Source organism: Micromys minutus, assembly GCF_963924665.1.
Source record: "Micromys minutus genome assembly, chromosome: 21".
NCBI lineage: Eukaryota > Metazoa > Chordata > Mammalia > Rodentia > Muridae > Micromys > Micromys minutus.
In genome coordinates, this window is record NC_137956.1 from 20375667 (window position 1) to 20519845 (window position 144179).

Sequence of the window (144179 nt, forward strand, 5' to 3'; positions counted from 1 at the left end):
TGCTTATTGAGAAGAACATGGCCAATTTATCTTGTCTAATTTTATCTAAAAAAATATACATTTGCTCATCAGCTGGTGTGATGGTGCAGCTGCCATTAGGTGGGTCCCTCCAAGAGCTCTGGTTTCACCAGCCACGTCCTGGCCCTGTCACACTGGGTCCCCTTTGTGACTCAGGAGGGGTGTGTAAATAAGTTGGCTACCCACATAAGGCCGCATTTTTGGACTGTGGGTGTCTAGACCATTTCCTTCACAGTGAAGGCTCATGGGTCTTTTACAGAACAGTTACTGGAGCGTTAAATTGCGAACAGTGGCTTCTTCAGCAGATTCCTTCTCAGTTTCGAAAGAGTGTGGAAGTTGCCTTCCTCACAGACCAACCCCATGGCCCCATTAGCTTGAAACACATTCTCTGGCGAGGATACCCTTTGCCTCTCACCTGCTTTCCAGAGAGGAGCCAAGTAACTCCAACTCCAACCTTAAGTGCTTCAATTTCCCCACGCCAGAGGGAGGGAGGGAAGGAGAGGGAGGAGGGATAGAGAGAGGGGGGCATTATAAAATGGTAAGGGTGTCTAATGAGTCACAATGGCAAAGTATGTGTTAACAATAATTGAGAAATCAGAAATAAATGGGAGCAACACAAACATTTTAATTAAAATTGCAAGATAATGTGTTCCCTTTGCGGCCTGAAGCTGTGGCTCATCTTTTAAAAATTTAAAAATATTTTTTATTGGTATACATATTAATTATATGTAGTGGCGGGTTTAGTCATGGCATTTTTATACATGTACCTAACATATTTTGGCCGTGCAATCCCTCTTTACCCTCTTCTTCCCCCACCCCTCCCACCCCCCTTCATCCTCTCTACTCTGCAGCTCATTTTATGTCCTGTTTGGGGACGTTTACTTTCCTTAGAACGACCCAAATCCCATCCCACACTTTGCCCTGTTGCTTTTATGATTTCCTTTGCTTAGATCGTTCCCCCAGCCATAACTTTCTGTTGGATAGGTCTTAAGGGAAGGATTTCACTGATTTTTCTTAACATTTCTCGTTTAATTTTCTCTCCGTTTACTTATGAGATGCCTTTACCAATTTTGTCTCACTTGAAATACCAGGGTCTGTTTCTGGCAACGACACTTTGCTCCTGTTGTTGGTGTTTTAGTTACAGTAATTTAGCATCACGTTCAATGTCTGGTACATCAAACAAGACAACTCTTGCCTACTTCTTTAGATATAAGGTTAGCATCAACTTGATTAAGGAATCACACTTGTTTCTGATTATGCTGTATGTATATTTACGGGTGTATCTGGGACGATTGCCAATTTTGCACCTTGGAGTCCTTTCATATACAAACGGGCTCTGTTGGGATCTTTCTTCGCATCATTCATTCCATTTTGCTCAGTTGTTGCAAATCAGCTTTGCCTACGTTTCAAGAAGAATTGAAGCAAACGAAGAAAAAACATCAAAGGGAAACCCCTCCAAGACCGTAGAATTCAGTCAAACCTCAGATCCCGTGGCGATAACTGTTCTGGAATATGACACGTTATTAAGACGCTTAGTTTGAAAACTTGACAAATGAAGGTCCTCAGCTTGATCTTTCGAATACACAACCTCATTTTATCTCCGAACATCGGCCAGTAACTGCTTGTTCTTAAACAGGAAGTGTTGACTGGTATTTCCAAGCTCGTGGATGTTTGTCTCCAGTTATAGTACTTCTCCTTTTAGACAGTAGGGGGTGCTCCTGCAGCAACAGGCCCTCTTAGCAACACCAAATCCTAACAAAGTTTGAGCCCTATTGGTTTATAAATTATCAGCTACAGTTCTCACACACTCTAACAGTCTCACATCTGTGGGCATTTTATGTAGAAGACAAAGTAATGGGAGAAGGTGAGATCTTCAAAGCGTCTTGTAATGGAAGAAGGCCTGTATTACAAACACACAGAAGGCAGGGATTACAGCAAGTTGGACTTGGGCTAAGAGTAGAGCCTCTGCTCTTAGGGGCTGCTCCTTTGAGCCTGTGTGCCAGCAGGCTGTTTTGTGAGCTGTCAGCTTCCTGATCTCAGTTCTTTAGGGGCAACATTTTAAAAGAGGCGCTTTAAATAAGCAAGGCGAACTTGGGAGAACAGTAGGCTGGGGGCTGGGGAAGAGACTGGTCTGGTTGTAGACAATGCTATGGAAAATGTTTCATCCCATTTACTGGCCTTGCAGCAGTGTCTCCAGCTGCCAATGGTGCTGATGTTCAGCACAGTGTTCCTCTGATCTCCCCTTTCTTGGTTATGTTCCAGAGCCATCTGCATATGTGTCTCCTTAGCAAATATCCCACTGTGTGCCATTCACTGGGGGCTTTCTTATGACTCCTTCATGGTTCAGCATCATGAGGGAAGAGCTGCCTTTGTTACATTGCAACAAAATACTTATCAGTTTAATAGATGAAGGATGGAGAAGGAGGGAGGGAGGGAGAGAGGGAGATAGAGAGGGGAAAAAAGGAAGGAGAGAGATAGGGAGGGAGGAAGAACAAAGGAGAGAGGGAAGGAAGGAAGAAAGAGGAAGGAAGGAAGGAAGGAAGGGAGGAAGGAGGAAAGGAAGGGAGGAAGGAGGGAAGGAAGGGAGGAAGGAGGGAAGGAAGGGAGGAGGGAAAGAGTGAGGAAGGCAGAGGAGAAAAAAGTAAGAAAAGGTAATCATAGTGTTATACAGTGATGCTTTGAGTCAGGTTAATTTTTAAAGGGACCACAATAACCAAATCCACACAGAAATTTGCTGGACAGAATCCAGTGACGACAATTATAAGAAGAAGCAGTTGGTGTGACACAGTCACAAACTGTGCGTAGCAAATGTATGGTGCGGCCATTACTGCCTCTGCAGAGTCTGCTGCCAGATGTTTCTGTGTTTATATGGAAATGTGACAATGACACATCATTGTATAGCTACCATGTGATAATAGAAGTTCTGGATATAGTGTTTGTGTCTAATTTTACTTAAATTGTATGTTCTTCTGAAATCAAGATACAGCACTGGCTCAATAACTATCTCCTGGCTTCTACCAGAACAGAACTTTGCCTACTATGTCCCCTCCCCTGTGACTTACCAAGGGAAGTGTCAGCTATTGAATTGTGTTACCTACTGCTTGCTTTATCTCTAAGCAGCTACAAATCAAGTTACTTTGGGAGCCTTCATTCCGGTTGGGGGTTCATCATTCACAGATCTTACCTGTATGAATTGTTCTTGGAACATCTGTGGGTAAGTTGGGTAAGACAATGTTGCAATGAATGGAAAACATTTCCCCCCTTGAAATATTTCAGTTTTAAATTCAAATATAATTACGTCATTCCCCCTTCCCTCTCCTTCCAGTTCCTCCTGTGTCTTCGTCTCTTTCTCAAATTTATGACCTCGCTCACTGTAGTTGTAATTATTACATATACACAGATCCATATTACTGCTGACCACTTGGTATTGGATACCCAAATAAGGGGCTCGCCCTGAAGAAGACCAATACTCTCACTCTTAGCATTTCTTAATTGCCACTAATTCTTTGTTTAGGGATGAGACATAGACTGAGACATTTCCCTCTTCCATGTTCTCTTGTCATTGGTGTGGTGTCTTTGTTCGGGTTTTTCATAGGGAGCTATATTTTTGGGGTGCCATGGGTTAGCTTCCCCGTCATTTCCAAAAGACATAATATCACAACAGGTTTTCTGATTCTGTAGCTCTTAAAATACTTCCATGCCCTCTTTTGAGATACAGAACAACCTTTTAAGTTGTTCTGCTAACAATCTGGGGCATGGGGAGATGGCTCAGTGGGCATAGCGCTTGGTGTATGAATCCAGGTTTGATCCCCAGAACCCGTGTAAAAAGCCAGAGGTGGTATATTGCATCTGTAACCACAGCACTCCGAAGGGGAGAAGGAAACAGAGACAGGAGGATCTTTCGGAAGCTATCCTGGGGTAGGTAGTACAAAGAGACCCTACCTCAACAAGGAAGATGAGGACATGATTCCTGAAAGTAATTGTTCTCTCACTTTTACATGTGAGCCATGGAACACATGTGCACTCTTGTTTTCTCCAACACACACACACACACACACACACACACACACACACACACCACACACACACACACACACACACATACTTTAAGGTGTTATACTTATTAATTTAAACAACTAAAAACTAATCAACATGACCATGGATTCCTTTGAGCATCCTTGATTTGATATTGACTATTTAGTTTTAATATGAGAGTTTCCAGGCATCTGAAAGCATTCAAGAGGCAACAGAGACATTTAAAGACATCTCTGAGGATTAGAAGTTTAAGGATGGGCTTTCTTTTCTTTTACCTCTAAGTTCAAGTACTGTATACAAGACCACAATACTTAGATTTGATATTAATGCATTGTTTGGTAAAAGTGATACATAAAACACTGTTTTCACTAAGGTGGCAAAATGTATTTAAATTAAACACACATATAACTGTCTACTTTGTGTGTGTGTCTAGAAAAAGTATTTAATTAACAAAACAGTTCACATTTGTTGAAGATCAGCTTTAGGGGTTAAACTTGCTCCCAAACCACACTTTCAGAGTTGAAATTCCAACTATGTCATTTGGAGTTGGGGGACATTTAGATTGGCAAATTTTCAGTAAGTGACGTCCATTATAATCCCACTGTTATGCTAGCTAGGCCCATGTGACAACAACAACAATAACAAAAGGTTTAAGATGTTATTTTTTTTTACTTGTACAGTATTTTACCTATTATATTAAAAACCTGTACTGTATGCAACAGGTCAGAACACAATTCATTTAAAAATATTCCCACCCATAAAGTGTACCCATATATATTAATCTGAAATAGGATATTCTGATATCTTATCTTTCACCTTTTTATTGCAAAGTAAACAACCACTACAGAAAAGCACACCAAGCAAATGTAGAGTTTAGCAAATTCTCTCTGGAGGCAAAGAGCTTGACAGCCAGCAGTCATGTTAAACAAAGCAGCCAGAAGCCTCTCTGGGTGGGATTCACAGTGTGCTCCAATCTCAGGACCACCCTTCCCACCAGAGCTGGCAAGACCCAGAGATGAGTGAGAACTCGGTATTGTGTTACCACCAACTGAGTACCCCAGGTCCTTGTAAGTTCAGTGCTGCCTGTTGAATGCACTTGGTACAGCTTTTAATTAACACGTTCTTCAGACATTCTTTTGTTTGTTTTATGAGGTATCTGGGAAGACCCAAGATTGCATTATTAGCATAGAGTTTATGTAGTTCGTGAGGGCGAAGTGCCATAAGATGTTTGGTTCTTTTGTCAGCCTAATTTCCAAGGTTCTGAAGTAGTTCTCAGAATCTTGGCCGAACAATTAATTTTATCCTCCTCAACACTTGTGCTGCCGTGTCTTTGGCCAGTAGGACTGTCTTTCGGGCTGGCTGAATGATTTTACCCTTTTTACTCTGTGCCAAAATATTTCAAACTATCGTGAGCATTTTTTTTATGACAGGTCTGGGGTCAGCCGTTTCTCTGCAAAGCTCTGCTGTCTTCTTAATACCTGATGGAGACCACAGTTTGGGATCCAGGGCTTGTTAGTGGACCTGCCTTGCAAAGGGTCTATTAGTCTTTTTCAGCAAACTCCAGCATTTCTATGTCAAGTGTAGGGCTTTTACCCTCCTCTTTCAGAAGTTTATCTTCTCCCTTCTAGGCTGAAAAGCCTGGTTTTCCAGAATTTACGGGATGATTGGATGGAGTCTCTCGCCTTCCCAGGCTCAAATGAGACTACTACAGATGTTCGATTTGATTCCCTGTCTTTTCTACAGTCCCTTGCTCCCATTTTAAGGGGGGGGGGGTAAAGATGGCATTATGCTTACATTAACACATCACATTAGAAGTCATACAGCCTTTGATGCCTTTATATTCAACTTGCATCCCATGAGGACCAGCATACCAATGCTGACCCACAGCTGAATTTCAGTGTCCCCTTAGCCATCTCAGCTGTTGCAAACTAGTGACTTCCGCTAGAAGGACAACGAGAACAACATTGGTGAAGCTCTTCTATGCCGCTAACCGTCAGTCTGTGGTTGTGTATATATTCTGTCTCTCCTTATCTGGAGTGTCTTAAATTGTGTTAGCTCCATTTGGGGGCTTAGTGTGCTACACTCAGAGAAAGAGAAGTCCTGTTATCTGTGATAATTTGCACGAACTTGGGGGGACATTTATGCTAAATGAGAAAAAGAGAAGAGTGGGAGTTACCGAGGGGAGGCTGGTGTGTGAGTAGGGAGGGGACCAGGGGGTAGAAGCTCAGCTCTGCCTTGCAACACTGTGCCCAAGGCACTGTAACAGGACACCATGTCCTTATGCACTGCTAAGGGTAGACTTTAAACGTGCATACAGAGACAGTGACTAGTGGGTTTGGTGAGAGGTGAGCTAATGTTCTTGATTTGATCTCTCCACAGTTTTCACCTATTCCCCAGGGCATCTCTTCATGTTTGGTTAGTTTCTTTGCTGTATATATGTAATTAGTATACATATTTTAGTTCAGTGTGGCACAATTTACCTACTGTTGCTGTTATTACTGTGGTTTTGGTGTCTGACTTTTGAGAGCTTTTCTGTTGCTTGATTTACATGAGTTTAATTTCCAGTGACTTTAGAAGGCTTGGCTGAGAAGCATTTAATCATTTTACAGAGAAAGCTCTTCTATTGCTTTGCATAGTATTAAAACCGTGTTGGCTTGCGGTTTTGATCTCTTCTGTTCTTCTTCTCTCCGGTTTCTTCTCTTGAGCTGGCACTCCCTGGAGATACCTCATCCTTCTCTCATACTTGCTGGGTGTCTGGTTGCAGCCCTCAGACCCCAGCAAATGCCAACGTGCCTGCCATGCGCCCAGTGATGCACTCTCTATCTGTAATGCTGTGTGCTTTGGTTTCTGTGATGGTACCTTGCCTAATTTGTTGGTGGCTATTTTTCACGTGGTTTCTGGTTTTGCTGTCTAATCTCTCTCCTTTCCTTCTGTCTTCTGTTCTCCCACCATACTTTTCTGGGCACTTGGGAAGATCTAAAGCTATTGTGACACCGGTCTCACAGCGCCCTCATATATATCCATTTGACCTCATTTGGAAATTTAGCTTTACTAAAAATTAAACTGAAAATTCAAGAGACTTAAAATACATACAGCAGTCTGTCTTGTTTCTTTTTCTTTTTCCTTTTTGGTCCCTTTTGTAAATTTTTATTTTTTTCTCATGTTCACATCATGCATCCAATCCCACTCATCATCCTGTCCCTTGTCCCTTTGTGTATGCCCTCCACCCCTGCAACCTCTCTTTCCAAAGAAAACAAAAAATAAAAACAAAAAGGTGGGAACAAGAAAAGAAAGGAAAATCCTGCTGTGGAAGCCATGCTGGCTCAGGTGTGTTCCATGGTTCACCCTTTTGTCCACACACAATTACTTGCAAAGGATCATTGCAGTGAGTCATTGGTCTGGTTCAAGGGCTATGGCTTCTGCTACTTGATCAATACTGGATTAATACTGGATGCTCACCCAGACTCCTTTTGGATTTTCCATTGCTACCCTGTGTCATGGAGTAGATGTTGGGATGGATCAACGCAAAGCCCTGGATCTGGGCCTAGGTGGTAGCTGAATTAGTCAACCTGCCAGCTCTCCTGCTTTTCCCAGGCAAGAGGCAGGGTCAGCTCTCCTGCCTGTAACAACCAGCAAAGCGGCTCACTCCCTCCTGCTCTCCCGCATCACACCACCAAGACCAGCTCTCCAGCACTGCCTTGACCACCTCACTCTCAGGTCCTGTCCTCTGAGTGCCTCAGCCAATGAAAAGTGGGGCCAGCTCCGCAAAGGCCTTAGACATCAACATGGTTCCAGGTAGCATCTCAGACCAGAGATACCGGCATGGCCTTTGGTGGTTACATAGCTCCCGGACATCGACACAGTCCCCTGGTGCTGCAGAGTCATGGACCCAGACATGACCCTCAGCAGCACCAAGGGCTAGCACTTCGCCATGGCCTCAGGTGGTAGCACAGGCTATTCACAGGTTCCTCACCTTGCCTCTCCAGTTCCATCTCTCTACACAGTTCGAAAACTGTTCTGCCTCTCTTTCCAATCTGTCCTTCACATAGGTGCACATTGTAGTGGTGCCCATGGTGGGCGGAGCTCTGGGCATCTTCTGCTGTTTTAGTTCTTAAATGGGGGCTAGGATGACCAGTCAGACAAAGACTTGCCACGTAGGTGGGTTGATTTTAAAGCAAATCTGGAGGCAGGGCTGCAGGACAGCAAATAGAAAGGGAGAAAACAAAGGCAGGATGTTTCGGTGGTGGCTGCATCCTAGGCAGCAGATGGGGGGTGGGGAGGGGATTTACAGAGCTGGATGGAAAGCAGGATCTTAGCAGAATTACCTGCCTCAACCCTGATTAACTAGAGCAGCTCCACAGCAGAAGTCTCCAGAACTTGGGGCTGAGCCTGTGCAAACCCATTTTGGATTCCTTTGGAAATTACAACCAGAATGACCTTAAAAGGTGATAGTGCCTTGGGGCATGTTTGCAAGAGTCAGAGTAAAGTTTGGAGAAAACTTTAGGAAGGATATAAAGAGATTTCACAAGATTAGATTCCAAGCAAAGAGATTTTCAGGTGACCATAATGCAGTAAGTCCAACAAATCTAATATTTTGAAGTAACAATTGCAAATTATATTTGGGTTTTTATAAGCTTAAGTTCCAAGAGTCCATTCTAGAATACTCTCATGAAAGTTCAGTTCATCTTAACTGTCTTACATGATGAGCCATCCTAGAATAAGCAATTTTTTTTAACTAAAAGGTAAGAGACTTTCTTTTCTGGTTGAATGTCTTCTTACCTAATTTACCTTCAGCATATATATGAAATGTCCAGCCAGGTCAAGATCACATCTCATAACCGGATTAAATGATTCAACCAAGAAATATCTCAGGATATTGACTTAATTGATATTAGTTCAATCTGCATCTTCAGGGAGAGTTGCTCAAAGGAAACAACCAACCTCTTGAGGCAACGTTCTGCATAAACAGTTATGTAGCAATAAAAGTAGAAAAGATGGCAACACAAATTAATTATGGAGCTGTTTTTTGTTTGTTTTTACTTGTATGCCAAAAGCATGCTTTGGTTGTAAGCTAGGCTTACACTAAACAATCCAAAAAGTCTTTTGAGCACTATGGCATGTTGATTCTTCATTTATAGCATGTGTGCTGGGTTAGATGATCTCTATTTTGTGTGTGTGTGTGTGTGTGTGTGTGTGTGTGTGTGTGTGTGTGTGTGTGTGTATGCCAGAAGCCTATGGTTTTGAAGACAGAGACTCTCTTTAGTCTGATGCTAGCTAAACAGACCAGGCTGGCTGTCTAACCCCAGGGATACTCCTACCTCTGCCTCCCCAGTCTTGGAAGAGGAAGGATGCCCAAATTTTTATGTAGATTTTGACGATAGAATTTAGGTACTGAGTCTTGCACAGCGAGAACTTTACAGACTGAAATATCGCCCCAGCCCAGTTTTTCAGTTTTTTAAGGCATAGTCACACATTATGATCTCTTTCTGAGCTACAGTATCTCTTCTCTAATTCTTTGGTAGCTAACAAGTACTAGATGTACAGTATGTATTTAATGGATGAGTAACCAACCCTAAGCTTCTCATTACCGGGTTGCTCTAGAGAAATGAAGTGAATTTATTTTCTTCAGTCTATTAACTATCTGTGAGATTAAGTATTTGTGGTATTTGTATATTTAACTGAAAATAGACAGTCAGAGACTATAGATATTCTCAGGAACACTGATTCTGGGACTTAATTGGAGATCTCTGAAATAGGCTAAGCATTGGGTCTGTCAGCCATACCCTTTGTATAGTGTGTATTAACTATATTAATTTTTCATTTGTTTGATTTTTATTGATTTCATGCTTAGACAGTTGCTGGGCTGAATTAGTTCCTGGTTAAACAACTCTTTCTCAAGTGATTAATGTCATAAGCAGGATTTCTGTGAAGTGTTTATACTATTTAAATTGTTTTCAAATATTAAAATTATACCAGAAGTTCTCACTTATATGTGGGTAATAATAAACACACCAAGATAATATCATTGACATTATTTTCCCAAAATACATTTGCTGGTAATTTTATTAGATTAAAAATTGATTTCACTTCAAAAATTTAAATTAATTCAAATATATTTTCTTATAACTAATCTATTTTGCAGTCATTTTGTTAATTTAAATTTATCCTCCTGTCTGAAAATTTTGAAACATTTAGCCCATTTTCCCCGGAAAAAGATGGCAGACGTTATAGACAAAGTCCATTTGGTGTTCAGAATCAAAGTTTACATACAGTGAAATGGGTCATGAAGAATCTTTCATTTGAAGAGCAAAGTTTTATTTTATAACTGAAAAGGTATCAATGGCCATTTCACTTCTTCAAGAGCAGGAGCTGCAGATGTCTGGTCCCCAAGGCCTCTTCAGGAGGAGGAGTGTTGGGGAGAGCAGAGTGCAGACTGTGAGGCTCTTACAACCTTCCACGACCTTGTTCCTCCAGATCTTATCTACTCAACTAAGACAGGGAAGCCAGTGCCGGAGTCTGTCAACACTTTCAACTCAACAAAATAAAAAGGAGACAAGATATTTCAACACAAGATCTAAACTTTCTTAAGATAGCTCTTAGAACAAACTTCTGGCCGAAAAGCAAAGCTATTAAAGGTGAGGCCATCCACATGGTCTTGAGCTGCTCTTAGTCTGTAACGTCACACGTACACACACACACACACACACACACACACACACACACGCACGCACGCATGCACGCAGGCATGCATGTATGCACACACACATGCCATGTCAGTGTCTTGCTTAAGTCATTATGAGTTCTTACAAATGCTAATGTGTTTCAAAATAGGTAAATATGTCTTGGATTTGTTATGTTACTTTCTAATCTAAATTTAAGATACACTGAGACATTTAAGTTTATTTTATCCTCACATCTTATTTATAGAAGGAATAACTGATATGTGAAGTCTAATGATATTGGAGTATTTAGTGCAGAAAACACTAAAATGCAGGAGCACTGAGAAGAAATAAAAAGGTTATGCTGTCAGTGTCAGTGTTACTAAAAGACTGCATTTTTAGATGTGACCTTCTCCTTAATGTGAACATGGACTATTGATACTTTCTTTTGCTACAAAAGCCTATAAAGCAGTTCGATTTGAAACTATTTGTTTCAAAAGAAATTTAAAATGTAAAACTTTTTGTTTCCTTAAATTAGAGCTACAGAATATCTCATAGACATACTGAATGAGGAAACAGTGTCTGGGGTTAGCAATTACATGGCGTTCAATCTTCATATTGTATGCATGCAGAATGGTTTAGTAGCCTCAAAAAGAGAAATCATATTATAAAAATATTTAATACACAACATAATTTACTGTGTTATTCGATCCTAAATGATCTTCCCAAACAGATAAGTTGTCTCTGACTAAGGGCTATGCTGCAAACCGAAAAGTGTATCTGCTTATTACGAGACATTGTCTATAACTTTAAGCATATACAACATGTAACCATTGCATTGAGTTGCATGGTTACAGATCTCCAATAAAATATTACAATGGAAATTATATGCAGATGGTAATCTCTTCTTCTAAATTATAAGCTGTTTCTGTGTTACTTCTGAAGGGCAGCATGAACGCTCATAAATTGGAGGAATGCTATCCTTTGAGAAGATGGATCAAAAGATGACCAATTTTGGAACAGTTGGGGCTCCAAGGTCTGGGTGTGAGGAGGTTTAACTGTAGATGAGGGGACCTGGTTCTGTCCTGGGTCTGCAGAATGTCTTAAAACTGTTTTTCAGTGTTCTGGATTTGGCAAACCCAAAGTGTGTCTTGCTAAGCATTTTTTTTCATTCTAAGCCCATGTGTATTATAAAGGAAATTTAATCCGTATGTTTTTGATTCCTTTACACTTAACTCATCAAAATGTTGTTTTGTAAGAGCTATTTGATGTCCAAGAAGTCTTTGAGTCTTTTTATAACTTTTAAAAGCTTTTTACCCCCTTAGAAACAGGAAGTGGTGTTTTACTAAGAGCAAAGTAACTACAAAAATTAGAAGCTACAGTTTGTTAGAAGACTTCAGACCCAGGATAAATATTAAAATTAATAATGCTAGTAAAGCAAACACTATGTGCTTGGTTACAAGCCTTTCCCACAGTTTGCTTACTATTTCATTTATCGTTTTCAATAGGTCTGTTACAAAGACTACTAAAGAGAAACTGCTTGTGCACTGGCTACACACCTCATGAGGCAAAGCTGACCTTTAAAACAGTGTGCAAACTTCTAACTACTATACCATCCTGCCTGCAACTTGAGAACTTTAGATTTTGCTTAAAACAAGTTGTGTACCAATAACGGACTAGCTTCCAAGACCAATGCAAACAAAAGTTACTTTGTTATGGTTATAAATGACCCAAACAGACTGGGACTAAGAACATTGTATCAGCATCATTCACTTAAGACATTTTACCGAGAATCTAATAATGCTAGGGGTCTTGGAGCTTGTATCCTGAAGGATACTAAGGATGCAGCTGGGTGAGCCTTACCTGCTCTTGGAAGAATGGGTTTCCTCTTGAAGTCATGAACACTGGAGGTATCTAGTTTCCCATCTGGCAAGTCAGTCACTATTTTCCTCAGACACAGCTCTGCCTTTCATGACTGACTCAAGAAGGTGGAGTTCCTGTTTATGTAAAGTAAGGTTTTTGGTTTTTTTTTTTTGTTTTTTGTTTTTTTTTATCTTTGAAAGGCTTGGCTAGGTTGAAGAATAAAATACCTCCAAGTTCCTCCTTAGAGACAGCCACATTCACTAACAGAAACTCAACATTTTACTGTGTCTGAATTAAGAACAAGAAATTGTAGCAGAGGCCCAAAGCAGAGCAGGTCATCCAGCAGGTTAACATTGATTTGAAAATGCTCTGGGTGTTTTACATTATCAAAGTAGTTCAAAATGCTAAAGACAATTCAGAAGACAGAATATTGTGAAAGATGAAATTTTATCTCCAGCACAACTTTAGGTGATATTCTGTACTTGCTGGGTTTACATATTTTAAAAGGAAGGGATGGTTGTGCTGACTTTTCATTTACGGTTAACTTTAAAACTAACATTTTCTTTCATCCAGAGAAGCAAATACCATGTTCATCTTTTTAAAAGTGGAAAAAATGCAATAGAATTTTGAATCAAATTTGACTTTGCTGTAGATTTGAAGATGTTTGTCTTGTCTTTAAGAGGAGGGTATTTATAAGCCAAGATACTGTGGCTTTCAACCGTGAGGAGGGCGGGAGAGATTGGTGGGAAAGTTCGGAGAGGTCATCAGAATCATATGTTTCATTGGGAAGTAAGTCTTGGATTACAAATCACCATTTCTTTAACATGGGCTGGAATAATTTAGAAAACATGGACTCTCTTAGTCTTCTCAGCTAGATAGAACCTCAAATGTAGCTGGAACTAATTAAAATTTGTCAGGCCTTTTCCAAATATAAGCTTTTCTTCCAAGCCTTCAAAACAAGCACAGGACTAATTATATTTTGTGAAAATTAATTTTTCTTCAACATTGTAATAACACCCAATAAACATGAAAAAGCCAACAGAGAAATACAAATCAAGACTACACTGAGATCCCATCTCACCCCAGTCAGGGTGGCAATCATTAAGAAAACAAATCATAAGGAATACTGGCGAGGATACAGATGAAGAAGAACCTTTATGAGGATGGATAATGTAAGCTAGCCTACCCCACTGTAGAAGTCAATGTGAAGATTTCTCAAAACCCAACAGTAACTCTACTATATGCCTCAGCTATAGCTCTGGTGAACACTCACCCAGAGGGCTCCAGGGTGGCACATGCTTGTTGTAACGTTGCTTATATCAGACAGTTTATGGGGCTACCTTGTAAGTCCAACAACATAGGAGTGGGCAAGGGAAATGTTCTAATTGTGTGTGTGTGTGTGTGTGTGTGTGTGTGTGTGTGTGTGTGTGTGTATCCATTTTTTCAGCCACAAAAAAGAACAAAGTTATGTTGCTTTGCTTTAGGAGACTTGATACAATTGGAGATGATTACATTCAATAAATTAAGCAGGTCAGAGAAAAGCAAGTGGCATGCATTTCTCTTGTTTTTAGTTCCTGGATTTTACTGATACATGAAGTCATGTGTGTGTATGTTATCTGAAAGTAAAAGTGAAACTGTCTAGGGGAACAGAATGGGAAAGGGGGAAGAAAGAGAGGGTAAGAACATGCTCAATTTATTATATATGCTTGCATGACAAATGTAATATATTTATTACAGAAATGATGTGTCCTATGGGAAAACAGTTAAAATGCCCAGTCTTTAAAACTCTTCAAAGTTCTTATATAAATTACGTTTTAAAAATGCAAATGTTTAAATCCAAACCTAAAATTTTAAACACTGCAAATTACCCCTCCCAAATAAAGCATAAGGCTACTTTTCTTTGTGTTCAAAATATAGGCATACTACAATATATGTATTTTTTTTAAATCAATACGTTGAACAAAGACATACGTTCCTAATCATTTCATTAAATACTTCTGACTATCCAGAATGTTCTCATTTCACATGATTTTTCTGGTCTTGCCAGTAAGCCCTTCTATTAAGGAATTAAGAAAAATAAATTTTCTTTGAAGAAATAAAAGGGTATGCCTGAGCTCCGTATATTCCAACCTTTGAATGCTCTTATTTAAAGAATTTCTCAAAATTTCATTTGGCTCTATTTTTTAAATTGTTTCTGTTGTGGTGGTTCTGGGGCTTGAACTTGGGGCCTCAAGCAAGCTAGGTGAGGACTCATGCTGAGTGGTACCCATATGCCTTCATTTGTTTTATTGAACTGCTCCCTTGAGTGATTTCTTGGTTCCCTTCTCATCCCTACTAGAGACCTCCTCATTTCTATCAACTTCTCAGCCATCTTAGGGCACAGACAGCTACTATGACTACAAAAATTGGAAGTCAAGTCTCTATAGAGACAAACAAAGGAGTTGTCTTATTTTGGCTTAATAATTGTGAGCTGTCATCTCATTCTTGGTCATAGTTTCTTGTTGAAGGGTGAAGTGATGATGGACTCTTATAATTTTCAGACAGATCTCACAAGAACACACCATACCCTGTGCTGTCTATGTTCATAAGAAACAAAATTTAACTACAAATAGATAGCTCCTAACTAACTAACTAACTAACTAACTAACTAACTAACTAACTAACCAACCAACCAACCAACCAACCAACCAACACATTTTGTTTCTTCTTGTATCCTTTCCTTAAAAAAAAAAAAAAAAAAAAAAAAAAAAAAAAAACACCAAATGTGGTTTTATTTATGATGTGTGTGTGTGTGTGTGTGTGTGTGTGTGTGGTGTATGGTGGGAAGCAGGGCAGTGAAGTGGATATTGAAACTGCTGAAGATGTAGTTCTATGTAATTCTGAGTCAATGTGGATGTTGATCTTCTGTAAGAGCAAGAAGTTCTTAACTGTTGAGCCCTGTCTCTAAACCACTGAGTTACTAATTTAAAAAAATATTAATAATGACAAATTATTTAAAAGAAATTTTATTTATATAATTTTAAGATTTATTTTTATTACTTTAAACTATGACTATGTGTGTATATTTGTATGGTATCATGTCCATGTGGGTTCAGGAACCTAGATTCTAGAAGTGTTGAATTCACCTGTGCTAGAGTAACAGATGGTTGTGAACTGCCTGAGAGACCAGATCTTTTGGGTTCAGACTACATCTTAGAGACCCTGACCTAAGGTTGAACTCAAGTTAATCAACAGGCTAACCCCCAACAAGACCTGTGTGCCAGTTTTCAGGTTATTTTCCAACAAATCTGCACCTCTAGGTGACAAGCCTGCCCCTGACACTTCACTTCCTAACAATCACCAATCAGGAGGAAAACAAAAGTTAAGTTTATGGTTAGGCTCCTAGTACCAGCCAATTATGTGTAAGGTCATAATGACCCCCCAATCAGATGTATACTAGCCTAGATACCCGCTTCTTGTCCCTACAAATGCTTGCCTTAAACTGGGCTCAGCCCACCACCCCAGTTCTCTTGTTTCAAAGATGGTGGTGTGGCCCAAGCTCAGTCTTGAATAAAGAGGCTCTAGAGTTATAACATTGGATTTGGATCCTTGTTGGTCTTTTTAGGGTTTACAAATGCTTCCTGGCACAACATTGCCGAGGTGGGAGCTCCAGAAGGACATTATACAACCCTAAATGCTGAACCATCTTCCCACCCCCCTCATAATAGCTTTTGAATAGCTTACAGTATTTTAGTTTGTACTACTAAAATGAAGATACGTTTTCATAGGTTGAAATCAACACTGATGTCACTATTAACATCGTGGCCTGATGCACTTGGAAATTTGTGGTGAGGATTCAAGCAATTTGGTTTACCAAAACAGTTCAACTCTATTGTGAATACCTGTTTGATGTTGAACTCTTGGGTCCCAGGTCTTCTTGGAAGTGTGTGAAGTCTGGCATGTGAGGTGCCTCACTCTGTTTCACCTTTGAGGCTGTTTTCTGTCTTGAATCCTGACCTCTAAGGGTAAGGAAGAGCTTGGCAGATGTGGAGGTGTTGGAGGAATGGTGTCTTTCTTTCTAATTAGATCTAAGAGTTTGTTTGTCAAGGCATGTCAGCATTACCAGAGCTGAAGAGCTACTACAGATCTCCTAAGAGATTCTCAGTCCCTCTCACTCCCACCCAAAGGCAGTGTTGCCTATTTCTGTGGCTCAGAGATGTTGCTATATTTGAAGAAGAAGAGAAGGAAACAGCACAGATGAATCTGGTAGGTAACAGGTCTAGCATAAGAACTGTGATTTTTGCACAGTATCTTAGTTTTGAATATGTGATAAAATACCATGAGGTTTTACATCAACTTGAGGAGAAAAGGGTTTTTCTCGTCTTCTATGTCCCAATCGCAGTCCACCACTTGGAAAGTCAAGGCAGGTGCTGAAACAAGAGCCATGGAGGAATGTTGCTTACTTGCCTTGTGCCTCATGGCTTGCTCAGCTTTTTTTTTTTTTTTTAATAGAATCCAGAACTGTCTGCTCAGGGTGGCAACCCATCCCCTACCCAAACACAGTGACCTGGACACTCCTGCATCAATCATTAATCAAGAAAATGCCTCCAGAAATGCCTGTAGGCAAATGTTATGGCAGCAGCTTCGTAATTCAGAGTCCTTCTTCCCAAGTGAAGCCAGTTGTACCAAGTTGACAAGAAATGAACAGGACACTCAGCTAATCCTCTGTCATATTAGCTGAGATGATAGATTGAACTGAGAGGCACACGCCACCATGCCTAGCTTCTGCTTAATACTAATTTAAATCCAAGTCAGAAATAATAAAATTGAAGTTTTTTTCCCTTAGTAGTTTAAGTCCAACCTCCTAGGGTTACAAACAGAGGCAAGTTTGTGGATAACAAGAACGAGACTAGGAAGTAGTAACTGGAAGTAGGACTGGTAACTAGGAAAGGAAACAGAGACCCTAGAAGTGGCAGACCAGTTAGGGAGCTAGGAAAACCTTCCTGATTGCAGTTTGGGGTCACCAGTAACACTCTGACTATCATATCTTCCAACCCTTTGCTCTATGGGCAAGGTTTTAGCATTTTCCATTTGTTGCTTCAGTTCATTAAGGTTAGGAAAGTTTTTCTCCCCCTGGGTGTGAGGGGGCCAAGGCAGTGGCACCTCACACAGGTTCTGAGAAAAATCGCTTCACAATTATGCAGAAGCCAAACACAGGGTCCTCAAACATGGCTTCCTTTTCCAAGTTCTTCTATTGGTCTGTGCCTTGCATAGACCTTTAATCCACTGTACAAAGCATACCCAGATCAGTAGTAGAAGGTAACATAGGGTAAGAAAAACTTAAAAAAAATCTTTTATTTGGATAGTTTCTATATTTCTCCTGTTCTACTAGCTTTCTCTTCTACTGTGGCTAATTTTGATCTTTTCTTATCTTTGTTACCAACATTAGAAGTCCAGTTTTGGTTTCTAAATTCCAAAGTTTGCTTTCTTGTCTTTCCTAATTGTATTTATGTTTCTGTGACATATAGGATATGTTTACATTTTTTAGCAATTTTGCCTACTAATTCTTCTATTTATGTAACTTATGAGCTTATCCCTTTTTTGAAGTTTATACATGTATGTGTATGCATGCATGTGTGTGTGTGTGTGTGTGTGTGTGTGCGCGCACGCATGTGTGCCATCTTCAGGCATGCTGTCTTCCTCCTTTAAAGACGGGTTCTCTCCTTAGACTACCATCCATAAAATTAGGCTAGACTGGCAAGCCAATTAGCCACAGAAATCCTCTTGTCTCTGCATCCCAGCATCAAGATTATAAATGGGCAGCACTGCACCCAACTGTTTATGTGAGATGGGGATCAGGTCTTTGTGCTCAAGAGGCAAGAACTCCCCCAAAGTAAGCCACCTTTCTACCTTCTAAAGTTTGAGTGTATTTTTACTTACTGATTTCTTTCTTTGTGCTTAGATTCAAGTTGTTTTGCTTCTTTGTATTTCTCATAATCTTTTATGGCATGCTGGAAAGTATAAATATTATCTTTTGGACACTAGATATTTCTTTATTTAAAAATGTATTTTTGCTGTTGTTGGGTATGTTAAGTTGCTTGGAAGTAGGTTGATGCTTTCAAGTTTGTTTTAGGGTTAATTTTATTCATTACCAAGCCCATGCCTTTTTGAGTACTCTGCCTGATTCCTTTTAGAGAATGAAGATTCTGTTCATGGCTAATGAACACAAGCTCCTCCCAGAGCTGTGTGAACTCTGAGTTATTGCTTCTCTCGTTCCTGTGCTGTGTCCCTCAGCATCTGGCAGTCTCTTCGCATGTGGTGATGAGCATAGACTGCTCTTCTGTAGGCACTGTGCAAACATGGCTGCTTTTCTGTAGGCACTGTGCAAGCCTGGCTCCCTCTCTGCAGCAGCATCTTTACAACATGCAAGGAATCAGAACCAGACTCTTACTGATGAACTCTGAGCATCCCAGTTGTGCACTGTTGCTTGGGGTCTGTAAACATCAATTCCAATCTCTGTCCAGTTTCCTGCTTAGCCAGGGCGATCTCTGTTGCTTGCTTTTCATCAGAGTTGAAGCTTATTTATAGTTGTGCTGAGTCGCTTCTCTGCCCCTTCCCATCTGTTTCTAGCACACATTGATTCCACTTCATTGGTACATGTACATCTATCTCAAGCTATTGCTCCTTTCCTAGAAGTAGGTACTTGTAAAGCAGAAAAATTAAAGTGTTCCCTTATCACATATGTACTATATGATTATTTAGAAAATAGAAAGTGAGAAAAAAGAATTAGGCTGATGGCAAATGCCTATAGGACCAACAGGATTCAGGATTGTGATTTTAAGGTGATCCCAAGGTATACAATGAGACTCTGAAGAAAAAAAAAAAAACAAAGCAGAATAATCATTAAAGTATTTTATCCTGAGGCTGTTATTTCAGTGTTAAAAATTTTAGCTGTACAGAGATAAATAGCAAGAGAAAGTTATTCACAGGAAAGCGGGAAAGTCCTTACATCTGGGGCCAGAAAAATGACTCAGCCAGTGCAGGGTTTGCTGTGTAAACATGAAGATCCTTAGAATCCACATAGAATAGCTGGGCACAGTGCTGCAGGCTTAGAATCTCAGTGCTGGGGAGGTGTAGACAGAGAGACTCCCAGGGCTCTAACAAGCCTAACATACTTGGCAAAAATTCAGGCTGAATGACAGACGCTGTATCAAAAACAAGGTGGACAGCCCCTGAGTCATGTCACTTGAGGTTGATCTCTAGCCTCTGTATACACAAAACACACATGTGCTATGTACATATATCCAAACACACAGGCACATCCACATGTATACGTATTCACACACACACACACACACACACACACACACACACACACTTCAGCCTTTACATCTCATTTTGAGAAAGGTGGCAGTGTCATCTCAAAGTTAGGGGATTTTTGTTTCTTGCTGGGCTTCTCTGCTATCTTCAAGACATGCCACAGTTAAGTAGGCAACAGAAGACCAAGTTGTTCCTTAGAAAAGCCATAAATCTTGAGAGCTTCCCAACGGTTTTCCTAAAGCAATGATGAGAAAGAAAAGAGAGGAGAACTACAGGAAAGAAGACTGAGAGGGTCTATGGAGGACCACGGAAAGAAGTTCCCTGTACCTAGGAATCCTTAATGCTTTCCTTAATACGTTCCTAGACTCAATATCAGACGTCAAATCATAAACTTACTTCTAATGTGATCAGGTATATGAAACCTAACTGTTTTTTGAAGTTTGTGGTCTGTGCAAACATGTCTGTCAGTAATTGACAGGTTATCTACACACGAGCCACTGTTCTGCGTGCTTGTGACAGCTCCAGGCTGTCCCTCCTTTACAGCATGCATTTGAATGAACACCAAAAAAATGTATAAAGAAAGTAATAAATGAGTACATTTATTATGTTTTCAAAAGCAACAAAGGTCACAGAGACAACTGGGAGTGGAGCAGAAGTACCGTGGGTGAGCATAGTAGCTCAGACCAAGTGGGAAGCTTATAATTTTATGGTTGATGCACAGACTTGGCAGTGAGGGTTTTGGGGGATATCTCTGTGTAGGCTCCTAGTCAGAGGATGCCTTTAATGTTAAGAACAAGCAAGGAGACCAGATTAATGTTTCATTGTGCATAACAAGGAGCAGAAATCAGACGTGTATAGTCAATCTAGGGGTACTTTGATAAATTTATAAATTTTAATGGGAAAAAGTATTTGGACTTTGGGATGGCATCAAACAATCCAAGCTGATGCTGTTTGTAAGACTGAAATAGGGTGGCCATTGCAAACGTGCAGATGAAAATAGGAATATGTCATAAGTGTATTTATGTGCGGTTAACAAGTGGTTAACCTTGGAATTGTTCATGTCCAACCCATAGTCTGTTTACACAACTTCCACTAACATTTTTGTCTTCCTTTTTAGCTCATTGCTTTTGCTTCCTTTCTGGAAGTGAGTAGTGATCTCCATCCCAAGATTGTCAACCAACAGACATTGAACATACCTCACCCTGAAGCATGTCTCATTAATGAAGCTAGGAAACCAGAGTTCTTCAAGTCCCTGGCCATAACAACTGGGATGTGCAAAATGCCTGGTTCAGGTGTGTGATGCCTGAGTGTCAAGAGCTTGCATTCTTGTCCCTAGGAACACCAGTGAAGAATGACATGAGCCATGAACCCACAGGATGTTTTACTTACATGAACTTCTTATTCTTGATCAGGAGAGAGAGAGAGAGAGAGAGAGAGAGAGAGAGAGAGAGAGAGAGAGAGAGAGAGAAGGAGAGGAAGAGGGAGAGGAAGAGAGAGAGGGAGAGAGGAAGAGGGAGAGGAAGAGAGAGAGGGAGAGGGAAAGAAACAGAGAGAAAGAGAGGTAGGGAAGGAGAGGAGAGGAGAGAGAGGGAGAGGGATAGAGAGAAAGAGGGACGGAAGAGAGAGGAAGAGAGAAAGAGGGAGAGAGAGGGAGAGAGAAAGAAAGAGGGAGAGAGAAGGAGAGAGAGAGGGAGAGAGAGAAAGAGGGAGAGAGAGGAAGAGAGAGGGGAGAGAGAGGAAGAAAGAGAGGGAGGAGAGTAAGAGGGAGGGAGGGAAAGAAAGAGGGAGAGGGAGGGGGAGATGGGGAGGGGAGGGAGAGAGAGGATGACATGACTGAAGCCCCATATTCATCCACACATGAAGTTAGCACCACCTAGTTTGGTTTCTCATAAACTCATTAACTTCTTTTACTATACCAATCTTAGTTAAGTTCCCATTGCCTGCAACCCTAAAAGATCATATTACATAAGAACTTTAGTTTATCCAGGACATTTCTGTGTCCTAAGAGTTGTTCTAAGATCATCCAGAATTGGTTTGTGTACTGGCTGGTTATGTGTCAACTTGACACAAGCTGGAGTTATCACAGAGAAAGGAGCCTCAATTGAGAAAATGCCCCCCATGAAATCCAGCTGTAAGACATTTTCTCAACTAGTGATCGAGGGGGGAGGGCCTAGCCATTGTGGGTGCCATCTCTGGGCTGGTAGACCTGGGTTCTATAAGAAAGCAAACTGAGCAAGCCAGGGGAAGCAAGCCAGTGAGTGACATCCCTCCATGGCCTCTGCATCAGCTCCTGCTTCCTGACCTGCTTGAGTTCCAGTCCTGACTTCCTTTGGTGATGAACAGCAGTGTGGAAGTCTAAGCTGAATAAACCCTTTTCTTCCCAACTTGCTTCTTGGTCATGATGTTTGTGCAGGAATAGAAACCCTGACTAAGACAGTCTGTTCCTTTCCCCCAGGCTGACACTTTTTTTTTGTCCAGGGCCCAGAGGAGCTTTTGCTGCTGCCAGTGTGAGCTGGAAGGGGTGCCTTGTGTCAGAGGAGTGGAGTCCTTACCACTGCATGAACGCCACTGCTTGCTGCTGTGGGAGGTTGCTATGTATGGAGAGGAAATCCCTGTGTCTTTATCCAGACACCCCTAAGCAAGTCTTGAACCACAAAACCTTACTAAGTACACATGAGAGACCACCCCAGTTGCAGATGTATTTGCCCATCTTTAGGGAGTCTAAGCCAGTCTTTTAAAGTGAGGACTCATTGGTCCTTTTTTTCTTCAGGCTCCAGAAGAGAAATTTCTTACCGTTATGTGAGGAATCACCACCTGTTCTCAGAGACTCAGCCACTTGTCCCTGCCTTTGGTTCTCATGTGGTCTTTCCCAGTACCCTAGACACATCTGCCTATGTATGCTACTACACCCTGGCTCTAACTCTGTCTTAGCCCAAGTACTGTCCCACTTCTGCTGCAATCCTGATGTGTATGCTTAGAGAAGAAACAGTGGGTAGGGCTGGAGTAGTCACTGGCTTTTCAGGCACATTCAAACCTGGACTCTGGTTCAATGATGTTAATCTGCTAAACATGCACATTATGTGGTGTGAAATTTACAGGGCTGAGCTTGAGTAGCCTTGGATGGATCCCCCTCTGTGGGCTTTGTCATTGTTTCCAGCCAGTTCTACAAAGTAGATCCCTAAGGAAACAGTTCAATACACGGGTGACTTTCCAATCTGCTCGGTTAACCTCCTAAAATGAATGTAATAGTTAGCTAGTGCTGTGACAAGCATTCCCTATATGCTGTTATAGGAGCTTGTTCCTGAGACAAGACCTGATGAGGGATGGAAATATGTACTCGTCTTCAAGTGAAATATAAAACTAAAGACCAAACTCAATTCTCAGCAAGGCTTTGGGGCTGCCACACGTCTTACAGTCTATGAGGTTAGGTTGGGGTTGTGCACCACTTGTGGGCCAGCAAAGCTGAGCTCTGGAGAGTGGCTGGTAAATCAGACATGCTCAGCGGAAGGAGCAGCTTGCCTGTGGAAAGCATGATGGGTATCAGGAGGGTTCCCCCATCTCTTGATTTAAAGCAGCAGTTAGCATGATTAGACGCTAGGGCACATGTCTAAGAAGCCTAGGGATCAACAGATATTCTCATTATACTTTTTATGCCCACAAATTTGGAGGATTGTGTTTGAGTCTCCAGAGAAAGGCAACACCCATAAGCAATTCATAAATCCAGACACCTGAATGTCTTCATACTCATGGATCACCCCTAGAATGCAACTGCTATCCAGGATTTCTTTTAATATGCCCTTCGATCTCCTGATGATTCCTATCCCTTCTTTTTGGAGCCATCTTAAGAAGACTTCTGCCACAACTTGCCAAGGTCTTCATTCTCAGTGCTGGCTCTGCCACACCCTAATGAGACATGTCCCACATGTGCCCTCCCGCATTCTGTAGCTGACTCAGCAATAATGCATTCCAGCATCTACAGGAGGTCTCTGCCTCTTCCTCCTAATTCTGTCTCCCGCTGATATCCCAAAACATATTGAAATTCTTAAAGAATGTGAACCAGCAAAGGAAAACTGCACATGAAAAAGAGACGTGTTTTTTTTTTTTTTCAACACTGTTGAAGTGGACATGATTCCCAAGTCGCTGTGTACACTGGCACATGAGTGGGAAAACATGCCAGTGTTTTGCCAGCCATCTCACTGGCCAAGGAGCTGCCTCTTGTCTCTATTGCCCCAGAGTCTGGAACACTGGTGTGACTGTTGGAATTTAATCCACACTAGTTGGATGCTTGGGGTCACTTTATATTGAAGTAATGATGTAGAACTTTAATAGTCCATTCCTCAGTGTAGATTCAACTCCTAACGTGAAAATGTATCTCAGAGATAGTATGGCTGCTTTGATAAAAACTGACAATTTACAAAACTTCCAATATTGTAATTATTTAATTAAAAGAAACTTTTAAATTAAGGGTTCAAGTAGCCCAAGTTGTTCTGAACTTAGTGCGTAGCTGAGGCTGTCCTTGAACTTGTGATCTGTCAGTCTCCACCTCCTTAGGGCAGAAATTACACATGTACACCACCACTCCAGGTTTATATGGTTCTGAGGAGCAAACACAGGCCTTTGTGAATGCCAAACAGACATTCTGCCAATTGAGCTACGTCTAGTCATGTTCTGTTGTTTTTAATTTTTGAGATGGGGATCTCACTATGATACCCAGGCTGGCCTCAAACTCTAGGACTTAGGATATCCTCATGGCTAATCTCTAATACCTGAGATGGTAGTCTTATACTGTCACTACTGGCTAGCCTTATTATTATTATTATTATTATTATTATTATTATTATTATTATTAAGTAACAGGTGTTCTATTGTAAAAGCACAGCACCCACAGGAAACGGAAACACTGCCAGACATGAGAAGCCAGGGAGGAAACATTACAGTTCTTTAAGTGGTGGTATGGGAAAGAGAGAAGCACCTTGTGACACCAGAGAATTCCTTGCTTTCTTCTTCGTAGAATTTCCACATGATATCATCAGCTGCTGCAGGTTTCTTTAGTTTTCACAACTAGAGCATTACTCCTTTCTTTGATTCCTTCCCCTTCCCACTAGTATCTAGGAGTAAGGATTTCAGTTTTCCTTTTGAATCAAACATTTCTCTCCAGATTTGCACCAAGTCTAAAGGTTTCTACCCTCATCGCCACCGAGCTCTTTTCAGCATTGAATATAGAATGTAGGGATTTAGTATTTTTAAAATGTAGTGTAAATATTAAGACCCCATTTCCCCCTAACTAGTAGAGTATAGGGCATTTCAGAAAGGAAACCTGCTGTGCATGAGTCCCATCTGCTTGATGATGTGGCAGATATTCCACATCCCTGAACGTGCAACTGCTCCTGCAGTTTCGGTGCTTAGATGCTTGCTGAGTGGTGTGCTGCATGGAACGCTATGCATTGCACAGAAAAGCTTCTCTGGCGAACACCGAGAGCAACACAAATATAAATGAGTGTAAGCCCAGACACTTAGAAGGGGTGGGCAGTTTACACTATGATCCCCCACCTAATGTCGGCCCTGATCTTCATTTTTTTTTCTGTTCTGATTTGTGATTTGTCTTATTCTTGTTCTTCTAAGGCTTTGAGACCTTACCATTATATATCTATCTGTCTTGGGATTTCTCTGGCTTTTAATGTGGGCATCTGTAGCTATGAAATTCTCTGTTATGATAAATATATTCTGGCATATTGCACTCTTGACTTCACGTTCCTTTCCTTTGGCTGTAGTCTTTTACATGTTGTCCTCCATCTTACACAATTTCAAAACGTTTTACATTTTCCTCCTTATTTCCCTATTGACCCATTCATTATTCAATAGCCTATTACTCCATCTCCAAGAGTTTGCGTATGTTCTACGGTGCCTCTTGCTGTTGGTTTCCAGTTTAATTCCAGGTAGAATACAGGAAACTATTTCAATGTTCATTCAGCCATTAAGACTGGTCTTCTACGACAGGATGCATTTTTAGAGAAAGCTCCGTGGGCTGCTGAGAACAACGAATACCCTGTGACGTTCAGATGGGTGTTCCATAGATACATTCGGTCCATTTGATCTGCGATATGATTTGACTCAGTTGTTTCTCTGTTTATTTTTGGTTGGGGTGATCTTTGTATTGCTGAGAGTAGTGTGTGAAAGTTACCTAGTAGTCTCATCTTGGAGTTAATTTGTGTCTTTCTACTTACTAGTGTGTATACAATTAGGTGTGTTGTGTTCTCTTGGTATATAGTTAAAAACTGTAATATCTTCTTGATGGATTGTTCCCCACCACGTTTTAAAAATATGTATGAGTACACTGTCACTGCCTTCACACCAGAAGGTGGCGTTGGATCCCGTTACAGATGGTTGTGAGCCACCATGCGGTTGCTGGGGATTGAACTCAGGCCCTCTGGAAGAGCAGTCAGTGCTCTTAACCACTGAGCCATCCCTCTAGTCTGGATTGTTCCCTTAGTGAGCATGATCTGACCTACATCTCTTCTAACTTTTTTCTGAAGACTTTTGTCAGATATTAAAACAGTGAGACATGCCTCCTAGTTCGGTTTTCTTGGAACAACTTTTTCTCTGCTTTGATACTGAGAGTGTCTTTCTTTGACTGTAGGGTGTGCTTCTGGCGTCTGCAAATAGATGGATCCCGATTTTAAATCCGTTGTTAGTCCGTGTCTTTTGATTGGGGAGACTCAAGATAAAACGAGGCTTGCGATTGGATGAGAAGGAAGGATAGGCGGGGATAAAGTTTTAGAAAGAAGAGAGGGAGAAGCAGGGAAGGGAGTCGCTAGAAGCAACACGGAGGCAGATGTAGACGTTCCTCTCTGCGCGTCTCTGCATACAGGTTGTTAAGAATATTTTATAAGGGACGGGTGTGTACAGAATGATTTATGCTGTCAAGATGGAGAAATTATATTAATCATATCAATTGGATCAGAGTCTATTGTGTGCTGTTTTCCTTCATGTGGTGACTTAATTGAGTTCAAGAGAAGGTGCAGTGGCGGGATGCATCAAGCCCGCCATGGAATTATGATGCGTAGGCCTGGTGTGGTAACAACCCGCTAAGGTAATTGCGAGAGGGCGGCCAGCAGTGAGATAAATTAATGTTAGTTCTATATGACACTCCAGTGCTAGAAGTAGTGTCGGGGAGGGGCAGCCTGGAGAGATACTAATCAGACAGAAATTAATGTTAGTTCCATATGGCCTGATTGTGCTGGAACTAACGTCAGGGAACAGCGTGGCGAGGAGCCACACTGGAATGGTTCGTGGACCGTCAGAGAGAGTCAGGGGCAGCGTGGAGCCGCTGAGATAAATTAATGTTAGTTCCATATGGCCCGTTGGAGCTGGAACTAGCTTGAGAGTGACCACCGGGGCCAGAGAGAGCCAGGAAGCAGCGCTGAGAGGCGATGCGCTGGAACTTGTCGCACCATTTATTAATATTTGCCACAACATTAGTTTTCCTTATTTGTTTAACTCCTGTCCTGATATGGCTTATTTCCTGTTACCCCAAATGGATCTTTCTCTTTAGCTTACAGCACTCTTTCTATAGTGGCCATGACTTCCTTTAGTTTACAGTTATTATGGAAAGTTTTCCTTTCTCAGGTTATATAGCAGCTGTTCTGGATATGGTAATCCAGATTGACAATTGTTTTTTCCCAGGGCTTGGAATCCATAGTTCAATGCCCTTTTGGGTTTTAGGGTTTCCAGTGAGAAACGTTACTCCAATCAATTCACTTGTATATTAAAGGAATGCTTCTGTCTCATGGCCATCAATATACTTTATCTGCTTTGTATGTTTTATGTTCACTATGACATGGTATAGGGACGGGTTCTTTTATGGCTTGTTTGGCATTCCACATGCTTCAACCCAGGTGGTGTGAATTTGCCTCTTCTGGCCAACGAGACAACACTATGGGCTTGCAGTAGGTAGCCCCAGCTCGGATGCTCATGTTGACTATCCTATTCTTAGCCTGTTTCTAAATGGTCATCTGGTTCTAGTTCCCTGACTTTGTCGTTCTCTGCCTGTGGGCTTCTTCACAGATACAGCATTGTTGTTCTTTAAGCATCTCAGCTCTTGTTTTCATATCCCTACATCATAACACCCACTTAACAAGTACCACCAGGTTCTGCACACACATCCCACCAGGTCCTGCACACACATCCCACCAGGTCCTGCACACACATCCCACCAGGTCCTGCACCCACATCCCAAAGGCATCTTGTCTTTTCTTGAATATTGGTCAGAACACTTGTGGTCAGTTTGTCACTTTTTTGTTTATTATTCTTACAGAAGGACTTTGCTTTAAGCAAAGTTATGAATCTGGTATTTTTTTCTTCTTCATTTTAAAATTTCATTTTACTTTTCTTGTGTCATATTCCCAGTCTTGGTGTTCTCATTCCCATTCTCTCTCTCTCTCTCTCTCTCTCTCTCTCTCTCTCACACACACACACACACACAGAGAGAGAGAGAGAGAGAGAGAGGGAGAGAGAGAGAGAGAGAGAGAGAGAGAGGTTGTCTTATATTGCCAGCTCTTATTGAGATACAGGGCAGTGATTGACAGGTCAATGATTGACAGGGCAATGACTGACAGGTACTACACAGGACTTGGAATGTTTCCAGAGTCTTTTACTATAGTTAAGTTTTTATAAAGTTTATTCCTTCTCACTGTTTTCTATAATATATCTTTGCTTTCTGTTCTGCAAAAATTATTCTTATTTTTCTTTACATAAAGATACAGAATTGCAAGCCACAGTATATAAATAAAAGAATTTTTTCCTTTTTTAAAAAAATCAATCATTCCATTTGTTTACATCTCAAATGATATTCCACTTCCTGGTTACCCTTCCCCCATCCCCCCAGTCCCCCATCCCCCATTCACCCTTTCTTTCTATCCTTTGCCTGTATGAGAGTGCTCCCCCACCCAAATAAAACATTTCTAATGTAAGTAGGGACTCTTTCTGGCATCACTGGGAGAGTTGAGGCCCTTTGCTTGGAGACAAATATATCTCAGTCCTGGTGTGGTGAGGAGTACTAACAATGCAACAATGAATTTTCTTCTTTGACTATCTTGGTGTTTCAAGGATTTGGCTCAATGTATAAAGGGACGCAGTAAATTATGCCCATGCTGAGTGCAAGTGTATTCCAAAAAGTTTCCAAACTTTGCTAATTATACTAAGTGCTCCATGACTTCTGTCTTAGTTTGAGTTTCATTGCTGTGGACAGACACAATGCCAAGGTAAGTCTTATAAAGGACAGATTTAAATGGGGCTGACTTACAGGTTCAGAGGTTCAGTCTGTTATCATCAAGGCAGGAAGCATGGCTGCATTGAGGCAGGCATGTTGCAGGAGCAGCTGTTGAGTTCTACATCTTCATCTGAAGGCAACCAGAAGACTCTCTTCCACAGTGGGTAGAGCTTGAGTACCAGGAACCTGCCAAGCCTGCCTACACAGAGACACACTCCTCCAACAAAACCACACCTATTCCAACAAAGCTGCAGCTCCTAAAAGTGCTGCCTCCCATGGGCAGAGCATATTCAAACCGCCAAAACCTCTATTCCAGGAGCTCACATCTGACTGACCAGCCCAGTGTGTTTCTGACATACTCAGTACTTTGTATCATGGTCTCGTTGTTATGGCAACTATACGGCCAGTGTATTGGTTGTTTATTTAATTGATTACTTTAATCTTCTGCCACCACATGCTTTACAAAGGAAGGGGATCTTAAACATTCTGCTTTTTTTTTTGCTTATCACTGTATCTAACAAATAGTCAATGAACAGTATGTTTGCTTTGACACAACATGGTTGTATTCTCAAAGGTGTGTACACTCATGGACAGTCTTTAAAGCACTGCTTATGGGAGACTTACTGTTGTGTGTGTGTGTATGTGTGTGTGTGTGTGTGTGTGTTGTAGAAATAGTGATTGAAAGCATTCCAGTTTTTAATCCAGAACAGGTCTTAAATTTAGATACGATGAAATGGAGTTCTCATCAGAGACCAAGCTGCCCGAGGGAGCACCAACCATGCTCCTCCTGCTGGGCGGAGGAAGTGGTGGCCTCTAGTCTGGCACTACCATAGCCAGAAATTATGCTCATATTCACGGCAAAGTTTATCTCCGAAGTTGTAAAAGGTCACTTAAAAACCTTATTTAGCATGTATGTGTATGTGAGTATGCACATGCTGCAGGGAGACCAGAAGAGGGCGTCAGATCGCCTGAAGCTAGATTTACAAGCAATTGTGACCCACCCGTACTGGGTGCTGGGAACTAAACACCGGGACTTCTATAGAGCAGCACGTGCTCATAGCCACAGCATCTCTCCAGCCCTCATGATGTCACTCCGAACCATGGAAGCCCTGCAGAGCATGGCCCAGGTCTCCCTTACACCCCATGATAGGGTCACACTCTACAAGAGCATCTCTTGTATTTCTTTCAAACCCAAACAGTTATTTCTTTGATAGTCTGTGCATAATCGAAGGCCTGATGAAATCCACATGGCTCACAGTCAACTGAAGTGATGTTGATTGACAGGGTAAAGACTCTGTAACTGGCAAGAAATAAGAGTTCATTGTGCAGTGTGGAGCTTTCCCCAAATGAGGGGGGCTAAGGGAAATGTTAAGCTCCTCACTTCCTCACTTGAGTCCTTCCCATTGCCTTCCTTCCTTTGACATCAGTGGCTGAATGGTTTTCCACTCTCACAAGCCAGGAAAGTATGCCAGAATCCTCTGGGTCCTCCCCATCTCTTGGATAGACGTCAGATTAGGGGTGTCATGGTGGGGGGTGGGCACAAACTAAGATAGCAGGCTGATGTGGTTTCACTGTGCCACTTTGGGGACCAGAGTCCCTTAAGATGCCATCCTGCCTCTTTTTCTTTTTACCTTTAATATAGCTGCTAACAATTTCCAGGGGATGATTGAAAGGAATCTTGTTATTTTCAGCTATGTCAATTGTTTGATACAATAAAGCCCCTGTTCTCAGTAGCTTGGTTCCTTTAAATGTCTCAGTAGTACTTGCTGTGAGCAAGGCTGTGTCTCTCTTTGCTCTCTGCATTCAGATGCCTATGCCTGGCTCTGCCTCAGAACTGATGCACATAGATTTTATGTATGTCCTGAGATAATTATGTATGTGTGTATATATTTATGTTTCCACACACACACACACACACACACACACACACACACACACACACACACACACACATCTCCCTTATCAGAATAAAAATCACACAAAAACAGGAGAATTGTCTTCCTCACCTCTAGACACTCCCATTCCTGGTAATGCCTTGGTGCATAGTAGGTTTTCGGTAAATACTGTCAAAAGAAAACTGTGCTCACACCTCAGTTCTTTCAGTCAGGACATTCTGATCTCATTGGAGTTATTTAGCCCAGGTTCCAAAATCTTCCCATGGAGAGGCGGCTGCGCCTGCACAGAACTGAACAAGGGGCATGGCACAGAGGGAGCACATAGTTCAGGCGTTAGCTGCTGGAGGCTGTTAGCGCTGTGCCACGTGAATTCTCCTAGAAATCTGTGACAGGAGAGTCTTTTTCAAACCTGACATGTTGCATGTCTAGTTTAGCTGGGGAAATGGTTTGATCTTTCGCTCTCGAATGGTGCCTAATCTTTGATGCACGGTGGTTCAGTTTATAGTTCTTTCCTAGGCTGCTGCTAAGCAATATGATCCTCTTGATTCTGAGCTATGGGTGAGCTGGAACAATGGTTCTAGTCTGCCGTGTGATCAGAGGGGAAACAGTGCACACGCCACAGTGCAAGTTCTTGCTAAGCCAAGATGGTCAGGAGAGAAGCTGGATTTAATATAGTTAACTTAAGATATTTTCCAACCTAAGCATAGCCCCAATACTAGTAATAGTGTTTATACATTTATACATCCACGGGACTGTGTCAACACCCTTGTCTCCAGCTTAAATTGTATTTCTCTTCATCATTCTAAAGTACTGTCCTGTATATAAGATCTAGTGACTTTCTTGGTTCTTGAGTTACACACCAATCATCCACAGTGGTGAACCATTGATATAGTTGTAGAGAGCAGAGTCAGTCACAGTCTAATTTGTTAATACCCTTTTGTAACTTCTCTTAAGTTGCTTCCCTTGGAGCTGGAGAGATGACACAGTGATTAGGAAAATTTGCTGCCACTGAAGAGGACACAAGTTCAGTCCCCTGCCCCCATGTACCAGCTCCAAACTCTCTATTTCTAGGGGATCCAATCCCCCCTTTGACTTCTACAGGCTTCTGTATAAACATGATATACACACATACACTCAGATACACACATATAAAGTAAAATCAAATAAACTTAAGCTTAGCACTCTAAGCTGATAAGTATGTGAACACCTATAAGTGTTACATGGTAGGAGAGAGACCACTTTACCACATTGGTTAATGACTGGAAAGCCCAGGAACTGATTTCTGAAAATAAAGGTAAATAGACCAGAAACAAAAGAAAATACATGGGAAATATAAACAAGGGGCGAAAGTGTATGTCACCCACTTCTTGCTGTAGTTCAAAACCTTTGACTCTTAGATGGTTCTGTGAATACTGAGAGATGACAGTGGGTCTGATAAATGGATAGGTACAGAAGATGTGGTAGGCATATGCAGTGCAATACGATCTAGAAATGTACAAGAAAGAAATGTTGCCATTTTCCCAAAAGTGTGGGTGAACCTGGATCATGTTAGACCAAATGAAACCAGCCAGCAGCAGAAGGGCAAACAGAGCTGGTTCTCATTTACATGTGGAATGTGAATTAAAAACAAACAAACAAAAAGGGTAGTGCAGTGTGGTTACCAGGGCGGGAGCTATGAAGGCAAGGGGAACATGGCCAAGGAGAGAGTTTTTACAGCGGAAAAGAGCATTAGGAAGCTCTCAGCGTGATGAAAGACTTAATAAACGAGGTAGTAAACAAGATCTGATTCTGAAAAAACTTACTAAACAAATAAAAAAAAAGACTCAAGAGGGTAAATATAGGACTGGAGAGGTAGCCCAGTGGTTAAGAACTCTGGCTGCTGCTCTTCTAGAGGACATGAGTATGATTCCCAGCACCCACATGGTAGCTCATGACCACCTGTAACTCCAGTTCTGAGGATCCCATGCCCTCTTTTGGTTGCTATGGTTACTAGGCATTTGCAGGGCACACAGGTATACATGCAGGCAAAATACCCATATACATAATAATGGATAATTAACAAAACTAAAAGAGGTTATATGCAGTGACTACTGGAATAGCCCAAAGATGAAGGAAGGTGGGAAAGAGTTTTAGAAGAGGAAAAGCTGACAAAGGTCACAACATTTCAAGAAATAATGATAGACGGGACTTAATGATACCAGGTGAAATGTGGGAGGTGTCCAAGATGACTCCCTGCTTCTGAGTTAAGTAATTGAATGGGTGGGCACTCATGTAATTCACTGGGAAAGGGAATAATATGAGAAGGAGGAAGCTTGGGGCTTTCAGGTAATAAATTCTGTTTGGCTTTCCCACTGTTTGAGAAGACAAGCCAAGCACTCTAATATAGGAGACAGGAGCTCTGATCAGATGCACCCATTTGAGAAATAAATTTGCAGCTTACATCTGTATTCCTAAGTCAGAAATTAAGCCACAGCATGGGCAACTTTACTTAAGGAGAAATCATATACTGGGCGGAAAAGGCACGAAACCGAGGTTCAAGAAGAGAGAAACCTTCCTTGGAAGTGATGGAGACAAAATGACCCAGAGGGAAGAAGAAAATACAATCTTCTTAAAGATTGGTTCTGTGGTGTGTGGGTGCTGAATGTAGAAAGCAGACTCTAGTCTCACATGTTCCTGTTACACTGTGTGTGACAAGAATGGAAAGGTGCCCTTTCAGCTTAGTGATGAAGAGGCCAATGGGGCCAGATGGGAGGTTCTGATGTAAGAAATCAGCTAGAGTGGCTGAAAGAGACAGTGGAGTAGCACCACATTATAGCTTTCTTTCTTGTGATTTTTAGTATACTTTTTCTTAGTAGCTCACAGTAGCCTCAAACTCATGATCCCCCGGTCCTTGCCTTTCAAGTATAGCATCATTGTGTGCAGCGCCTACACCACCATTTCAAGAAATTTTACTACAAAGAAAGAGTTAGAAAAAAATTGGGGATTGGAGGGGAGAGAAGGGAGGGAGGGAGGGATGGAGGGAGAGAAGAAGGAGAAAAGAAGAAGAAGGAGGAGGAGGAGGAGGAGGAGGAGGAGGAGGAGGAGGAGGAGGAGGAGAAGGAGAAGGAGAAGGAGAAGGAGAAGGAGAGAAAATCAGCGGGAGGATTTACCACCACCCACATCTATTTTCCACCATGTCGCCTATCTAAAGTTCTTGATATATAGGAAGGGTGGTAGTTTATGGAATGTGATTGACTCAAGCCTACCCGCCAGAATCACGAATAGATAGATACGCAATTCAAGTTGTAAGAGACAGTAGGGCAGGTGTTGCTAGAGGCATGGTGTATGAGGTTAAGAAAATCTCTTCACTTTCTTGCAGGCAAAAGAGACACAATGGTGTACTGAGTGGGCACACACTTAAAAACCTGAAAATCTTAACACAAGGTGGTTTCATTTCAGTGGGTTCATACAGTGGAATCCTACAAGGCTTATTTCATTATTTAGCATCTCAATACCTAGCAAAACACCAAACCTCAATACCTCACCAGGCACCAACTCTCAAGGTTCTGTGATCCTGGGCTTCTCGACCCTCAGAGCAGTAATCAGCAAATTCACACTGTTAATATGTTACCCATTTTATTGAACTTCTGTTATAGATCCTATATCATTGGATCGTTGTGAAGAATTAAATACACCGACATTTAAAATGATAGACAATGCATAGTTTGTAATCAGCTGCTATTGTATCCAGTTCCATTGAATATTAATGTCCAAAATGTCATCAGCATCCTCACCCCTTCTCCCAACAACTCAAAACTCTTTCTGCTACACCATTCTGATTAACAGGAGATTCACATTGCTGCCCTGGTTCATGGAAGGAGAGGTCAGGGAAGGACATTGAGGTATGTAGAAGAAAACAAATCAAATTCTTTTTAAATTAATTCCTTTTAATTTTAACTTTTTCTGCTTTTACATGTATAAAATTAAACTAGGATATAATATTGCATGTATATCTCCATTGATGATATAAAGAATATTAACTTGAATAACTAGCTCAAATCCATTAAGCTGGATTAAATTCAAGTCTAAATTCTACAACTACAAATCTATGACCAAGTTGGCAAATGATTTTCTCTTTTTTATCATTAATATTGTATTTCAGAACAGTTGTAGATTCACAGGAGTCTCACAGGTTTAGTTAATCCATGTGACACACCCAGTTCCAGAGCAGTAACAGCTCTTATAAGTATAGTGTGTTTCTATAATTAGTGAGTCAATGTTAATATATTATTAGTTATTATTAATTAAAGTCAATGCTGTATCCAAAGTCTCTGATCTTTACCCCAAATTCTCTTCTTGTTCCAAGGTTCTGTCTGGACACCATGTTACATTAGTCAACACATTCTGTTAGCACTTCTTGTTTGTGAGTTCCTCAGAGTTTCCTTGTTTCTGATGACCTTGACATTTCTGATTCAGGGGAGCCCTTGTCTGACATCAATCATATTTTACTTGCAAGGTTATTAGGATTATGGGTCTAAGGGTGAAAGGACACTGAATTAAAGTCCTTACGTCATTGTATCCAGGGTTTACACACAGTCAACCTGGGTTTTGATCTCCTGTGCTGTAGTGGTTGTCAGGTATCTCCACTGTAAAGTAAACCCTGCCCAGCCTTTGACATTTTACTATTCAGAAAAAAGACAGAATGTGTAGGTCACACTAGGGAGTGGACTTTTGCTCCATGTCCTTGAAGGAGAAGAATCTAGGTAAATTACTTATAATAATCTGGAATTATTTTGCTTCATTAATTTACTCAAGCATCTCTTTATGACACATTGAATGCATAGATGTTTATTGTACACATTGGTTATAATCCAATGCTACCTTTTAACTTTCCTGCCTCTGTCATTTCAGATTGGGCTGTGAGGATGGTTTGACACCTTCCCATCATGGCTCATTTTTCTTCTCTGAGCAGTTTCTTTCTTTTGGTACTAAATGATATTCTGGAGTCATCTTGGGTACTTCTAAGATTTATGGTCCTTGAACATTCCTCCAGTTCTAACACTTCATTTTAAAATAATAGTCTATCCCGCAAGCATTGAACTATTTATCAACATACCTTTATTCATATTCTTAATAAATTCACATTTGATAACTAATAGAATATATCAACACAATAAAACAATGGTGATAACATGTTCATGAACTCATCTGAAGATTTGCCAAGAAATGCCCAAGATGATAGACAGTGCAGGCTTCCAGGGGATTCGACAACGTAGGGTACAAGAGACATTTGACAATGTGGGGTACTGGGGACAATGCAGGAAACCACAGGTAACTGACAATGCAGAGTACCAAGAGCATCTGTTCTCAGAAAGATCTCAAAAAGATTTTTGTGCTTCTTTTGGCAACAAGGAGACATCTTGACTGACCCTATGCTAGCAATTTAAAATGCAGGCTAAGTATTAAAACTCATTGTATCATGTAAATATCCCCTGAAAAGGAGGCAAAAGGGGAAGGAAGGAGCCCAGTGTGATTTAGCCAAGAGCCCAGAATAGTTTGTATTTGAAGACTGGTCCAAAGTTAACTGGCACTTCAGTTTTAAGGTGGGTTAGTTGGTTAGTTTTTGTCAACTTGACACCAACTAAAGTCACATAGGAAGAGGGACACTCAGTGAGGAGTTGCCTCTGTTAGATCAGCCTGTGGGCATGTATATGAAACATTTTCCTGCTGCTTAATGGTCAATGTGAGAAGACCCAGACCACTGTGAGTGATGTCACCTCAGCAGGTCGAACTGTGTTTTATAAAAAAGTCAAGTTGAGAAAGCTATGGGAGAACAAGTCAGTAAGCAACATTCTTCCACACTCTCTGCTTCAGATCCTGCCTCCGGGATCCTGCCCGGAGTTCCTGCCCTGACTTCTCTTAGTGTATTGCTTTTGATCAGTGTTTTATTATAATACCAGAGAAGCAAACTAGGGCTGTGACAAATCCTATCACTTACAAAGTGCGAGGAGCTATACAGTTCATGCCATGGTTGTCCGGAAATGAACACACGAGTGTTCTGTTTTTCAAGAAGCTACATGGGAAATTGGTTCCATGCTTGGTGCTGGGAGCAGGAAGAAATCTGTCTGTTTATAACAAGTTTGTTATAAGGAAGGAATACCAAGAGTTTAATGTGAAGTGACTCCAAATGTATGCATTTGACGAAGAGAACACATGCAGTTTTCCTTAGTGAGAAATCTACTCTCAAACAATTCCAAGAAAAACAAAACAAACAAACAAAGAAGAAAACAACTTGACATAATGATCCAAGAAACTGGAAACCATAACTTAATAATATTTCTAAAATACACAAGAGACTAAGCTGGCATGCATATTCCTACAAAGTATCATCAGGGAAATTGGCTTGTGAGGACACCAGACACATATGTGGTGCACATACATAGATTCAGGCTGAGACTCACACACACAAAAATAAGAAATCATTCAATGTTAAAAATCTGTATCATGCAACAGAAAGGCAGGTGTGGTGGCATGTTCTGGGAGAGAGAGCAGGAGAATTCAGAGATGAAAGTCTGGGTTGAATAGACACTATCTCCAAAAGAAACATGTTTGAAAAACTGCACCAGTCTACCTACCTCAGTTCTTCTGATCATGGAACTCTCTTCCTGTGAACCCCTAGCCAGCCACTTTGGGATGTTAGTAGTCAGCTCCCTTGCTCTCCACAACTGCCTTCCTGGGCTTTCCATCATCCTGCCGGCTGTTTCTGGACAAGCTTCTTTGACTTGAGATTGTTTCCCATGAGCCCAGGGTATGAGGTTCTTAGACTTTTCTGACTCTTCCTCTCTGATGGATTGTAACCTGGAAGTGTAAGGTAAAATGAGCTCTTTCCTCCCCAAGCTCGTTGTGGTCATGGAATTTTATCACAGCCATAGAAACACCAATGAAGCTGGAAATCTTATTGAGTTTTTACCACGAGTGCCCCAAAAGTCTGTAAAGTTTTTCCCGTTAGCTAAGTCACCAGTTGGATTCTCAGATTCCATGCTGTGTTGGAGAATGAAATGGACATGAACATTCAAATGAGAACAAAGTCATTTCTTCAGAGCCTGCTGTGCAGAAGGAGCTATCCAATGCCTTGTGTGTTTTCCTTGGTGGGTTTTTAGTGTGGAGCAGCTGTAGGGACAGGATGGCTTGGACCTGGACATTCTAGGAATTGATTGCAGCATATACTTGGCCTTTGCTAATGGGTTCTACCATGAAAATGGAGCCCAGGTTAGGAGAGCCAATGCTAGTCATTTGGAGCTGGTATTTATGGACTTTGCTGTTTGATCTACTGGATTGTTCCTAGTACTGAGGTTTGTCTTCCTACAGGCCTGACCTGTGGCAGACAGCTTGGCTGCTGGCAACTTTTAAGATGAGAGGGTGGTTTTGCTAGATAGGCTGAGTAACAGCATTCCAGTCTTTCTTTCTTTCTTCCTTCCTTCCTTTTTCCCCCTCCCTTCCTTCTTCCCCCCTTCCTCCCTTCTTCTGCCCTTTTCCCTTCTTTCTTTCTATCTCCCTCACTTCTTCCTCCCTCCTCTTTTTTTGTCCTTCTTCTCTTCTTCCCTTCTTCCTTCCTTCCTTCCTTCCTTCTTTCCTTCCTTCCTTCCTTCCTTCCTTCCTTCCTTCCTTCCTCCCCTCTCTCCCACTCTTCTTCCTTCTTCCCTCCCTTCTTCCTTCCTTCTTCCCTACCTTCTTTCTTTCTTTCTTCTTCCTTCCTTTCTCTCTCTCTTCCTCTCTCTCTCTCTTTTCTGTAGTGTTTGAGCCTCACCAATTTTACATTTCATCTCTCAGAAGCAGCAAAAGGCTCGGAGAGTAAAAGACATACTCCCCCCCCCCCTTATGATATCTTAGACATCCAGAAAAGGTGCAGATTTTAAGGACAGAAGATTAAGAAGCAAAGCATTGCAGACTCCTTCTGCCCGCAAACCTTGAAATTTCTCACAGAGGATTCTCCCACTAAGTCAAGAAACATAACATGAAAGTTCAAGGAACCACAAACAGTTTAAATTAAACACATGTGGAACAAACAGATTTCCCCCAAGAGCCGGCATTCTGCAGGGAAACTCTGACACATTCATTTGTAGCACCTGGTGGTTGAAGACTGTGCCACGTGCCACAAAAATATATGTGTGCCTATGGGAGAGAGGCAGAAAGAGCCTGAGAAATGTGACTTGACTCAACAGAGCTGTTTAGCAATGAAAGGTAGCCCTTCCAAATCCCAAATGGCTCATATATTAGCTACATGGTCCTTAGCTGGTGGGGCTATTTTGGAGGTGTATGGTAAGTTGAGGTCGAACCTTGTTGGAAGAAGTAAGTCAATGGGAGTGTGCTCTTTGGGAATAGGTCTTGCTCTGTCAGGGCCTCTTTCTGGCTCTCTGTTTCTGTGTCCTGGCTACTTCAGGTTGCTGTGGTATTCTGGTTCACTGTAGGTTCAGAAATCTGAAACCAACTGGCTACAGGGTGAAACTTCTAAAACTGTAGACCGAGATGGATCTTTCCTCCCTTTAGGTTATTAATGTCCGATGTTTTGTTATAACAAGGGTCACTGACTAACAGGAGAGCAGTGTATCCTCCAGGGGCAGTTGAGGTGTGCCTCTGTTAATTTTGCCTCTGAAGCAGATTGCGTTGGTTCAGAAGCAACCTCACACCTATTCCACTGATGGCTTAGCAAAACTGCCTAGCCTTCTTCTAGCTGATTTGTGTGTCCAATCATTCTGTTGATGGGCTGGCTTTAGCAGAGTGTGCCCTGGCTAATATTCATTGTGACCAATTTTATAGTCTGATCTCAGTCTCACTAGGCTGACGGCGGGGAAAATGAAAGGTATTTTAGGAGACCAGCCAAAATATGTATACAGTGCTCATGAAAAATGGAAGCCCAAATGCCCTGATCCCACACTCCAATTTGCCTGCTTTGCCTGGTGTTAATTGCTTCCTGGCCTTAGCCCTTAGAATGGACCTTCACATTTCATATCCTGCTCACTTGGAAGCCCAGCCTTTTAACCCTTTCTACAGTACGGAAGTGGACATGATTTCATTTGCTTTTGGGGGCTCTATTACAGACAGTTCAATTAACCTCTGGGCAGTAGGTCTGATAATTCTGACTTTGCATTCAGCCATTTCCTTGGATTTCTTCCTTGGCTGCTCTATTGGGGGCAGGATGAAGAGAAGACTGTGATGATTCGTTTGTTTCCTAAATCAAATCAAACAATGGGAACTCAAACAAGGACCTTTTTCTTTTTTTTTAAATGGCTTTATATTTCTAGAACTCCCTGTTAAAGGGAGCACTTTGGAAAGGGAAGACTGTTCTGTTGTCTCTTTGCAGACTGGCTTGACAATTTCCAGTTCTCCTGTGTCTCTCTAGACAATGTCCGAATAGCTTGAAAAGAGAATGGTAAGCAAGCAAATTAGTTTGAGGGTCTTGGGACCACCCTTCTACAAGGCCATTTGCTCCCCCAGAGCCTTTTGAAATGGCTCTGCAGCCCTTCCCTGTATTTAATGAGACCTGTGGGCAAACACATGATGCTGTGGCAACTGGAGGCAGAGTTTAAATGTGATGATGACAGCCCGCTCACTTGTGAGAGCCTTTGCAAGTGAACATTGTTAATGACTCCAGCAGATGGACAGAGGAAAGAAAGCTGAATGTTAGAATGTGCAAGAGGCCAAAGGTCAAGGTGAATGAGCCTGGTGGTTTCCTGAGGTCTCTGGGTGTTTTGTGTGGCAGGGGAGACGGGGGCTTGCCTTTAATATGACACATTTTTCTAAACTTAAAGTAAGCTCATTCCACCAAGGGGGGGAGGGGAGTCAGTTTAATTCCCAGTTAAAACTGAATTTCAACTTGGAAAATCATTCAGTGTTCACGTCTAGGAAACAGACATTTAAATACATTTTAAAAGGTGGTTGATTTAACAAATATTTTCTTTTTAGAAAACATAATCTCTTAAAGATTTTTAATACTAATATCATATGTATGCTACATCATATGCTCTTTAAAATTAAGCATATAAATGAATTTATTTTGGGGGGCTGGGTCAGGTAAATTCTAAAGCAATTGAAATATATTAAAAACAACCACTATTGAGTTCTTTCTGCAAAATTCTACCTTAAAGGTACTTGCTGATATTTAGGCTAAAAACCCAAAGCTAGTTTTCTAATTTTTCAACTTTTTCAGCTTTAATCAAACGTTTTTGAAACCAAGATATTCATGGACTTTCAGCTTGACATTCAGGCCCTTTAAAGAAGACCATGAATTTGAAGAGAAGTTTGTTTTTGTTTCAGGAAAGAGGTTTTTGTTTGTTTGTTTTGTTTTTTTCCTTTTTTGAAAGCTGAGACATATGTACCATTCATGGAAAGAAACAAAACAAAGCTTTGTTGCAAAGGTACATTCATCATTTCTCTGTTTAGATACTGGATCAAAGGTTAGGGAGAGGTGTATCGGTGCCTTCTAGTTACCTGGGTGCCGTGCCTCTCCTCACAGGTGACAAAATGACCTTGGGGCCAATTGTTTATTTACTCAAACCTAAAATTTAAATTGTATCAAATCCTCAACCAAGGGGTATGTAAAACATTAATATAGCATTTCAGTGTATTGTTTACCACGTTGATTTCAAAAATCTTTCAGACTGAAATTCATTAGGGAGTCATAAAAAAAAATGGCCAGGATTGGTCATTAAAACCATCACCTCAGACCACAGTTGGAAGCCCCTGTCTTTGCAGTTGCTGCACACGTGGAGGTGCAGTTGTGTTGCTCTTCTGTGAATAATTTCGTCCATCCACTGCATTTTAAAGATAAATGTACCAATATGGCTTGAGGTCATGCATTTTTAACACAAGAACTAGAGCCCTTGCATGAATAATTGATCTTTATTTTGTTTTCTAATTCTTTGTCTCATAGTTGAGTTTCTTGTTATGTATAAAGGTCTGGGCTTCTGAAATAATAATTCATCATTAAAGTGTCTTTAAATGATATGGCGGACTGTCTCCCAAACAAATGAGAGAAAGTCTTATACCCGCAGAAGGGAAGGATCACACTCGTTTCTTTATTCTTAACCTCCCACTAATAGGCATTCTCTAGTATTTTTTCCCCTTGAAAACGGCATTTAATGTGTCAGAAGGAGAGAAAAATTTCAGTTTCCCTCAATGAGTAAAGTTCCCTGCACTGGTTTTCTGAACAAAGCTAAAGTAGACTTGATGAGGAAGCCAGGAAACATGAAGGCAAAGTTAACTCATCGCCCTTTTGTCTTTCTCTGCCCCCTGTAGAAGGAAGTTTCTGATGCACGGTGACCACCCTATCCAACCACCACAGTCTCTGCCCTGTACCTCTTCATGACTACAATGAAACCACAAGAAAACCTTCCTCCTTTAAATTGTTTCTTTCCAGGAATTTGGTCAAAAACAGCAAGCAAAGTAACCAATACAGTACTATTGGAGAGAACTGTAAGTCTTTCGAGAAAACACCCCATTCAAAGACTGCAACAAAGAAAAGCTCTCTACATTTTTCGTAGAGTGAAAGTCAGAGGCCGGCTACAGACCGTGGCCCTGCTTCCACACCCCAGAGCTTATCCGTTTATTTCTCTTACCCACTTCACACTGGCCTCTCTACTGTGCCTCAGTGGTTCCTCCCACCCCAGCCTGTCATTCCCAGACTGTGCTTCCACAGGTCCTTCCTGACCCAAATCAAGTGTGTTCTCATGGGGATCATCTCACCTTCCCGGTTTAAGCTGGTTCCTTTCCACACTCTATCTCTATTCCCTGTGCATAGGACCATCTTCTACTCCCCAGTTACTGAGTTTGTTGATTCTCTGTCTCTGATCCATCATGATGTACCACCTAAGAGAGCAGAAGACTTTGTCTGGTTTGTGATTACTTCCTATTTCTTTTTTAATAGCTACCACAGTGTCTGCAAACATTAGGGTTTTGTGAATGACTTATCTGAGAAACTGTCTTAAGCCATGGCAGATCAACCAAGCTGGGCAGGGAAGCATCTTAATTAGGTTCAAGGTCTCCCGGGTCAGTCCTGTCTTGTCTGGTTTTATTTTCAGATTCTCCTGGATTTTAAACCTAGATGTTGCTTGAGGTGAAAAGAATTTCCACCGTGTACCTTTAAGCATCCCATCTCCCAAGGGATGCTTACAAATGAAGTTACTCAGAATAATTCTAGGTACCTGACATTCTAGAATAATTCTAGGGTCTACCTGGTGAGAGAATCCTCAGGTTTCTTTCCTCCTTCTCTTTGCTCTAGACAAAGGCCCCCAACTTCCTCTCTCTTATTGTGCATGTGGGAAGGCTCTCTCTGTACAGAGAAGGATTTCCAGAGAACTACCTCAAAATTCTCATTCCTCTACTGAGAAAAACTGTTTCCTTTAAAAAAAAAGTTAAAACAAAACTGGGAATTATTATTTCTGACAGAAACGCCAATTTTGTGAAAAAGGAATGTCGGTTTTTACCAGATGCTTCTGGTCTTGGCTGACTAATCCAATTGCTCTCTCAACAGCTGCAAGCCCTTTGTGGGACCCCCACATGCACTCTCTATCAGTTGGAGCCCAATTGATGCCTGCTGCAGTCACTAAACTCTAGGCAAATAAAATAGCAGGGGTGGACCATGAACAAGACCAGTAAAAATAACCCTCTTTTCTGCCTGTGTGTTAGAATGTCACAACTGTGCTTTGAAATGCTCTGCGAGGCTGAGCCTATGATTTGGAGAGAAATTTCATTTCATCCGGGGGCATTCGGAAGATATTGTTGAGAAGGGCTGGGGGCTCATTTATGGAAGGCTTACTGCTATAGTCTCGACCTTGCAAAATTAGATTATATGTGCTTAACTCAACCCAAAATACCCTGTGGACATTGAAGACCACTTCACAGGTAAAGACACCAAGGGTCAGAGAAGTTGTTTTAAATCACACATACAGTTAGTAGACTAAATTATATGGGTTTCAGATGGGTTTCAAGCCTCTCCTCCTCCACAGATGCTGGTCTACTCTTTTACTTGACATAAGACCTAAGGGACATACCCAGAATGTTCACACATACCCTGAACTTTCCGTCTTCAGAGGATTTCCATATCCACCCAATTGACAACATCCAAATCAATTGGAGCTGTCACGATTTATGAGGGCTCAGGAGTTACAGCTCTTCCAGAAGACCGGGGTTTGATTTCCAGCACCCACCTGTTGTCTCCTGACATGTCCATGAATTCCAATTCCAGAAAACCCAATGTCCCTTTTCCCTTTCCTGACTTGTATGGGCTCCTACATGTATATGGTACATATAAATTCAAAGAAGATTGTGTGTGTGTGTGTGTGTGTGTGTGTATGTGTGTGTACATCAAGTCAAACATCTCAGAAAGAAAAGTCTTTATGATAGAAGTTGTGGACCCTCAGACAGCTGGGCAAACTTTCCTCAGCTACTCCTATGAAGCTCTATCAACACTGACTGGCTGGGAGATCAGTAGGTTTACTCATTGTTTGCATGATGGGTCCTTTAACTAGACTAAAATATTAAGGCTTGAGTCTTAAAATAAGCATAAATTATCCCATGATGGATGCTGTACCTCAAGATTGATTAAGTGTGAAATGCAACATCCTGTTTCGCCAAGTCAGAGCTTGCCTAGGACTTCTTCTTTAGAACCAATCTAACAACAGAGCAATGGAGATTTACAGTAAGGACCATGGAGCCTGATTTTGGGATGGAATTCTTGGCTATACCACCATTAGCTGTGTGACACTGGAGTATATTTGCCTCCCCATGTCCCAGATTCTTACACATTAATGAAATGACATAAATGGCATTGTGATATTAGGTATGGGCATGTTGTTAAAACATGGGTGCCAAATGCTTAGCAGCCTGCTGCTTAGTAAGAACTCAAGTAATGGCCATTGTTACTTAACACAACACGAAATTTATTAGAATGGGTTCCTTTATTTATGACCACAGTAAAATTTGCCCCTACTTTTAAATCTGAGTTCAGTTACTCAGACTATTCAAATGAAATAACTATGTTTTTTACAGATTTCAAATGTAATCTCAAGAAGGGATGTTTGCCCTTCACCAGTAAGGACTGCACACAGTGTCTGACATGCAGCTGGAAGAGTCTAGTGTCCTCAGCACGGCTTTAAGGGAGAAACACTTATTTGTATGTGTGAGCTACACGATGCTGAATCTTAAAAGGCAAGTCTGTTGCTTTACCTCCATGACCTGTAAGAAGTCCTGGCTTGAATTTATCTCATGAGATTACTCTCTGTGATCCCCAAAATGCACCGAGAGCCCTTCAGGATACCACATGCTGCTTCAGAATCAAGCAGGAGCTCCAAAGTGGCACCCACTCCATCTGTAATTGCCAGAAGAACCCAAAGGACCCAAAGGACCCAGCCTAGTCCTTCCATCTGATGCCATCTGAAGGTACAGATGATCTTTGGCGAGCACCCTTCTCCTGGAGCTGGCTTCAAAACCCTCCATACTTCATTTAGTTTACGGCATAAATAAATGAGTCAGGTAGAAAAATGATGGTGGACGTTCATGTTAGAGGTAGGTATTGTTTTCATAGTAGTTGAACGAATGATATTGGGTTTTTCGTTTGTTTAGTTTGGTTTCCTGCTTGTTTGAGACAGGGGCTAAGTATGAATCCCTGGGTGGTTTGATCATCACTATGTAGCCCAGAAAGGGCCGAAACTCGCAGAAACCCTCTTGCCTCAGCTTTCTGAGAACTAGGGTCACAGGACCCATCACTTCCTGGATTGCTATTTTATTAATAATGCTAAGTAATATCTCATTAAATCTCATGCCCAAGCTTGCAACCCTATGTGATGATACTTTCAGTGATAAACGGTGGGCTTGAAATGTTCCATTGTTTTCTGGCATGCTTACTTTGCATATTCTGCGAAGCTCTCGCTCCTCGGTTAAATAAGAACTGGAGGAGCAGTGATTCGATGGTGCTGCTGTGTGTGGGTTCCTCAGTATGTTATCAACCCTGGGGAAGAAGAAGCATACCTTTGACATCCTCTAATCTCCCACATCTATCTTCATCTCTCGCTGCCTCCTTATCTGTTCCTTCCACCCTAACTTTGGTTTTTCTCCTTGGCCTCCACAAGGTCTACCTGCCTCATTTCTGATGAAGGAGATCTAGTCACCCTGGTATTCCTACCTAGCTACCAACAGAAAGCTATCCACCCCCGCCCCCATGCATGTGTGATATACTTCCTAAATCTAAGCTCTTTTCAGTGTACTGCTAATCACCGACGCTACTCGAGCAAGCTCACTCTTTGGGGTGACTATGAGGTAGTTAATGAACTCTGTAAAGCATCACTTAAATGTTTTCTTGTCAACTTAGAACAACTAAAAGCAAAATGCCCAACTAAGAAGAACGCATATTGCTAGTAATATGCACCTCAGACCAGGTGGTGGGCCAATGAAAAGAAATCAGAGTGGTCTGGATGGAGGAGTCTCCTTGTATATGTGGTGTGTGTGCCTGCATGCAAAGGCATGGGAGGGGGAGGGTTGGAAGTACAAGGATTGTGTACAAATGGCTCCACCTGTGAGAAAAGCCCTTCCATGAATGGGGCTTTAAGAAAGGTTGTCTGTTCTTAGGCAAGCTAGTTTAATTGCTAGAAAACAAAACAAAACCTTCCAGCAAATAAAAATTTACTCTCTCGTTTCCCCATACTTTATTTTTATCCACTTTGCATCCCAATCACAGCCCCTGCCTTCTTTTCTCTCAGTCCTGCCCTTACAAGCTCTCATTACCCCTTCGTTTCTCCTTAGAGGAGGGGCAGCCCTCCTTGGGTCCTACCTCACCCTGGGACTTCTGGTCCCTGCAGAACTGGGAGCTGAGGAGATGGCTCAGCAGTTAAGATCATTAGTGCTAATAACCTCAGTTCCAAGGGTTCAGCATCCTTTTCTGGCCTCTGAATTACTGTAATAACCTTACTTTTGCTGGGAAGCTATGGATTTTGAGACTCCGTGAAGGAAGCTAGTGTTCTTTATTTCTCACTCGCTCCATCTCGTTTGCAGGTAGAGTGGGGGACCGTAGAAGAAGACTGATTTTGTAAATTCTTCATTTTACATGAGGATTGTGACAGTGCTCTGTGATCAGTGGTTAAATTTAGTGGGTGTATTTTAGCATGTGTGGCAATTTTAGCATGACTGGCCCCGGGGGGACATGTGTCTCTTTCAAAGTGGTATTTTATCTGTGTAGGTTTCTTATCCCCCCCTGACAAAATCCTACTACTGAAAGAATGATTACTTTCTGCTCCTCCTTAAGTATAGAAACTAAAAATGTACCCCCATCACAGTATGCCTAATGTCTTCCCATTAAAGCTTTATTTTCTTGCCAATATTTTTACCCAGAATCCAATTTTTGGATGTGACAGAGGCTTCGAACTCAATCACAGACGGTGGTTTTTATTAGTTCACATGATACCTGAGTGTCTAAGCTTAAGGTGATTACCTAGAAAGGGATTGCCTCTCTCTGTTGGCTGCTGGAAGTACACTGGTCACTCTGACACTCAGAATTTACTTACTTTTAATGTTTACACTGTACACATCTGAAGGAGTTGGGTTTTATTTTATTGTTTAAAAACTAAAACTGTAAAACTATTGGTATCCCAAATTCTTCTTACTGTTTATTATTATTATTATTATTATTATTATCATACAAGGTTGAATACTTTCTTTTAATACTAGAAGAATCAAGAATGTTAAAAGGGAGTAAGTGCGCACATCTGTGGCAGTGTATCTTTTCCCATCCTGGAAATGACGGGGACATTCACATACAACCTCATACATTCCTCCAGCTGAACCTTCTAAACCTCAGACCCGGACAGCAGGTTTCTCCCAGACTATTTTCATTTCCATAACATTCACATCCAATAAACTGCACCAAACAGAGTGCGAGAGAGAAAGGGGGCACAGGAAATGGCTCTGTTGCACGGTTATTACGTCCTATTGCCTGTGGGTTGCTTGTTATGAGTTTTAACTATGTAAATATGACGTATGGGACATCAGAATGTAATCTTAAAGCTTCTATGTAGGAGATAGAGTGTGACTTTATCGCCAGGGCTAAAATCAACTGGGTGTTGACAGGTCTCAAAAGTCACTGAGTCAAGCCTTAAAAAGAAAAGGCTCAGACTGATAAGCTGTTCTTTGATTGACAACTTCAGGCCTGACTGCCACTATTGAAAACAGTTGGGTGAAAGTTTTGTGGTAGGGAAAAATGTGTTATTTCATAAGAAGCTATACTGGGAAATACAGCAAGATTTATAAGCTGATAGGGCACAGAACCTGAAGAAAAACAGGTGTGAGGTTTAGAAAAATCTGGAAACCGGGAGAAAGAATACTGTCTGTGAATGACTTAATTAATATTGTTAGAGGACTTTATCCAAAGAATGCTGACTTAGGTAGAAAACCAAAATATTTCTCTCTGCCAGCTTTGGGTTTCAACAAATCATTTGTCAATAGCTGGTGGCGAAAAGGGCCAGTAGAGGAGGAAAGGATAAAAGATTACAGTGGAAAACGGCTGTGCAGGAGAAGGAATATGGTCATTTTATCATCCCAGTATAATAGAACCAGTTCTGGTGTTATAAAACACACCACAAAAACAATAAAATAAATGCATTCTAAAGTAGCCGCCACTAACTGATCGAAATGCCAGTCTTTTTGTACGGGCTGTATCTTATCAGTTATTATTCATAAGGAAGGATTCAATTCCTATTGCGCCAATTATCCCACTATGTGCACCATAAACTTTTATGGTTTGTTATGGAATGTCACTTGGCCCTTTCTCTCTCCTAATATTGCATTGTTAGATTCAGATGGGAAACATATTCTAACGTGGCCAAGTGTTAAAGAAACGCAATCCCCTGGGACTAAATGGAATTGCTGACGTCCTCCTCCTGCAGAACAATTATCGAAGCTGCATTCATTTCCTGACACGAGCAAGCAAAACCCTGCTCTGAAACTGGAAACCTACCTGTTGGGTCTCTGGCCATTTCTACATTTAACTCATTGGTACCATAGATTAAGCCCACTGTTGATCATGTCTAAGGAAGGCTCACTCCTTAACCTTCCTTAATGAGTTCTATAGGGGACTCCTGTTGTAGTTTACCAGACTGGGCCAGCCCACAGAGTCTGCAGGATCATATGTGACTTCTAATATGCTCTTTAAATTGTATCAAAACATACTCAGTTTTTCTTAATCATAAAAATCAATCAATGGTTATACATTTTAATCCAGGGAGTATTGATGCAGACCTAGGTGGTTCTATAATATTTCTATGAATTAATAATCTCTCTCTCTCTCTCTCTCTCTCTCTCTCTCTCTCTCTCTCTCTGTGTGTGTGTGTGTGTGTGTGTGTCCACAAGATCAGGGAACTCCGGGATGTTTTAATAGTCATTTTTGTAGGAAGAAACAATTATCAGAGGACAGTTGTCCTCTTCCTAAACCAAAGCGTGTGAACTACATATCATAATGTTAGAATAAATTTTACTTATAAGAAAACTTGCTATAGCTATAGATATGAATTTGAGGAACTTGTGAGAATAAACATAGAGAACAGTCTTGTGGACTTTAAATTTCTACTTTCCATTACTTATTTATTTATTTATTTATTCATTCATTCATTCATTCACTTTACATTCTGATCACATTCACCCCCTTCCCTCCCAGTTCCCCCTCACACAGCTTCTCCTCCTCCCCTTTTCTGAGCAGGGGAAGGCCCTCTTGGGTACCCCCCCAACTCTGGCATATCAAGTCACTGCAGGACTACATGCATCCTCCCCCAGACAAGGCACTTCAATTGGGGGAACAGGATCCACAGGCAGGCAACAGATTCAGGGACCTTCCCTGCCACCGTTGTTGGGAGTTCTGCATGAAGACTAAGCTCGGCATCTGCTACCTGTGCGCAGGGCCTCGGTCCATCTATATATGCTCTTCCAGACTCTGATAGCCCCCAAGGGTTCATGTTAGTTGACTTTGATGGTCTTCCTGTGGAGCTCCAATCCATTCTGAGTCCATCCATCCTTCCCCCAACTCTTCTCCAAGTCTCTCCATCTCAAGTTTGAATGTGGGTCTCTGCATCTGTTTGGGTCAACTGCTAAGTGGAGTCTCTTAGAGGACAATTATGCTAAGCTCCTGCCTGCAAACATAACAGGTTATGTGTACAGAATCTCTGTATGCACGTTCTGGGATTCACAAAGTGCTAGGAACGTATGAAGTGTTCAGACATGGCAATCTGACTGTTGGTCCATCTGAGACATTTATAGAATGAGCAGCAAGCCTTGCACGGGGCTGGGATCTGCAGCCCTGGCATCAGTGTGGGTGCCTATGACTGGAAGAGGCTTAGACAGCCATGGACAGGGTCATTGTAAGTTAGTATGCCCAAAAGCCCCTTTGCCACTAATAAACTATCTCTGACTATTAAGCTAAACCATGTAGAGAGTTCAAAGTTGCTTGAACTCTGGTAAGACCCAGCATTTAGAGAGTCAGGGTGAGATATTTACTAATTACAAAAGGAAGCATTTTGGGAAGCTTGGGGGGAAAATCAGCATAATAAAAAGAAGCCATTTTCAGTGATGGATGAAGTGCACACACTTGTGTGTACACATGGGGGCTTTCACACGTCTTTCACACACTCGAGCGCGTGTGCATGCACACACACACACACACACACACACACAATGTGAAAGGCAGGCTTATGAAACACAACTGGATTCCAAACCTGCCCTATACGCCTAAGTAGTGGATCCACCACAGAAGGGAAAGAACCAACATGGAAGGTGCCCATCCTCTTCCAGGAGAAGTCCAGGCACCACTCACACCCCTCAGTTCCTCTTACAACACTCAAGTGTTTTGTGTGAAATTCTTCGCAATTTTTCATAAGTTGTTCCCAACTCTTTCCTAAACTATCAATGAGGTTTTACTCATCTGTCTGCAAAGAGGAAAGCTCCTCTCCCCGCAGGACACTCGTGGCATGTTGTTTCAGCCTCGCTGGAATTTGCTCTTGGGAGATTAAATCCACTGTTATCTTTATTCAGAGTGCTGACAGCCTCCTCTTTGCTACATACTGTAAGTAAACTTGCTCTCTGGGACAAGAATTCGTACTGGGGGGAGATTCTGGGCATTCATTACTACCCACTCACTTGCCGTAGACTTGTGAGAAAAAACGATCAGGCCAGGAGTGGGGTGTCAGAAATGAACCTATCTTTAGTGATGCCTTGTGCCTTATACCACATATTTACCTTATACACACCACACTCCTACCTGTTGGGAATGTAGCATGTGCATTCTAAGAACTCAAACTGACTGCAGGTGTTACTTCTGATACTGCCGTGGGCTCCTGAGGAATTTTTTCAAATGTTCCAAACACTCCCTGGATTGCTGAATGTTCTGTCCCTGATAGAGAATATATAAAAGTTGAAGGAACTCACTTCTTAACAGGTAGCCAAGTGGTCACTTCTCTTGGAAACAACACTCCACACATCACGATGTTAGATCAAATAAAAAGATTCTGGTAAGGATAGGTCTGGCAGTACATGCCTTTAATTGTAGCACCCAGGAGACAGAGGAAACTGGATCTGAGTGGAGTTCAACCCTAGTCTGGTCTACCTAGCAGATCCTAGTCAAGCCAGGGCTACCGATAGGAAGAGCATGTATGAAATGGAAAAGTGTCAAGTGAGCAAAAATTATGTGTAGTGGGAATCAGGCAGGCAACAATGGAGATCCAAAGAACAGTTGAGATGCTGCATTATCAGTGAGCTGGCACTGTTCGACTGCGGTTGCAGATGCAACTGTTTGTCAAGGACACAGCGTGTGTTATAGTGAGGCAGTCAGCTTCCTATGTTAAATATCCACAGTCAAGGGTCAGTGAGGCAGACTCCTTTGTGTGTCCTTGGTTTTGGCTGAAGTGTGGTTTTTGGAAAGGAACACTAGCAGGTGATAAAGTAAGGAGACACGGGTGCAGACAACCAAGGGCAGCCGTGTCACTCCCGGCGATGGGTGTCAGAACCAGGTGACCTTTGTACACCTGATTCCTTGCTGGAACGTCACCAGGTGACTTGTTAGTTCTTGAACTTGTGGAAAGGGGACGGTGCTGTAGGTGCAAGAGTGGAAGGGACTCTGAGGGTATAAAGACCAGATGATGTACTGTAAGGAGACAATTTTTGATGCAGCTGAAATATAGGATTAATGGGAAAGTACAGCAAGAGAGCCTTTATCATCACAGGAAGTCAAAGGTATGATGAAGTACCTTCGATCTGTTTCTTTCGACCTCCTCTGTTGTGTCGGAGCCAGAGCCCCAATCTTCTGGGTGTCTAAAAGACAGATGAACTGGCAAGAAACAGGCTCATAACTGTGTTGTGGAAGCACATGTTGAACTGTGTAAAAAGCTTCATGTGAGTGTCTCATTTAACTCTTATGCAACTTGATACCTTGCGCATACTAATATTTTTTTTTCTTTTGGATTTATACGACTATTTGGGCTGCAAGAAGCCATAACTTCCCAGAGGTTCAGGTGCTTAGATCCTGGAATTAGAATCAGATCTATTAGACTAGAGCTGATGGGCGTCTGCAGACACAGCTTTTCATTACGTTGTTATAGAGGAAGACCTATTTATCCAGCCCCCTCCACTCTACCATGGTCGGCTGCCACTGCCATATTCCAAACATTTAGACTTTAGCATATAACAGAAATGTCTTTAAATCATCATGAATTAACAGTCGACTACATGTCTCACACTGGGGCAGGTTGCTTCACTTGAAGATGTAGACATCAATTAGATGCTTTAATGCAAAGCTGATGACAATTAAACGTAACTACACAATCAGAAATGTATTATTTTTGCTTTCACTTCAAGGTAGAGCAGTGACTCTTTAGGATGTAAGTTTACCCAGAACATTAGTTTTTCAGATAAATATCTAAATCTGGTAGTCAAGAGTCCTGGGCTTTAGTCCTGGAACATTCACTGAAATTAAAAAAAAAAGTGTGTGTGTGTGTGTGTGTGTGTGTGTGTGTGTGTGTGTGTATGCACATGTGTGGTGATGATGGGGGTGTCACATAACTGAGGTGAACACTGGGAGGCCAACCCAGGTGGGACACAGAATGAAACACCAAATCAAAGACAAGACATCAATTGTTCATGTAAATCAAAGAGGCACCAGATAGTATGGCTGTGGCTTTAACTGTAAAAACAAAAGGAAAGTAACCACTTAAAAACTAATAAAGAAAACTGATTGCTTGTGGTGAGGGAAAAAGATAATTTTACATAGATAAGGATGAACATTAATGTTTAATGAGACTATGAAAATGGGGGCATTTTCCCAGTCTACATGATAGACTTTTATAAGATGGGCCAAGTAGTTTCTCTTTGCCTATATCACAGACCTAACCTTCCACACATAACCTATCAAAGCTGTTTTAAAGTTAATTACAGATTTCTTCCTCCAAGGCTTGTAACAGATAAACCTCACACAGTGGAGACTATTACATTTCCACCTAGAACCCTTGTGAAGCCTTAGTGTCAATTCTTTCAGTATAGACTGTGGGAGAGAAAAATTATTTTCCTTTTGTTTGATTGAAACATTGTAACACCCTACTCCCAAAGTTACAATCAGATCAAAATGGCGTTTTATTTGCCCATCTGGAGATCACCAAATGTAAAGGCTTTTCGGTGTGGAGGCCATCTGTTAGGAATGGAGACACACATGGAAACTTAATCTTTGAGTTTCGTTTTCAACTTTCTCTTTCTGAGTAGAAGGCGATTCAGGAACCGGTTGCCTGGAGATGAGATCTGCAAGGCCAGGAGATGTTGTTGCCTTTTATGTCACAAGCACTGACACTTGCTGGACTGCCAGTGTCACCTTTCTGCTACGATCTTAAGAGACAAGCAGTCTGGGCACCACCTTTCCAAACCAGCATATCTCAAGGGGAAGGTGCCAGCCAGGGCTCCCTGTGACTGACCCGGGCTCAGGACAGAAAAGAATACCAGGTGTGCACCAGCTCTTGGCTTTTTTTTTTCTCTGAAGGTTGCTATGGTCTCCCTAAGCAATGCTTAAGGTGCAGAACAGAAAAGACTTTTTGACTCAATGCTTTATTGCAATTTTACACTTCTATCTTTATATTTCGAGTTGGAGAAAATCTTTTACATAAAAAAAATTCAAAACTGCATTGCTCAAATGAACTTAAGTAAAATCACAAGGAGCTAAGGTTCTCTGATACCCCGGGCATGAAGATAAAGATTTAGAGATGCGTTGCTGTGGTCTTGCTTGGCTTATATACAGGTACAGCTTCCTGTCTGTGAGTAGCACAGTCATTGAGTTATGGGGACAAGCTTGACACTGAGACCCAATGCATGTCTGTGAGTGAAGAGAGGGAAAGCAAGGGCTGAGGGCTTCTCAGAGACTTGATGCTCCTGGCGTGAACTCTGTACAATACTCTAGTATGGGTCTTATACTAAGAAGAAGATGTGCTGCTTCTAGAAATGTTGAGCATAAATAATACTTGCTAAAACAGGAGAAAGAATTGTTATAGCGCAGCTACTGCTTTATCTGTGCCATAAATATGCACACACAGTAAAGTAAAGCTGTACAAATCTAAGATAATTACATAGCAGCTTCCTTTGAATTGAAGGTATCACTCCAGGAGGAAGAAGGAAGCTCACAGAACTCTGGAAGTAAACAACTGTTATGTTCCTGGGAAAAACCACCCAGGGAGCAGACTCTGCTTGTCCGAGCTGTAGAAGACCTTCTGCCTGTGGAGATGCCTGAAAGTTGTGCAGAGAACTCCAGGGTGGCAGCTACACCCCTCTAACCCCCAACTCAAGACAGGGTTTCTCTGTATATCACAGGCTGTCCTGGAACCTATTCTGTAGACCAGAACAGGTTGACCTTGACCTCACAAAGATTCTCCTGTCTCTGTCTCCCAAGTACTGGGATTTAAGCTGTGCCACCACCACCCAGCTCCGGGTTGCTGCTTTTGTGAGTTGGGGATGGATTTTAAGTGATACAGCTGTGTTTGAGCTGTATCCCTGGTCCTATGAGTAACCCCAACAAAAACTGTAGTTTCAATTTGCATCTTCACAGAACTGTGTCACTTTTGTCTTTAGAATATTTATTTACTTATTTATTTGTACTGGAGCTTCTTCTGCCTTTTGTTTCTTTTCTTGTTGGGCTGTTTTAAATTCCTAGCCCTTGACACACTCTTATCAGACATGTGCTAGCAAATGTCATTCCATTTTCATTTCATGCCCCATTCCTTTGGCTGAGTTTCTTTAACACATTTTATTTGGCTGTATTTCCATTTGTCACCTTTGCTCTTCTGTCTGTGCTTTTAGGTATGGTTATAAACTCATGGTCAAGATGCAGGGCTAAACTCAAAGGGAATTTCTGCCATGTTTTCTTATAGGAGTTTGGCAGTGAATTTGTGGTTAGTTTCTCTTTCTTTCAGGAAGATCCCAGGTCTTTAAGACCGACATTTATTGAATAGATGGTTCTTCACTTAGTTTCATGGCCTTGTCAAATATCATTTAGCTGACCTATGTAAGGGCTTATTTCTGGGCATTTTATTCTGTTCTATGGTTCTAACGTGTCTGTTTCCGGGCCTGTACTGATGGGTTGCCATAGTTTGCACTGTACTTTAAAATCATGTAAGTGAAACTTTCTGCTTTCTGTTTGAGGATGGATTTAGCTATTCAGGACTCTATGGCGTTCCATGAGGATGTTAAAACTTTTTTATTGCTACTTTTGTGAAAACTGTATTGAAAATTTGTTAGGAATTAAAATGAATCTATAGATTACTCTGGTTATTGTGGACATTAAAAATATTATTCTAATCCATGGACTCAGGATAGCATGAGACATTACTTCATTTATCTCTATGGTAAGTTTCTTGCATAAAAATTGCATGTTTTAGTATTTAGGTATTTTATCTCCTCGGTTAAATTGATTTCTAAGTATTTTTATTGTTTTGATACTAATATTAATATGATAAATCCTCATTTTGGGGGTAGTTTGCTATAATATACAAAAAGGCAACTAATATTTATTTGTCAATTTTGTGTTTTACAATTCTATTGAGTTGGTTTTCTAGTGTAATAGCTTTTGGATGAAGCCATTAAGGTTTTCTGTATATAAGCTCATGCCATCTGCAAACAAGACCATTTCACATCATCTGTTCTAATTTGAATAACTTTACTTTGTTTTCTTCCCTAATTACTCTGACTTAGATTCCCAGTATTATAGTGAACAGTAGAAGCCCTTGATTTGCTCCTGATATTCAAGGAATGACAAATGTGGTATTGTCATATACAGTCTTTAGTATGTTGATGGACATTATACTGAAACATCTTAATTGTGTGTGTGTGTATGTGTGTGTGTGTGTGTGTGTGTGTGTGTGTGTAGGCATGTTTGCAGATGTCAGAAGAGACTGTTGGATTCCTGATGCTGAAGTGAAAACCTGTTACAAATACTCCATTGTTAGTGCTGGGAAACAAACCCTAGTCCTCTACAAGAGCAGTAAGTGTGGTAACTCTGGGCCATGTCTCCAGTCTGTGCACATTGTCTTTGAAAGCAGCAGGAATCCTTGAGGCTGAGCTGAAGCAGGACTTGAGAACAAGATTGGAAGTTTAAAAAGATCCCTGACATTTGCCAAGGGAAAAGACTGGAGGGGGCAAGAGAAGGAGAAGGAAGGTCTGTAAGAGCATTTCTGCTGGCTCGTGGGCATGAAGAGAGAGGGCTGTCCTCATCAGTTTCCCAAAGCCTATCCCTGGCCTTTATCTAATCCCTAGGATTCTAGGGATTCTTGTCATGCAACATAGCTCGCTGACTGAGGGAATCACATTGCTTCTGTGGGAATTTTCAGAAACAGGACTCCAAAGCAAAGGAATTGGAATTTGTGGTTTTCTTCCTTTGAATGTCTAGAAAACCCTAAAGAATTGATGTTGAGCATTAGCTCTGCCCAGGTGCAGGCTTGTTTTATTTTCATCCCCATTAAAATCCACAAAGGAAACTCATAGAGTGGAAAGAATATAGATGTAAGGTGAATTTACACATCTGGATGGCATCTACTGAATGGAGCAAAGGAGACGGTCACCTGGCAACCCCAAACAAGTGCAAGGTAATCCATTTTTATTTGGTGTCACAAGGGTGGGCCAAGTCTTCACTCTACTGGTATAGCATGAAAGTGGATGGCATTCTAGTGGAGTCTAGCGACTCAGTTTAATTTTAATTTTACCTTTATTTTTTATTTATTTTTTTTTTTTTGTCAGCTATCCTCCTGGAACAGAATTAAAACAACATGACTCTGCCGAAGTTCTGCATTTGGAGGATGAATTATTAATCATCAGTGTTGATGAGGCAGTCCAGTAGAGTCCGATCTCCAAGCATAAAGCATGTGAAGATGGAGTTCAGAGTTAAGTTTTGTTCTGGCAATAGGCAGAATGAAGACTAGCCTTCAGGCCCGTGCCTTTGTCCTTTGTGGCTCCTTGAAGCGTACCAGTCCCACAGGCTATGGTGGGCAGGCAGCTGGATTTTTATCTGAAGATAATGTATACCAAGAAGTTAAAAAAAAATGCTGTGCTTTAATTCAATAGAAATTATTTAAAAATTCAGTTGCATTTTTTTTGTTATGACACGATTTTGTTACGAAGGAGAAAATCAATAACTCTGCCTGTGTTCTAAAACAGAGGCATAAATTACAGGCAATGCAGTCACCTCTGTGCTGGATGCATTACTTGAGATACCATTGATACATTTGTGTTAAGATATTTTTAGTGTTTTAAGGGAGCTAGCATTGGCGATGGCTGTGAGCTCTGGAGCACTGCCACATCATGCTGGGGGCAGCTTTCCTCATGCCCTAAGTTCTCAGCAGAGCTGAGACCTCTTAGCTATTGAGACTCAGAACAAAATCAGTGAGTTATCCATGATAAGCTCAAAATTCTTGCCCAGGCTTAGATCTGGTGACTTTATGGATGAGATTAAGCTGAGACTGGGGAGCAGTTTTAGCTCAGAGGCAACACAATTAGGAACATGCACATGTGTTTGGTAGAGTCCTACTTTTTCAAATGTTTTCTTTTTGGTATTAAGAAAATTCCATTGGTGTTTTCTATTTATTGGAGTTAGCCAAAGGTCCTTAACTCCTGACTTGGCTCTTCATTTCTAAATAAGAACTCTGTTTGGTTTGGGCATTTTTTTTTTAAATCACCTAACAAATTGTGCCTCTACATTTAAAACGCCAGAGTTAGACTCCTGCATCCGGATAAGGGCATTCAACAGTCATGCTTTCTAGTGGTGACCTGAATATAGTTCTCATGGCTAGAGTTTTTTTCCCATTAGAATAATGAAGCATTTAACGTAATTTCTCTAATTCTTCTATTGTTATCACGGTTTAAAAACAAGGGCGCTTGTTTCCAGATGTCTGGCTCAGCGGTACCCAGGAACACATGGGGATATTTTGTAGTGGCTGATGGAGTGTGGCGGAGAAAAATAAAAACCAGATGGATACAGATTAACTCTCTCTTCCCGGTCCAGGTTTCTCTATGGATCCTGGCCCTGGAGTTCTTCTCTCTCAGTTTTATATCTCTAGGCCAGTCATAAGCTGGGCATTGAATTAGAAGAAACCACTGGGTTGATCCAATCAGCTTATAAAGCCGTGTTGTTCTGTGTCTGTCTGATTTGGGGAACTAGTTGTTATTAGTTCATACATAAATGGTATAGGAATATTTCACTGGAAATCCAAACAACAGACTCTGACCAGCTGCCCAACTATTCAGTAATTACAGGGAAAGCTGGTACTAAAAGATCCTCTAGGGCTAGGCAAATTTATACTACCTCCTAAGTCTGATTTGAATTCCACATTTTCAGGTGGTCTCCCTTTAGGATGAACTGAAGTGGCATATAGAAGAGTCTTCCAGTGTGTGTGTGTGTGTGTGTGTGTGTGTGTGTGTGTGTGTGTGTGTGTGTGTGTGTAAGATCTAAGGGCACAGCAAGTGGATTTTTTTGGCTCTTTTCTCCGAGCCCTTATTATGAACCTGGCATTATGTATTTTCTTGTAATTATAAGAAGAGAACAGAAGAAAACTGTTTCCGTGGAGGTGTCTTCAGGCATCCTTTTCTATGATGTCACTGGTCCAGCTCCTTCTCTGAAAAAGAGACATTTCTCCTTTCACAAAGGAGCAGAACCCAAGCTTCTGTTCCACCACCAGCTGGTAGTTGGTTAGTTTGGATTTCTGTCACCAAACCTAAGATGGAGGTTTCTATCAAGTGTTTCATTAATGAGAAATGTTCAAAAGAAGAGCAGCAGCGAAGTAAGAAGGTGGGGGGAGAACATTTTTGATCTGAAACAGCTTCCCCATGGTTCCAGGGGGAGGGAAGCCACATGATGCAAAGTGAACCACAGAGTTGTCCTTAGGTGAGGCAGAGGTTTGGCCTGGTCTCGTGAATTTTTAGCTTCATTGGCCACCAGCTGTTCCTCAAGAGGAGAGACATTTTTTAATTAAAAGACAGCCAAAGGATGTTCCCTACAGAAGGGGCAACTGTGTAGTTTCAGTCAGTGCTTAGAGGAGCAAACAGAGGGCCTTGTCTAAGCACCAATAGCTCTGGCACTGCACCTTGGGATAAGTGTGTCTTCTGGAGGCATAGCCAAAGGATCTCTGGAAACACAGAGTCTACAGCTGCTTTGGTGGTTGTAATATGTTTGTTTGTTTTTACTAGTTTTTCTGAAACAAGATCTTGCTATATAGAGTAGAATAGCTGGAACTCTCTTTATAGAGAGCAGACTGACCTCAACTTATAGCAATCCTCCTGCATCTGTCTCTTGAGTGTCAGGTTAGTTTTGAACATGGGGAATGATGTCTCTGAGACTTGACTAATTATATTTAGTTCCATCATCTCTTGTCAGTTGGTAAAGAGTTGTTGGAAGTTGTCTCCCATTTTTTTTTTTTTTTTTAGTGTGAAGCCAATATCAACTTCCTTAAAAGAAAAGCTAGACTCAAATTTATTACTCCAGGATCATTATTTCATAGATTTTTCAATATACTATCTCAGTTATACTTGGGAAATTGGAGCATTTACTGACTTTAAGATTCATACATTTTAGAAAATGAAAATGGTGTGTGTGTGTGTGTGTGTGTGTGTGTGTGCGCGCGCGCGCGCGCGCGCGTGTGCTTCTGGTTAAAATGTGAATCATGAAGTCCCAACTTAAATAACCTCTTTAGGCTATACAATTTATTTGTCCCAAAGTGTGTGTTGGTGATAACAGTGCATAAATACGTGCTCTTGGTTTTGATTTGCCATGCTGCTGTTTACAGAACTCTTGTTACTCCAGTTTCATATTAGTGATGACTGTGAAGGTTTTGGCTTTTACAGTATTGTTCACTGTTATTTTAGGGAGAGGAAAGTTTCCAATATTGTTCTTATAATAAGGAAATACTCTCTCCTCCTTCTTCATTTTTCTGTCCTAGTAGGAATGAGCCTAGTTGTTAGAGAGAATGCTTCTACCATAGTCGCTAAAGGTGGGGTCTTTGTATTGATAGTCGTTTTTCCAAATATCTTAACTTTCTTTTTTTAAAAAATGATTCTTCTCATTGTGAATGAATGGCAAATAATTTCTGCTTGATGAAGACTATGCGTCTTTCTCCCTTTCTATAAATACTGAATACCTGTTTTATTTTATATCATTTGTTTGACCAGACAATCCTAAGGTTATGGATTAATGAAGACAAGTTTTTAAGCATTCAAGTTTAAGTTGAATATCTAAACTTTTTTTCTTTTCCTTCATTCCTTCCTCCCTCCCTCCTTTTTTTCTTTCTTCCTTCTTTTTCCCTTCATTTCTTTCTTTTCTTCTTTCTTTCTTTTAAACAGGATCTTACCTTGTAGTTCAAGTTTGCCTTGAACTCAGGATCCATCTGTTTCCAACTCAATTTTATCAGCACTGAGAGATTAAATATATGGGCACATTAATTAAGAAAATAATAATTTGATTTTCCCTTCCTTGTGTAAGTAATTCTTTTGGGTAAACTGTGGGTCAGGGTCATAATTCCTTTGTACACTGGTCAAACTTCAAACAGCATCAGATTAATCCATTGTCATTACCTTAATAATTTCCTGGATAACATATTATACATGAATCTTTAGAATTTAATAATAAGTACATGGATATAGCAGGCATCTTAATAACTATTAAGGTAGCTACTTATAAATTAACTGAATTAGGGACACAGGCCTGGTGAGACTGCACTGCGAGTAGCCAGGGTACAGAGAGGTCTGGGCCGAGCTCGCAAAAATCACAGCTCCCCCCCATTGGTTCAGGGGAGCAGGAACTCTGCTGTAGGGACTCGGTTTCCACCTGGAGGGCCCTTTGCAACCAGGAACAGCAGAGATCCAGGGACGCAGGCCAGGTACATGGGACAGATGGGAACCTATCACTGACAACAAGACCACTTATAACCACAGACAACAAGATGGCAAGAGGAAAGCAAAAGAACTTACCCAATGAAAACCAAGACAACCTGGCAACATCAGAACCCAGCTCTCCCATCACAGCAAACAGAAGAATGCCAAACATTCCAGAAAAAGAAGACCCAGACCTGGAATCATACCTCAAGATGATGATGGAGATCTTTAAACAAGAACGGGAGGAAAATAATAAAGAAATAAAAGCTTTTAAAGAAGAAACACACACACACAAAAAAAAAAAAAAAAAAAAAAAAAAAAAAAAAAACACTCAAATCAAAGAACTAGAGGAAAACAGAACCAAAGAGATAAAGGAATTGAAGAAAGAATTTAAAATGGAAATGGAAACAATAAAGAAAACAATAAAAGAGACAACCCTAGAGGTAGAAAACCTAAAAAAGAAATCAGGAGTCTCAGGTGTAAGCATCTCCAACAGACTACAAGAGATGGAAGAGAGAATCTCAGGGGCCAAAGACAACATTGAAAACATAGACAAAACAGTCAGAGAAGATGCAAAAGCCAAAAAGCTCCTAACCCAAAATGTCCAGGAGATCTAGGACACAATGACAAGACTAAACCTAAGGATAATAAGACTAGAAGAGGGCAAAGAATATCAACTAAGAGGCACAATAAATATCTTCAACAAAATCAGAGAAGAAAACTCCCCCAACCTTAAGAATGAGATGACCATGAGCATAAAAGAAGCCTACAGAGCTCGAAATAGAATGGACCAGAAAAGAAATATCTCCCAGCACGTAATAGTTAAAATACCAACTGCCCAAAGCAAAGAAAGAATACTAAGAGCAGTAAGGGAAAAAGGTCAGGTAACATATAAAGGCAGACCAATCAGAATCACACCCAACTTCTCAACAGAGACTATGAAAGCTAGAAGATCCTGGACAGACATCATGCAGATCCTAAGAGAACACAAGTGTCAGCCCAAGCTGTGGACCCAGCAATCCCACTAAAATCAGGGACTAGACAAGGCTGCCCACTCTCCCTTTACCTATTCAACGTAGTACTTGAAGTCCAGGCCGGGGCAATTAGACAGCAAAAAGAAATCAAAGAGATACAAATCAGAAAGGAAGAAGTAAAAACATCACTGTTTGCAGATGACATGATAGTGTACATAAATGACCCCAAAAACTCCACCAGAGAACTTCTACAGCTGATAAACAAGTTCAGCAAAGTGGCTGGATATAAAATTAACTCAAACAAATCAGAACCCTTCCTCTACTCAAAGGATAAACATGTGGAGAAAGAAATTAGGGATAATATACTCTTCACAATAGTCACAAACAATATGAAATACTTTGGTGTGACTCTAACTAAGCAAGTGAAGGACCTGTATGACGAGAACTTCATATCTCTGAAGAAGGAAATCGAGGAAGATCTCAGAAAATGGAAAGATCTCCCATGCTCATGGATTGGAAGGATCAACATTGTAAAAATGGCAATCTTACCAAAAGCAATTTACATATTCAATGCAATCCCCATCAAAATTCCAACCCAGTTCTTCATGGAATTGGAAAGATCAATGTGCAATTTCATCTGGAATAACAAAAGACCTAGAATAGCGAAATCCATCCTCAAAAACAAGAAAACATCTTCGGGAATCACCATCCCTGACCTCAAGCTATATTACAAGGCAATTGTGTTAAAAACTGCATTGTACTGGTACAGAGATAGGCACGTGGATCAATGGAATAGAATAGAAGATCCTGAAATGAGCCCTCACATATATGGTCACTTGATTTTTGACAAAGGAGCTGTTAACATTCTATGGGAAAAGGACAGCCTCTTCAACAAATGTGTTGGTCCAACTGGCACTCAGCATGCAGAAGAATGAAAATAGAGCCTTTCTTATCTCCTTGTACAAAACTCAAGTGCAAGTGGATCAAAGATTTCCACATTAAACCAGGTATACTGAAACTATTAGAAGAGAAAGTTGGGAAAACCTTAGAAGACATAGGCACAGGAGAAAATATCCTGAGGAGAACATCAATCGCTTGTGCTCTAAGGTCAAATATTGACAAATGGGAATTAATGAGATTGCAAAGGACATTGTCTAGAAAACAAAATGTCAGCCAACAGATTGGGAAAAGATCTTTACCAACCCCACATCAGATAGAGGCTTAATATCCAAGGTATATAAAGAACTCAAGAAGTTAGACACCAGAGAATCTAACAATCTTATTAAAAATGGGGTAAAGAGCTAAACAAAAAGTTCTCAATTGAGGAATATCAAATGTCTTAGAAGCATTTAAGGAAGAACTCGACATCATTAGTCATCAGGAAAATGCAAATTAAAACAACCCTAAGATTCTACCTCACACCAGTCAGAATGGCTAAGATCAAATATTCAGATGACAGCAGATGCTGGCGAGGATGAGGAGAAAGAGGAACACTTCTCCACTCTTGGTGGGGTTGTAAACTGTTATAACTACTCTGGAAATCAGTCTGGCGGTTCCTCAGAAAAATGGACATAGTACTACCTAAAGACCAAGTTATTCCACTTCTGGGCATATACCCCAGAGAAGCTCCAACATACAACAAAGACACATGCACCACAATGTTCATAGCAGCCCTATTTATAGTAGCCAGAAGCTGGAAAGAACCCAGATGTCCTTCAGTAGATGAATGGATACAAAAATTGTGGTACATTTACACAATGGAGTACTACTCAGCTATCAGAAACAATGACTTTTTGAAATTCCTAAGAAAATGGATGCATCTAGAAACTATCATCCTGAGTGAGATAACCCAGTCACAAAAGAACAGGTATAATATGCAGTCACTGATAATTGGATACTAACCCCAGAAAGGTCAGAACACTCCAGAAACAACTCACTGACTATACGAAGTTTAAGAAAAACAAAGGCCAAAAAAAAAAAAATAAAAATAAAAATCATTATGCTTAATCTTTACAAACCAAGAAAACTCTGACTATTTCCAGGTTAAATCTTGCTTTACACGTACTTTATGCTCATTGTAACTAGTAAGATTTTAATGCATACTATCAAACCTTTTAAAGAAATCAAGTACTGACAAAATGTATTCATATACTTTTATGCAAACTGCTTTTAAAATCTGTACATTTATCTCTTTTTTAAAATAATGTTGTTCAATTAAAAAAATAAATTAACTGAATTAATGAGTACATGAAAGAAACTTAATGTGACCCGTCTAAGCCTCGTCTTCTTTAGATAAAAAGTGGATTAAAATATAGTTTTGTTTCTTACAGGTAAATTTAAAAATTGGAATATATTAGTTGTACTATATAACTACTATATAACATGTCCAAGTTACATGAAGACATACATATATATGCTGTACTTTTGTGCCTTTGGCACTTTTGCCTTCCTGGCACTTTTTCTCAATCTTCTCTTCCCATCCATCCCCTTTATTTTGCTTCTCCATGACCAAAAACTACTGTGGTGCCCTGAAATTCCATACTGTTGGTTATTGGAAGCAGGAGTCAGTTCTTCTTTGTCTGTGAAAGCAACTTACTCTGCAGGTGTAGCTGAGGCAACAAAACCTCTTTGCTAGTTTTCCTAATGTCAGAAGCTCATGGATTCTTGTCTATCATGTCAAGTAAATGGCTGGATCTCTTTTGACATCTCTCTCTCTCTCTCTCTCTCTCTCTCTCTCTCTCTCTCTTCTCTCTCTCTCTCTCTCTCTCTCTCTCTCTCTCTCTCTCTCTCTCTGTGTGTGTGTGTGTGTGATGCATTAGTAGTAATCTGGATTGCACAAGAGGTTATGTCTTATAGTTTCCAAAATACATTTTTAAAGCATAATCACAAACAGCAACCAAAACCAATAAAAACAAAAAATCAAACCAAACCAACAAATTATCCAATCAGCCATCCAACCAACCAACCAACGAACCAACCAACCAACCAACCAACCAACCAACCAGCCAGCCATCCAACCAACCAACCATCCAACCAACCAATCAATCAACAAACCATCCAACCAATCACCAACCAACCATCCATCCAACCAACCAACAAACCAACCAACCAACCAACCAACCAACCAACCAACCAACCAACCAAACATCAATCCATCCATCCATCCATCCATCCATCCATCCATCCATCCATCCATCCATCCATCCATCCATCCATCCATCCCACCAACCAATCAACCAACGAACAAACGAACCAACCAACCAACCAACTAACCAACCAACCAACCAACCAACCAACCAACCAACCAACCAACCAACCACCCAAATAAACAAAGAAAAATGTTATTACTGAGAGAACTAAATAAGGTTCAAGAGAATGGGAAATACCAACTAACTGCATATTATATAATACTTAAAAGTAGCTCACAACTGTGCAATATTAGCATATAGAATACTTACTAAATGAAAATTTGCAATCATTTGGAAATATTTGAGTTGTTAATTCATAAATGAGAATATTCAAGTCATTAAAATGTTTTAAGCAAAGAATTTTGTATGTAAACTAAATGTAAAGCAATGTAAACCTAAAATAATAATCAAATTATTACTAAACATATTTTCCTGCCCAATAAAAAGCTTTAAATAGCATTTTGAAACATCCCCAAATCTTGGGCTTTAAAAATGAGATCCAGTGAAGAGACCACTTCCTAACAAATGCTGACACACTTCCTTTTGCTGTTTGGGATGGTAGTAGTTAAAGACATTTGATTAGGAACTTTTTAAACGGTCACTAAGGACATCACATGCCAAGTTTTTAAATCAAGCAAATCTGGGTTCAGATCCATAAGGAAAAATAATTGTTTTCTTTTCAACTATTTAGATTAGATTAAAATCATCCCCAGTCCCAGGAAACTGTAACTAATATAAAATTACTTTCAGATCCATATCTTTAGAAGGAATAATTTAAGGGAACTTTTGAGTTCATAATGGATAATATTGGTTGGCTCGATCAGCCTTTAGCTCTGAGATCCAGGCTTTCACATATTATTTAAAATTCGTCTTTTAAAATACATCTCTCACTAAATAGAAATGAAAGATAAGCAGAGATCTTTCCATAAATAAAGCAGAGTCCCTGGGAATCAAAGTCTGTCTGAAGCTTTCTAAAATGTATCAGCATATTCAGCTCTGAGTAAGAATGCTGTGGAGGGAGGAGTTCCATTTCCCAGGATTCTCCAAAGCACTTGTATTATGTTTACAGCCAAAAAGGTATATTTTCACCACTTCCTAAATGTATCCTAAGAATATGGGAAAGTACCAGGAGTAAGAGTTTCCTCATCCCCAACACACACACACACACACACACACACACACACCAGACAAACTGCAAATTTAGGGCTTTTTTTTTCCATCAGAGAACTAAGGCTTTTGGTGAGAGGTAGGAAATTAACATTGTCACCCTGGGCACACTGGGACAGACAGGTGGAAATACACGAGAAAATAAGCAGCTGAAAATTTAAGATAGCAAATGCAAAATGTGGGGTAGATTTCAGACTCCTTAGAGAGCTGAGAGGGAAGTCTTCTACTTGTGGGCTCTTCACAACAAGACTCAGTAGACATCTTTAGCAAAGACTGGCAAGAGTCCTGAGGAATCTAATAGAACTAATCTGGGGTTGGGAGCAGCAGCAAACAAGCAGCCAAGAGTCCTGAGGTGCCTATAATGACCCTGGCCTAAGATCACCGACATTCCTCTCTGTGAGAAATAAAGTCTTTGTATGTGTGTCCACACACGTGTGTGTGTGTGTGTGTATGTGTGTGTGTGTGTGTGTGTGTGTTAGAGGAAACACAAATGTCACTGTCATCCTCAGGGACCTACTAAAAAACTCATTGCAGTTACAAACATACAAACAGACAAAGAAACAAAATAGAATAGATGTTTAAACACCCACCATGAACCCCTCTTAACCTAAGGGTGAGAGGGCATAAAGACAATCCTGGGTTTGGTGGGTGGCAGTTCTAGGATGAGACTTTTAAGATCCAACATGCTGGGTGGGCAGGATGGTGGGGTTGGTGAGAAAGTATTTAGGAGTAATGTGGAGTAGGCAGTGTTGATTATAATGTCAGTGGGGACAGGAGTGGCAGAAACCTTAGTACCTGGAGCCCGGTTGAAAGGAAATGAAGTCATGGGAAACAGGCATCTGGAGGAGATATTGGGACTGTGAACCTTTACTGAGTCTATTTGCTTCTTGGTTTTTTTTTTTTTTTTTTTTTTTTTTTTTTTTTTGGTAAAACCCTCTTCCATCATACACTGTTGCCTTGATATATCGCATCACCCAAGTCCCAAAACAATGGAGTAAGGTGACCATGGATCGAAACCTCTGATCGAGGGCCAAGTGAACACCTCCTACTTTATAAGATGCTTACTTCAGGTATTTTGTCCAAGTCATAGAGTGCACACAAGAACAGGTGGGGGTCTTCAGACACTTCTGTTAAAGTGTGCTGCATTCGGGCACTTCTTTTGTGGCCACATACTTGATAGCTACTATAAAAATAAAGAAAAATAAGTATAGTATAAAGGTAAGTGGGAGGGTGAGTATATCTTCAGATAACAAAAGTAAGGTTAAATTTTAGGTTTAACAAGAATGAGAGTAAGATCAAACTAAAAGAAATACACATAAAGTAGAAAATTTTAAAAATAATAAACATTCTCAATAAAGCCTAACGTCAAACAATAAAGACATAAAACAACATTTGAAGTAAAAGATAAAAGGATCAAACCAGTAATAGAAACATAAATCTAAAAAAGACATGGACCCGTGAAAAATAAAGAGTAAAAGTATCAGATAGGGGCTGGGAGATGGCTCGGTGACTATAAAGTGGTTGCTGTCCAAGCATGAAGAATGGGGGTTTTGTTTTTCTAAACTTTTTATTGATTGTGTGTGTGTGTGTGTGTGTGTGTGTGTGTGTGTGTGTGTTCATGCACCTCAATCTCACTCATCTCCCTTTCCTCTCACACCTAACCTATGTCCATGCAAACTCCCCCTCCAGCCCCCAACAAAGGAAAAAAATCTGGTTGTGGAAACTGCAGGGTGCCACGATGTGCCCTACGGAACACCCTTTGGTCCACACTTCTTTGCCTGCAAGCGTTTATTGCAATGACTCATTGATCTGGACAGAGGGCTCTGGCTCCTACATAGTGGATCCTCCCTGGTCCTCCTCCCAGGTATCCTGCTGTTGCCCTGTGTCATGGTGATCTCTTAGCTCTTCTGTGTTTCCCAGGTGAGGTGCAGGGCCTGTTACTTGAGTGCTGCAGCAGGCAAGGGACAGGGCCAGCTCTCCTGATCTTATGATGCTGTCAGGTGCTGAGGGGCGAATTGGGAGGAGGATATCTCTCCCTTGTCCTCACCACCACGTGGGAGAAGCGTGGTAGGGCAAGGTCTCCCAAACTTGCATCCTCAGGTGTCAGCTCACCTACAACTCCTGCAATGTTCAAGGCACACTTTCTCAAGTACTGCAGCTGGCTAGGTCTGTTTCCTGCTCTCAGGTCCCCAGGGTCAGCTTTCTCACGATGTACACGTGAAGGGTGGGGCCAGTTCTGCTTAGCCCTCCCTCAGACATCAACAAGTCCTCATGCAGCAGCCTAGACTAGGGATTTCTGCCTGACCTTTAGTGGTAACAGAACCCTGCTGCTGCGGAGCATAAACCCAAACATATTCCCTGTTGGCACCTCAGGCCAGGACTGCACCATGGTCACAGGAGACATCGCTGACCATTCAAGCTGTTCCTCACTACCCTAGAATCTCCAGCTCCGCCTCTTTTTATTGTGCCCACACCCTTCTGTTTCTTTCTCTCCCGTTTCTCCACCACTTACTTAGTGGTACCTTGGGTCTCCCTGAGTGTCTGGGAGTCTACATCTTAGGAGTATTTTCAGGATTTCTATGACCTGCTTGCTCATTAAGGCCCTGGGCAGGGGTCTGGAGCATGGTCTGACCCTCCCAGGTCTTTATGGTACCAGAGTGGTGGTCATATCAGGCTAGCTCCCTGTCCAAGCTTCCTTAGTGCTGAATGTTAGGTTACTAATATTTCAGATGTTCATAGGTCAGAACACCGAGAGTAGGCATAGCCTCTCTTCTCTCTGCCACCCACTGACACACAGGTGACAAGAGCCTTCTAGGAAAATGCAAGAATGGGGTTTAGCTTCCCAGAACCCACATAAATGCCAAGTAGGTTTAGGGACTCACTAGTAATACCACCGCTAGGAAAGCAGAACAAGCTGACTGTCTAGATCTGGGTCCAAGGGAGAAGCAATTGAGGAAGACTCCTGACATTAACCTTAGACATCTACACACACAAAAACACACAAACATGCACACATACCACACAGTTATACACACACACACACACACAAATCAGGGATACATTTTGGAAATGATGTTAAAATAAGAAGAGGAAAAGGATTACTAAAGACACTGCTAAAATTTTTTTTTTTTTTTTGACTTTTAAAGCAAAGAACAAGACTGATCAAGGAAAGAGACGAGACATACTGAGTAATGATGGGCACAGCAAAGGCTCTGCATCACAGGCACTGGGGAAATCAGGCCAGCCACGCAGTGTTGTGTACACTCTTAAACAGTCCATATCAGTATTTTGCACTTTAATCATAGAATGTTATTCTTTCCTTCTTCCGTGATCTCTTCTTTTCGCCTTTCCTTTATCAACCAATAAATAAATTTCTGTCACTTTTTTTGTGGATTTTTTTGGGGGGTTATAGTTGCAGGGTGGTGCAGTCCATCATGACAGGGAAAACAAAGCAGCAGGCAGGGAAGGCTTGGTGACAGGAGCTGAAGGCTGGCCAGTCGCACTGCATTCCCACCAAGGAGGCGGAGTGAGCAGAGAGTGGATATGGCCTGTAAAGACTTAGGCCTGCCACCTGTGACCTTCTTCCTCCAGGAACCCTTTGACTCCCACATGTCCCACAACCTTCCCAAACAGTGATCCCAGCTGGGGATCAAGTGTTCCATATATGAGTCTATAAAAGAGACATTTCACATTCAGAGCACAGCACACACTGAGCCATCTCTCTAGGCTCCAGCTTGCTTGTTGGTTTTCCATTTTGAAACAATCTTACTCTAGCCCAGCTTGACTTACAACTCCCTGTGCAGCCCAGGCTAGCCTTGAACTAACAGCATTCCTCCTGCCTCAGACTCCCAATTTTCAGGATAATGGATATAAGCCACCATGCCTAGACCTAGTTTCTTCATTTTATAAGAAATTCACTTTTCGGGTTGTACTTGATTGGTACTTCCTTCCATTTTAAATATTATGATACTCTAGATGCTAGTCACCAGATCTCTTTAAATATGCTAATCATTCGCACTCAGCACAACCCATGATCTGTATATATTCCTTACAGGAGGGACACTGTTGGAGAGTTGGAAAGCTATTTGGACCGGCTCTGAAGTTAACTGCCTTTTACTTACTATTCCATTGTTTACTATCTTGGCATCAAAGTAGTCACCATTTTATTAATGGATATAAAACTACTACTTGACTCATTAGAGTGTTTGAGGGGGCAGATAAACCAATACATATACAGCATCCAAAGAGACCGTGAATCAAAGCAAATCTTCAGTAGATGAGACCTGCTCTAGTGAGCACGGAATTATTTTAGGCTTTGTAGTAGCTGAAAGTTTACACCTCTGAGAGTATATAGCATTGCAAATATTCCCTATGTGTTTAATGTATGGACGACATAAAGCAGGAGCCTTCACCATGCTTGCAGATTAGTACCATGAACTGAGCTATTGTGATGTAATCCTGGCAAATCACTTGGGTTTGTCAAAATGAATAAGCAAGGTGCTTTTTTAATGTGCTTCTGTTGAGTTTTTGTTTAGTGGAAATCTGGTAGAAACCTCAGAATATTTTTCTGGTGGTCTCAGCACTCCCACTCAGTCCTGCCTGGCTGTTCCGACCTTGTTGGAATCAATTCTTCGTTGGAACCACTGACCTGAGGGGATGCTGGGAAGCAGTCTCAGAAAATAGAATGCTTGACTGGATGTTCTACCTGGCTTCTGTTCTTTGTCATGGGATGGAACTGTCACTGACATCCTGAAGGCTTTTGATACCTGGTCCAATTATTTAGTTAAAATCTTGGTGACATTGGTGCAATGTTCTAGAAGACCTACTGATACATGTATGTGTGGTTGGTTGGTTGGTTTACTAATTTGTTCTTATAAGCGTAAAACAAATATTCTTCAGCTGCAGGACTGGTACTTAACTGCAAGTTTTAATCAGCCTTTGAATCTGGACTCCATTGAATCAAGAGAAAATCCTTCTGGAGCCAGAGGACTCTGTCCAGGAAATGATAGTGAAAGTTTAGGACACCCCTGAGATGTGATTTTTGTCTTCTAGAGACACACACCCTTTTTCTGTTTGTTAGCTGAACATTAAAAAAGCTGTCTGTATTTCTCAGTAAAAATTATCTTCCACATTTCAGGACATGAAAAGAGCTTAGCTAATTAGTTAATAAAGATGCCTCTAAGTCTAGCCTCCCGCTTCTGAGCAGATGTCCACACCTGAACCAATGGATGTTTCAGAATCAGCAGATTCAGAGCACTGTTACTTCTATGTCTTCGTAATGTGTATCTAATGCCCACTTCACATAGGAGGATCTTGTGTCTTAGAGAGTTAAGTGCCTTGCCCAAGGTCCTGTAGCTGAGAACAGGCAGAATTAGGACACCAGCCCTTGCAGGGATGACTCCAGGTCAGCATTTCTAAGCACTACATCCTTGGCTTGTATACACATTCTGTATGTAGGTGGATTCCAGACACATTTTGCTGGTAAACTACAGCACTCAGCTCATTTTGTGTTAGTCCTTCCTTTTTGCAAAGCAATGATGCACAAAGTCAAATGTACACTGCATATTATGCAAATACACCTAAGTTTTGAGACTTCTCTCAACACCACCACCAACCAATATTGCTGACTGGATCCTGGGAATGCTGGAATGGCCTAATTATTGGCAGTGGTGTGGCAGAGAGGATTTGAGGAAAAAAAAATCCCTGTGCCATTTCAAAAAACACATTGGTTAGGCAGGAATAGGAAAAGCTTCCCATTAAAGTTTCAATTTTCAAAACCAGAAAAATAAGAAAGAAAGAAACCTCTGCTGCTGTGGAATTCATAAAGCAAGAGAGCAGTTGCGTTATGATATTTACAAGACTCAGGAGCAGCAGAGTGAACGAAATTCGGAATGACCAAGTCTGCACACCAGTGGCCAGTAGGAGAGTACAATGGGAGAGTGACTGTGGAACAGACTCTTGGAAATGTGATTTAAACAATTCATTTTGTGAATGGTAACGTTTGCAACTAAGTAATAAGACAGAGTGTCTTAGTCAGGGTTTCTATTCCTGCACAAACACCATGACCAAGAAGCAAGCTGGGGAGGAAAGGGTTTATTCAGCTTACACTTCCACATGCTGTTCATCATCAGAGGAAGTCAGGACTGGAACTCAAGCAGGTCAGGATGCAGGAGCTGATGCAGAGGCCATGAAGGCATGTTACTTACTGGCTTGCTCTCCCTGGCTTGCTCAGCATGCTTTCTTATAGAACCCAGGTCTACCAACCCAGGGATGGCACCACCCACAATGGGCTGCCCCCTGCCCCCATCACAAGTTGAGAAAATGCCTTATAGCTGGATCTCATGGAGGCATTTCCCCAACTGAGGCTCCTTTCTCTGTGATAACTCCAGCTTGTGTCAAGTTGACACAAAACCAGCCAGTACACAGAGAAAAATTTAATCTGCATATGTACCCTACCCCCCAGTATTTATAAACTAAATTATGAGACAAGCTTTACAGATTAAAAACCGATTGGATAGCAGTGTAATTAATTAAAACCAACCCACTACCACCACCACCAAAACAAACAAATCTGATGTGTCTTCCAAGTCTGGATAGGAGATAGGGATAATATGTGTGGGATAATGTGTGCATGTGTGTGATCCACTGAGATTTAGTAAGATGGAGGACTAGAGAGACTTTGAACCCAGACACCAGGCTTAAGAATGGGCAGTCAGTCAGAGGGCATGAGAGACCCTCTTGGCTGGACTGATAAATATCAGAATGTATAGTCGGAATCAAGTTACTGAAAAATATGAACTAGTCCATGAAACTCTTCTATTGAAAATCTAGGAGATGGGATGAAACTCTGATACTAGATAATCTAAAAATAATAATAATTAAGAATAGAGTTAGATCTGCCAGTCACTTAGTAACTAATGTGTGCCATGAAGGACTGTGCAGGGAACTTTGCCTGGATGATCCTACTTGATATTCACAATGGACCACAAGGATGTGCTTTCATGATGTCAGCCTCACATGGGAGCAACGTTAGGCATCGTGAGGCTCCCTAGCATGAGCATAGCCCGGTGACTGTTCACATCCAGGGCTACAGCTGGCTGACTCCACCTCTTACAGACTGGCAAGAATCCTGTGCAGAAGCCACGTGAGCTCACTCAGGGCACAGTCTGGACCTTGCCTCTCAAGGTTAGGAAAGGTCCCCACTCTGGCCCTACGACAGGTTTATATGTCAGGAGGATTGGCTAGGGAACTCAAAGGCTCAGCCACCTTAGTGGTTGCTAGTCTATGTCAGACACATTTTCCTATTCCTTTGGTAAAAATTAATAAGGTAAAATAAAAAAGAAGTAAAAACAAGAAAAAACAAACATCCCCCCCAAAAAAACCCGAAAACATATATGTATACCCTTCAATTTATACATACTGGTTTGGTTAAAATAAATTTTATTTGAATTAGTTTTTGGGTCAGAAGACAGAAGCAAAATTTCTTAAATTTTCGGTCACATATTAACAACAGATGTGACTGAATACCATTAGTGTTAAATATTCAAAACAATGGTAACAGTATGCTTCCAGCAAATTTATTCTTTTATCATAATATTTCTGTGAAATACAGATAAATGTGATTGACTTGTCTCTAGATGAAGAACTTAGGAAGATAGATCTGGGGATATATACGCACTTATTTCCCGAGGTAGAATTCAAGATAATTCAAGCATTGTGTATTTATTTCCGTCACTAGTCTTCAAGGTCAATATGAAAGTAGATTCTTGCTAAGTCCTCATCTGAAGGTGGATACTTTGCTCTTTCCCAGAACAATCCTGAACTGTGGTTACATCCTGTTTTGTTTGGAGAGCATTGAGTTTCTCTGCTACAATGGTCAGTTATGTAGTCAGTTGAGTATTTAAATGTTTAATTACAAATATGGGGACATGATCAAGTTACCGAAGTAATGAGCCAGGGAAAAGAATCTAATCAGCATATGTAGTCTATTTCCAAGTGTCAAATGGCTGTTCTATATGACCTTTGTCACAACCCGAGTCATTATATCACTGGCACGTCTTTATAACACCTTAAAAAGCCTGCCTGTTTCCAAGAGTAGTTTTATAAATATGTTTCTTTATCCTGCTCTCATTATAACAAGAAGAGGTCAATGGTCTAAAGGGTAGTTTCATATTATAAGAGGGATAAAAACTAAAATCAATAAATCTCCAGATCATAAATGTTACTACAGTCTGGCAAGGTTGAGAAAATTATGAGCGGAGCCTCATGATGTCTGGGTATTGTAGCTTGTAAATTTCTACCTGCAGATGTTGTGTGGCTGTGCACAGCACGTCTGCTGGGCCCTTTGTAGCACTTGCTCACAAATGTGGTGGGATTTTGTTTGGTGTTAGTTGCAAGGTTAGTGGGAAAATATTAACCAAATATCTCAGCATATAAAACCGTGATGTGCTCTTATTTCACGGATGAAAATGTGTCTAACATTATAAAGCCGTAGTTTCCCTTTGGCTTCATGACTTTAATCAGGGACCTCAAGGCAGAAGTCACTTGTTTACACTGCTCCATAAGTTAGGAATCTGGGACGCGGTGGCAAAGAGTTTGCCTAGGCTTGAATCTTCACACATATGGTGATGATGCTTCCACCAAAATAAGAGAGATCACCAGAAATGTAACAAATGCTCCAGGAAAGACATGGTGATGTGTTATTGCACAGTCTAGCACGAGGATTTGTTAGTGGTACTTCAAATTAAATACTAAATTCAGTATTTAAAACAGACTATGCATCTTCGATCCCTGGTCATGGTCTAGATGCCTAGCTTCTTTGAGTTATTTATTTATTGATTTTTTTTTTAGCTTTCAAATGGAGATAAGAAAAGATCCGAATAAGGAAGCTGTTGTGAAGAACATTTTTTTTGGGGGGGAGGGGTGGGCAGTAACCTAGATATCAAAAACGATCTAATGCTATTTTACGTATGTAGAAACCTTTAAATGATTTTGGAAACCAAAAATGAACAAGTGCTAAGCGTGTGGTCTGAATTTTGAGGCAGGGCTTCTCTGTGTAGCCCTGGCTGTCCTAGAACTAGCTCTGCAGACCAGATCTGCCTGCCCCTGCTTCCCAAGTACTGGGATTAAAGACATGTGCCACCACCACCTGGCTCTGAATTTCTTTTAAGGAGGTAAAGATAATTAGTGGTAAAAGGGGTCCCAAGAAAACAAGGACTCACTATCAGTACACATAGAATATGCACTGTTTTTTTTCTAAGTTCCAGGTCTACACTAGTAAACCAAACATGAATATATATCCAACGTATTGGGTAGTGAGTTCTCTATAAGAAATGGTAAGCAGACTAAGGGATGAGTAATGATAGAGTAGATATGTCCATTGAAGTAAGGAGAAAACTTACAGGAACAGCACTGCTATTAAAAACAGAGACTTCTGTATTTGTTATACAGTCCCTGTCAAGGCTTCGGGTACTACAACAATAAAAATAACAACAAGGTAGAAATGGCCCAGAAAAACAGGAAAGAAAATAACACAAGTCTAGACCAATGGGTAAATTAAAGCACATGCTCACATAGACTCTCTGTCTCTCTCTGTGTCTCTCTCTGTGTCTCTCTCTGTGTCTCTGTCTCTTTGTCTCTGTCTCTGTCTCTCTCTCTCTCTCTCTCTCTCTCTCTCTCTCTCTCTCTCTCTCTCTCTCTCTCTCTCTCCCCTGCTGAGTATTTTCTGTCCTCAAGTTGGAGAATGGGGAAAGAAGCAACGCAGAATTTTATGGGCCAGTTTGGAAGTGTAGTGGATGAACACAGCTATTCAGATTTTAGCTGGCTTGTCAGCTCGCTATTTGGAATTTGGCTGGACGATTAGCTTACTTTTCAAAATTCATTTGAGAAGTAGAAACTTCAGTCCCCTCTCAATTGCTGTTGACAGGCAGCATTTAAGAGAGCCTAGTTCCACTTATATGATGAAGGCTTCACCTTGCTGTCAATGGATTAGGGACAGCAACTAGCAACTAAGGATTGTACTCTAACCCCATAGCATAAACAAACAAACACATAACAAAAAATAGTAGAAAGCAAAAATAGGCCTTCCCGAAGCAGAGCTCCCTAATAGCTTCAAAAAGCACATCAAATTATAATCGGATGACTAAGTCTACATTAAAAAATAATGTTAGATGTAGTCAAATTCTTTGCTTCAGTGGATTACTGTATTGAGCAACTGGGAAATAAATGTTCCATCTAAGACTTAAAACGAGCACCCTGAATTTTAAACATGCAAGGTTTTGGGGAGCAAAGGGCCAAAGAGCCATTGCAAATGCCTATGATTTAGTGGCTATCATTGCAAACATTGTAACATGTGTGAAAAACTATGCTTAGTAATAAAACATGGGATCCTGTAAGAGTCCAAATAATTGGATGATTCACAGAAACTTTCAGTGTAACCATTTTGATGGACTTTCTTTTTTTGACACAGTATTATAGCAATCTTTCCTTCGCCCACAAATATATGAGAATACTCGCTCCTGCATGATTATCCACATGTCACTGCTTCTTAGGAATGTGGCCAAAAGTACAACGCTGATTTTGTTAAAATCTAAACCTCAGCCACTAAGACAGACTGAGCAGCAGTGATGACCACAGTGTAGCTAGTCTACAGGGGCACCTGCTTCTGAAATGTGCCCCAGCACAGAGCAGTAGGGTGATCCAAAGAGTTGGTATCGGAACACAGGTGAGTGGTCCATGAACATACATGGCTTGGGGTGTGGAGACAGAAAGAACCCACTGTAGGTGCAGTTCAGGTACTAGCTGTAGAAATCAGTGAATAGATCAAAATTAGGTAAGAGCCCAAGGACAGGCAGAAGGTACAGGTTCAAGTGACTGGGTTGGTATTTGTTTCCTGAGAAGCTACATTACTCATTTCCCAGACTGGCAGATATATTTCTGGGCTTCGGTTTTTCTCCCTCTGCTTTTGCTTTTGCAGGGGTAGGGGTGAGGTTGGGAGTGGGAAGACTTTTTTTTTTTTTTTTTTTTTCTGTGAGGCAGTGTTGGCGAGTCGAAGTGGGCAGACAACATCACATGTGGACTTTTCAGAAGATTATCCATTTTTATAAATTATTCTCAAATTGCTCTCACCATTTGAAAGAGTAAAGACTCTCCTGAGAGCGCATTTGATCATCAAAACAGTTTTTCCACGATGCATTGTGTTTAGGATGAATAAAAGTAGATGGGAAATTGATTAAGGCTGACAGTTCGCTGTGGACTTCAGTGTACTGCAAACCGAGCTGGCAAAACTTTTCCTCTAACCGGAAAGAGATGGGACAGTGGACTTAACCTCCCCCGTCACTTCTCAAAGGCGGCTCTCAAGGGAGGGACTTTTACAGATCCTGTTCATTGTGAGCTCTGTGCCCTTTGATGATTTTTCCCTTTTAGCTTTGGGTTTCAGGAGCGTATTCAAGATATAACTTTACTCTATGACATCTGCCATGGGGGGGGGGGGCAGGGGTTCAAAACCGCAAAGCTAAGCAAAGCATGTTTAATGATTTAAAGCCCATGGCCTTATCAACAGCAACAACTGTTCACCATCAGAGTCAACACGCCGTCACCACATGCTACGGACATGACTGTGAGCTGACGATTACTACATTTGCAAGGTATTGTCACCAAAGATCTGTTTTCAAGCACTAATTGATGAATTCTCTCTGGACCCGTGTGAAGAAACGCCGGAGCACTTTAGTTGGCTGGTTTTACAGGCAGGCAGCTTAAATGGCTGCTAAGTTTCTCCACTCACCACCCTTGTCCTATCATCTTTCAGGTCTCTCCATCGTGTGATTCCTGATGCTGAGGGCATGCAGTGTCAGAAGGAAAAGGGAAAGAAAGAAAGAAAAAAGAAGAAGAAAACACAGGCAGTGCCACTCTGCGGATGCAGCATTTCTGAAATGCTATTGGTTCCATGACGTATTCTGTGAAGAGATTTGTTAACTAAGCCTGGGAGTTATGGATCCCGTTTTCTTCTTAAAGATCCCCAAACCCTTTATCATGTTAAACGCTGTGTTTCTACAAAGTGTACCTCCGTTTGGGCGATGCGTTTCACAGGAAGTTGGGATTTCAGGCTCAGCAGCAGAGGAAACGCCAGAAACTTGCAAGAAAAATGTCATCCACCTGTATCCTGAAACGTTTGAGGCCAGTAGCTTTCAGAGATCAGAGAGAATGGGTTTTTTCCAACTGTTTTCTGAACTGCTTGGGAACCAGGGTCCCCCACGGTTTACAGTGGCTACATTTGGTCTTGAGCTTGAGTTGCACCCTGGAAGCAGCAGGATCCCCTTTCCTGGGTGCGCACCACTGTCTTCCCTGAACGTATTACACTGTCCCTCCCCGTCTAGTGTCCGACACGACCAGTCTCTGCTGATCCCTGTCATGAAGTCTCAGTCTCACTGACTGTGGTCCTTTCTCTTTAGCTCTTCCAATATGCTTGGTTTTATAGGTAATTCTCAGAGGGCAGCTCTGCCTCCGTTTCGTACTGTCAGTATCTTTATGGGAGATGGGGTTTTACTGTAATCCCTGTGCCTGCTCCGTGCATAGACACACTTGCACATGACCTCTATGACTCATAGGTATTCACCTGGGCTTAGAGCTGTTAATGCTTGGAACGGGCTTTGCTTCAAGCATGCCACATGAGGTTTAATAAACGCCGAACTCAAACACAGAAAATCAAACTACAAATAGATAAACAAGTCCTACCAGCAGGGAGCTCAAGGTTAAACACATACCTTTTTGGCCCAGCCATGTCGAACAATTATTAAACACACACACACACACACACACACACACACACACTCACACACACACATTGAAATTAATAGGGCATTTTCTGGAAAAAAAGTCAACTATTTCATCTTTAAGCCTACCTAATGAATTATTCCAAGGAACAGATGCAAAACATATTTAAAGTGATTTCTAATTTTTAAAAGTGCCTTTTAAAGATTATTGTTATGGTTATTAAATTGCTGCAGCTCATTTAAGGCATTTCTGTGGAGGAGCATACATATTGTAACGTATTAAAACAGTGGATGGTGCCCAGAAGTGGTCAATGAAGAGAAAAGTCAGTTCCCATTAGACCACTCCATTGCTGGACCTCAGGACCACCAGAGCCCTGTGTATTGTCAACTGGGATATGAAATTGGTGCTGATGTCGGAGTTGTTCTTTCTGATAAACTTTTAAGAGTGGGGTGAAAACAAATGGGCTATGTTGTGTGTGGGCAGCCTTGTTACTGGGGTATGATGGATGTAGCCATTAAACATTCAGGTAAAAAATGATCTGCTACTTTGAGTGCCACAGAGAGCAGCTTTCTCTCTGTCCTTACCCTGTAGAGTGATACAAAGCAAACTTGGCTGCCGAGTAATTCCACGTAATTGCTCCCCGGAGGACCGACATGTTCAGGAAGGAGATCTTTTGTGTTCAAGAGCCCATTTAAGACAATACAGCGGGAAACGAGTACATCTGTGGGTGGACGCTTACCTGCAATTATCTTTAGTTGAAATTTCCAAATGTTGAACATAAATGAAAACTCCCTAGATAGAAAAACGGCCCTGGTTAGCTTCAGTAGCTACTCATTACTTTCTCAATGTTCTTGCCAGGCAGCCTGAGCAAAAAGACCCCCCCCCCTTTTTAAATGAAAATATTACCTGTAATTCACAGGGGCAGGCTAGCTGGTCTATTGCTGGCAGTAATTCCTCCGAAGGGCCTTGTGATTTTTTTGGGGGGCAGGGGTTTTTACTTCCTCACCTGTCTAAGCCCTTTGTAGGCGTGTGTTAGATTAGGTGGGACCCCTATGTCAATCTCCCGAACTGGAATTAATTGGCGAGGGAGACCGTTCCAGGTGGACAATTAGGATTTTCTTTCTCAAGAGAGGTGTTAAATATTTCACACCACACATTATACATAGATCATGCTTTACAACCCCTCATTAGCCCACACAATGAGCCAGGGGACAGCTCCAAGCTCTTGCCCTTGTGTGAGAGCTGGAGGGAGCTAAAAGTCTAAAAAACGCTGCTCTTGACTACACTGTGCTGCGGGTAGAAGCAGCCTCGGGGAGCAAGGGCTAAAACAACGGGGTGACTAGGTAAATGCTATCGCGGGGCTGATGCTGTAGCTCTTTCTTCTCACAGGGTCTCTGCAGAGAGTAGGTCTACCTGCGACGTTTCCAGGGTAACCCTCGGGTAAATATGGCCTTGGCCTTGTTCCCCATGTTGGACGCCAGGGCTCTTCTCCCATCTTAGCTTTGCTGATGTGATAAACTTACTTATCATCGGGGAGCTTTGGGGTCTTTTTCCTGTTCTATCCCCCCTCTCTCTCAACACACACACACACACACACACACACACACACACACACACACACACACACACACACATTTATATTGATATATGTGATGATATATGATATATGACATATGATATGATATATATAATAATATATATTATGTAACTACCCTTCTGCATTATTGCAACTCCGAATCTGCTTCCTGCATGTCTCAAAACTTGCATGGGTTAAGAGGACCAACATTCACAGCTGCATCTGTCTCTTGCAGGTACCTTATTTTAGATCAGTTTCTCTCACCTGGTTATCACTAACATCTTAAAAACTGCACGGGTACTTCAAATAAATTCCCACCCAAAAAGTGACCGGCTAAGTGTCTGCTGAAACGCTGCCTGTATTTTGTATGACTATGTGGTGGGATAGTTCATATTACCGCAGTGAAGACAGAGAGACATGGAAAAGTTGGGTCTGGAGAAATGGCTCGGCATGTAAGAAGGGTACGGACTGCTCTTGCGGAAGATTTGGGTTCAGTTCCCAGCACCCACACCAGTTTTGACTCCAGTTCTAGGAAATCGGATGCCCCCTTCTGGTTTCTTTAGGCACTGCAGGCAGTGGTGCGCACGCATATTTGCCCGCCAACACTCCTACTCATAAAACAAGATGAGGTCTTTAAAGAGCAAAGAAAAACATGGAAAGTAGTGTTATTAAACTGTAAAGTGGACAGATAGAAATGTAGACCGCTGTCACTGCTCACATGCCTATGAAGAGGTGGCATATATGAAGCAAAAATGCAGATAAGTGTCACAGTGAAGCCACTGGAACTTCTAATTGAAACCGTTTCTGTAAAGTTATCACACCATTTTGTAGTCATTTTCAGCTTTGACCCAGCCTCTAACTTGGTTCTCCTTCCTGAGGTATTCGTGGCTGTAGCTGCATGACTATTTTTTTTTCCAATAGTAGATAAATTGTTTTTAGAGAAAGTTTATTTAAAGCTATGACAGTCTTACTAGCCAGTTTTCATTAGTTTAATAATTCAGGCTTTTAAAATGTCTTTAGTACATTTGCTCAATTTAAGAGCGGCTTAAGCTACAAAGAAAACGTGTATCTCCTCCTTTCTGACGCCCGCTAGGAGACTACACTCTGGTTGAGTGAACAAGCCTGGAAGCAGGAAAGCAAGCCGGTCCATTTCTCTGAGAAGCCTGATGCTGTAGGCTCGTTATTTGTGCTTTCTCTTCCCTGTCTCTGTTATATCCGGCATCCTTGAAAGAAACGGTTTAAAACAAATACCCCAGTTCCGTGTAGTTTAGAGAAAACCTCCTTAGACAGAACCGATGCCCTGCTTTGCTTTGCTTCAGAGGAAAACAGAACAAGATGCTGCAGACAAATCGCTCCCCCCCCCCATTTGTCTTTTCCTGTTGTATTATGTTTCCCCCTTGTCAGCCTTTTTCCAAGCTTCCAGTTTGCTCTCTGGAAGCGTGCATTGCCGACAAGCCTGGGGTTTGGCTCGGAGTCTCAGAAGATCCCAGCAGGCTGCAGCTATTTTGGACCCTTTGCATTGGCCCTGTCTCCTGTTCCGAAAGAGGCTGAGGATTCTGGGTTCTTTTTGTAGAGATAGTCAAATGCAGAACTTTGGAGCATCCTTTTGTTGCTCTGTGAGCTGAAGCGGTGAGGAACAAAAAATACAAACAGGTTTTAGACCCCGAGACAGCAGGAGTGGTTGATGTCCTGTGGCCAGAGCCTTACTCCCTGCTAACCCTGACCCGAGCGGCGAGCGAATGGTTCAGTATCGCACACAGGTTATTAAAGATTCTGCTCGCTTTACAATGGCCTGTTAACAGGTCTAATGTCTTTAACATGTGCAGCCTATTGACTTTAAGTAACATTTTATTGAAGTAACTGGCGAGCTTATTAGCCCGTAAGATTTACGCTTCATTTTCAGACCTGAATCTGAAGGAGGGGGCAGGCTTCCTTGAAATGGTGAGGACTAAGATAAGAGAATCTGAGCACTGGTAAGGGCTGTGGGGTGCAATCAGGAGGGTTAGGGAAAAGAAACAGCAGGTCTCTTAGGATTTGAGGTGAGCTGCAGGGTTACAGGGTTAACAGCCAAGTTTTCATTAATGGGGCTGAAATTTGGGAGAGGAAAAAAAACTTTCAGATGTGTCCAGTGAGAATGGTTTAGGCTAGGGCTGGGCAGCTTTGGGGTGTTAGGTTGAATGGTTAATTTCAACAAGTGCAAAATTTTACACACATGAACATACGTCACCAGGGCCAACCCCTGAATGTAGTGTTCTGTCACTGAGGGTTTTGGTGTATCTCGTCGCCGTTGCTAGTTCCTGTAAACATGAGGAACGGTGCTACCGTTGAGTGCGGATTACTGTGCACAAAATAAGTCCATCGGCAAATGCCTTCACAAAACCACGGGGACAACAGGTAGGTGGGTCTGATCTGGTTGGAGAGACAGACTGGTCGTGCGATGAACTATAGGATATAAAAGAAATTACCCAACGTAAGATGTATGTTAAACGTGTTAGTAAATGGAGGGAGGTCATAAACAGTTTCATTTTGTTTCCCTTGACGGCTAAAGAAAGTCCTCCGTACAAAAATGAGTGTATTTATTAGCAGGGACTCTGTGCACACTAGTGCAGGTTTGTACACTCAGTGTGAAGAGGGAGAAAACGAAACCCGAAAATGCCTCGACCCAAGGACGGATAGTGGAGACACAGTTTCCAAGGGAAGCCGTCCACAGAGCATTTGCAACTACCATCTTGCTTTCAGTGAATGCTGTGAGCCCTGGAAAGATGTCTCGTCTCAGTTTTCAAGTTGTGGAGCCAGCAGGGCATGGTTTCCTCATCACTGTCCCCAACTAGAGATAAAGCACTATTGGACATGCCTAGAAAAAGAAAAAAAGAAAAAAGAACAGGAGTGAAAAAGAAGAGAAAGGGAAAGGAAAGGAGAAGAAAGAGCAGATGGCATTTAATAAGCCAAGGCTAGCCCTGGCCTGGTACTATTTCTTCTGCTTTTGAGGACATATCTGTCTCTTCCTTTTTTAGAAATCTCATCAGGCATGCCGAAGCTGAGGGTGGAGAACTGTCTATTACGGCCTCAGGCTCAAATGACCAGCGTTTGGGACTCACGGAGCATTTGAGAAATGTCCGAATACATTCACAACAGGAGGAAAGTGCCAACAGAAACAGATCGTGAACTGGTTTCCAAACGGGACGACAGAAAACGTGGAAGGGACCACACACAACTCGGCCCCGCTGCGTGGCAGCCCCCTCGGAAGACACTTGTTTTGCCTCCTCAGCCTATCAGCAGGTCAGGAGCGCTTCACATGGGGACAGGGTTGCTCCTGACACTTAATTAAAATTTGCACTTAGCTCAGCAACTCAGACTCCATAGAGCTAAGAAGTGGGTCTCTGCCAAGTAATTCTGTCTCCAAGGAACATTCCCTTTAAGAAAAACTTGGGGGTGTGGGTGTCAGTAGTTCCGTATGTCTAAGTTCTGAAATCACCCACCCGTGTGTCTATAACGTCCGTGCATACAGTGCTCACATAGCCCTCAAATTGTTTTAATTTTTAATTTTAGACCAGTATCTTTTTTTTTCTAAATTGTGCAAATATTATTTAAGATAACAAAGCTGTGAAGCAAGTCTCAGATAGCCTCGCTGTTGCAGAAGCCTGGAAAGTCAATACCGGTTTAATAAAATGAATTGCTGGCCTGCTGGTTTCTGGAAACAGAATCTTTAGGAAGAGATTGTTAAACCACCGAGGCTGACATCAACTGATTTTTTTTTTATTAAATATTCAAATTATATTATTTGAAAAGCCTTTATACTAAGCAGAGCAAGCAAGGCGAAGCGCCCCTTAACAGGTCAGAGTCTTGGATCCTGCTGGCCTAGCTACAATGTGTATCAAAGTGTTACAGTTAAAAAAAAAAAAAAAAAAAAAGAAGCTAACACATCTGTGGCATCCCATTTAACTGATTAATTTGAGATCCGTGCCATATGCAAACAATTGACAAAAAGGCTAAAAATGCTTGACGGTTATACATTTGCAAGATTTTAATACCTCTACGAGAAAGTTTCGACTTCTGTTAATGTTTTGTACCCGGCACCTTTAATAAAATCAAGGTGACAGACCAAGACAACATCTACTTCAGAATTACAGGCAAATCTGATACTTCTGTTGAAAGATGCCCTGGGGCGGTGGCACAAGCGGCGAGGCTCTCAGAGACGTGCGGAACCACCCTGAGAACCTGTAGGTCCTGGGAGAGCCGCGGACTTTGATATTCAACCAGCCCAAATGAGGAGAGCTGCATGCAGAGCGAGCCGATCTCAGATCATGGGAAGGAGTGCTACCCACGCGCGAATTTATTTTACTACTTAGATTTGCTTTCCGACTTTCCGTATGTGGCTCTGAAAGTTAGTGCCTGTGCAATGGAGTTATTAGCACCGAAGTTCGCAACTCACATTTCATCCACCACAGAGCCAGACCCCGAGTGCCAACAGCCAGTTTCACAGCTAGCTTAAGCACTGGTTTTTAATGACGTCACCATTTGCAGGCTTCCGCATAGTGTGTTTTATAAAAACAACAGGAAGGAGATTTGCAACTCCCTGGATGGGAATAAAGGAATTGTGAAACTTACATCGTTTCTTGAACTTGGTAGATTACTGCTTAGCAACCATCATGCTATCTCAGAACTGCATGGTTCTGCTACATGAGCGTCATTATGGTCTACTGTGTTTTCACTGGCTAAGATTAGATTTTTAAGACGTTCAGTTCATTATTGTAAGTAAATGGTGCCTTTCTTCAGAATGTGCTCTTCTTCTTCTTCTTCTTCTTCTTCTTCTTCTTCTTCTTCTTCTTCTTCTTCTTCTTCTTCTTCTTCTTCTTCTTCTTCTTCTTCTTCTTCTTCTTCTTCTTCTTTATTACCATTTTGCTTTCTGGAAAAGTTTTATAACTAGTGAGGACTTAAATATATTTCTGTTCAGGGATTTGAAAATACAGAATATTTGGTCATCACTCAAAGCATGGTTGCTTGAGAGAGGAAAACTGAGGTTTGGTGCTTCAAAAGTTAAAATGATTGCTCAGAAAACGTTCAAAGCTTCTGTATTGCTGTCTCAAGTTAGTCTGAAAAATAATGGAGACATTTGTTTCCACAGGGCAAGTCTTATGTTTTTTTAATTATGGCAAAACTTATTAAAATCGAATCAGTTGGAAGTAAATGAATTGTATGCAAACAGGAAGGAAAGTGGAAGCTGGGCTAGTGGGGTTGGGGGAGGGGCACAAGCACAGTAAGGCAGAGCAATGGAGTGAATACAATAGAAACACATTATATATACGATAATGTCATAATGAAGCCCATTATGTATAATTAATATAGAAGCATTTAAAAACACGAAGAAATGAGAATGTTTGGTGGTGATTCTTATTTTTAGACTTTAAATGACCAGTCAAAATACAATAGTTTCTTTCTCTTCTATGTTCTGTACAGAATCGTACAAAGTCTGGTAAAGAAACGGATCCACTGTAGTTCTGCAGAATTCCTTTCTCTCTTTCTGTGTGTACCATTTGGTAGCATTTTATGTCATTCTGATGGGAACCCGACTCCCCTTTATTCAGATACTACATGTGCGATTTGAGGTTCTACATGTATATTAAAACAACCCCATGTTACAGGATGACTTTACTAATAATACCATGTATTATCATTGTCAAACAAAGTCTATGAGCCTCTGGAAAAAATCTTTATCACATAAAAATCTATGAAGAGCAAATGCTTAGTTCTCTACAAAGTCACATTGCCTGTTTGTGTTTTTTTTTTTTTACAGTTATGATCAACACTTTAGTTGCATTATAAATTATTCTTTAATTATCCTATAATTTTCATATCATCCTAAAGTTAGTGTGTATATCACCGCAAAACTTCGTTGTTCACTGTATATAATGGGAACATTTGTTATATTTGTTTCAAAACTCTACAAATATGTTGGCTTTTAGTTCACCTCAGAAGAGAAATGGTTCAGAATATTAGAATAACTCATAACAAATTTCTTACAGGACACCAGAATCTTGACGGTTTCTTTAAAAACAAACTGATTTGCTCTGTTAGATTTTGTAAGGCAGTTACAAGACTCTCGCTAGAGGCAGGGCCTTATACACACTCAGTCACTGTGGATCAAAGTGTGTGCTTTGTTGTTTCAACAGCTGGTTCTCAATTTAGAAAAGACATTGGAGGGCTGGGGAGATGGTTCAGTTGGTAAAGTGCTTGCTGTGTAAACATTAGGCTCTGAACTCAGTCCCCAGAACCTAAGTCAAAAGGCTGGGCATGGTGGTTTGCCCTGATCCTGCCAAGATTGAGGAGGTTGAGACAACATATCTCTGGAGTTTGCCCAGCAGCCGGCCTACCTACTCAGCAAGTGTAGGCCAAGTGAAAGACCTACGTGAAAAACAAAACAAGGTGGGCGGTGCCTAAGGAATAACACTTAGAGTTACCACCTGTACCCATACACATAGGCACACATATTCACATGCAACCTATACATGTGCACCACACACACACACACACACACACACACACACACACACACGTGTGTATGGGGGTGTGCCTCTGGAGGTCAGAGGTTAAATGTTTCTCACTCTCCACCTTACTTTTTCAGGCAGGCTCTCCCTCTGACCTCTGAGCTCACTGACTACCTAGATTTTCTGGCCAGTGAATTTTGTGTACTCACTCACCTTATTGCATGGGTTTCAGGGATGAAAGCTTTCTCTTCAGGGATGCATTTTCTCCAGCAAGGCTATGCATCCTAAAATGTTCTAGAAACTCACCAAACAGCACCACCAATTGGGGACCAGAAGCTCAAGTACAGGACCCCGTGGGGGGTAGCTCACTGAAACCAGTATGCCTGTTTAGTAATGAGTGACAAGAAGGCTCAGAATATCACCTGGGGATTCCACATTTCCTGGGCTGACCTGTCAAAGTAGCTGGCAACTTCTTCTTTCAGTTATTTTCCCCTTACCCTGGTTTCCCCACCTTCTTCATATATTATTGGCATTTTTAAACAGTGAAACCCTGGAGAGAAATCTGGGGAGGAAATAGTTGAATAGTGCCACTTGCCTCCTGTCACCACCATCCAGCATGGAAACACTGGTCCCTGCTGGCATGCTGGCTGAAATTCCAAGCACTTATTACTTTTAGCCAAAGGTGGCCATTAACAGTTGTCAATGGCAGGTCTTCAAGAGTTCCTGTGAGTGATCCCTTTGTTGCCATAGTTACATTTCCTCCTGTAGGTCAAGATCCTAAAAACCAAGCTAAAGGTCTATCATAGTCATGAGAACATAGTTGGCATAGCAGAGCAGCTTGCCTGCCCCAGGGTTACTTGCTCTTAAGCGGCCTCAGGTCAAAGGGATGATTCTAGCTTTAGGAATTAGTCTGGTCTTGAGCCACATTTCAAAGTGACATGTCTTGAAGTCACTTGTCAGGGCTGCCCAGCTACTGGACCGAAGCCCATGTTCAGGACTGATCCTAGATTCGCAGAAAGTCCTTGTTGCTACACACACACTCTCTCTCTCTCTCTCTCTCTCTCTCTCTCTCTCTCTCTCTCTCTCTCTCTCTCTCACACACACACACACACACACACACTGCCATCCACAGTTTAACAAGTTGGAATTAGGAAGACTTAGGAGCGTACTTGGGGAGGAGCTGTGCATCATGGGAAACTGGAATCTGGACTAGGAGAGGCAAAGAGATGCTCATGGCCTCTGCAATTTCCACCCTCGGGGAAAATGGACTTTTTCTATAGGTCAGCAGCTAGGATTGAGTGAAATCATTCGGTTCATGGTCACATAGATGGTGGAATTGTATTTTAAAAGGGAGATGGATATCACAGACAATAAATGTCTTATAAAAAAGCTTCATATCTTTTACATTCTGCACTTTGTGAAAATATGCGATGAATATGAAGTATCAAAAAGATGTCTGTCTGTTTCATACTGTCTTTTTTTTTTTTTTTTGGACAGGTTGTTCACTTGTGTGTGGACTGTGTATCCCTGTGTGTGTGTCCATCCGTTGCTGAGCCATCCCAGAAAATGTAGCATCTTTTACATGAAACGGTTTCATGATTCATCTTTAAAACTCGGGGACATTCGTTCATTGCCGGGGGAGAGCGTGGGCGGTTCTGCTCCCTGAATGCTTTGCTGTCCTTGCTATCCTGAAAACAAGAAGCCCCAGCAGAGAGGACGGTGGCTGTCCCGTGGACGTGGATGAGGACGTGGATGAGGACTGGGTGGGAGGAAGGGAGAGGAAAGGAGCCACTTAATGCTTGCTCCGTGCAAGGGAGATAACGTGAAGGTTCAGAAACACTGGCCCATACCCTGAATCCTCTTGTTCCAGAGTTTCTTTTGTGGAGAGCCCAGTCCTAGGCTGGTCACATCTGCCTGTGGCTCTCCCTTTCCGAGGGCGTGTGTGCGTGTATAGAATTTACTAATATTGAACTTGGAGCATTGCTGTAAGCAGCCATAGAGTTAATGTTAGGAAAACATGTCCGTTCTGAAGTGGTGGATACGGAAGTGACAGGTACAGTTTCAGTGACATCATTCCATGTAACCTAAGAATAGCTTCGGAAAGACCACTGGAAAATGGCGCTTTTACTCGGTATAATTGGGATCTGTAGGGAGGGTAGGAGGGAGATGCGCTGCTGTAAAAACAAAAACAACCCCCAAACAGAAAAACAATGTCTTTAATCCACGAAGGATTTTAATCGCCATTTCGCAGTGCATTTTACTTGCATTTGTTCCAATTTCCACCCTATTCTCTAGTGGTTTTTTTTTTTTCCCTTTTTTTCTTTTTCTAATCGTAATGTCCCACACATGCAAATTCTGATTTGACATCTAAGAGACGTTAATTGTATCTGTTTTTGTTTATTCCTCTTGGAAGTTGCTCAAACTTATGATTCCTTGCAAAGTAACGATAGGGAAAACATGAATAGTCTTGATGGTTATTGTAGCCGATAATTTCGCTAGTAGTTTGGAGCCCTGGCTCAGCTCACAAGGCGTTCTTTGTTGTGGTAGGATTCATTTGCTCAAACCTCCACACATCTTTTGCTCTTTCTCGGGGAAGGGGACAGTTCCTTTTGTCATAGTAGGAATGATTCAAACGGATTTCTAAAGTCAGCAACCACTCAACCGCTCGTGCAGAAAATGAAGTTGTTGAGAATTGATGTTTTAAATGGGCCCAGAGTATAAAGCTGCTTCGCTGGGGGACTGAGGAACAACGGTGTGCTTCACTAGGTCTGCCATGGGGTGGCGCTCCAAGGCCCGGATTCGCCAGTCCTCCAGCTCCAGAGAAGGAATCTTCTCAGGCTCTCTCTCACTGTACATGTCAAATATTTACATTAAAAACCGACTGGCCAGCAGCACTGATGAAAATAACGAAGTAATTAAAAGTCGGTTGGATACTTGTATTCTCAGCTATCTCAAGTATGTTTATACAGGTGACAGAAATAAAGGTTCGGGATTAAGGGAGTGGTAGGGCTGTCGCGATTTCAGTTAGAATTACATTTTTTTTTTTTTTTCCTGAAAAAAAATTTTTTGTAGCAAATTAAAAAAATATGTACAAATGCGAACTTTCAAGGGATCCATTTCGTATTTCTAGGTGTTAAAGATAAAACTGCATGCTCACAAGTAGGACCGAGCTTCTCTGCCTGACGATCCTCACCCTTTGTCTTTACCTACCTGTCACACAGACCGGGACGCTGTCCCCAATCACTGAACACCCGCAGAAAACCCACGTGCTGATTGCTCACTCATTAGTTCCTTAGTAATTTGCTCATTGTTCACTGTGCACGCGACTTTCTATGACCTCTAGTGGCCTGTTCCAAGCAAAATGCCACGGTGATCTTTCCACTTCTGCCAACCAACTGAACTTCTAAAGAAAGTTTCAGTAAGATACAAAAATGTTTTAACCCTCACCGTAAAATGTTTAAAAAAACATTTCATATGCACAAATAGGTAAATATCATATATTACATAAAATGATCATCATTTTTTCCATGTTCAGGTTTTAAACTCACTAAAAAGTATAAGCTTATCAACTCTGCTTGAATTAATTTTGAATTTCTGAAAATACATAGCCTAACTATAGAACTCTTTAATAATATTTAATATCAACAGATAGAAGATGCTAAATCAAATGTTTAAATATTTTCTGCAGAAATATATACATGAGAAAAGAAAATCAAGTTCTGTTACAGAAGACCTCTTACATCCCTGATTCTAAAAGGAGCCCTTATTGTCCAGACGATTACACACATTAAAATCGTATATTGGAAATGAGTTCCTCATGCAACATCTGCTAAATACAGAGAGTATTTGTCTATAATTTCAAAATAATGAATAAAAACCAGAGGATCTGATGGGTTTCATTTGAACACAGAATTAAGAAAGGGTGTCTACTTTCAAATTCTCTTTTTATAAGTGTGCATGGACTTTCTCCTAGAAAATCAAACTTGGTTCCCCTTTGATTTTCTGTTTCCACACCATGGTTATGTGAACAAAAACTTTTCCATATATACAGTCAATGAGGGAGTCAAAGGGAACTTTCACAGTGCAAAGTTGGATTTTCGTGGGTAGGATGCCGAGTCTTGAAAACTGCAACTTAAAGCCTGTACCACAGATGTCGACGGTTATCTCCGCTGAGCCAAATTTCATGCTGCTTCAGCAACTTCGAAAACAATTTGGAAAGCCAGAATAAAAGGTTTACACATCAAAAAAAAAAAAAAAAAAAAAAGCAAAAAACAAAAAACAAAAACCATATCGATTCAGTAAGGCCCTTTGAAGGTACTCCACATTAAAGAGACTGATACCCATTTAAGGGGACACATCTCTGTCCTTGAACCACAAAGGAAAAAAGAGATATACATTCCCAGGGTTTTTCGTCCCCTAACAGTGAAGGCTCAAAAAGGGATGGGAGTTTTAGTCGGTACCCAGGCCAGAGCTGGTGTGGTGGTTTGGAAGGAAGGCTTTATGCACTGAACCAGGATGATGCACTGAATGGATGGAACTCAGATTCCCCTTCTTTCCATCTGTGGGTGTCTGTCATTTGGAGACAATGACAGGCACTGTATTTTCTTAACCCGATATGGACAGAGAACGTGTTTGGATTGGATTGTGTGACACACTTTCTATTCTAACAGAGCTCTGGGTGGGACAGGGCTGGCTTTGTTGGGACGGCTCTGATGAGCTCAGCTGCCATGCTCTTTGCTGATTGCAATCCCTTCTTTTATGGTGTTTTTCCCAGCTCCTCCAAAAATTCGAGGCATTGTCTTCTAGGTTTATTTTTAATATCCTGTAACCCGAAGATCTAAAAAAAAGACCGGAAACAAATCCACTTCCCCAGACTCACTCTACTTTTCCTTCCAAGGAAGAGGAGATGTAAGGTGTGAGCACATTCCTCAGCTGCTGCTTGGAGAAATGTGTGCTTTTTCTTTGGTATGTTAAGGAAGGAGCTGGCTAAGAGTACATTCACAGGCTTCTCGACTTGATGGAGGGATTGGAAAATAACCCTATGTAAATACACAAAAAAAAAAACTTTCAAGTCAGACAACTCTTTCTTCACTACATTTATCATGGAAATGTTTCCTGCCTCAGAGAGATGGCCGGACAGTAGGTGGTTTGCTGGCATCTGGGGGCTTCTGGACTTAAGTATGGTGTTGTCTCAAACACACGGCATAAAGGGTTGGTGTGTTCAGCTCTGTGGTTCGAGTTCTCTGAAAGCACCTTGACATTCTTTTAAAATTTACCTTATTGTAAAGGGAGGGCGTGCCAGTTTGCCTCGATAGTTTGGTTCCCAGAAGCACTAGAATCTCTCCTCGGATTACAGGGAATCAGGTCTTCATGTCCTATTTTGCAGCAGGGGTTCCTCTGGGTCATCTTTCAGTCCTTTCAAAATCCATATGTGGTGGCGATCGGGCTTGCCTGTAAATCAGATGGACCAAGTTTCTGGATTCAGCGTGGGGTAGTTTTACTCTTCGCTGTCACCACAGCTGTCAGCAGGATGTCTCAACCATCCTAATTGTCACCAGGGATAGGATTGCTCCCTAACTAATTCTTTGGAACAGCTAATCTGTGTCTAAGGCATAGGCAGCTGGGGGCATCTTGTGTTTTAGACTAAACTCCTGTCTTGTTTGCCTCTAAGCACAACTGTTTGGGTCAGGAAGGGTCAGAGGACCAAGACATACCTGCAGGTTGAACTCAAATGTGACTTATAGACTAAGCATTGGTGGGCACCTGACCACCAGCCTGAGTTCCAGTTAAACAACTGACAATCCAGGATGCTCACAATGACAACATGCTGTGAATTTCCCATGATTCCCACGCATTTCTTTAGTGAAACTTCTAAATATGTCAGTGGTAGAGGGGCCTGGCATGTCCTTTGCCTGCTGTAAGTAATAATTCACACATACATATTAACATGGATACCCAGCCTGTTCAGAACCTGGGCTCTATTCAGCTTTCCAGAACAAGTAGTTAATCCATCATTTAAAACCGCCTTCATGATTCCTTGTATTCATCTGCATATTTTTGCCATTCCCTTAAAATTGAGAACACTGGAAAAAAAAAAAAAAAAAAAAAAGGTTTTCAGCCCCCGGAAACAATTAGTTCACAAGGAATTTATAACCACATAGTTTCTATTTCAAAGATCTTTCAAACAAGCTAATGACTTGGTGCAAAATTTTAGCAGGATATCAAAGCAAGAGGTCTTCTGAGAAGTTCCCTTATCAAACTATCAATCCAAGGCAGCCCTCTCTGGAGTGAAATTTGAAAATGTGCAGGCCCTGAAGAGACTATGTGAACAGGGGACCAGGGGCTTTTTAGACAAGGAGCACAGAAGAGCGACCACACTTTCCTTCGCTCACATTTAGAAAATATACCTTCATTTTTTTTACATTAAAAAGTCTATTTTGTTTAAACTGTTTCTTCTTTTAAAAAATATGTAACTACTAAACACACACAGCCATTGCTGACTTACTGTGCCTTACCAGCTGCCTGGCACCATGTTGGTATCACAAGCCTGTGGAGGCATGTAGACTCATGGCTCCCAAGGAGGTGAATTGATTTTCATAGATCACAGACTTTGCTAGTGGGAAAGTTCCATGTATTAGAGAAGTTTGGGGGAAACCTTTCTACAGGAAATGGGTTTTGAAGTGGGAATTAAGGGCAAGCAGGGGCTGGGAGGATCAGTTCCGCAGAGCCAGAGAGATCTAGAGGGAGCAGAGGCATATGATTCTAAAGGCTTCAGACGCGAAAGCAAACAGGATGAGAAGGGGGAAGCTGTTCATGTTCCAGTGTGACGGTGCTCCCTGCACAGCTAAAAAGAAAAAAACAGTAATTTTGCAGATTCCTTTTTCACCTCTGTAATTTCTGTCAAAATCTAAAACATATTCTTTTCTAATGAGAAAAGCAGTACGTGCTTATTGCAAAAAAATGTGAAAAAACATAAAATATGCACATACACAAAGAAAAAGAAACATGCAAATACATCTAATTATATTTTCTTTTGGCCTTCAACATCTATAATCCCAGACTTTGTAAACAAGAAAAAGACTTACGGTGCAGACAGACCTGGGTCACTCCCTCCCATCACTTTTAAGATCATCAAAGTGAGGACTTTTTTCTTTAATATTTTTATTCATCACTAAATTAACGAATGCTTTAGGCTGAATTTGCATACTGAACAGATTTCTCTGTTGATGGTAGACAAATATTCTCTTCATTTGATGCTATTTATTAATTATAACTTATTGCAACAGATATATTAGGTCAGTGAGTGTGAATGTGCACACACAGAGACTCACAGACACAGAGACACACAGACACAGACAAATAAACAGGCAGGCACACACATGTGCACACACAGACACAGACAAATAAATAGGCAGGCGGATACACAGAGACACAAACACAGACAGGCACAGACTGACACACAGAGAGACAGACAAATAAATAGACAGACAGACAGACAGACACACACACACACACACACACACACACACACACACACACACACTCCCGCTAAAGTTTTTGTCAGGTCTCAGGGAGAAACCACAGACCAAGGTTTAAAATAAGAACAGGCCACTTCCACTCACCACCAGTAGGTGGCGATGGCTGCCAGTTGCCCTTCAGAAGAATTAAAGCAGATTTTAGAATATAACCTTTAAAAACCGTGAGATATTTGATAAGCAGAAAAATAATCATTCTAATTTATACAGTTTTTGGCCCTGAAGAAAAAATTGAAGTTCTTTATAAGTTCATCTGGGTGCTTTTCAAAATAATCTCGTTTGCTTTGCTTTTCTCAAATTAAAAAAAAATAGGTGTTGATCTTTTTTCCTATTATTTTAAAATTACATCTTTCTAAAATTTTTATTGGTTCTTTGTTAATTTCACACCTAATCTCATTCATTTCCCCCTCCCCTCACACTCCCCAACCCTTATAAGCACCCCTACCCTCGGAACCAAGGAAAGAAAATGTCTTGTGGAAGCTGCACTGTTTCAGTGTGTCCCACAGCACTCCCTTTGGGCCACACTTTCTTGCTTGCAGACGTTTATTGCAACAAGTCATTGGTCTGGTACAAGGCCTCTGGTTTCTGCTATGCTATCAAAACTGGAACCTCAGAGGGACTCCTCTCAGATATCCAATTGTGGCCTGTGTCATGGAGATCCTGTAGCTTTGGATCTGCAGGCCCAGTCCCTTCACACACTCTAGCAGTTGGTTCATTGGGTAGATGGGGTGGGCCAACTCAAAGCCTTGGATCTGATCCTGAAAGGTTCCTGAGCTGGTCAGCCTGCCAGCGCTCTCTCTCTCTCTCTCTCTCTCTCTCTCTCTCTCTCTCTCTCTCTCTCTCTCTCTCTCTCTCTCACACACACACACACACACACACACACACACACACCACCAGGGCCAGCTCTCTTCCTCTGCCCTGCCTGGCCCATCCAGTGATCCTACCAGTAACTGGCAGAGCCAGCTCTCGGGCCCTGGGTCCTCAGGGCTAGCTAACCTGCAACTCTCACAACCAGAACTAGCTGGTCCCTGCTGCCCAAGCGAGTTGCAAGGCCAGTCTCCTGAGTGTTGCAGCTGGTGAGGCATATGGCAAGTTCTTCCACTTTTATGACCCTAGGTCTGGTTCTCCTGCCTGCTGCCTGCCATAGGTCACCACCTAGGAAAAGGAGGAGGGCATCTCTCCCTCCTTTATGCCACAGCATAGCAGACAAGGGTTAGGGTCAGTGCCCATGCTTATGCCCTTAGGGAAAGTTCACCTGCAATTCCCATGCCCAAGGCTTGCTCTGCTGTGCTGCCTAGGTGAAATGCAGGGCCTGCTCTCCAAAGTGTGGCTGCAGGCAAGGGGGCAGGGACAGCTGTACTCATGCCCTACTGGAACCAGCAGCTGCAGGCGGTGAGGACAAGAGAGAGGAGAGGGCATCTCTTCATTCTCTGTGCCACCGCACAGCAGAAAAGAAGAAGAGCCAGATCTCCCACCGGGGCCAGTTCACCCATCCCCCAACCAGGGTCATCTTTATTGTGCTGCCCAGGCAAGGGCCCGCTCTCCTGCTGTCATGACCCCAGGGCCAGCTCTCCCATGCTCACACCCTCCAGGTGGCCCACCCACAGCTGTAGGGTTAGCTCTACTGTGTCTACTGTGCATCCTGTGGGGGGCGCTCTCCTGAGAACCGCAGCTGGGTAGGGGCGGGTCAGCTCACCGCTCTCACAACCCTGAGGCTCTCTCCTAGGCACAGGTGAGGGGTGAGGACAGTTCTGCTCAGTCCTCAGACATCGATATGCCCCTGGGTGACAGCCAAGACCATGACATCCACTGAACTTTAGCAGGACCACAGATATGACCCACAATGTCAACACAAGCCAGGATCCCACCATGGTCCAAGGTTGTATCACTGGCCACTCACATCAGGCTGTTCCTCACCACCCTCGAGTCTCCAGCTCTGCCTCTCTTCACTGTGCCCACACCCTTCTGTTTCTTCTCTCCCATTTCTCCACCACTTACTTGCTCCTCTTAGTGCTGCTCAGATTCTCTGAGTGTCTGGGGTCATCTCACGAGTGGTTCCTGGACTGTTATGCCCACTAGTGTATTTTGGCACCAGGCAGGTGCCATCTCTGGCACGGTCCTTCCCCCAGACCTATAAGGCACCAGACTGGTGCTCATCTCAGGATAGCTCCCTGTCTTGTTTCCATGGTACCAGACGTATAGTCAGGCTCACTCCTCTCCCAGGCCCACCTTCTTGGCCTCACGTATCTCGGGCTCCACTGCCTGGAGCCCCAGGGATGATCCCAGGTAGGTTCTTCTGGTCTCTGTCTGGCTCCTGTTGCACCAGGAGGGGCTCATCTTGTCTCTGGCTCAATATCTACCCTGGGAGACCGTCTAGGTCTGCATGGAGCTACACTGGATGTCCCAGGCTAGCTCCATGTCTGGACCCCCCCTCCCCCAGGCACTGGACTGGCGGTCAACTCAGGCTTGCTTTGTTTTTTCAGGGAGTGTTAGGCTACTAATCATTAAGATGCCCATGGTCGGAACACTGAGGGTAGACATGGCTTCCTTCCACTTTGCCACCTACTGATGCAGGTGACACAGCAACCACACCTGCAGTACCTCTCAGGGAAGGTCTACATTACATCTTTATATAAAGATATCAATTCCCACATTAAGATGAATTTTATCCGGACCCTTCAGCTTTCTGTTAATTAAGGGGATTCTATATTTGAACAAAAAAAAGATGTAAAGAAAATTTCATTTCTTCTGGGACTCTTCCTATCTTATTCCTTACAGTGTATAAATCTCTTCGCTTAGCAGTACATTTAAAAGCCCTATATTAAGATGCATGTAAAACATTTCACCTATTTTCATACTACATTTTTACTTATTATTATACTATGCATTTTTGAGACAGGGTCTCCTTACTCTATAGCACAGATTAGTCTTAACGCAGTCTGCAGCTCTTGCTGGACTCAAATCCTCTTGTCTCCACCGCCCAAGTGCTGGGATTAAAAGTGTGTTCCAACACACACACAGTGGTAACTTTCTGATTCATTTGGTGTTTATTTTATGATAAAATATTGTAGGAAAAATTTAGCACTTTTTTTCCAATTAGCAGAATAGTTATTTTGGGTTGTTTTACTATAATGTCACTTATCTGTAATGATGACTCCAGCCTTGGCCTGGAACATATTCCTGTGTTTAGTGGTGCCTGTTCTATTCCTTTTCCTTCTCTCGGTGTGGTGTCCTGTTTAGAAGAACTCAGCATCTCCTGAGTTTGTCCATCACAACAGTGTTTAAAACAAGATTTCTCTGTTAATTTATAGGTATTGTGGAGCACCTTTTGGGTATATGCCCAGGAGTGGTATAGCTGGGTCTTGAGGTAGAACTCAGGTAGATTTCTGAGCAACCACTTAATTGATTTCTACAGTGATTGTACAAGTTTTCACTCCCACCAGCGATAGGGGAGTGTTCCCCTTGCTTCACATCATTGGCAGCATGTGCTGTCACTTGAGTTTTTGATCTCAGCCATTCTGATGGGTGTAGTGTAGAATCTCAGAGTCGTTTTGATCCGCATTCCCATGACCGCTAAGGGCATTGACCATTTCTTTAAGTGTTTCTCTGCCATTAGGTGTTCCGCTGTTGAGAATTCTCTGTTTGGCTCTGTACCTCATTTTTAGATTAGGTTATTTGGTTTGTCAGTGTGTGATGTCATGAGGTCTTCATAGATTTTGGATATCAGCCCTCTGTCTGATGTAGGTTATGTGAAGATCTTTCACCAATCCGTAGGCTGCATGCAGGCCACTGTTCCTGTCAAGTCACTGGGCTCACTGTGATTCCTTTCCTTTTGGATCTGAGCCAGTGCTAACTGTCTTTTAATTTGTCTCTGAGATCAACCCTTCATTGTAGCTACTCGAGGACTAAGACGCTTCTCAGGCTTGTCTCCTTCCACAATGTGCAGCAGCAGGCCTAGCACACACTAAATGTAACTTTGTTTGTTGGTTGGTTTTGAGTGATTGCCAGGTAGGTAGCTGGGTGAATGGCCATTTTATTTCCTAAATTCTCCATGAACTTTGAGACTATTAAAACTAAAAGAGAGTAGCTGTAACTTTACCTCCTTAGTATGTCACATTAAAGAACACTCGGGCATGTTAACAAACAAACAAACAAAAAACTAGTGCATTTATAATGCAGTCAGTGACCGCTGAGGTACTAGCATCCTTTCACAAGGGCACTTTATTATGTAATCCCATCCAGGATGCAATGTCCCTGCACTGAGCGTCTAGTGCCATTCAACTGAGACTTCCAGTGCTTTTATTACAAGGGGGATTTCTGCAGGCACTTCTGAGACTGGGAAGAGTAAACTTGGTAAAACAACTAGTATTTGGTAGAAACCTTTCTTTACAAGAGGGATGAGCCCCCATTGCCTTTGAACGTAGGGAGGCATGAGCTGAAATGTCAACTAAAATCTGAACACTGTGGGTGCCTTTAGCACATTCAGAATTTCTATTTGAATCAGTTCTTCTTCATCCCAAGACAGGCTGTGTTCCTTAGTGGTTAAGGCCATGAGCTTCAGGGTCATATTGCTCCCAGCTTAGCATTTCAGGGAAAGTATTTCTGTCAGTTGGCTGGCACGCGTGATTTCAGGGGATGCTAGCAGCACAGGAAGAAGCATGGAGAACATTTTAGACCATTTAAACTCAGCAAAGAGGCACAGATTAAATTAGCTCTTCTAGCCCCAGACACTTCCTTACCTCCCTCCTGCAGACTTGTTCAAAACCCCGAGTGTTTTAATTCTTGCTAGTTGTCAATCTGTGAGGAGGAGTATACTTTGTTTCTCTCTAAATTCCATTCAGGGGCTTTCTTTAGGATTTGGTAGATAGTGAATGCTCCATAAATATTTGCTATATAAACTCAAAAGGGCTTGTCATACAAGAAGGCACTCATCATCCTGCTGTTTCTTGATCTTGGTTTGTTAGGAAAGAGTAGGTGAACTCCAGTGTTGACTCCAGTGAGAATTTCAGTGGTTGTCGCTATGACAGAACACTTGAATGATGTGAAGCTTGGTGCCCAGGTAGAGGTCAGAAAACAACCTTGGGTGCTGTTCCTCGGGGGACATCCACCTTTTAAATTTTGAGACAGGGTCCCTCCTTAGCCTGGAACTCATCATGTGATCTAAGTGGGCTCATCTGGGGACACTAGATAATCACCTGTCTCTGCTTCCCGGCTCTGGGATTCCGAGTGTTCACCACACTTGGCTTCTGTTTTTTGGAGACTGAACTCAGGTCCCCATGCGTGCAAGGTAGACTCTCTACTAGCCGAGCTCTATCCCCAGACCCTAGAACAAGTCATTATGCCTTTCACTTAACATTTTAATAGCTAAATTGGCTCACATAAAACCTGAAAACCTACTCACATTAATGTTTTTCTACCTCTGAGATAATATATTAGTAGCTACGTTTCAGCAAAGAATGGTGTTAGCTGTTTGATTTGTCTCATAAATGCATCTAGATATGAAAGAATAAGCAAAAGGTATCTTACCATTGAAATAGGCTGTTTTGGTAAAGAACACCATGTGTGCATAAGAAGGCTGCAAGGACTGACGATTTGAATGACTGTCCCTTCCGGGGCAGTCTGGTGGCTATTTGTACCTTTTTCCTTTCTCTCTGCAGTGTGCTTCTCAGAATGTCACTACACCTCTTCCCAGGCAGCTGTTGACTTTTTCAGTTTCTCTTGAATGTCAGATCCTGCAAGCTGCTGGGAATAAATAGTCATGCTTACTTCTTGGCTTGAGAAGGGCCATTCACTGACTATTCAGTTTCACTTTTACTGTTAGCAGATTTTCTTCATGAATTTGGAAAGGTAACCTTCCCTTCTCCTCAACGTCAGCTGCATCCCAGCTGTGCTGATTACACAGAGACTTCAGATTGTCTGCCCTTTTGTTATCTGTCCCATTGTTTTTCCATCTGGCCTTTTACCCCGTAGCCTACTGAACATAATCATATTTTTACTGATGGTAGATTCTTTTTTTTTTTTTTTTGTATCCTTCCTTGATGATAGCCGTTAACATTCCTTTCAAAGCTTACATTTCACCTCTGTTCCCTTGTTCCCATTTCAACTATGTGAAATTGGGTGGTTTGGTGCAATTTTAGCAGCTTCTCACTCAACTATCATCCATTACGACCTGCAAAGGTTTGGAATTCTCGGCAACCTCTTCGGGTGCCTCTAATCATCCTGGAAGGAGAGGTTATTGAGAACTGCAGGCACAGAGCAGAGCCTTCAAGAACAAAGAGGACATATCTGACTTCAAGAAGAATAAAATGGGATATTGCTGTCAATTGCCAAGATTTCTCTGCCTTTGCAGGTGGAGGGGGAATGGGGTGGAGGAATCAAGGAGCCCAAGGTACTCTAGATTGAATGCTCTAGATTGAAGCAGCAACACCAATACTCTATAGTGGTTTCTGCTACCATTGATAATATTTGCAATTCTTTTTTGTTTCAAATTTTCCCGAACTAGGAGAACAAATCAAATTCTCTCTTTGTACGCTACCCCAAAAATCAATTTTAATTGTAGGCAAGGAAAAAAGTTTAACTTAATCTTTGCAACTAAGAGGCTTACAAAAAACATATCATAGACATTTAAAATATTTGTTAATTTATAGTGTTTCAGAATCAGTGTTTTGTTTGTTTGTTATTTTCTTTTTCTTTTTAAATGTTGATTAGAGCTAGATGCGGTAGCTTTAGTCCTCCTTGCAAAGGAAGCTGGGAAAAAGAAGACTAAGTTCCCCTGGTGGTGGTGACGGGTCACATAGAAAACAGTCACTTATTTGCAAAGAAACGTGTGGATACTTCTATTATAAAATTTTAAAGCTCTTAATTTAATCATGTATTTTGTGTGGTTTTTTTTTACTTGTATACATTGGATACAATTATAATAATTTTTAGTGTAATGCAGGGGTAGACACTGATGGCAAATATCCTAGGTTCAAATCCAGGCACTACCTCTTAGTTGGTTTGGGATAAATTGTATTTCCTTTTGGGGCTTGCGTACCAAAATGAGACTGATAATAGTGCCTACTACATAGAATTGTTTTAGGGAATGAGGCCATTACATCTGGTTTAGTTCTTAGAACCATACGTGGCACCTTCATTTACTATAGTTCTTGGCTGTAGTTGCAATACCTGTCTACCTGGGTCTGAGGGTCCCATGGGTCAGTGGGCTGTGGGCACATGTGTTTATCCACACAAGCACAAGTGCTGTTCAGATCAGGGAGCATTTGTTGAACACCAGCTGTGTGTTCAGCCCTGTGAGGCAGAGACACAGAGAGAAACTGAACTCATAGGCTTCCAGAATAAGAATAAAGAAGTGAGAAAAACCAAGAAATGGGCTGAGAGGGAAATGTAGTCTTGGCAATTGAACAAAGTGTCCTGAGGGAGTGGGGAGGAGAAATAGGGAGGAAAGGGAAGGGAGGGGGAGATGAAAAAGAAGAGAGGAAAAAGAAGGCAGAAAAGAAAAGAGGAAGGGGAAGGGGAAGGAAAGGGAGGGCAGAATCAAAGCAAGATGAAAGGAAAATAGAAAAGATGGAAATAAAAAATGAATTAAGTGACTCTCAGGAATCAAAATCAAACAAAGTTACTGCTCTGCTGGGGTAACCGTCAAGAGCAGCCTCTGGACAGATTGCGGTGAAAGGAAAGCTTGAAGGAGAGAAATTAGAGAAATGTAAAAGAGGGGGAAGAGGAGGAAGAAAAGGAGGAGGGGCAGACAGGAAGGAGGAAGAGGGGAAGGAAGGTGATGCTCAGCTACCGATGGACCCTTGCTTGAATAGGCTTCTCTGGTGTAGGTTTAGAACGGTCTCTGACATCTCTGCCATATTTCACAGTTCACAGCCCTAAGCATCAGACCAGTAGTAAAGGACTTTCTGTGCTTTAGTCTCCCCTCCAGAGCAGGGGTTCATACCCAGGGGAGAGGCAGGGCCCACATATCACACACATTCCAATAGGAGAAGCTGTTGCAGTAAATATTAAATAATAAATTAATGGCTTATCTCTTTATCGGCCCCGTGGTGTTACTCTGCAGGCCCGAATCTAGTATGGAGCCCAGTGAGTTTCTGTCACCCGGTTCGAGCCAACACAGGGGCCTCACTCCATTTGCACAACGCCCTTCCCCTAGTGGTTTTCCTCTGCCTTCCCTATTGCCTCCTCCTGGGGTGTTTTTCTACCCCAAAATCCCACACAAACACAACTCTAGCCTGATAGCTTTTCATACAGGTTTATGTATTCAATTCTCAATCTACAAACCCTCTACACAACAAGATTACATCGAATAGATAAAGATACAAACTGCCCTTCTATATGAGATATTAGACCTATAAAATCCTTAAATTTTCATAATTATTTAAGATCTATTAAGCCCACCTGGATATAGCTCACCTTTATGGAGGTCTATCTTGGAACTTCTCTTCCCTTCTTCTCCCTCCTCTGATCTTTCCTCTCTGATCCTCTCTCTCCACATCCCTTACCCTGCCCAGTCATTGGCTTTCTTTTATTTTTCTAATTAAAATGGGAAAGTTCAGATGAAGTCACCTCATGAGTATGAGACTAGGCAGACCTTCTTGGGAAAGTGGAATTAACAATAAAATACAAACAGCTTCAGGACAAACTACAAGAAGCTTAGTGGGATCTACCTTATACATCCATTTATCTGTAATATATCGTCTATACTGGCTGGACACATTTGTCTCATATGTAGCCTGAATATATTTAATTAGGAACCTCTACTAGGTGTGCTCAGCCTATGGCTCATGGGACACATCTGTCCCAGGAGATATATACATTCTTCCCAACACATTTGTAGATGACTGTGTTGTACCATAATGTCAAAGGGTTGGACATTCCTACTCAGAACTAAAATCTGTAGCATTCTTGTTCTTAAAAACCTGTCTCTAGAAAGCTGATGCTGTTGCGTGAAAGCTTGGCCCCTAGCCAACACGAGACAGTTATCTCCTGCCCATTTATTATTGAAATAGCTGTTGAGGAAAGCTACCTATAATGCTAGACTGGCTCTCAGTGAGCAGAGAAAGGTCAGCTCCCTGCTCACCATGTCAGAGTAGCATCCTAAATTTCAACAGCATCTCACCAGGCCAATAGGCACTTTGAAGACATTTTAAAGTCAGAATTAAGATGATATTTTTAGTTTGGGAGGTGGAAGTTAGGATTGGATAAAGACCATAACAGAGATTCAGGAATATGGCAAAGTAAGGATGTTGGACTAAGAAGCTGAGAGGGTCAATTCACTAAATTTGGCTTCTTGTGGGATTCCAATAGGATAGTTGCTATACTCCAAACTAATACCTTTTGAATATCTGCTTTATCAATTTTGCAGTTGCTTGAGGTTCGATTCTTATTTCCCTAGCTTCCTCAGTCTCTAGTGCCTGAAAACCTGAGAGTAAATTAGTTCCAAAGTAGGCCTCTATCCTTAATCCTCACTTACTTGGGTATAATGTCCTAAATTTAAGGTTCCCAGCATGGTCCTCTTCTCACGTTTTGATAGTAAAACCCGTTTGCCTTGGAGCAAGTGTACTCTGTCCAAACTGAGCTTGCTGCTTTCCAGATGAAAGTGCCACAGAAACCAACCAACAGTGTAGTCAGTGGGCTGGTCCAGGGGCTTAGCAATGCTAATAGGAAGATGAATGACAAGTCCCCAGTCTGGTCAGCCTTGTTGTGTTATATTAGAAAGAGTAGTTACATAGGGGATGTGGGAGGGGTCTGTGCTTCTCTCCACTTCCCCTCCTGTATGTTTTTTAGTTTCTTCTTCATGCCTCTTGATTCTATCCCTGTTCCCTGTGGCCTGCCTCTTACCATAACTTATTGTAACCATGTTTTTTTTTTTTTTTTTTGGCAGCTTCACTCACCAAACTCTAGGCTTCTTGAAGACAAAACCTATTTCTTGTCTATATCTTCAGAATATGGTACGGTGCCTGACACTTGCAGATGGTCAACAAATGTTTAAATGTCCACTTAGTGATTATATACAAATGAGCCCGGTAAGAGCTGTATTCTTGGTTGTACTCCAGAGCAGCACTCTGGCAAACTGAGCCATTTGGTGGAGTCTAGGACACTCCACTGGCATGGTGAAAAAAAAAAAAAAAAAAAAAAAAAAAACACTGGATGAGCATTGCTTGCTTGTGGAGGTTGTGGTAGAATCGCAGATCTTGTCTAGACAAACCACACCAGGCCAATATGGTCCCACGTAGAAGAGGTTTATTGGGGATGATGGAGAAAAGAAGGGGGAGAGAGAAAGAGTAGAAAAGGAAAGGACTGTGGGACAGGAGGGTCTGCCTTTTATTTAAATTGTGATGTAACTCCTCCCAGGTGAAGGTGGGAACCAAATGCATGCTGGGAATGTATGGCCATTGCTGTAGCAATAGATGGCACAGGTCCCAGTTGCCTGTGGGTGACGTCACCGCTGGAGGCGAAAGTGGTTCCTCATACCAACAGTGTCCCCAAAGCTGCTCTTGTACCCAAACTGAAGCTTGAGAACAGTTTCATCCAGTGCAGCCCCACCTGAGAAGAACCTCCCAGCAGTATTCGGGCAACCAGATCTTTGATTGCCTAGCCACTTCCAGTGAAGGGTGAGTTCCAGAAACTCTCTTCTCCTATAACTTTTTCCACAGAAACCACACTGGCTTCCAAAGGGGGATGGGAGACCCAGAGATAGAATCACCATAGAAACTGCCATGCTGGCTTTTGTTTGAAATGACCTTTCTTCCTAAGGGTCTTGGGGAATCTCATTGTTCCTCTTTTCTTTCTATTGGATCTTCTCTGTATTTACATGTTCCCTCTCCCTGAACCACCCTCTCCCACCCCAATGCTTTAGCATTTCCCCACACTGGGAAAATGAGCCTTCACTGGACCAAAGGCCTCTCCTCCCACTGAAGCCAGACACTGCCATCCTCTGCTGCACATGCAACTGGAGCCATGGGTTCCTCCATGTGTGCTCACTGGTTATGTTTTAGTCCTTGGGAGCTCTGGAGGGTTTGGTTGGGTGATCATGTTGTTCTTCCCATGGGGTTGCAAACCCTTTCAGCTCCTTTAGTCCTTTCTCTAGCACCTCCATTGGGGTCCCATGTTCAGTTCGATGGTTAGCTGCAAGCATCCTCAATTGTATCAGTATGACTCTGGCTGACTGTTTCTTAATTAAAGCCTTGGTACTTGAAAGGATTCTGTTTAGGGATTAGCGTCTCAAGAATGTAAAATTTAAATGGGTGATGTAGATGGAGCTCAGGAGTTCACCCAAAATGCCCAAGAAGTAAAGCCAGATATGGTAGAGATTCTAGATTCATGAAGGACAGATTTCTGGTTGAAGCTGCTGCAGGGTATGCTGTAGGCTCTGTGGGTGATAAGAAGTCGGGCAGGGAGGAGAATCTGAAGGGAAACTGAGGCCAACGGCCACAGCACAGGGAAGGTAAAGGTAAGTAGGTTTGCGAAAATTAAGGCTGTTCTGTATGTCTGATGCAGGGTGAAATGTGTAAAGTCGCAAGAGTGCTAGAAAGTACAGGTCACATGACTGGAACCCTTGTGGCCTATCTTGAAACATGGTACAGAGCATAAAGAAGCTGCCATATGTTAGGGTTGGGGGTGCCACTGGCGTGTCACCAGTGGGGAGACTGGACTATAGCAATAGGTAGATAGCGCTTACGCTGGATTTGACAATAAATAAGCACTTGACCATGCTTCAGCCAGTCCTCATGTCTCCACCTCCACTGAAACAGCCGGTCAGCCTGGCATTTTCCAGAATGAGCTGAGCAGGAAATGCAGGAAGCCTGCCCGGTGAGTTCATGCCTATCAGTTCAGCCTCCTTAATAAGCACAGCTTCACTAGCAAAGTGTGTGTGAAGTCTTCCATTGGGACACCACTGACTACAAAACAGGGTGGATACCACAGTTCTTGAATAAGAGGTCAGATTTTACATAAAAGTATTACCAACGATTTTATATGAATTTAAATCTGTTTTGGAGGTAAGTAGTCCATACATGATGTACCTGAAATATAGTATTTGACTTGAGAGCCGTAACTATGTGGGGAACCATACCACCATGTATACATATAGATCCCCCCTCCTTCTGTGGTTTTTCAAAAAGATTTATTTGTTGCAATCTCCTTTTCAACCCAATCACCAATATGTTGCATTTTCCTCTTCAACCAAAATAAACTCATTCAATGAAAACACAACTCAGTAATTAGGAAAACAAGCTGTGGTCTATTTTGGGCAGATTTACCGCTACACTCTCTATTCCCCTCCTAAGAAATCACTTGCCGTAAACAGTCCTCTTGTTCCCATTCTGTCCTCCCTCCTTTTCCTCTGACTCCTCCTCTTCCGTTTTACTCCCTGACTCCTCCTCTTCCGTTTCCTCTCCTTTTTTCCACTTCCTCTCCCTGTGTAATCATGTATTGCCTTAACATAAATCTACATTTATTATATGCAAGTACACTGTAACTGTCTTCAGACACACCAGAAGAGGGCATCAGATCCCATTGCATGGATGTGAGCCACCAGGTGGTTGCTGGGATTTGACCTCAGGATCTCTGGAAGAGCAGTCAGTGCTCTTAACCAATGAGCCATCTCTCTAGCCCCACTTCTGTGATTTTTTTAAGGGCTGAAGAATCTACATGTCTAGGTCTTCTTGCACAGCTGTGATTCCTTAAAAACTAAATATAGCAGAGGAGATCTGACTCAATCAGTGAAGTGCTGGTGCAGACCACCCAAGGCTCTGTGACATAGTGTACTGCTGAAGGCATCTTGTCTTGAATCTATCTTCCCCCTAAGAAGAACCAACAACCCCCATTTCCCCCAGCACACTCCTGTTTTTCTGCAACATACCCCCGTTTCCCCCAGCACCTCCCCATATCCCCCCACATGCCTGAAGAAACAGCTAGCAAGCAATGGTTCCTGGGTTCTTGAACAAACATGTAGTCGAGAGCCTCTGAAGTGTTAAGTGTCCAGATTGGAGTATGTCAGCTGGGCCGCCGAGGCCCCCATGTCTTAGTAGCAAAACTCTTTGCAAATAAACAAAGCTTTGGGTTCATGGGGAAATGCAGTTTATGCAGCCCTTAGGGCTGCTCAAAGGGCCTCTGTTCCCTCTCCACACTAATGTGTTTCATGAGAAGACCAAGGTTATTTTACTGCCCCAGGGTGCCTGGACACTTGCCTTTGGTCCCCTCAGATCTGTGGGATGAAAGTGGGATGGGGAGGAGAAGAATTCCCTTTGCTGTCTTAGGTTTCTGTTCTCTAGGAAAACACGTTACGTTTCCTAAGATCAGATGCTCAACCATTTATTTTTAGCTTTGCTGGCTGTATTATTTTTCATCCCCAGGTCCTCATTTTTTTTTTTCTTCCAGAGGAATCTTTTACCTCCGCTGCTTCCTGTTTGAGATCTTTACAGGAGATCCACTTTAAGCTAAGGTGGTGTCTCAGGCTGACTGCACAGTCCTCCAGTGTGAAGGAGTACTAAGCCCAAGGATTTCCTACTCAAAAACGGGAATCACAGCCAAAAGGCAAAGAAGTGGGGGCTTCTAGAATAGTCTAGACGTGGTTGGGGTATGAACTTTAGGAACAAGCCCAACCTCATTCATCTCACAGTGTATGGACAGGAACCAGAGCACCCCCCCCCCGCCCCCTCTAGCCATTGTTTACTGCCCCTTGGCTGGGTCACCGTTGCTTTGTTTAATTGTTCTTCACAACACGCCCGCTGCAGCCTTATGTTGTCTATTTCCCTCTTACCCACTTTAGAAGTGTCTTAAAACTACCCGCTGGATTCTAGTCGGTGGTTCTAGGTGTGAACGGAGAGTTTGTATTTGTAGAATGATGATTTTAAATCTTAACTAGGCTCTAAAAACTATGGTGTCACCTTGGAAGTTCTACATGGTTCTGCAAAATGTTTCAACAGTTCATTAAGCAGAGAGAAGAAAGAAGGAAAGTGGCTCACTCTTAATTTCCTAGCAAAATGGAAACAGAGTTGTCCTTTCCCTTCCTGCTCCTCCTCTTCTTCCCAATCTTCTCTCCCTCCTTCCTTCCATAGGGAATTCTAACATTGCACTCAGCATATGGACTTAGTTTTTAGTACTTTTAACACTACTTTCCATGTTTTCCTGTAATTCTGCAAAAGCATCCAGCTATGTTTAGGAACTGTGTTTATTCACGGGGTTTCCAAAGTACATCAGCATCTGATCAAATAAAAATGCAAAGCTTTTTACGGTGCAAAATTCTAAAAATTCCAAAAGATCTCAATAATGGTTCCGCTTTGAATCTGTTTGGAAAGAAGATGAAGACACACGTAAGAAATCAAGATAAAGTGGCTAATGGTGTGGTAGCACCTGATTGTTCCCATCTGGTGTGTACACTGGGAGCTCACTCATCAATCTACACACTTGGGCATTATCCTTCCAAGTGTATGAGGTGCTGCTCCCTGACTATTCTGTGAACACTCAGGTGACAACATTTGCATGCAGAAAGAGTGCGCACCACATATGGGTGTGTTCCCCAAATCTTATTAGATTTCCTTCCAAGGGCTCTCAAAGCTTTTTGCTCATGTGCTTTTGACTCTGTATTTGACTGGTTGCTTTCTTAAATTTGGAAATTTGCTCTTCGAGCATGGGTTGTGTGGGTTTGTCTTTGAAACATACTGGTTCTCTGCTCTTCACTAAGCAACTGCTTGTGTTATCTATCTTAATGCTCTTTCCTGGTGACCTTAACTACATATACTGCAAATGAAACAAAAGACTTTGAGATTCAGAGAGCTTAAAAATTATACACGTCACGTCATGCAGACAGCCAGACACAAGCCTCAGATCCCCAACCAGACCATGACTAACACTCCCATGAATCTTGCTTCCTGGGAAAATTACTGTCTGACTTCTAAACAAACAAACAAAAAAACAACCCACATAGTTGTCTTTTACCCACTAAGGGTATAGGAATCCTTTGCTTAGTTCAAATTGCACACAAATAGAAAAGGAAGAATTTTCTGGAAGACATCATTTTCTAATGAAAAGGGTAGCCAAAGTAGTATGGCTTTGACTTCTTTCTCAGCCCTGCTCTTTGGCAATAAAAAGGGTCTTTGTTACAATATGTAAAAATATAATTTGGAAACATAATGAACACTAACAGCTATCTATAATCCAAACATTTATATGACTAAAAAAGAATATATAAGAGCAATAAGTTTTGAATATATTCATATAAAACAAAGTTAACTTAATTTTTGGGCCAAGTTTAAAAATTTTCAATAAATAAAGTCAGGACAATTACAACTGTGAATGCCCTTAAAACAAAAGCAAAAGCCAAAGGGTGGGGAAAGGACACAACAGCTAAAGAGCTTGTCATAAAAGTATAAAGACCTGAGTTCAAGTCCCCAGATCCCATGGAAAGCTGGATACACATCTGTGATCTCACAACACTTACAGGGAGGCAAAAGCTGGAGCCAGGGGAGTCAGGGAATGCTCATGGGCTAACCTGACCTATGGAAGAGCAAACAAGAGACCTGTCTCAAACAAAATGGAAGGCAGAGACACGCAGAGTTTGTTCTCTCACCTCCACATGTGCACCCTGGCATCTACACAGCATGGAAGGTGTGAGCCTGCACTCATACAAACATGGTTATGTGCACATATGTGCACAGCAAACCTATACACACAAGCTGAAAGGAAATAATCAGATGTTCCTTGCCAGCCGGAACTGTCTGATGGTACTTGGGAGGCACAGTTGGGAGGCCTGGCTGTAGAAAGGGCTGCAGGCCTGGAGTGTCCTGGTGGGGTAGCCAACAGTGGCAGCAGGTGACAGGAGCTCTCAGGCAGAGGATCCAGTACAAACGCCGAGTACGTATTTTCTTCATGGAAGGCAACACTGCAGTCTTATTTACAACATCCTTGCTCACGAGGGAAATAAAAATCAAAACTACATCAACATTCTGCCCTACTTCAGTCAGAATGCTGTCTTCCAGAAAAGGAATGATAGGCTGGAGAGATGGCTCAGCAGTCATGAGCACTGGCTACCCTACCGGATACAATTCCCAGCCCTCACGGCTGTCTCTAACTCAACTCCAGGTAATCTGACATTCTTACAAGACATACATGTAACCAAAACACCAGTACACAGGAAACAAACAAACAAACAATGTCAGTTTTTCAAAAAAAAAAAAAAAAAAAACCCAAAACAAAACAAGAAAACAAATTCTGCAAAAATTTGGAGCAGGAAAGTTGTTCTCCCTTGTTGCTGGGAATATGGGGCAGTTCAGCCGCTGTATAAATTGGTGTGGGAATTCCTCAAACCTGAAAACAGCTCGACTATATGTTGCAGCCGAACCACCCTTGGCATTGCCAAAGCGATCTAAGCACAGCACCGAGACACACATGCACTGGGGCTGCTCCAGGACACTCACCAGCCAAGCTGATGCATAGTCACGAGCAATGCAGCGGCGTATATAAACAGTGGAGCAGTACTCACTCACAGAAAATAAAGCCATGCATTTGTGTGGAGGTGAGGGTGGCGGAAATGAGACCAGAGATCACCATATCTTCTGAAAAACAAATAATGCACATTTTCTCTCACATGCAAAACCTAAAGCCAGAGCTAAGAGTTAGTGATGGAAGGAGGACTTTTGGGGAGGAGGGGAACCAAGGGGCACACTAAAGGGGCAGTATTTGGGAGGAGGGCTCGCTCTCTCTCTCTCTCTCTCTCTCTCTCTCTCTCTCTCTCTCTCTCTCTCTCTCTGTGTGTGTGTGTGTGTGTGTGTGTACACGAATATCCCCAAAGAATGCCATTAACTTTTGCAAAGCATATATTGTATAGAAAACATTCCAAAACCTTCCTGATACTCGGTGAAACAAGTTTGATGACAGTCTTATTTTCCTGTGAAAGCTAGCACTCCCTGACCTGAGGGTTCCCTTCACCCTTGGAATGCTCTTTTGAGTCTGATACCCTTTGGCTGCCCTGTTCAGAAACTGTGTTGATACTCGCTTGCTCTCAGTCATCTTCCTACACTCCAGACTCTTCTCAGTAAGTGCATACTATTTCTTATATTAAAGTCCTTATGATGGCTTACCATGCTAGAACGCAATTAAATCAATTTTTTAATAAAAAGGTAAACACAGTGTGTATGTACATGTGTGTGGGGGGGTTGTTACTATTCTTCCCCAGTAGAAGCTTAAAAAACAAAACAACAACAACAACTGCCTCTCAGCAGGCTCTGCTGTAAGCACAGACTTCAGGAGAGACTACTCAGTACAAAGAAGGAGAAAAGCAGAAGGCCTGCTTTATTGTCAAGAACCATGAATGAGTCTCTGGGTCTGCCTGGGTAACATGGACATCATGAGAACCCACATTAGCTGTTTAAAAACTATACTCGCTTTCAAAAAGCATCTACCCCAAAACTACTTTTCCTTCAGAAACTCTGTTAAGTAAACTTCTCAGAGACTTTGAAATGAAACTCGATTCCATAAATCATTCTCTCTGTGTGTCTCTGTCTGTCTCTGCCCATCTCTGTCTCTTTGTCTCTCTTTCTCTGTGTGTGTGTGTGTGTATGTGTGCACTCCAACACACACAGGGTGGGTGGGAGTGGGGAGAAATTTCAGAGAGAAAAGTCCCTTAAAATTTCTCCAAAAGAGATCAAGTCTTCATGTTGAAGATGTTGGGGCCTCAGTGTTAAATCTCTTCTCATACCTCCTAGCTCTAGAAGAGGCTACTGGGCAGACTCTGTGCCTGAGAAGGTAACGGTCTACTGTTTGAACTTCCTAACAGAGTTATTAACTTAGATTCAGCATAGTGGGCAAATCAAATATCTCAGTGGCAACTTCATCATGATTACATGCCATTAATGGAGGGCATTTACACAAAGGCCCCCATGCACTCATACACATGCTTACCACACCACACACATTTACACACAGAGATACTCATATCCCTTCTCTCCCACCCTGTCAGATTCACCTATGGTCTGGGAGGATACGATTCTCACCAGGTTATGAAATGATGCTTAACATTAGCTTCTCATGTTAGACGTGTTCTTTGACATATGTTTTACCCCTGCCAACTTTCTTGGATATTTCTATTTTATTTTTTACAGGACAGCTTTGACTCTCCACCAAACCATGCCACTAACACGTTACTTAATCTAACCGGCACATTGTAAAATTTTACACATGCGCTCATCCAGATAATTACACAATTAATTTTCACTTAGCTCAGCTGAAACGGGGATAATGAAATTTCCACTGGTGTACTGTTACGTCCAGGGGCCAAGGGTCAGTTTCCTGTTTGGATAAGGGTGAGTTTAAAGAGGGTTTCTGACGGTCTCCTGACTTCAACTGGTTCTCAAAACATCACAATGGAATTTCAATTTACAGCTCAGTGCAATGAAAGGAGCAGATGTGGGGAGTGTGCCCAGCGTGTGGGCTGCTTTCTATACAGGTGTGCAAAGGAAACCATCAACTCTCACTTCAAACCTCACTTTTCTGCCTTCCATCCAACAGTACAAACAGACCGAAATAAAACCAACCAAACAAAAGAACTGGCTGGCAGATGCTGGGCTTCATTTCTCCCCCCAAAAGATTTAGACATCTGCCCACCAGTAATATCAAACAAAAGGTCAAAGTTTCCACAGCCTTTAATTCAGGAAGAAAACAGTAGATGTCTCCTGTCCTTGAATCTTGTAATTACTTCAAATCATGGGCTTGCCAGAGTTTCTTCTTTCCAACATCTAGGTTTAATGGATGTTAAAAGCAGAGACATTTTACTTTGAAATTAACCAGGTCTTAATTTTTTGATAGTTTTTTGGCTTTGCCATAGTCTTAAAGACTAAATGTGTTTGGGGGCCTGGTGGGGTACTCACTTTCTGCTAAGCTGGATGATGAGTTTGATCCTTGGGACTTACATGGTAGAGAGAACAAACTCATGAAGGGTTTGTTCTGGTATACATGCACACACAAAATCCCCACAGAAATACATAAAATGCTTGAAAAGGTTTTACCAATCAACACTGAGCATTTATGAGTGCTGAAAGGTGCCCAATAAAAATTATAGATATCCTGGGTCATTCTTGTTTTCTTTTTTAATCCACCAGAGAATCTCACTTAGACTCCATGGATCTGAAAGCAGACCTGTGTTCTAACACTGGCCAACTGTGTTAAAGCACTATGCATATCAAAGACTTATTATCTGGGCCACAAAATGCCTGCCCAGATCCACACATGTTAACTTAAGCCTCACTGGGTTTTCTTTGTTAGGATGATAATTCCTGCCTAGGTTAATATGAGGCAGAGTTGCTTTGAAAGCAAAATCCAAAATCCTTAAATGTGGGATATGGAGGAAGAACTCAGCTATTTATGCAGATGGTCAGTAAGTTGCTGAGGGGAACCACAGGAAGTGCCCCACTTCTAGTAATACCTGTTTTGTTTTCTGATAAAATTTAAAGCCCATGTACAACCTTTTTTCCCCCTAGGAGAAAGGTTGTAGATTTTAGTAGCATAATTTTAATGAAAAGTTTCTTTGAGAATAAATAAATTTCAGGCATATCTGAAACAATTGAAAAGAATTTCAACCCACAAGTGTCCTGTGATGGCTGTTCTTGGCTGGCAACTTGACTCCAAGTAGAATTAACTGAAACCCAGGAGGCTGGATACACGTGTGAGGGTTTATTATTATTATTATTATTATTAATTCACTTATAGTAGAAAGGTTCGTTTTAATCTGGATCTTTTGGAGCAGGAAGATCCACTCTAAATGTGGACCACATCTTCTTTGGCAGGCAGCAAAATCAATGAATAGAGAAGAAGGAAGCTGTCTTCTTATCACATGCTCTTGCCCCATAGGCAACTCTACTCCTTTATTGGCATTAGAGCCTACTTCTCAGGAGTTCTGACGTATACCAAGATCAGCTGAGATAATCCAGCCTCATGGATTGAACAACTACAGGGTTCTTGGATCTTCTATTGGTAGACCGCTATTGTTGAATTAGCTGGACCACAGCTTGTAAGCCATTCTAATGAATCTCTATTCTCTATGAATCCAGCTTGATTCTGCAAGTTTAGCTCCTCTAGAGAACCCTCAGTTGTAAGATTGGAATCTAGATTCTACTCTTCCAGTGATACTGCGGGCATGATCTTCCTTCGTGTCTTCAGTGTCAGTCCTCTTTTCTGGAATGCTCATTCCTCAGACAGCTACGGCATAAGTACACTGCTTTCCCAAGGGTCTGCCCGAGTCCTGCCTTTGCAGTGAAGTCTTCCTGACCATCCTGCTCTGCAATCACAAATCACAAACTCCAACATCTGCACCTGGTCCTAAAGTCCTTCTCCCTAATCAACCGTTTCTTCTCAGCACTTCTTATATTCAGGCAGATTGATTGATGGACATATTGATTATATGGCCATTGCCTATTCTCTTCCAAAGAGAAGTAGTTACAGGATGGCAGAGATCTTTGCTTTGCTTGTTGTCTGACCTCAAACAGCTACGGTGGTGTCTAAGGGGTGGTATCTAAGGGACCCTAGAATATGTGCTCAAAGATTGCATGGATGAAGAGTCTTTCTAAGACTTTGTGCCAGGCTGCCAGGTCTCCATTTCTGCTTGCTATAGACACACATGTGCACACGCACACACACACACACACACACACACACACATCTTAAAAGGTGAGAGAGGGCCACTGTTTATAATGGAGGGATGAGTAAGTGAATACAAGTCTTTTACAGCTAGAGATGCAGAGCATTCTATGAAGACAAGTTACTATTACTAGGAGTAACCGAGTCACAACCTCAAGAAACACATTATAATAAAAAATACAATAAAATTCTATTAAGATATAAATTAGGAAATAAATAGAAATTGACAACTGACACAAATCTATGTGGTTGACCTTTTCAGTATATTTTGAACCAATCACTAACTTTGTTTGTAGTTCACAGATTTCTTTCTCTCTTAGTTTTGCAAACATTCAGGGCAATCAAATACAAGTTTAACATGTGTCTATGCTGTGACAAAGACCATGCATAATGAGGCTGTTCATCTGTGTCTGAGACATACTTTAAGCAGGGCACTTTTGCATGAATTATTAAGTAGATACAACATATATCCATGTATTTACAAGAAGTATATTATATATCTTCACTAAGTTTAGTGTGCACAAAAAATGGGTGAACACATTTCTGGAAAAAAGTCAGGTTCTGTGACTTGTTTTCCTTTTGGGAGAAAAAACTTTTTCCTTGACTGATCTTGGAGCATCCTTTGAATATGTGTGATACTCTTGGGCTCTTGCTGAACAAGTTACAGGCAGATTATGAGATCCGGTTGGCTTTAATTCGGAGATAAGGAGGGTCTTTATAGTTTCTTTTTGTATATGTGCAGAATACACATGTGCCACAGGTCACATTTTAAGACAAAACAAACAGTATGTTGTTGCTTGTAAGTTTTTATTCACAATTTATCTTTTTTTCCTCAGAAATTCAATTGTGTAATAATTTGAAATAAAATTCAAGAGGAAATAAATGATCGCTTTGATGTCTGGGCCACATCCCACCAGGACTCCATGCTTGAGTGCTCAGCATTTTATTGCAATGCCACCTTTCCAGGGAAGTTCAGGTCAAGCTTGAGTTTAGCCAGCTCAGTGGTGAGGAAGTACAGAGGCCAATAAAAGTCATCTCCCGCATTAGACCATGACTCCTTGCACTTCCATATAACTACTAGCTTTTTCTCCCCACAACACCTACATCCTATGAGATATACACATCTGCTGACTTCACTCCTTTTTTCATTGACAAGGTAAGCCCAGCCAGACTCAACCTTCACGTGTTGCCTAGTTCCTCTCCCACAGCTCCTGACCTTATAGCCAGCACCTGACAAGATCTGTCCAGAAACTTTTCAACTGTTCTGCAACCCCACTTTTCTCAATTAGAGTCCAGAGTGCCAATAACCTTCTTTCTCTAAGCTCCCTGAATTTGCTGGAATCACACATTCAGTGCCCATTGATAACACAGAGTTAGCTCTTCAGGGGATTTAGACAAGGTGGGAAATATCACTAGGATCTCTGCTCTTTATATTCCCCCGAAAACCCGGTGATGGGTTTGCAATGCCTCTGGCCTTTATCTGTCACTTCTTAATGTAGTCACTACATTGCTTCCATATGCTTGGTTATTCCATGTCCCCCAGTTCATTTCGACTCTTTTCCATGCCCTGTGACTGAGTATACAATGGCTTTATGTTGAAATCAGGTTGGACTTTGATGTAAATTACCCTACATTATTCAAAATGGTCACCTCACCCTCATCCCCAGAATACACCTTGCCTCGAAAGACTCCATTTTATGAGCAGCTTTGGACTCCATTTTTAGTTTGGAGGTTGACTCTGTTCACTATTGGGCATATGAACGGCACCACCTATCTAACTCTGCTAATGTGGCAAGGACTGATAAGCAACTTCTTCTTGGGAGTAGAAATGGAGCCATATTATAGATTGATCCCAATAAATTGGGACTCTAGGGGTACTTGGATATAATAAAATCATGTAAAGAAACAAGCCTAAGATCTTATCAGATATGCTAGGCCAACGCAAGGGTATTCATCCTTCCCTCACCTTCAGTACTCAGAGTGCGCACGTGTAAAGGGATAGACAGACAGAAAACTCCCAGTGCTCTTGGGTGTTCAGCATGGATTGATCTTCACTGTTGACATGTCTTACTTGGTTGCTCTCTATTGGTCTGTCTCTTTTTGTCTTCTCATCTGTACTCTTCTGTTCATCCTGTTTGTCTCTTTGAATAGGCCTAGGCCTACTTCTTTACCTCTGCAGCTAGACTAAATTGTTCAGTTCCAGTCCAGTCCGTGATGCAGCAACAGCAGTAGCAGCAACAATGGCATCTCCCCAGAGCCCTTCAGCTGGTCAAGTGGTCAGCTGTCAGACCCCTTTCCATTTCTCTCAGTTTGCTAGGTCCCTTTGATACTCATCTCCTCTTTAATCTTCTCAGTCATTCTGTATAAGATAGGTAGACAGATGATAGATGATTATACAGATAATAGATAGATAGTAGATAGATGATTATATAGATAATAGATAGTAGAGAGACGATAGATGAATATACAATAGATAGATAATAGACAGATATAGATGAATAGATAGAGAAATTAGATAGAATTACTGTGCAATATGGGATGTGATTTGAGAATTAATATCAATGATTAAGATTAGAATAAAAAAAGAGTCTTTGCCTTGGTCAAAGTTATAACAGAAATGGTGGTATACAGCAAATTCCCATCACTGAAACTGAATTTACTGTTTGTCACTCAATAAATTCTGACATGGTGAAATGACACACATGTTTTCATCTGTTTTTGACCTAACGTTCTTATTAATTACTTTAAATGGAATGCTGGGAACCTCACTGAGAGCTTCCACATTGGTCACCTGGCCCCTCTCTATTTAATATTGAACTATTGATAATCATTAAAAAAATCTATTGAATCCAATCATGGTATCTCTGGGTTTTTGACTTTTAATTTCTTTTTTTTTCAGAACAAGAAAAAAATTAAATTCACTTCTCTCACTCAATAAAAAATGATAATAAATTAAAAAGAAATCTACCTGAAAATCTCCATATGTAGTCAAATATCAGTAGTGGACTTAAACATCTACATGTATTGAGAAAGTTCTCTCTTTCTTTGTTTTACCCACATATTTTCCTAAATATATAAACAGAACCTTAGTTCATAAAATGTTATTTGCATGAGTATGATTTCAGGGATGACTACTTGGTATTGGATGACCAACTTGGAGCTTCCTCCCTAGAGAAGACTATTTCTCCTATTTTCAGCATGACTTAGATATCATCTGCAGTGCTTTGTGGAGGATTGGGTCCCCATGAGCTTGCCTCCTCCCACGTGACCACATCTATTACTGCCGTCCTTGTTTCTGTCTGCTTTGATTGATGTGTTGATGAGATTCCATGGGTTAAGATTCTCTGACATCTCTAAGAGTGTCAGCGTCTTAGAAATCTTTTTTCCTCTGACTTTTATACTCTTCTCCCAACCATATTCCTCTATGACCCATGGGCCTTTGTTAAAATAGTTTTGTTGTGTGTGTATTTGTAGCTGGGGCTGGGTCATGGCCACTTGTTCTCTGACATTTGTTTTTCTGTAATGGTCGCCATCTGTTCCAAGGATGAGGGATAAGACCTATACTCATCTGTGGGTATAAGGATAAATGTTTAGAATGTGGTTCAAGATGATCTTAAATCATGACTCCATGGGTAGTAGTAGCTGGCTTTCCAGTAATAAGAATATGTCTACAGAGATTTATACATGTTATAATTTTAGACAATAGATCATATGATTTTTAAATTTTTTAGAAACCTTTGTCATTATTTCATCATCCTTCCCTTGTCTTCCCTCGTTCATCCCAAATTAAAGCCTCTTGAACATTCTTCCCATTTCCCCTCATTTCACACATACTCTTCTCTCTCTGTCTTGCTGTCACTCTGTCTCTTTGTCTCTCTGTCTCTTTATCTCTCTGTCTCTTTGTATTTACAGATGAACAGTGTTTGCTATATATTTGTCCCACATCTTTATTGTGCACTGGTTTTAATAGAGAACATTTAGGTAGATCTCAGTTCTTAACTGTTGTGAATAGAACAGCAATGCATATGGCTGAGCAAGATTTTGCAGAGTGGGAAGTCAAGTCCTTTTGGATGTAGCAAGGAGTGATATAGCTCTCAAAGTTGTTCAGATTTGCATTTCCCTAATTGCTAGGGAATACTGATCATTTCTCGATATAATTCTTACCAGATCCCATCTCTATTTTTAAATGGGTTGTTTGTTTTTATGACTCTTTTGAAATTTTTTTTCATATTCTGGATATTAATCCTCTGTCAGATGTGTAGCTGGAAATTATTCTCTCATTCTGCTGGATTTTTCTTTGTCAATTGGTTGTTTCATTCACTGTACAGAAGCTTTTTAGTTTTATGAGGCTTGTATGGTTTTGCAAAATTGTTGTGGTTTAAAAGTAGAAATCACAGCCATATATTATAATTTGGCTAGTATGTGCTATAACAATTCTTAAACAGTGAAGTAAAACAGAAGTATTGATTATAGATATAACTGACCCTGGATACCATATTAGGAGCTGCATAGCTAAGCCTTTCTGGTGAGAGAATGCAGAGCATTCAAAGAACCTTTGTAGAAATTGGTGTATTAATTGTAGTAATTGTAGTGATGATTAAGGACTTAGTGGTGTGGTGTCTGTACAGAGCCACTTTATTTAATGCTCCCTTATTTGACTTTTTCTGCATGTTTGATCCTGTGCTCAGCACAACCTTTCTCACTAGGTGGAGATAGGTAAACTAGAGCTATGCTTTCTGTTTTGTTTTCTAATTGGCTTTTGACTTTTGGCTAATTCAACATCATTTCTCTCATACTTTTTTTATGCTGCTCAATATGTTGTACGGGTTTGACAAGTTACCGCCTTAGATATTCTGGTGTAATGTCTTCCTGTCTTCATGGTTTCAGACAGTCTTTGTTTGTCCTGAATTTTAATAAATGAACACTTGAAATTTAGGATATTCTGTACTTTGTTCCACAGCCCTCCAAATCAGTAGATTTATCAGAATTTATGAATGATGCTGAAACAAAATTGCCACAATTCTATGCAAATTTATTCCTTATAGTAACTTATCAAACTAAAGGAAATAAATCAGTTTTATGTTTCTGTTTACATCTATTCCTTTTCAAACTTGGGGCTGTCTAAATGCTAAAAATTCTTTTTATCCTTGACACTAAAATAAGTCTATATTAAATGTTTTGAATAGAAATTCTCAACAAGAGCCTCCATAAGACATAGTCATAATTAACCTCCCAGGGACCAGTGCTCTTGTTTTTTAGGAATAAAACATTTTCTATGTCTCTCCTACAAAAAGAAGGTCTTTCACATTTCAAATATTGTTTTTGTGCTGCTGCTACACATGGCAAATTAATTTGGCTTTTATAATGAGGTGGAATGTTTCAAACCTAAATTAACACCTTTGGCTTTACTCCGTGAGAAGACCTCCTCATTACTTTCTGCTAACTTAATGGCTCTGCTATTCTATGAACCAAAATAGTTAATGTAATCTGACATTTATGACTTCCACATAATATCAACTGCTAAAGTTTGAAAAAAGGTTTCTGTTCAGGGGAAAAAAAACTCAAACTAATAAGCATGCACTCAATATTAAAATCGGGTCAGAGATCCTTTCCACTTTCATTATATATAATTTATGCCACTTGAATGTAGTTTAATAAGGTCATAAAAATGCCAGTTGTGGTATCTCATAATACTTTTTATAAACTGGTTTTACAGTCTCCCCTTTGTTCCAAAGTTCAAAGTGACAATTGAAAGGCACAGGTTGCTTTGGGGTTCTTGAAGTTTCTCCTCCAAAAGTTGTGGATACTCAATCTATAAATTATGCACATACATATAAAATACAGCTTTTATAAAAATCATGTAATATCTACGTAGAGATGGGAAGAAAATTATGCTCTTCACTTAAGATATATTTTTCAGATGTAAAGCCATTTCTCCAAATCTTGGAAATAACCGAAAGACATTTCTTTCTTTCAGGTTTACATTTATGTTGATATTTTTCAATTAAGAGAAAAAAAACAACATTTAATAGAAGCTAGTTTTATATTATTCTTCTGGCCTTATATGTTTATTCAGATGAAAGATAGGTTTCCAACACTTCCTCCTCACTTAAGACAATACTCCAAGTTACTCTCACAATGATGGCATTGTCAGTTCTCCATGACTTCATTCACTTGCTGACCACTGCCTGACTTCCTGGCTGAGGTAAATAGGGCTTTGCAAGCACTTTCCTTAAGTCATTTCAGAGAAGATAAATTAAATAATGATTGCAATGTAATATTGTTATCGTGCTAAAATACTTCCTTCAGGTCTCAACTTTGAGCACAAGTTTCCAATAATATATAATTTTTCATTTGCTAGCTCAAACTTTTGGTTTTATTAAATTCTACAGCTGTGCTCAGTATTTATGCATTTAGTGACCAACCTTGATATATGATAATAAGACAGAGCCAAGGCATTTATGTAAGAGCTCAGAAAGTTTTAAAAATCATGGCTATTTGACAGGATTTGCTTAAAACACCAACTAAACCAAAGCCTGAGTGAGTGCTGCATTTTATGAGCCAATATGGAAATTGGTATCTATGAGGCTTGTTCGTTGATTTATTTCTATTGTCAGTTAAAATAATTAGAAGGACCATTACAAGAAGTTCCTAGTCAGTGCTCAACTACTGCACACAGATGTGAGTGAATTGGGCATTGGCGAGAATAGAGTAATTCCTTAACTGTTGATCTCCTTCTACGCACAATATCAGCAACAGCAAAAGAACCCAGTCATGTAATGCATTTACATTGGGGTGAGGAGAAGCCTGAGTTACCACCCAATACCTGGGTTCTGACACTTCACAGGTTGTTTGATCTTGGGCATGCTCCTTACACTGAGTTTTTATCTTCCCACCTTGGTAATAAGAATAGAGCATCCAGAAAAATTAAAACCAAGAAAAGATAGAATGAAAACTAGAATCCGTAGCATAAAAAATATGCCACAAAATTATTAGGGAGACATGTGTAATGCCATGGGAAGCCATGGAGGAAGTTAATTTCTGTTTTCTGGAGTATTCAACAAAGATCCTAGTTTCCTGGTGGGGAGTGAAGGAAAAGAAACAGTACATTTCCATGAGCTAACACGCACTGAGTTATGAGATGAAGCCAATCCTGAATTACATAGAATGCAAGTTAAGATCGAAATGCAAACCATTTGTGGTTGCAGATGGCACGATTGGAAGGAAACCTTCACTTCACCCTTCAGCAGTTTCACATCACTTCAAATATGGCTTTCTTCTGTTTGCAACAATATCTATATTTGAGGAATCACAGTACTCGGTATTTTACTTTTCATTTTCATGTTTCCCCACATCTTTCACCATAACTCTTCTGGTATGGGAATGGGAAATGACCTGGGAGAATATTATGATTTTGTGAGCAAAACTTATACTTTCCCTGTATCTCCAACATCCCGCCCCCCCCCCCACCCCGCCATGTTGCTAAATGGCATCTCCTTTCACACAATAGTTTATCCAAGAACTCATGGCTGTGTTTGATTCTTACCCCTTCTAACATATGGGAACATAGGATTGCTGCAACTCAGTGCCACTCAGCTGGTGCCGCAATCTTCTCAGCCTCAGGAAGTCCTCTGCATGCCAGTCTAGCAGTACACAACTACGCTGATTCGGTAGGCGCCATTCTCAGAATAGTTTCAGATGTTATGCTCAGAGGAAGAAAATCATTTACTAAGGCTCAATCATGGTGGTGATATTATGGGCTTTTGCTGTTTTAATTTGGGACTTTCTGAACAATTGAACTATACAACCATTAGGTAGACTGTCATTTGGTATATAGGGTGAGTAGGCCAGATCCGAGAAAAGGCAAATCTGCAATCGTTTTGTATTGCATTATTATAAGAAGGTAAATATATGGAGGTCTTGAATGTGCTATCAGCTCTTTGAATTCATAATGTGTCTGGAAAATGCTGTTTCTTTTTAAAATTATTATTATTATTATTATTATTATTATTATTATTATTTGCTTTATTTCTCTCTCTCTCTTTTTTACACTCCAGATTTTATTCCCCTCCCGGCCTACCCTCTGACTGTTCCATATCCCATACCTCCCCCCACCACCCCTATGTCTACAAGGATGTCCCCACCCCACCCACCCCACCCACCGCACCAGACCTCTAAATTCCTTGGGGCCTCCAGTTAAGTGTTAGGTGCATCTTTTGTGACTGAACTGAGTCCTGGCATGCTCTCTTTTAGAACTCTGCTCACTGCACCCTTGGTATTTTTGTTAAAGGACGTCTTTCGTTGCCTAATATTATGGTCCATAGTACCTTCCCCTTCTGAGATCCCATGTTAATCCTCAACTTTAACGTGGCAAAGAAGTTTGGGAACTTGAGAGGTAAGTAGAGTTAGATGGGGTCATGAGGCTGTAGGGTCTCCGGTGGGATCAATGTCTTTGAAGACAAGATACCACAGAGCTTACTCTTTGTCTTTTACAGCTAAAGCAGAGGCCACAGTAATGTAAAACAATATGTGCCTGCTTACATCCCAAGGGAAGAAGCCTGAAAACGGAACCTCTCTTGCTAGAACATTGTTTTCAGATGTCCCAGTCTCCAACACCACGCAGAGCGCACATCTCTATCATTTAAACCACACAGACTGTTACTGTGTGCATCCTTCCTGCCCTTCTGCTATAATCTGCTCTGGCTAGTTTTGAGTACTTTGTTCTGTATTCAAATTCAGAATGTTGAAGAGCTTTTAAGGCTATTCTAGAAACATTTCCCTACTATGTGCTTTTTTTTTTTTTTTTTTTTTTTTTTTTTTTTTTTTTACAAGCACTATTCCTCTATCCTGGGTTTTATGTGTCGTTCATATGAGTCACGGCTATGCTCCAGGGAGCACTATCTAGGTGGAGCACCATCCAGGTGGAGCACCAAGGACATAGAAGGTAGTGCTTCCTATCGATCCATATACTGAAGGTCTGGTCACTATGTTGGTGCTGCTGGGAGCTGGAGGAATCTTTAGGAGGCTGGGCCTTCTGGAAGGTCTTAATTCACTAGGGTGTAGTCTTCCGGGTGGTTTGTATGTGACCTTTGGTATTTCTAGTGTGATCCCTTGAGTTCTTACTGGAGGACTGTTGTTAGAGGGAACAAGCCCAAACTCACCTTTGCTTCAAATTGCTTGTTGGCACACACAATCACCGTGCATTGTAGTATGCGACCATCCTCTAACCTTCCCTGGGGTCAATCCATCTGCCCCACTGGATTTTTGGTTTTAAGTTTCCAGAAGTATAGTGAGGTACGATGATGAATGCAGAAGTGTGGTTGGACATGCATATGTGTGTTGGTGCACAGGCTGGCCTGAGGTTTACATCATGTCTTACTTACCTTATGCATTGAGGCCAGGCCTTTCAAGTGCACTCGGAGTATGGCTATATAGCTAATCTACAAGGAATCCATGGAATTACAGGTAGGCCACCATGTCCACCTGGCTTTTATGTGGATCCTGCCTGGGGATAGTTCCTGCACATGTGTGCCATTTCTACCTATAAGACATCTTCTCAATCCAAATACAGGAAATTTCTAGGACTAATCTGGAGGTGTTATGATAGCATGCAAATATGTATTTTCCAGAATTCAGTCATACAAACCCATCTAATTTCAAATAAAGCTAGGAAATGCAGTTGATTTGCATGCATGAGAAAGGCAGACGCATGGGTGTTTCTGGTGACAAGCTTACTTTCATACCACATCTTGCTGGTACTGTATTTAAAGAAGGTATCATTCCGGCATTTCTCTTCTTCCATAACCTGCAACTTAATCAAATGACTACAGTGTCACACTAAATACCTAGCAATTCCTTTCTAATGAGGCACTTTGTCGATCTGGTCTCTGACATCCAGTTTATTTTCTTAGAAGACTAAGTAATCATACATCATATGCTTCTATTTTATCCTCTCAACTTTGGCTCCTTCTCTTTGGAGCATCTAAGGAATCATATCTAGTCTGTCCCTGCCCCACCTCAGCTCCTCACACTTCCTGGTGCTGTTTCTTATAGAAGTTGCTTCTACATGGAGCCACAAAGTCACCTTTTCTCTCTTTTGTAATGTCTTCTTTCTTTTCTGTCTTTCTTAGTATAGCCTGAGTATTTTATTTCAAACCTTAGTTAAAATGTCACTTCATTGGGGATGCTGTCTTCCTTTGTCTCATTTTCATACCTTCCTTTAAGATTCTGTTAGTGTGGGGGGGGTGGTGGTAGTGGTGGTGGTGGTGGTGGTGGTGATGGTGGTGGTGATGGTGGTGGTGGTGGTGCTGGTGGTGGTGGTGGTGGTGGTGGTGGTGGTGGTGGTGGTGGTGGTGGTGTGTGTGTGTGTGTGTGTGTGTATAAGAGAGAGAGAGAGAGAGAGAGAGAGAGAGAGAGAGAGAGAGAGAGAGAAAGAGAGAGAGAGAAAGAGAGAGATCCATTGTCATCATTGATTATAGGACATTTGTCCTTTGTCTGTCCTCACTGTATTGCTCTCTCTATAAGAACAGGAGATGTATGTCACACCAACATGTCTAGTGTCTTGCAGCTAACACTTATACTAGAACCTGACACTTTTGCTTAGGACAGATCCCTGTTAAATTCTCAAGAGTCTCATAGGTTTGGAGGGCAAACAATTAGTATAAAAAAGTAAATTATAGGCTAGGAGGATGGCCTAGGCAGAAAAATATCTGAACCTGGCATAATGACATGAATTTGAATCTTTGGCATTCATGTAAAAGATAAGATCAGCCTTGTGCCTCTGGAACCCCAGTGCTGGTAGGACTGAGGCAGGGAGAATCCTGGAGTTTATTAGCCAGCTAACCCGACCAAATTCACAAGTTTCAACTCTTGTTAGAGACTCTGTCTCAAAGAATGAGGCAATGAAAGTTTGAGAAAGACACTTTTCATGTCTACATTTAGCACCCACTCCCACAAGCACTCAGATTTCTGCATACCAGCATGCACAAGTGCACATATCCTGACACACACAATGTGTCAATGTATAATCAAATAAGTCATATTTTAAGCAAAGGCAATGAATACAGAAAGGTCACCCTTCCTTATTGTTTCACCATATTTTGTTATTCATGGTCCTGAGTTCCTGTTTATTGTACCTACAGGTAGAAACAGCATATAATGTTGTATCACATGTATTTCATCCTAACGTTCCATAACTTTATGTTTATGTCTTGAACATGTGGGAGACAACCTAGGTTACAAAAATGGGTAAAAGCTACATACTAAAGTTCCCTTTGGCTTCATCTCACAACAGGACTTTACAGTTGTATATTGCATTGGGGGAAGGATTAAAAAATAAGCTATTGCAATCTCCTCCACTGACTTTACAGAAGTGTGCAGGCTTCCTGCAACCTTACCACTTACCCCAGTGCTTCCTTTGGATGCCTCCAATTCATTCTGGAAGTTCAGGCACAGTTTCCACGTTTGTCTGATTTACACAAGTCATTGGTTCTCCATTCATTCTGTGTATCTCCCACCCATGCCTTAGCATCTAAAGGTAAGTACAGTAGTGTTTTCCAAGCACCCTGTTCCATGCAGATTTCCACCTTACTTTCACCCGTCTGTCATAAGTAGCAAACATTAATAAGGAAACAAGCATAGCTGAAACATTTAGTATTGCATGGAGTTGTGTAGTTTCAGAGCTATGTAGAACAAACAAGTATATTCTTCAAAACCCTCCCGTTCTTGTTTCAAATGTTTTCTAACGTCCCGGGAGGGTCATGGTCAGGAAGTTGGAGCTGTCTGATCGTTTGGTTCAGCAACACATTATACACACAGTAGCACAGGCTATTTTCTATCTGGGATTTAAATTACCCCTATTTACTTGGCTTATTTTGACCACCAGCAAGTAATTGCATTGTTCCAGGGAACCAATCACTTCGAACCCTCCACTTCTCAGGAAGCAGGACACCATCTTTACTCATACCAAGTATCCAGCTGATGTTTGCTGATACAGGGCCACCCTTTCTGCCATAGCTAGCTCTGAAAGTATTTTCCTAGCATCTGGAAAATGGTAAATGTTTATATTTTTCTTGGCTACTAAGTTGATTATGTATGGGAAAAGTTTAAGAAATTTGAGTAAGCATTAAGCAACTGACCAACTGAGATTTTTGATTAAAAATAGTTAAAATACATGGAACTTAAATTTGTTAACATAATTTTACACTGGAATTAATTTTGTGGTAGGACCTGTTTGTAGGATCACTTTTTTTGCTATTAAGAGTTAAATAATGTTATGTCATACTTTCTGTAGCTGGTCTTGTTTGTTTGTTTTTAATGCTCTGAAAAAAAGCTTAGGCAAAAAGGGTTCATTTTATCTCAATATTTCAGGCTACAGTTGATTATTTTGTGGAAGTCAAGACAGCCCCTGATGTCTTGAAGTACTAGCCCCATCATACCCGCTGTCAGGAGCATAAGGAGAATGGATGTATTGTTAGTGTTAAGCTGGCTTTCTGTGTTACACAGCTTAGGGCCACAAGCCAGGGGACTGTGCTGCCCATATTCAGCCTACGTCTTCCCACATCCTTTGAAGCAATCATGACAATTCCCCACAGAAAAACCACTGGGCCAGTCTGGTTTAGACCATGATTCTTTGAGAATCTCTTCTTAGGTCATTCCAGGTTGCGTCAGGTTGACAATTAAAACTATCATAGTTCAGTGAATGTCATCGGTTTTCCACAGTGTTTTGGTCCTTTGGCTTAGTTCACCACTGGAATGTGGAAGATGAAAGGAATCACTCACGTTGGAAGGATCCAGAAAACCCTCTGACATCATTAAATTCAATGTGTTAAAGGGTGAGCTGTATGACCTATGAACTATATCTCAATAAAACTGCTAATAAAAATACATAAAACAAAAAAATAAGATGCCTCTTTTACAGGATTAATAGCAATAACAAACAGGTTGGTATCTCCTGTTAAGGTCACAGAGCTTAAAAAAGGTTGCTATGCCAGGACCACATCCCCATAAAACCATCTAAAACAAGGCCTCTATGATTCAGAGTGTGGACCACGCCCTGTCTGGCTCATTTTCCAACAGAAGCAAAGAATGATTTGGCATAGAGGGACATTCATGCCTATGATGCTAGCTATGGTGTTTATCCTGGTCACTGTCTGCATGGGTGTGGCTGTCTAGTTACACCCAGTCCTGCTGGGTTTAGTCATCAGTTGTGATCCTTCATCCAGCTCAGTGTGCACACAATAGCCAACAAGGATTGCAGGGTGTCATTTCCCAACATGCCTGTGACCACATGCCAAGGTCAGGCTGAGCCAGGATAACCCTGCTCTCTACACATACTGCAATGCCTTGGGAGCTCTGGGGATCTGCCTTCCTGGTCCCAGGCCTACTGACCTGGCAGCTCCTGGTCAGAACGAGGCCACAGTGTACTATGGGTAATTACCAGTCTTAGCAACTAATGGAAAATAAGACATTGTAGTAAATTGAAAGTGACCCAGATTCTGACCTGAAAGGCTTAGAGGCCTAAAGTAAAAACAGCTCTGGATGGGAGAATTTCCCCCATGAAGAGATCTTAGGCTTGAATGATGATTTGAGATGAGAATGCCAAGAATCATATTTATAGGTATAATGGATCACTAACTTAAGAGGAGTCCATGACTAGGCAGCAAACAGGGATCTGCAGAAAAGAAGACTCCAAAAATGGTTTTAAGATGGAATAACTTCTTTCTTTTTGGCTGTTCTATGAAACTAAAAGTAAAGACAGAAATTAAAAGTAAAAAATAAAAAAATCTCAACACCTTATGACTTTCACAATAAAATATTTTGGTCAAGAGACATGGCTCAGTGGTTAAGAGCACTGACTGCTCTTCTAGAGGTCCTGAGTTCAATTCCTAGCACCCACATGGTGGCTCACAACCATCTGTAGTGGGATCTGATGCCCTCTTCTGGTGTGTCTGAGACAGCTATAGTGCACTTATATACACAAATCTTTTAAAAAGTAAATAAGATGTTTTAAGATTTTTTCAAGAATTCAAGTGAGAGAGGTTGATTCTATAGGAATTCTTGTACTGAGAAATATTTACCTGCATCATGTTGCCTGACATGTTTGATACAAATACACTCGGTGAGGCATTTTAATTTACTGATGGAGGATAGAGGAACTTCCCAGGACTTAGGTGGGTGCTTAAGTCTACTACTTACATTGCTACTGTGGACAGTTTCCTATGATGAAAATCTATAGTACATCCCTCAATGTTCATATTTTTTACATATATTGGGATAAAGAAGCCCTAAGACTTTTGATCTATAGTTGGGATGCCCGAAAGTGAAGAGAATGACAGTGACAGTGTCAAATTATAGGAGAGAATTTGTGCTAGATGCACTAGACAGACATCATCTTGTCCCTCCATCCTTCCTCACCTTTATCCATGGACAGTCCATAGTGGGGCCTAGTGGTTGGAAATGGTGGAATGAAGCCAGGTAGGCAGAGGGGACTGAACTGGTGGACAGACTGTGCATCCTGGTCCAAGCATGGAATGTAGCCTCAGATCTGACTATATGGGGAGAATGGATGTGTTGAGGAAGGGGCTTGTGGGTGGACAGTCAGGGTAGGTTCTGCTGTAAGTCTGGAGCCTGGCTTACAGCAGGAGTGACCATACTAAGTAAGACCTGGCACTGGATATGGTACTGAGACTATATCTGGTGTGTTCTGAGAGTATATATGGAGGGAAGAGGCAGGAGGATATCCAGGAGTTGGACCCTGAAGAAGGCCATGGATAGAAGGCATACTTTACTATAATTTGACATGTATGTTGAAACTCCCGTGCTTCCTCAAAGGAAGATATCTTTATAGTATATAGTGATTTGACCTGTAGGTGAAAATCTTCCCCTGTGCTTGCCTCTCAACACTGAAGATCCTTGAGGTTTACAGTGAGTTAACACCACACGAGTAAGGTAAGCTGTAAATGACTTACTCAGCCAAAATCAACTGTGGGTCAGTTATTTCGAGACGTGTTCATTTAGTGTTTGAAAACCATCAACACCTCTATCACGCTTTTAGTACTGACAGAGGGAAAGTACCTCTTCTAGAGGGACTGGCTTTGGAAGGTAGGAAAGGATCCAGTGAGCTGCTACACAGAGGTTGTCTTAATAAAGGATGTGGAACAAGGTCTTTGAAAGGGAAGTGTGGACTGCAAAGCTTGTGTAGAGGAATTTAAAAAAAAGAAAACAGGCCCTGTGTGGCTAAACGGTGAGTGATGTTATTTAAGAACTAGAAAGTTACAAACTGGTATGAGAAACTTTATTCATGGTAATATATTCATGAGTTAGCTGCATTTAGAAGTTGGCACAAATACATTTTGGATGGACTGGGAGAAATTTACACAGAAAAGGTGCTATTGTGACTTTGCCAATAAATTGTGTATTTCACCATGTGCTAATGATTTTTTTTCCAAAAAAGAATACACTGTGGCCTCAATAAATTTTTATATGTCAAAATAATGAAACTGAACTCTATTTTCTGGTGCCAACTTTCTATAAAATCACTCTTTTAAAAAATATTAATCGCACTGCAGCACGCAGAATTTTATACACAGCTTCAAAATAGGTCTGGCATTATACATCTTTATAAAGTGAAAAGAGTTGGGATCGATTCAAGACCCAAATGCCAAGGTTTCTATCTACACATTTTAATTCTTACTTTTTTTTTAAATGTATGCAATATATAGTGATTGCTGTGTCCTATATATAATGTCATGTACATTCACATTGCTTCTTTGTGACATTTTGAATTTTGGACATTTTTATAAATCTGTGTCGTGGAAGGCAGCAAGTGGGTATATTCTTCAGTTTTATTTAGGACAAATTGTAGTGTCCCTGGCAATTTGCAAAGCTAACAGCATGGTATTAGGCAGGATTCAGCAGTAGTCCCTAGACTGGTTATTTTGTTCTGGGCATAAGGCTCTGGTGAAAATCTGAGGTGGCCTAGGTTCAAGCCTTGGCTCTGTCTATTATGAGCAGTGCACCTTGGGCTTTTTACTCAACATTCTCATGACCAGATTTTTTTTTTCATGTTTGCGACACCAGTGATAAAAATACTTACACTGCGGGTTCTTATGAGTCAATATTTGTGAAGTGTCTTAGGAAGGACACAAACAAATGCAAAAGTTCTTGTGAGTTTTCTTGTCTCTGCGTGCAGTGAATGTCTGTCTGGAGAAAGGAAAAGCTGCATCCTGGAGGGGAGGATGTCAATGGCGTTACATGTATTGAAAGAAAATGCAAATTTAGTTGTTCAAAAATCATTCAAAAGCTTCATAGTCAGAACTTTTCTGAACAATGATGCTAGGCCATGAATTTTTCATTTCAAGATAATAAGGGACAGAAAAAAAATCTTGTAAGAATCTAAAAGGCGTTCATAAAAAAAATGCCTTTGTATCCAGGCACTTTGCTGAAGATGCTTATCAGCTGTAGGAGTTCTCTAGTGAAAATTTGGGGGTCAGTTATATATACTATAATATCATCTGCAAATTGTGATACCTTGACTTCCTCTTCTCCAATATGTATTTCTTGATCTTTCTTAGTTGTTTTATTGCTCTAGCTAGAGCCTCAAGTACTATAGTAAACAGATAGGGAGAGAGTGGGCAGCCTTGTCCCTGATTTTAGTGGAATTGCTTCTAAGTTTCTCCCTTTAATTTGGTGTTTGCTATTGGCTCTCTGTATATTGCTTTTATTGTGCTTGTGTGTGTGCTTTGTATCCCTGATTTTTCTAAGACTTTTTAACATGAAGGGGGTGTTAGATTTTGATGAACACTTTTTCAGCATCTAATGAGATTATTATGTGATTTTCTCTTTCCATTTGTTTATGCAGTGGATTATGTTGGTAGATTTTCATATAATGAACCATTCTTGCATCCCTTGGATGAAGCCTTCTTGATCATAGTGGATGATGTTTTTGATGTGTTCCTGGATTTAGTTTGTGAGTATTTCATTGAGTATTTTTGCATCAATGTTCATGAAAGAAATTGGTCTAAAATGTTCTTTCTTTGTTGAGTCTGTATCACTTAGATATCAGGATGACAGTGGCCTTATAGAGTATATTTGGCTGTGTTCCTTGTATTTATTTTTTAACTAGTTTGAGAAATACTGGTCTTAGCTCTTCTTTGAATGTCTGGTAAAATTCTGTTCTAAAACCACCTGGCCCTAGGCATTTTTCTTTTCTTGGTTGAAAGACTTTTAATGACTGCTTCTATTTCCTTAGGAATTATAGGGCTGTTTAAATAGTTTACCTGATCATGAGTTAACTTTGGTAAGTGGTATCTGTCTAGAAATTCATCCATTTTGTTAAAACTTTCCAATTTTCTGGGATATAGGCTTTTTAAGTAAAATCTAATGATTCTTTGAATTTCCTCACTGTCTGTCCTTATGTCTCCATTTTTATTTCACGATCCATTTTATTTTGATGAATTGGTAGGATTAACATGGTGACAATGGCCATCTTACCAAAATCAATCCCTGTATTCAATATAATTCTTCTTAACATTTCAACAATCCTTTACAGTTCTTGAAAGAACAGTTCTTAACTTTATATGGAAAAACAAAACAAAACAAAACAAAACCCAGGGTAGATAAAACAATCCCAAATAATAAAAGAACTTCTAGAGATATCACCATCCCGGACCTCACTCTGTAATACAGAGCAACAGGAAAGAAAACAGCATAATGTTGGTATAGGAACAACAGGTTGACCAATAAAATCAAATGGAAGACCTTCAAATAAACCCACATACTTACAAACAATTGATTTTTGACAAAAATGACAAAATTATACAATGAAATAAAAAAGCATCTTCAACGAATGGTGCTGGTCTAACTGAGTGTCTACGTGTAGAAGAATGCAAATAGATCCATATTTATCATCCTACACAAAACTCGTCCAAGTGGTTCAAAGACTTAAATGTATAACCAGATACACTAAATCTAATAGAACAAGAAGTGGGAAATAGCCTTAAACTTATTGGTACAGGAGACAACTTCCCAAGTTTCCTTAGTGGCTTATGCTCTAAAACCAACAATTGATAAGTGGGACCTCATGAAATGGAAAAGCTTCTGTAAGCAAAGGATACTGTCAGTAGGTCAAAACAGCACCCTACAGTTTGGGAAAGGATCCTCACTATTCCTACATCTCAAAGAAAGCTAAAATCCAAAATTCATAAAGAACTGAAGATATTAGACACTAATAATCCATAAACAGAGATTTCTCAATAGATAAAACTTGAATGGTCAAAACGCACTTAAAGAAATGTTCAAAGTCCCTAGTCATCAGGGAAATGCAAATCAAATGTCAGAATGGCTAAGATAAAAACCTCAAGTGACAGCACATTCTGGCAAGGATGTGGAGCAAGGGGCACACCTCCATTGCTGATGGGAATGCAAACTTATAAACACTTCAGAAATCAATTGGCAATTTCTCAGAGAACTGGAAATACTTCAACCTCAAGATGTAGCTATACCACTTCTGAGAAAATACCCAAAAAGATGCCCCACAGGGACACTTTTTCAAATAAATAGCAGCTTTATTCATAATACCTAGAAACTGGAAAAGCAACTTAGATGTTGCTCAACCAAAGAATGGCTAAAAAATAATGTGGTAATCTACATAGGGACACTATTCAGCTATTAAAAACAAAGACATCATGAATTCTGCAGGCAAGTGGATGGAATTTGAGAATATCGTCCTGAGTGAGGTATCCCAGACACAAAATGACATGCATGGTATGTGCTCACTTTTAAGTGAAAATACTCATGTTACACTCCACAGACTCAAAAAAAACTAAACAAGAAGGAAGGCCAAGGCGAGGATGCCTGAATCTCACTTAGAAGGGAGAATGAAATAGTCATAAGGGGCAGATGAAGGGGGAAACTTGGTGAGAGAATGGAATGGGAGGCCTTCAGGATGAGGTGTGGGAAGAGAAGAGAGAGGAGAGAGGACCACGGGGCCAAGAGAAATTAGTGGAAATCCATAACTAATGAGGTTTGTTTTTGTTTTTTGGGGTTTTTTGTTTTTTCTCATTCCAACTGCTGTGAGGTGCAAAACATTTCTTATTTTTTTATTGGATTTTTCTCTACTGTCTTAGTCAGGGTTTCTATTCCTGCACAAAACATCATGACTAAGAAGCAAGTTGGGGAGGAAAGGGTTTATTCAGCTTACATTTCCATATTGCTGTTTATCACCAAAGAAAGTCAGGACTAGAACTCAAGTAGGTCAGGAAGCAGGGGCTGATGCAGAGGCCATGGAGGGATGTTACTTACTGGCTTGCTTCCCCTGGCTTGCTCAGCTTGCTTTCTTATAGATCCCAGGTCTACCAGCCCTGGGATGGCACCACCCATATTCACAATGGGCTGGTGCTATTGTGCCTCCCCCTTTGATCACTAGTTGAGAAAATGCCTTACAGCTGGTTCTCATGGAGGTATTTCCTCAACTGAGGCTCATTTCTCTGTAATAACTCCACCCTGTGTCAAGTTGACACAAAACCAGACAGTACATCTAATTACTTTTCAAATGTTATCCCCTTTTCTGATTTCCCTTCAGGAATCGCCCTATTCCATCCCCCTCCCCCTGCTTGCATGAGAGTACTCCTCTCCACCCACTCCTTTCTATCTTTCTGATGCAGCATTCCTCCACACTGGGGTACTGAGCCCCCACAGGGCCAAGGACACCTCCTCCCACCCATGCCTGACAAATTCATCCTCTGCTACACATGCTACTAGAACCATGGGTCCCCTCATGTGCAATCCCCAGTTGATGGTCCAATCTCTGGGAGATCTGGGGTGGTCCGGTTGGTTGACACTGTTGTTCCTCCCTTGGGGTTGCAAACCCTCCTCAGCTACTCCAGTCCTTACTCCAACTTCTCTACTTGGGACCCCATTCTCAGTCCAGTGGTTGGTTGACAGCATCTGACTCTGTGTTTCTCAGGCTCTGTCAGAGCCTATCAGGAGACAGCTATGTCAGACACCTGCCAGCCTGCACTTCTTGGCATCCACAACATTGTCTGGGCTTGGTGGCATTATATAGGATGGATCCCCGCAGTCTCTGGATGGCCCCTCCTCACACAAAACTTTCAACCCACAATTTATCCTGTTTTCAAGAAATGCAGGGACAAAGATGAGACAGACACTGAAGGAATGTCCAACCAATAACTGGCCCAACTTGAGACCTATTCCATGGACAAGCACCAATCTTTGACAATATTAATGATACTCTGTTATGCTTGCAGATAGGAACCTAGCATAGCCGTCCTCTGAGAGGCTCCACCCAGCTGCTGACTGAAACAGATGCAGAGACCAACAGCCAAATATTGGATGGAGCTCAGGTACTTTTAGGGAAAAGTTGGAAGGTTTTAGGGTCCTAAAGAAGACAGGGAGACCAACCAAATCAACTAACCTTGACTGGTAGGGGCTCTCAGAGACTGAACCACCAATCAAAGAGCATACATGGACTGAATCTTGCCCCTTATACTATATAGCAGATGTGCAGCTTGGTCTTCATGCGGGTTCCCCAACAACTAGAGAGAGGGCTGTCCTCGACTCTGTTGCCTGCCTGCGGATCCTGTTCCCTAACTGGGTAACTGGGTTACCTGTATGGCTTAGTAGGAACGGGTATGCATAGCCCTGCAGAGAGTTGCTGTGCTAGGGTTTGTGGGATACCCAGAGGTACCTCCATTCTTTCAGAGGAGAAGAGGATGGGGGCCAATGTGTGTGAGGGGGAACAGGGAGGGGGTTGCACTATGGGGATGTAAAGTGAATAAAAATATAGCAAAACACAATACACCCTTGTTAGAAACCACTAGAGTTTGTGATACCTGGAGTTGCTTTATTCCTACCATCTTCTCTCTGTCTCTGCCATGCCCTTGACAACCAGCAGGCTCAACACCATATCCACTCTGGGAAACAGCAGATGGCTAGCTGAGAGACAGAAGTGAAAGGAGAAAGGGAGGAAGAGGGAGAAAAGAAAAGGAGGAGGGAGGAGAGAGAAAAGAGAAGGAGGAAGAGAGGATACATGTAGAGGGCACATAAATTATCCCTCAAAGAGAGCTACTACTGCTGTCTGCCACCCTTTGACATGTTGTTGGCCATCCCTGTGAATTCTGACCCCAAGGGCTTGTTTTTAATCATGCACATTAATAAAAACAAATTAGCAACAGTTACTTAATGATGCATCGGGGTAAACAGGAAGCTAACCAAATTTTTGTAAGAAAACTTAAGGAAACATGGTGTCCACAAATAGAGGTGAAGAATTCACTCAAGAATATATTGGTACAGATCAAGATCATATATAGATCTGGCTCAGGAAATATCGGGAAAAAAGCTGTCAATATTTTTTCTGTCTGACTTGACTTCCTATAAAGACAGAAAATGAAAGCTTAAATGAAATGGCAATCCATTATTGAGCATGTCCCCAAAAGCAGAGTTGTGACTCTGGGTCATTAATGATATAATTGCTTGTTGGTCACTATTCTTCTGATTACACACACAAAGGAAGAATGTATGTGCAATGGAAAGATGGGAGAATTAAGAAGAGGAAATGAGCCTTGGGTGAGCCACATGAACACAATCTAGGAGACACCTGGGAACACAGCAAGTGCACAGGAGGAATCCCAGAGAAGTAAAGAGAGAGAGAACATTTGAAAAAATAATAGCTGAAGAAGGTCCCACATTTGATGATACATGTCAATCTATACATCTAAGAGTTTAGCAAAGTCAAAAACAGGTAAGAGGAGACTGACTCCTAAACACATCATAGCCTTAGATTTTTGAAAGTACAAGATGAAGGGTCATTACCACAAATATCAGGAGAGGAAAGGCTAAGTCCTCACACCCTAGAGCCCTCAACAGGTGGTTTCTTCTCAGAAACATGGAGACCAAAATGTGGTGGGACGTTACACTCCAACTGCTAAAATGAAATGAACCATTAACCAGGAATTTTATGTCTACAAAGCACATGTTTTTCAAAAACATGAAAAGACATTAAGACAAAAATCATTGTGAGCAGATCAGCCTGCCAAGCAAGATTAAAAGCCATCCTTTGGGTGTGTTGCAAAGGATGATGGGAAGTAACTTGAATCCACTTGAAGAAATAAACAGTATTAAACTAGTTGGCTATAAATAGTTATAAATAATTGCACAGATGTGTTTTGTTGTAATTTTCTGTCTTTTTTTAAAAGAAGAGGCCATGATAATAATCAGAAGTCTATGTTCATGGGTATATTTCATGTCAAAGTTTAATTTGAATGGATAGTGTTAAATGTCATTGAATATACAGATGCTAGGATGCTCTTCATCTGAAGCAGACTGTTACATAGTAATCACAAGAGTAACTACCAAGATACTCATTTAAAATACGGCCAAATGGTGGGAAGGGAATAAAGTATTATGTAATTAAACACTGTTTTAGACAGAGGCCACAATGGAGAAGAGAAATAAAACACACAGAAGGGACACAGGCAGAAAACAAAATGCAAGCTGTGGCTGTGAAGCCTGCTTTGCTAGTTACATTGAATGGAAGTCAGTGCCTTAAGAAAGAGCAAATACTGTTAATATTGCCAAAATACTAAAATATACAATGAATGCTGCCTGCAAGAGATATGCTTCCAGTGAAAAGACAAAAACAGGTTGGGAATAGAAGCATAGGAAAGGCAGAGATCCTGACAGCAAGGAGCGAGGAGGCAGTTGCAGTGGCCTTCTAGAGTCATTGAGACAAAATAAACTGAGACAAAATGGCCATTAGAAGTAGGAAGGCCACTCTATAATTAATTATAAGAGAAATAATCCACTAAAAGACATGGTAATTAAATATGAGCCTAACAGAATAGTGCCCAAATTTTTAAAGCAAAATTGTTAAGAGTGTAAGGGAGAGTCAGTAAAAACACAGTAACAGTTGGAGATTTAGTGGCCCGATTTTAATAAATAAAGCAATTTGGCAAAATTCTAGCCAAAAAATAAAATCCCCAAAGACTTAAATGATATTATACATAAGTTAGACATATCAGACATCTAAAACTACTTTTTCCAACAGGAACAGATTACATTTTTCCCTGTGTGCATGGAGCACACTTAGAGATGGACCACATTGTGAATGTTTTATTTAGTCTGAAAGGATTGGAATTATAGCAGGATGTTCTCATACTCCATGGAATGAACTTAGAAGCCAAAAATTAAATTTGAAAATGTAGAAATCAATATTCTCAAATAGCCAATGAGTCAAAGAAGAAATTATGTGGGAATTTAGAAGCTACCTGTCATTAAGTATAATAAAAATACAACTACCAAAATCTGTGGGACCTAGTTAGCAGTATTCTGTGACAAAAAGTGTTTATCTAAGAGCCTATGTTTAAAAAGGACAAAGATTTCAGTTCATCTAAACTTCCACATTAAGAAAGTAAAAAAAAATAAGAGTACCAAAATAAGTGTAAATCAAATCAAATAGACAGAAAAAAAGGATGAGTTGTCAGAAATAAATAAAACAAAATTGATTGCCAACATAAAACTAATGAAACCTCAAGGTACTGCCTGAAAAAACCCTCAACAAAATTGACTGTGTGTTAGTTAAACTGAAGAAGAGAAAGGGGGAATTCCAGTTATTGAAATAATGAATAATGCATCTGTAGTGGCTACTCCTGGTTGTCAACTTGACTATATCTGAAGTGAACCTCAATCCAGAATTGGAAGGCTCACCTGTGATCCTGATCTTGAGGCTGGGAGATACAAGTTTCTACCTTAGATCTTGGCGTGGAGATCTTGAAGCATAGTGGCTATGAATCCCAGGACACTAAGGCAAGGAGATCTCTGAGTTCGAGGTCATCTGGGACAAAGCAAGTCCCAGATCCAGGAGTGGTGGATCTGGGACACACCTTCTGTTGGAGACCTATTGCATAAGGACATTGGACGAGGAAAGGCTCTCTCTCTCTTCCCCTGCTTGCCTTATGGGACTGAGTATCTGCTAGATCCTTGAACTTTCATTCACAGTAGCTGCTGACCATTGTTGGGGAGTTGGACTACAAACTATAAGTCAAACAAATTTCCTTATTATATGGAGACTATCCATAAGTTCTGTGATTCTAGAGAACCCTGACTAATACAGAAGTTGATAGTGGGAGTGGAGTATTCCTGTGGCAATCTGACCATGTTTTGGGGAGGACTGTGGAAGGACTTTGGAACTTTGAGCTAGAAGAGCCATTGGGATGTTAAGAGCTCTGTGGGTTGTTTTGTAGGAGCTTGGAAGAGAATGTTGAGAACAGTGCAGAACTTGTGTAAAATTTCAGATGGAAGATTAAAGACTCTTATCAGGGCTGCTGCTATTTTGATTGTGAAGATTCTGTGGTTTGGTTAGCTGGGGCTGAAGAATCAGTTGTGATTAATAGGATACCAGAACCACTAAATTGAAAGCTTTGTATTACTCGGACTATTGATTCTGGTCATCTAGAGTTAAGAAATTAGTGGTGATTAAGAAGAGACCAGCATCACTGAGGTGAAATCTTCTGGAAAGTGTTTTCTGAGGGTACCAAGAAGCTATGTTCCAGAGATAACCAAGGTGATCTTTTGCCCTCCATAGGTACTGAGTAGAAGTGGCACACATACATTAAAAAAAAAAAAGCAGCAACAACAAAAACACTCATACATATAAAATAAAAATAAATAAAAATTTTAATAATCCACCTAATACTACTAACTCCATCCAACAATATATAGATACAGAGTTATACAATCATTGGCCAGGTGGGATTTGGCTTAAAAAATATAAGATTTAATTAATTTTAGAAACCAAACACTCCACACTATGCCAATAAAAATGAAATAAAACATCATCCCAGTAGCTGCAGAAAACGAATTTATAAATTTTACCACAATTTGAAGATAAATAAAGCCTATAAATTAGATATTCTCACGACAATAGTCTCATAAAGGACTGCTTTGAAATAAAATTGTGTTACCATATTTAATGAAAGGCATCCCACCACAGGAGCCTTTTCTTTAAGATAAAGCTAAGATGTCAACTTTCACTTTCTCTATTCAACGCTTACAAAAAAATGTGATCCAAAACAAATCAGTAGAAAGAGTAAACAAAAAGCACCAAGATTGGGTATTAAGAAACAAAACAATCACATTCGGAGACAGCATAATCTTATCTGTAGAAAATCCTAAGAGATTCATGAAGATAACTGACAAATGGGGCCACTAAGTTTATATGAGACAAGTTCCAGATATATTACATTTCCATGAATTATACCTGTCAGCCACTTGAAATGAAATTGAGAAAACAATAATCCTCATGATAGCTTCACACAGAAGAAAATACTTGGCAATAAGTTTAACAGAGTGAGTACAAGTTTTCGCACTACAAATTATAAACCCCTGTTCAAATAAAGTAAAAGTGGCCTAAATAAATGGAACACATACATGTTCTTGAATTAAGACTTGACATTGTTAAGAATGCTAATGCTGACCAGGTTGAGCTATGGACTCAGTAGAACCTAACATGATAAGTCCTAAGTTACATATGAAAATTAACGGGATCCAGAGTCATCTTGAAGACAATGGCAAAGCTGGAAGAAATAGATTTAAAACAAATAAACAAAAAGAAACTTCATAGTATTGGAAAGAGAAAGGACATAAATACTAGATACAGAATCTAGAGTTCAGAGAAATACACTGGGGTTAAATAACTATAAGACCAATGAGACAACTCACCCAGACTCTTCTATTCACGAACTTCAACAAATCTTACAGAAACAACTGGATTAACATAAGCAAAAGAAAAATTTTCAGCTGCTTTTTCACATCATACTTAATCTAAAATCCCTTGTTTTATTTTACAATAGGCAAACAATAAGTTCTACACAATTATAATAATAAATACACTACAAAACTCTCCAAAGGCAAGATATAAATAATATTATCTGATATTAAACATGATACCAAAGAAGCACATAAGAAAATTAAATTATAATGTATTAGACAAAGGTTTTGTGTTGTACATTATGACACCACAACGATGAAAATAGAATTATCTATTGTCTCAAAGAAAATATTTCAAGTCGCATTTCTGAGAAATAACTTACATGGTAAATATAGGAACCACTCCAAAATATCCTCAAAAGTGAACACATTAATTGCTCGAGGACAATATGGTAAAGTCTCAAGTAGACATTTTCCCAGAAATAGACGTGTGGCTAGCTGACTAATAGAAAGATGTGCCATTTTAGAGGTGGAGAGATTTCGCAGTGGGTAAAGTGCACACCATGGAAGGATGAGAACATGAATTCAGAATCCTCCGACCCATGTAAAAGGCAAGCACATTGCTATGTATCTGTGATCTCAGTGCTGGGGAATGATCAGAGACATGCACCACTCTGCTGCTGGCTGGCCAGCCACTCGGTCTAGCCGGAACCAAGAGCGTGAGCTCCAGGGTTAGCAAGAGACTCTCTCAAAAACTAAGGTGGAGGGCAATAGAGGGAGATGCCCAAGAATGATCTCTGTCCTCCACATACAAGCTATATATGGAAATCAGAACATGATGTCATTTCATGTGATAAATAAACAGTCTGTTCTAAAAAACATTGAGACACTGGAACCTTCATGTGCTCCTGATGGATTCTAATATGCCACACCGTCTTTCCAAAAAGAGGTCAACAGTGCCTTAAAAAGTTAAATAATGTCCCAGAGATGGTCCTATATAAAGATAGGGACCAGACCATTGATAGTGGAAAGGATGCTGTAGCACGGAGAACCAGTCTCTCAACAAATGTTGCTGATACAGCTGTTCATCCGAAAGCCGAAGGGATGCAGACACAGTCTTGCCACCTCTCCAGAAGCAGACTCAAGAATGGGTCACAGACCTTTACATCAAACTAAAAATTAAATAAAAAATAATCCTCCTGATCTTGGGTTTGACAAGGGCTTTCCGGACACAAAGATCTGTGAAAGCACCAATAATATCATCAAAAATACTAAAATAAAACAAAATCCCTTTGTGAGTAAAACATTAAAGAGAATAAATAAAAAAAATCAGAAAAAGTGGGCGACAAACGAAGAGAAAATATTTGCAATATGTACCTGCTAAAGGCTTCAGAGTATACAGAGAATTTCTCATGTCCCACAGTAAGAAAGCAAAGAACACGGTTAAAAGTAGGCCAAACATGGACCTGGGGGTGAAGGCCCAGTGAGTAAACTTTTGTTCTGCAAACCAGAAGAGCCAAGTTCGAAACCCGGAATCCATGTGAAATGAAAAGATTGCCCCAGAGAAACGGCGGGTAGGGTGACCTCTTACCGCTGTGCATTTATGCACACACAAAGGTATACACAGTGTTCTCACCTGTACATGAGTGTGTATATATATACTTACTGAATAAGACAAAGACCTTATTGACACCTCTGTGGAGGAGAAATACAGGTAAGAAATAGGTCCTTAAAATAATCCCTCTATTTGTCTTTAGAGAAATGTTAACCAAAAGGACAATGAGATACCACTACATGCCACCTATTAAAATGGCCAAGACTAGAGCCCCAGCAACTCTGAATACTGATAAAAACATGAACTCTGATTCATCATGGAAAGGCAAAATAGTACAGCCACTTTGGAAGATATTTTGACACTTTTGTATAAAACTAAACATGTTACTAATATATTAACCAGTAATTGTGTTCCTTGATTGAAGATATAGCTACTGAAAAACCTGCACAAGAGTGTTAATATCAGTTTTGTTCACAATTACCAAAACTTGCAAGGAGCTGTCTCTTGATCAGTGAGTGGATAAAGAAACTAATATGTCCAGAAAATACAATATTAAATAACATGAAATGAGAATGGACAATTGTGCTATGACAAGATAATGAGGAATTTTAAGTGCATATTTTTTTTGCCTTGAAAATATTAAATGGTGGGGGTGGGGTGTGTGCCCAGTGCCATAGCAGGAGTGGACATCAGAGGGAAACTTGGCTGGAGCAGGAATCAAACTCAGATCAGGTAATCAGGCTTGAAAAAAAAAAGGCTTTGCTTACTCATCTCATTAGCCCCCAAACATAGATTCCTTAGTCAACTGAGCCAGTTCATAAGGCCCATGGAAATGACGGCTTTAAGCACCTGACATTCCAGACGAGAAAGAAACCAGAGCCACTTAAAAGAGCAGTGTTGCTGGGCCTGGGGAGAAAATACAGAGCAGAGCTCAGGATGGGGGAATATTCTGTGTGACAGTGTAACAGGTGGATGTAGGGGCACCATCTAGCCATATTTGTGGAATATACAGTGTTAGATGAACTCTGATGTAGACTACGGAGGCCAAGTCGAGGCACAGGAGTGTGCACCTTAACTCCTAACAGCAGCCCCGTCTACATCCCAAGTTCCAAGCCAGTCAGACTGAAATGGTGAAACTCTGT